The sequence below is a fragment of the Blastomyces dermatitidis genome, assembly GCF_000003525.1.
Source record: "Blastomyces dermatitidis ER-3 genomic scaffold supercont1.10, whole genome shotgun sequence".
Classification (NCBI taxonomy): domain Eukaryota; kingdom Fungi; phylum Ascomycota; class Eurotiomycetes; order Onygenales; family Ajellomycetaceae; genus Blastomyces; species Blastomyces dermatitidis.
In genome coordinates, this window is record NW_025544783.1 from 3,032,023 (window position 1) to 3,148,431 (window position 116,409).

The 116,409-nt window shown below is 39.4% G+C and overlaps 15 protein-coding genes across 19 annotated transcripts; 9 read left to right on the forward strand and 6 right to left on the reverse strand.

The window, feature by feature from the left end:
* Positions 1–27,222: 27,222 nt before the first annotated feature.
* On the reverse strand, positions 27,223–27,558 carry BDCG_17758 (uncharacterized protein; the record flags this gene model as incomplete). Its single annotated transcript, XM_045426827.1, has 1 exon — positions 27,223–27,558. The coding sequence occupies one exon, from the start codon at positions 27,556–27,558 to the stop codon at positions 27,223–27,225; it is 336 nt and encodes a 111-aa protein (XP_045282490.1).
* Positions 27,559–35,018: 7,460 nt separating this feature from the next.
* BDCG_08287 (GTP binding protein) lies at positions 35,019–38,151 on the forward strand. The gene is made up of 2 exons (XM_045424062.1): positions 35,019–35,986; positions 36,081–38,151. The coding sequence occupies exons 1-2, from the start codon at positions 35,478–35,480 to the stop codon at positions 36,595–36,597; spliced, it is 1,026 nt and encodes a 341-aa protein (XP_045272861.1). The 5' UTR covers positions 35,019–35,477; the 3' UTR covers positions 36,598–38,151.
* On the reverse strand, positions 35,129–42,286 carry BDCG_08288 (F-box and WD-40 domain-containing protein CDC4). Its single transcript, XM_045424063.1, has 3 exons — positions 41,070–42,286; positions 38,200–40,947; positions 35,129–38,117 (listed from the first exon to the last, which is right to left on the reverse strand). The coding sequence occupies exons 1-3, from the start codon at positions 41,595–41,597 to the stop codon at positions 37,986–37,988; spliced, it is 3,408 nt and encodes a 1,135-aa protein (XP_045272862.1). The 5' UTR covers positions 41,598–42,286; the 3' UTR covers positions 35,129–37,985.
* A 210-nt stretch (positions 42,287–42,496) lies between these two features.
* Positions 42,497–49,731, forward strand: BDCG_08289 (meiosis specific protein Hop1; the record flags this gene model as incomplete). 4 transcript variants are annotated; one of them, XM_045424064.1, is made up of 12 exons in its annotated part: positions 43,956–44,586; positions 44,696–44,718; positions 44,888–45,082; positions 45,238–45,554; positions 45,644–45,809; positions 45,897–46,069; positions 46,138–46,208; positions 46,295–46,534; positions 46,606–46,834; positions 46,910–47,103; positions 47,188–47,300; positions 47,449–48,004. In XM_045424064.1, exons 1-12 carry the CDS (start codon positions 44,398–44,400, stop codon positions 48,002–48,004), a joined length of 2,466 nt encoding a protein of 821 aa, XP_045282491.1. In that variant the 5' UTR covers positions 43,956–44,397. The 4 variants fall into 4 exon arrangements, with proteins under 4 accessions (XP_045282492.1, XP_045282493.1, XP_045282494.1 ...); XM_045424065.1 differs by having other exon boundaries at positions 42,497–44,586; positions 44,696–45,098; positions 47,449–49,731; XM_045424066.1 differs by having other exon boundaries at positions 42,497–44,586; positions 44,696–45,098; positions 47,188–47,314; positions 47,449–49,729.
* A 2,551-nt stretch (positions 49,732–52,282) lies between these two features.
* BDCG_08291 (uncharacterized protein) lies at positions 52,283–56,789 on the forward strand (the record flags this gene model as incomplete). Its single annotated transcript, XM_045424068.1, has 2 exons — positions 52,283–56,533; positions 56,580–56,789. Exons 1-2 carry the CDS (start codon positions 53,327–53,329, stop codon positions 56,787–56,789), a joined length of 3,417 nt encoding a protein of 1,138 aa, XP_045272863.1. The 5' UTR covers positions 52,283–53,326.
* A 1,333-nt stretch (positions 56,790–58,122) lies between these two features.
* On the forward strand, positions 58,123–61,291 carry BDCG_08293. Of its 2 annotated transcripts, none has more exons than XM_045424069.1 (4): positions 58,123–59,211; positions 59,337–59,366; positions 59,515–60,504; positions 60,654–61,291. In XM_045424069.1, the coding sequence occupies exons 1-4, from the start codon at positions 59,143–59,145 to the stop codon at positions 61,053–61,055; spliced, it is 1,491 nt and encodes a 496-aa protein (XP_045282495.1). In that variant the 5' UTR covers positions 58,123–59,142; the 3' UTR covers positions 61,056–61,291. The 2 variants fall into 2 exon arrangements, with proteins under 2 accessions (XP_045282495.1, XP_045272864.1); XM_045424070.1 differs by having other exon boundaries at positions 58,363–59,211; positions 59,448–60,504.
* A 50-nt stretch (positions 61,292–61,341) lies between these two features.
* On the forward strand, positions 61,342–68,034 carry BDCG_08294 (DEAD/DEAH box DNA helicase). The gene is made up of 9 exons (XM_045424071.1): positions 61,342–63,800; positions 63,870–64,051; positions 64,123–64,814; positions 64,877–65,452; positions 65,526–65,680; positions 65,746–65,843; positions 65,909–66,127; positions 66,187–66,379; positions 66,445–68,034. The coding sequence occupies exons 1-9, from the start codon at positions 62,752–62,754 to the stop codon at positions 67,697–67,699; spliced, it is 4,419 nt and encodes a 1,472-aa protein (XP_045272865.1). The 5' UTR covers positions 61,342–62,751; the 3' UTR covers positions 67,700–68,034.
* On the reverse strand, positions 67,979–77,112 carry BDCG_08297 (nucleoprotein TPR). Its single transcript, XM_045424074.1, has 2 exons — positions 76,548–77,112; positions 67,979–76,493 (listed from the first exon to the last, which is right to left on the reverse strand). The coding sequence occupies exons 1-2, from the start codon at positions 76,837–76,839 to the stop codon at positions 70,678–70,680; spliced, it is 6,108 nt and encodes a 2,035-aa protein (XP_045272868.1). The 5' UTR covers positions 76,840–77,112; the 3' UTR covers positions 67,979–70,677.
* Positions 68,040–69,104, forward strand: BDCG_08295 (magnesium-dependent phosphatase-1; the record flags this gene model as incomplete). The annotated part of the gene is made up of 2 exons (XM_045424072.1): positions 68,040–68,448; positions 68,639–69,104. Exons 1-2 carry the CDS (start codon positions 68,240–68,242, stop codon positions 69,102–69,104), a joined length of 675 nt encoding a protein of 224 aa, XP_045272866.1. The 5' UTR covers positions 68,040–68,239.
* BDCG_08296 (transferase hexapeptide domain-containing protein) lies at positions 69,327–70,106 on the forward strand (the record flags this gene model as incomplete). Its single annotated transcript, XM_045424073.1, has 1 exon — positions 69,327–70,106. One exon carries the CDS (start codon positions 69,327–69,329, stop codon positions 70,104–70,106), a length of 780 nt encoding a protein of 259 aa, XP_045272867.1.
* Positions 77,113–77,264: 152 nt separating the features above from the next.
* On the forward strand, positions 77,265–81,024 carry BDCG_08298 (transcription initiation factor TFIIE subunit beta). Its single transcript, XM_045424075.1, has one exon. It carries the CDS (start codon positions 77,449–77,451, stop codon positions 78,346–78,348), a length of 900 nt encoding a protein of 299 aa, XP_045272869.1. The 5' UTR covers positions 77,265–77,448; the 3' UTR covers positions 78,349–81,024.
* On the reverse strand, positions 78,463–80,560 carry BDCG_08299 (3,4-dihydroxy-2-butanone 4-phosphate synthase). Its single transcript, XM_045424076.1, has 3 exons — positions 79,871–80,560; positions 79,584–79,701; positions 78,463–79,494 (listed from the first exon to the last, which is right to left on the reverse strand). The coding sequence occupies exons 1-3, from the start codon at positions 79,932–79,934 to the stop codon at positions 78,981–78,983; spliced, it is 696 nt and encodes a 231-aa protein (XP_045272870.1). The 5' UTR covers positions 79,935–80,560; the 3' UTR covers positions 78,463–78,980.
* On the reverse strand, positions 80,933–82,887 carry BDCG_08300 (F-box domain-containing protein; the record flags this gene model as incomplete). Its single annotated transcript, XM_045424077.1, has 2 exons — positions 80,933–82,770; positions 82,845–82,887. The coding sequence occupies 2 exons, from the start codon at positions 82,885–82,887 to the stop codon at positions 80,933–80,935; spliced, it is 1,881 nt and encodes a 626-aa protein (XP_045272871.1).
* A 327-nt stretch (positions 82,888–83,214) lies between these two features.
* BDCG_08301 (CAMK/CAMKL/CHK1 protein kinase) lies at positions 83,215–84,951 on the reverse strand (the record flags this gene model as incomplete). The annotated part of the gene is made up of 2 exons (XM_045424078.1): positions 83,215–84,730; positions 84,866–84,951. 2 exons carry the CDS (start codon positions 84,949–84,951, stop codon positions 83,215–83,217), a joined length of 1,602 nt encoding a protein of 533 aa, XP_045272872.1.
* A 286-nt stretch (positions 84,952–85,237) lies between these two features.
* Positions 85,238–88,115, forward strand: BDCG_08302 (ubiquitin-conjugating enzyme E2 C). The gene is made up of 3 exons (XM_045424079.1): positions 85,238–85,819; positions 85,998–86,330; positions 86,467–88,115. Exons 1-3 carry the CDS (start codon positions 85,704–85,706, stop codon positions 86,570–86,572), a joined length of 555 nt encoding a protein of 184 aa, XP_045272873.1. The 5' UTR covers positions 85,238–85,703; the 3' UTR covers positions 86,573–88,115.
* The last annotated feature ends 28,294 nt before the right edge of the window (positions 88,116–116,409 follow it).

The window sequence follows — 116,409 nt, forward strand, 5'->3', positions numbered from 1 at the left end:
TGTTTAATGTGAATGTCTCTTGTACCTGATTCACAGAACTCTCACTCATGAAATTGAGTCTGTAACTGATTGTGTTCAGCATCACTGCATCTGATCTCTTTCAGTATTTGATATGAAGATTGTACACTTGAAACTCTGAGATTCAACATGCTAAACATTTGAAAGGTTTTGTTATTAATTATAGATAGATGAGACTTTTGTGATCTGTGATCACTGTTGTTGTATACTCATTGTCAATATATCTATTCTACAATGCCAGTGTGTGCTTGATTGCTAGCAATTTCTTTTCATACACTGAGTAATTGAGCTCAGCGCTCAATAGTTTTCTACCATCATATGTCACCAGGTGCAGCTTGTCATTCTTGCTCATCTGTAGAAGAGTGTCTCTGATAGCTTATTCAGATGTGTCTGTCTTGATGTATAAAGGTTTATTATAATCTGGTTGAATAAGCACTGAGAATGTTGTTACACATTTTCTCAGTGTGAGAAAAGTCTCTTCACACATGACATTTCAGATGATTGAATGAAACTTCTTCTTTCACAGATTTGTATCTGTTTCTCTTAAGAGATCTGAGAGTGATGCAGATATTTGTGTGAAATTCTTGATAAACCTGTGATAATATGAGACCAACTCAAGAAACTGTTGTATATGATGTACATTCCTCAGCCGCGGTCAATTCACTATGACATTTAATTTCTCTGAGATGAGGTATATACAGTCATCACTCACTACATGTTCTACAAACTTCAACTCTTTCATTTCAAACACACACTTGATTGATTTGACATAGAGCTTATACTCTGTCAGAGTTGTAAGCACTTCATCAAGATGCTTCAGATATTCATTGTATGAGTTTGAAAAGACTAGAATGTCATTAAGGTATATGAGGTATGAGGTTTCATTCTGTTTATAAAGAATTGTATTCATCATTGTTTGAAAGATGACAGATGCATTTGTCAGACTGAATAACATTGCTAGGAATTTGAACTTCTCTCATTGTATATTAAATGTGGTTCGCAGAACTGACAGTTTGCCTACACAGATCTGCCAGTATTCTGAGAGAAGATCAATCTTCAATAGATATCAGGTGTTTCTGACTGTATTCAACTGTTATTGAATCTGTGACAGTGAATATTCATTCTTGATTGTAAGCTTGTTAAGTGCTCAATAATTGATACACATCTGTCACTCTTCACTCACCTTTTTCATAAATAGAACTGAAAAGCCTCACACACTTGATGAGAGTCATATGAGACCATGTTCTAGAAGGTCTGTGATCTGACACTTCTGTTCTTTAAGATGCATTTGTGACAGAGGGTATGCATTCTAATTGACTGATTTTATGTCTTCTGTGTCAATCTCATGTATGAATCCTCATTCTGGCAGCAATTCTGGTGAAAGATCTGTTCAGAAGATCTTCTCATACTTCTTCAGAAGCTTCTTCATACACTTATTCTTCTGCATATCTTTTATCTTGGTTTTCTCTGCTTCTGAGTTCTGTATGACATACAGAATGCTTTCAGATGAGGTCTTGTGAATTGTTCTCTTTGCTTGTTAATGTGTAAGCAGATTTAATCCTTCTATATCAGAGGTGTGAAATGTCCTTCTCATATCAGTTGATAGAATCATATGAACCATTTTCTTCCTATCAGTCAACTGCATATGACATGTACATCATTGAATCTGTGAATTGAATCTTTGAAATCAATCAAGTCTGAGAATAAGATTGTATTCCACATTCTGCAGCTCTCGCGCTCAAATATAGCAAGATCATTCTCTGAAGTGTAAGAAAACTCTTACTTTTGCAGGTGATATTAAATATCAGTTATCAGATAATCTTATATATCAGGGATTCTTCACTCAGTGAACTTCTTTCAATCTTCAGATTATATGATTATCAATATATTGTGTTAAAGCTTCTGTGTCTGCTAACACTTTTGCAGCCATCTCTTAATTCTTACTCAAGTGTCTCTTATACATTAACATTTCAGGCCTCAAGATATTGAGATGAGCATTCACTTCATTCTCACCTGCATCTCAGTCAGAAGCCTGCTTCTTCTTTACATTTACAGAATTCAGAGAGTCATCTAACACAGGCATCTCTTTCACTTTGAAGACTTTTCATAGAATATCAGTGAGTGTCTCTGAGCTCACTGATTCTGCTAGTTTTTTGACTGTACACACTGAATGCAATCTTTTGTACCATGATTTTGACATTCACAGTTGAAACAAGCTTGATGCTCGCGACACCAAGGTTTCCACCCAGAAGATCTCTTTTTCAGGGGATTCAGTGCTTTAGCAATAGCATTCAGATCTAGATTCATCACATCTGAGTGTGTAACTTATGTTGTAGAAGTCTGATTACTCATTCTCTGCTGAGACATACTTGATTGCAGTATTTTCTGTCACAATTGACTTGCTTATTCTTATATGATAAGAATGTTGTATGCTTTCTTCACTGTGCCTGGCTGTGAGGTTAAGCATTTTCATTTCACTCTCAACTTAAGTGTAAGATCATGAATGAAGATCTGTAAATAGAAAGATGTTGAAAGCTTTTCATTCAATATGAGATAGTGTAAGCTGAAGTGTGTGAAGTATAATGTAAGATTACTCACTTATCTACACTCAGTGAAGTGTTCATAACACTTATCTCACACATTCACTTTCTCAAAGTTATGCAAGATTCACTTGAAAAACTCATTTCATGTTTGTGAGAATGAATATCACTTCAGGTCTGCAAGATTCATCTTTTCATTAGTCATTCATAATAACTTCACTTTTCTATGTAGAAATGCAGCAGATCTTAAGACTTGTTGAAATTCTGTTAGCTGTCTGTCTGTGAGTTCACATTCAATCTGATAATATGATTGCATCTGACTTAGTCAGCTGATTGCAGCATCATTTTTTCAGTCATCATTGAAGCTTGATAACTTCAGCAGATCTTCTGACTTGATATATTTCATGCTCAGATTCTCATTCTGTGCAGTGATCTCTGATGATGTGTACACTTCTGAAGAGGTTGTGAATGATTATGATGAGATCTTCAGATTCAGCATAGTTATCTGTCTGTGTAAATGTTCAATCTTCTGCTGCAGATCTAAGATCTGATTTTCTCTATTCTTATTGATGATGATGATTGTGTCAGCAAAGCTCTTCATAGTGAATACTTAGTCTGCAGCAAATGCTAATTATTGTTTGATCTCTGCCTCAGCCTGTCACTGCGTACACAAGACCTTGATCTCATTTAGAATCCTTGTACACATACAGAGCTTCAATTTCAGTTCAGCAGTCTCAGTCACTTTTCTTACTGCTTTAAGTAAACTCTCTGAGAGGTTCTGCATATCTTCCAGTTCAGGTAGCAGAGAAGAGTGTTGTTCATATTAGCTAGAGAAGGTATTCATTTCAGTGATTTCTCATTGATTGTACAATGTCTATTATTATCACTGTATTGTTATATCACTATATTGCTGTATCATTATATCACTATATTGTTATATTGCTATATCACTCTGTTATCATCATACAACTCTGGTGATGGTCACCCTCTCTTTTATCCTTCTTTTGAGTAGGGAGTAAACTTCTTTGAATCTGGTTCATCACTCTCATCCTCTTTCTCACACCTCATCCATTCGCATCTCATACATGGCATTCACCTGGGCATGGAGTTTTCCCCCAACAAGCAAAACAGCATCAATCAGATGTTCTTCTGCTCACCACTCTTCATACACTATCTTTTGAGACATTCTAGAATCACACTGGCATGATAACTACAAATTGCTTTGTAGATGGAATTATCACACTCTGGAGAAGCCTGCACTTCTCACCAGTTTTTAGACATGCTATCAGATGTGATTCAAAGGTTGCTTAAGCCAGTGTACAATTACAGGTGTACGCCGGCTTCTTATATTGTAATCTCATACGCTAAATTAATTAGTGTATGCTATGGCCCCTTTACACTTGTACGCGTACACTAGTAGTTCGGAAGCGGCCGCGTGATTATCTGACGGTCGTACGTTCTTCCGAATCACAAATATACTGATAAATCTCTCAATTGAAACAGTCTGATCAACTTTTCATTCAGTGAGTAAAATGAGTTCAAGAGTACACTCAGTTAATGTGAAAAAAGATGTTTTCCCAGATATCATTCCTGAGATTGAAATTCTAAAGAGAAGAAAGAAGGAAGAAATAGAGAAATAACAAGTTCTTGAAATACAGAAACTGGAAAAAGCAAGCAAAATTCTTGAAAAACAGTGTCTGAGTGAGAAGAATGAAGAAGTTCTGTTAATTCTTCATACTCAGACTAGACAACTACAAGAAGTGATCAAGTTCAAACTTGGAATTTCAAACACAATTCAAAAAACATTGAAATCTTTCAGTACAGTCACTGACTCTTTTTTATCTTCTACTTCTTCATCTTCTTCTTCAAATCAGAAGAAAATATATGCTCAAGTAGCAGAATCTGCTGTCTTCAAATCTGCTAGTTCAAAATCTGCTCAAAATTCTGAGAAAACTGAGAAGAATATTTCTCAGACCTCTGTTCATAGAAAAGAAAAAAAAGAAATGTAAAAAGAGAAGAACTTTCAAATCTCCAGAAACAGAAGACTTATTCTCAAAGTCTCAAATCAGAAGAGCTTGCAAAAAAACAAGCTAAACTCAAATCTTATTTTCAGAATTAGAAATAAAATTAATCAGCAGTTCTTTTCTCAGTTAATGACTGATATTGAAGTTCAAAAACTAGTCATAGCTTCAATTGAGTCATCTTTCTTTGAAAACTCTATTATTTTGACTACAATGCCTGAATTCAGTGCAGAATTCCTCATTCAGAATAAGAATCTCTGAAAATCAGCAATAGAATCTCTACTGAATACAACAATTCTATCTGAAAGAGATGAAAAGTGAGACAAATTCATTCTTCATGATATTCTAGTTGAAATTTTTGACTGTGAGGAAGAAATACTGCTTCTCAAAAATGAATTAGAAGAATACAATTCTATTCCACTGAGAAAAGAGCCTGTATGACTTAATTCAATTGAGTTCAGACAGAGCAGAAGAAATGCCTCTGTTCTAGTGTATACAAAAACACTTGAATAATCAAGAATCTCTGAAGTAAGAGTAGCAGGTTTGAAAATGAGAGTTCATGAATACAAAGATTCAAGAATGAATCTCAAAGCTCAAACACAGTGTTCAAACTGTCAAAGATATGAACACTTTGCAATCTCTTGTTTCAGAGACTCAAAATGCGCATTCTGTGCTAGAGATCACAAAACTAGTGAGCATAAATGTGAAACATGCTCAAAAAGAGGTGAAATATGTCAATATACTCTGCTTAAGTGCTTCAATTGCAAAGAAAAACATGCATCTAGCTCAAAAGAATGTGTATTTACTTCAAGAACTCAGAAGAACTGGAGAAAAGATGAAGCTCAAAGTGAATCTAAAACTGAAGAGAAAAGTCAAGCTAGTAAATTCACAACTGCAAGCTCAAAAAGAAGAAACTCTCAACTATCTAGGTCTTCAAACTCTAATTCTCCAGCTAAATGTAAACAGAATTTGAATCCTCAAACATCTGTTAAGATTAGAGAATTGAGAAATGACTCTGATAATAAACTAGATAGAATGCAAGCAGTTGAGATTCCTGCTTTTCAAAATAGTTATAATCTACTATCTGATGATAGTGATTAGATTCTACTATATCTTCACTCTCTTTTAGTATGAATGTACAACAAAAACAATAAAAAAAGTTTAAAAACTCTTCAAAAATCACATTTATTCAAAACAATGTGAATAGAAACTCAAATTACATTTATTCTTGTCTTCAGATTGCATTTGAACAAAAAGTTGACTTTGTACTTCTTCAAGAACCAAACTTTGATACTGAGTAAAAGTACATCATTTCTCATTCAAGCTATTACTGCTTTCTTTCTGAAAAATCTGAGATAAAATCAAGAGTAGCAATCTATGAGAGAAAAAGATCAAGATATCAATTTAATCTGAGATTTGATATCATATCTGACTCTGACATTCTAGTGAGTGACATTATAGATAAAGATAATGAGTTTGATACTACTCAACTTATAAATATCTATAATGAAAAATCATTGAAAGAAAACAACAATACCTGGATAATTGATAGAGGATTTTTGAATATAACTCTCTTAAAAAACTCTATAATTGCAGGAGACTTCAATGCACATCATCTCTGATAAAACTCAGAGTTCACAAGAGCAGTAAGAGCAGATAAACTGATTGAATGAACTTTTGAGCATTCAATAGATTTAGTTAACAAGTCTGATCAACAAACATTCTTTAGAAAAGGCATGAAACAGAAATCTATTATAGATCTAACTTTCATGTCACAAAATCTAATTGAAAAAAGACTTATAAACTGATTTATTGATTCAAATGAAATCTCAGAATCAGATCATAAGATCATTCAATTTGATATTGAACTGAGTGAAAAATAAAGAAGTGAAAATCCTCTTCTCTCTAATCAGTATAACTTTGATAAAGCTAATTGAAAAGCAGTTGAAGAAAGAGTAAAACAGCTGAAATCTGAAAGACAGAGTGAGCTCTATTGAAATCAAAGTCAAGATATATCAAATGAAATGCTTGAGAATAGAGTAAAGCTGATTACATCTATTCTTCTAATAAGTATTGAAGAAAATATTCCAAAGAAAAAGTCTTCTGAGTATTTCAAACCTTGATGAAATGAGAATATCACTTCTAAAAGAAAGCAATTAGTCACTGCTAAGAGAGATTGAAAGAATCACTTAATATCTGATGAAGAGTTCAAAGCTATTCAAAATGAATATTTTTCAGATATTAAAAAAGTCAAAACAGATTACTGAAACAAATTTCTTGAAGAAGCATAAGAAAAAGAAGTTTTCAAAGCCTTTAACTATACTAAACCAAGAAGTGTAGCAAAGCTTTTAACCTTAGAATATGAATTTCAGAATGAATTATATACAGCAAATTCTTTTGAGAAAAAATGTCAAGCTTTTATAAGAATTCTCTTTCAAAACTCATCACTTTTAGAAGAGGAGAATATGTCATTTCATGAATATATTGATGAAAATAACTGGGAATAGCCTGAGCTTACATATGATGAACTAGAGTCAGCAATATTCTCAAGTTCAATTAAAACTGCTACAGGGCCTGATTCAATTAATCACTTAATTATTCAAAACACATATTCCTACTTGAAGGTTGAATGTTTTGAGCTCTTTTTCAATCTCTTAAAAAATGATTATCATTCTGAATGCTGAAGAGAAGCTACTGAAGTAATCCTTGTAAAACCTAATAGAAAGGCTTCAATTTCTAAGTTATATAGAGTAATATCTCTGTTGAACTGTTTGAGAAAAATTCTAGAAAAGATAATAGCTACTAGATTATCTTTTATAAGCTCTATTAGTAATTCTCTTCTATTTAATGAATAAATGAGAGGTAGAAAACAATGTTCTGCAATTGATACTGTTCTCTCAGTTATTCATGATGTTCAAGTAGCAAAGCATGAAGGCCTGGTCTCAACTGCAGTTTTTATTGATATAAAAGATGCATTTGATCATGTGTCAAAGTATAAGATGATTCAAACTTTGAAGATGTTAAAACTGTCACTTTCTCTAATAAAATGAGTCAATTGTTTCATATCTAAAAGAATTATTCAACTATTCTTTGATGAAAGAAAACAAGATAAAACTGAGATAAAAATAGAAGTATCACAAGAATCTTCAATCTCACCTGTTTTATTTGCAATATACACTGCATATCTATTCAAGAATAGAGAGATGAAAATAGTGAGATCTTCAAGTTATGTAGATGATATTGATCTACTCTACAGTTCAAAGACAATCAAAGAGAATTTAGAAGTGATTGAGAAAGCAGTAAAGGAAATCTTTGTTAGAGCAGATATCAATCTAATTCAATTTGATATGAATAAAACTGAGCTAATTCACTTTTTTCCCAGATTTAATGAGAAAGAACTAAGTCTAACTCTTTTGAATAAAGAGATTAAACCCGGTTTAAATGTCAAATGGCTAGAAGTATGATTAAACTCTAAGCTGAATTTTAAATATCATATTCAACAAAGAATCATCAAGGCAGAGAGACTACTGAATAGTATAATCAGACTATCAAATACTGAGAGAGGTCTATTCTTTCAGACTATGAGACAGTTATACATAGCCTGTATTATCTCAGTAGCTGATTATGAAGTTCAAGTTTGATGAAATAATCAAGAAAACTTCACTGAACTCTTTCAAAGTCTATAAAACAGAGCTTTGAGAAGAATTCTGAGAGCATTTAAGTCATCTTCTATTAAAGCAATGGAAATTGAAGCTTCAATTCCACCTCCTGCTATTCAATTTGAAAAGGCCTGTATAAACTATGCTCTGAGAGTTATGAAGATGAGCTCAAATCATATAATCATAGAAAGAGTCTCTTCTTCATTTTCATTAGTTAACTCAGGAAATGAACTGAATTGGAATAGATTTCTTGATTGAAATGAGAATAATACTTTAAAGAAAATGCTCTCTCAACTGTATAGACTATGTTCACTTATTAAGAATCAATTTTCTTCATTAAATGTTGAGAAAATTGATCATGAGAAGATATCTCTCTGGAGAGAAAAGCTGGAATCTCTCATAGACTTACAAATAAGTGAACTATCTAAAGAGAGAGAATATGAACAGTATTTGAAGAAGATCTCTACAATTAATATAAAAGACTCTATTCTGATCTACTCAGATGACTCAAAAAATGAGAATTTGAATAGATTAGGCGCAGACATTGCTTATACTGAAGATAATATTAATTTTATCTCAGATTTCTGAAATTTAGGCTGTGAATCTGAAGTCTTTGATGCTGAACTATTTGTAATAGTGAAAGCTTTCAAACTCATTGAAATAAAATCTTATAAAAGAGGAAATGATTTGAAAGAGACATGAATATTCTCTGATAGTCAAGCTGCTTTAAAAACACTTAGAAATAGTCAGATTCATAATGATCAAATGAATCTTGAACTGATTTTAAACTCTGTTTGAAAATTCAAAAGAGAAGGCTCTCAAACTGATAATTCATCGCAGTGAGTTCCTGCTCATATGAATATTCATGTCAATGAATTGGCTGATCAGCTGCAAAAAAGAGTTCAGAATTAAGCAGATCTATTCAAAAAACAGTGTCCTGAGCTTTCATAAAGAGAAAGATAAAAGAATCTTGTTTAAACAAGTGAAATGAAAGCTGGCAGAAACAAAAGAAGAGTATACATTATTCAAGATTTGAGACAAAACTAAAGTAGAAATCTTGTTCAATTAAATGTAAAAAGAAAATATTCTCATCTATAATTCAGCTGAAACTAGAACATGATTATTTCAAATCTTATATATAAAGATTTGATGATAGATTTGATTCAACAGAGTGCTCATTCTGCAATGTGAATGAAAATCCTGAGTATATTGTAATGCATTGTGCATTATACAATAGTCTCAGAGTCAGATTAAAGAAGAAGTATGATTTAAATCAATTAAATATAAGGTTCTTATTCTCAACTGAGACAGGAACTAAATACTTAATAGACTTTCTATCAGAAACTAGAGCAGCTACAAGAAAATGACTGAATTCAGAAGTATCTGAATATGAAGAGGTGGAAATTGACTAGATATAGTCTGTTAAAACAGCTATACATCATCTTTTAATAATTTTGTTTTGTTATAGTCTCTCTTTACTGTACTTGTTTTCTTCTGTTCTTTTCTCTATCTATTTAATGTGTCTATCTTTAAGACTATGTTCTCTTTTCTTTTGTCATAATATTTTCAAATGATTTCAAACTATCAGAAGGTGTTGAAATACTGTAATTTGTAAACAGTTTTTATATTCTGAGCTGGAATTTTCTGATTTTGCATATTTGAAATTGATAAATGTATAATAGTTGACTCTATAGATATAGGAAAAACTCTGAGAACTAAAGATTCTCAGGTAGATGTCATAGTCTCTGACTGCATACATCTATAATTGAAGAATAATAATAATAAATAAGAATAAAGTAGTTGAAATCTGTGAAGTGTAATGAAATAGTCTATATAATTGATCAGGCGCAGCCTGTCACATCTTACAACTTAATCTTAGATAATATATCTATTTTAATAGACTGTTCACAGACTGTAAGAAATTTCACTTCTTATAGATTCTTTATCTCTATTTTCTATCTCTTATATAATTAATAAAGTTAGCAGTTCTTGACTATGTATAATTATATAGACTGAAGTTCATGAATACTATTTATAACTTAGCTTAAATACTATTATATATTTAACTTCTATATTTTATCTTTCTACTGTGAATACTTCTAGTAGTTAATAGTATATATTATATAACTTATATTAAGCTGTAAACATCTGAATAATTATTTATAAGCACTTATTCTTATACAGGCTTAAAAGACTACTATTAATTATATAAAGTATTAAATCTTGATATATCTAGAATAATAAAAGAGAGTTCAGACTTATTTATTATAGAATCTATAACTATAGAAGAATTTAATTTCACTGTATATATTCATTTACAGTTCTATACAGTGTAAAGAGATTATCAGTGATAGAAAAGATATAATAAGAGAAGATTATAATATCTGAGTTCTCTGAGTATAGTATTGAAGACAGACAGCTGTAGAAGTAGTAGAACACTGTAAAGAAATGAATTAATTAAGAGACTGATTTTATCAGTAGTAAACACAGGCTTTTAATGCATTATTCATTCTTGAGAATCTATGAGAGATGATTAATCAGATGTGTTATCTATTCAAGAATCTGTATAAAGTAGATAATATAATAGTGCAATGTCACAGAATTATAATTCTACATCAATTAGTGAGCTGTATTCATGTCAAGAATCTTAAAAAGGAAATTCTTCACTTTTAATGATCAGAGTTTTCATCATATATTTGCTTTGCTTTGCTCTGCAAACAAGAAAAGATGTATTGTGAGAGGTCAGATAGTAGCACAGGTCACATTTGAAAGGTCAGCTTATATAATGAGGTCAAGTGACACACTTAGCAAGGTCAAGTTTTCTGCTTCCTATGTGATACAGTACACACAGTAGTATAAGACTGCTAGAGCTTAGAGCATCATCATGTGATCATCATGTGACTCACACAGGCTGTGGCAATCTTATACCCCTGCTCTTCTTTCATAGCTAGTTCTCCTACTCAAGAATCAGTAATATCATGATCTATTATATAGCTGCAGTTCCATTCTGATATTCATCAGTGACACAGCTCTAACACACTGATTCTTCTTCTTCATGATATCAGTCACAGCTCTGCAGCTGTAAATATCAAAAAAAAAACCTCTGAAAATTTTCACAGAATGACACTCAATCAGACTCAGTAAATTTAATATCTCACTGATCAAGTCACTGAGCTAATCAATCAGAACCAGATCATTGAGAAAACTAATATTCAGCTTATTCAATATCTCAACACTCTCAAGAGATGCTCTGTAGATCTCATTTCATTATCTATAACTTCAAACCCTGCTCTTCAGATAAAGATTAAGCTCTGTGAGTCTGATGTCTTTAATGACTCTACTAATATACACTTCTGACTTCTTGATATGAATGACAACATATACAAGTATCTTATCATCACTGACATGTTCAAAATAGCCTTTATTATCAGTTACCTAGCTCTCAAGATCTGTCAACATATTTAATACATGCAAATTGACTATAACATGCATATCACAACCTGAAAAGTGCTCAAGATATGACTTTATAACAACTATTATGAAATAAATACAGCTCTGACTGCAGAGCTGCACATGAATAGCCTATACATGTAATACAATCAACACACAATTGACTTTATCATTAACTTTGAAATACTGGCAGCTGATCTATGTTGAAATGATTCTGTCATCTACTTCATGTTTCACATCAAACTGACTGCATCAATCCTGCACCAGATCAACCAGACATATTTCAATACCTGATCTGCTACTTTCACTGACTGAAAGAAGGCTGTGATCACTGCAGAAAGTCATATTATTATATCTAAGTAACTCATCCTCAATAACTACAATAATAAGCACATTAGATTTGATCTAACACATGACACATGTGAACATGATAATCTCATATCTAACTGAGCATGCTTCTGCTCCTCTGACAGATTCTTCTATAGTATTAACAAGAACTCTGATATCACTGACACTGAATATTGAAAACATCAGCATGAGAGCTTCTGCACCTGATATAGCTGTATAAGACACTGAGTCAATAACTGTCACACTTGTCTAGTGTCTGTGACTTTCACACCTGTTCATCAAAGCACTTCACTTCTAGTCACTATCTCTGATAATGAAATGCTTTCACATACTGTCTTCTTATACATCTATTCTATGTTCTCAAAGTTAAAAAACAAATCAGTACATCACTAGAGACAGTAATATGCAAACAGAGATCTTAAGTCAACTCATTCTCTCAGTTAATTAACAGCTATGCTCTATCTATTCAGATTATACAATATAACATTCTCATATCACAGACAGCATCTGTTCTCAATAACATTACTTAGCTTCTTCAGTACACTGACATACTCATTCTTTCAGTCATGATAGATTTCAGAGCTGAATTCAATGTCATCACTTTACAAGTTACTGAAGCTCTTAATGTTACAAAAGTTCTCATCTCTTACATTTCTCTAGAAGATCTTCAATACTGTCTGTACTCAATCTCTTTATACATCTATAAAATAGCTCTTCTCAATTCTGATGATCAGACAATCAATCACTACTTTCTGTTCATACTCATATTCAGATCTCTCATACTCAGAATGCCCTGACTTCAATGCACTAACTCAGACATACACTGAGACTCAGATTATCTGTTTGACAGATTTCATACACAATAACTTGACTGTTAATGTCTATCATGAGAAAAAAACACCACATCTGATCTCTACTCAGATGACATACCTCTTATCATCATCTGACTACAAGCTCATCAAGACACTGTCTCTGTCACAACCTTGTCACTGAAACTACATAACTTTCAGAATATCTTTCATCTGTCTACAGTTAACATTCTTGCTCTTCATTTCAACTCTGACATGAAGATCACTCTTATTAATGACAAATCTCTAAAAAAGAGCTCTCTCTACAATATGAGTAAATCAGAGCCACAGCTTCTGAAAAAGTATATTGATGAGAACTTAGAATGAGAATTCATATATTTAAGTAAATCAGCTCATATCTCTTCTGTTCTTTTCACTGAGAAAAAGAATAATACTAAGCAATTCTGTGTAGACTATTACAATCTCAATATCATCACAGTGAAAAATTAATATATAATATCTTTAATCTCTGAGCTTCTTGAACACTTCACAGATCTACACTAAGTTATCAAGCTAGATCTTATTCATGTCTTTCATCTCATTCTCATTGCAGAAGAATATAAGACTCTGACAGCCTTCAAGATCTGATATGAAAACTATAAATATCTAGTAGTTTTCTTCAGCCTCTGCAATGCATCTAGTCATTTTCAATAGTATATTTAAACAGCTCTTCTACTCTATATTGACAAATTTGCTATTGTCTATATCAATGATGTGATTATTTACATCTGTAATAACAGCTCAGATATGCATTGATAATATATTCATCTAGTTCTTCAAAAATTCTGTGACTCTTATCTTATATGCAATATCAGTAAATGCAAATTTCTTCAAGAAGAGATTGACTTTATCAGCTATATAATAGAGTGTAATAAGACATGCATGAATTCTGCTCACATTGATACTATACTATTCTAATTCACTCTCAAATTCATCTGTGATATTCATGAATTCTTGAGCTTCTGTAATTTCTATTAATGCTTTATACATTATTACAGCAAGATTATCTTGTCAATAATAACAGCTCTTAAAGTTAACACAGTATTTACTTGAACTGACACTCAAAACAGCAGCTTTCTACATCTAAAGAATGTCTTTATCAAGGTCTCTCTCTTAATCTTCTACTCAGATGATCTAGTCATCTTCATCTTCTATAATATCAGTGAATATGCAATCAGCAGCATTCTCATACAATTATCTGATAATTATCTTCACTCAGTTGCTTTTTACAGCTGTAAGATGATGAATACTGAATATAACTATAACATATATAATTAAGAGACACTTATAATTATCAAGTTTACAAAGTACTGAAGTCACTTTATTCACAGTAATAGGCACAGTATAATCATCTATAGTAATTACAACAATCTTCTTCTCTTTCTCTTAACTAAAGTTCTCAGCTGTTAACAGATCAGATGAGCCTAACATCTCAGCAAGCTTAATGTTATTATAAAATACAAGAAGAGCTGTAAGAACTCTGTTAACATCTCAAGCTATTGATCTGACTACAGGCCACATTCAGATAATCTCACAGAGCTTATCAACATCTTTCACTGATTTCTTAACATATTCTATAATTATCTTTACAACATCTGTCTCACCACTCTCACTGTAGTACAGGCTCTTATTTTCAATCTTTATCAGTAAGTAGCTGTACTCATCTCTCTACTTCTATACAAAGAGAGTTCACTGCTGTAAGTCATCTGTGAGAATCTTTCAGAAAGTCTGAAATCTCTTATACTCTTAACAGATTACAATAATCTGAAAAACTGAGTCATAGAAGATGATCTGCTATTCTATAAAGATTAAATCTTTGTCTCAGATCATGCTTCTATCTGTGCATTAATTCTTCAAAACTTTCATGACTCTTCTACAGCTGAGCACTTCAGCTCTCACTGTATCTACTCTCTAATAAGCTAATAATTCTATTGATTAATTATATAATATGACATTAATAACTACATTCACAGCTGTGAAGCATATCACTGATTCAAGCTCATTACTCATCACACATATGAAGAGCTTATACTCATACCTGTGGCGGGCTGCGCCCGATCAATCATATAGACTATTCCGTTACACTCCACAGATTCTACGTACGCTCCGATCCTCGGCCATTCTCGATCGCCGATCCTCGGCCGCCACCCCGATCAATCATATAGACTATTCCGTTACACTCCACAGATTCCACGTACGCTCAGATCCTCGGCCATTCTCGATCGCCGATCCTCGGCCGCCACCCCGATCAATCATATAGACTATTCCGTTACACTCCACAGATTCCACGTACGCTCAGATCCTCGGCCATTCTCGATTGCAGATCCTCGGCCATTCTCGATTGCCGATCCTCGGCCGCTACGAACGTGTATATGTTCTTCCGCCCCGAAGCTCCACCGCGTACGCCACCACATACACATATAAATATCCACCTCAATCGCCGATTCTTGCACTTTCTCTTTCTTTCCTTCTCTAGTGTTTTTATCTTTGTTATATAAGACCTATTAATATTATACCGATCTAATCGGCGTAGGCCCCTTACATTATAAAAACGCTCATTGTCTCCTTATTAGGAAACAATTATCCAGCATTGTCTCCTCATTAGGAATGATTATCCATCAAGAGATATCCGAACGCGTAACGACGCGTAAGAAAGAGAAACAGTCACACAGTTAAGTTGACACCGAGTCCCCAGATAGTCCCCAGATAGAAGCTTGCTCGCCAGTCGCCCTGGCCCCGCAACAAGATCTTATGAAGAGAGTAAGATCTTACAAGAGAACATCAGTGAAAGAAAGAGAAACACAGCTAAGCAGACACTGAGTTCCCAGATAGAAGCTTGCTCGCCAGTCACCCTGGCCCCGCAACAAGATCTTACAAAGAGAATAAGATCTTACAAGAGAACATCAGCGAAAGACCCGAGAGTTCTGACACCCAGATGTATGAGAATATGATTATACATCCGACGATCGATATAACCATGTCTAACAATAATATGGAACCCTCGAACTCGAACATGAGCATAGACACAGTGCCACAGTGGCTCCGAGCAATGTTGGAACTACAACAGCAACAGATAGCAGATATGCATGCAACTCAACAACACCAATACAAAGAGATTCAACAATTATCACAACAAGGAACCCATGCAATCCCAACATCTACAGAATTGAATACAAAAGCACTGAAAGAACGCTTAGGTGCTCCCGCATATTTCAATGCTTCCGATCTCACTCTCTACTCATCATGGAGGATGGAAATGCTCGCGAAACTGAGTGTAGATGGAGATTCCATCGGTTCGTTAACCAATCAAGGTTGGTATATCAATGGAAGATTGAAAGATCGCGCGAAACAGAAGTTCCATCCATGGATGGAAGCATGTGAACCAGTGTTGCGAACGCCTGACAACATCATGAAACATCTTGATGTCCTGTTCCAAGACACTGCCATGCAACAGAAAGCATTAGATTGGTTACAGAGTGCTCAACAGAGGAACACTCCTCTTACAACATTCATCCCTGACTTCAACATCAAGATCCTAGAAGCAGGTGGTCAGTCTTGGGAGGATCGAATGAAGATTAGCATGCTCAAGAAGGCATTAACTTTTGAACTCTTACAGGCCCTTGTAAGTGCAGACGAAGACCAGACTTATGAAGGCTTCTGTACACAGCTCCAGACAATGGACAACCGTCTTACCAAGCTCAAGAGTATACAGAACAGTGGCAGAAGACATTACATCCCAGCGACTTATACACCAGCACTGACAGATAACCCAGCCACTCATACACCCACACCGAAGAACAATGATGCAGATGCCATGGACTGGATAGATTCAAATGCCTATGCACAAGCAAGAGTTTCCGCTGTTCGAACAGGCTCCCGAGTCCCTGAGATCACTCCCGAAGAAGTCGCCGATCGACGTCAACGAGGAGTGTGTATCAACTGTAACCGATTGGGACACATTGCTTCCAACTGCCGATCAACCTATGTGCCTCCACGCTCAAGAGAAAGACCGGCACCTCCCCAATCGAGAGAAAGATCAGTGCCTCCTCATTTGAGAGAAAGAACAGTACCTCCTTGTTTGAAGGATGGATCAGCGCCTGTCCGCGCCAACCACATTGCAGTAGAGGAAGATTCAGAAGATAACTATGAGAATGCCCCGATGAAACAGGGAAAAGATTAGCTCCTGTTCAAATTTGCAAACAGGAGCTTGAAGAGGTTGAACGACAATGATTTGAAGAGAAGCCACTATGCAATCTCCAGTTGTAAGACATCATAACCTCCAGCGTATCCCCTTATCAAAAACTTCACACCGAACCGCCGCGCCGCCACTGATCCGATCCCTTTTCAACTGACCAGACTCCGAGTTCCGCGTTATCCGAAACAGCGGCCCTTTACCGATGGGAACTGCTTCTGGAAAGGGGGGGCTAATGTGGCGGGCTGCGCCCGATCAATCATATAGACTATTCCGTTACACTCCACAGATTCTACGTACGCTCCGATCCTCGGCCATTCTCGATCGCCGATCCTCGGCCGCCACCCCGATCAATCATATAGACTATTCCGTTACACTCCACAGATTCCACGTACGCTCAGATCCTCGGCCATTCTCGATCGCCGATCCTCGGCCGCCACCCCGATCAATCATATAGACTATTCCGTTACACTCCACAGATTCCACGTACGCTCAGATCCTCGGCCATTCTCGATTGCAGATCCTCGGCCATTCTCGATTGCCGATCCTCGGCCGCTACGAACGTGTATATGTTCTTCCGCCCCGAAGCTCCACCGCGTACGCCACCACATACACATATAAATATCCACCTCGATCGCCGATTCTTGCACTTTCTCTTTCTTTCCTTCTCTAGTGTTTTTATCTTTGTTATATAAGACCTATCAATATTATACCGATCTAATCAGCGTAGGCCCCTTACAATACCTGTCTCTGACACAAACTGATACACAGTTACTCTTGACTTTATAGTAAGTCTTCTCAAATTGACTTACTCTGTAATAAGTATCATCTTTAACACTGTTCTTATAATTATCTATAAGAGATTCAAATAATCTCACTACATTCTCATCACATCTGACCTGCTCTCAGAGACATTTGCCCAGCTTTTTACTAATAATATTATTTATCTTCATGAAATGTCTGCTGTTATAATTTCAGATTATAATCATCTCTTTATCTCAGAATTCTGACATTCTTTTTCAAGTCTTCTAGACACAGATCACTGTCTCTTTACTATCTATTATGTACAAACAGATGATCAGACAGAGCAGCAAAATCATTAACTTGAGATATATATACACTTATACACTATATATCTACAGAATGACTGAATAGACTTACTTACTCTAGCTGAATTTATCTATAGCAACTTCATTCACTTCACTCACAGTATCACTTCATTTTTCATGAATCTCAGCTATCACTCAGTATCTCTTATTATTTCTGACTTTCTCTGCTCAGAAGTTAATAATACTGCAGCTGAATAATACACTATTCTTATTAAAGAAGCTTAATAAGAGATATACAATCATTTTCTTCACTCTCAGAATCTTATACAGTACTACATTCATGACAAGCTCTATGAATTTTAAGTAGATGATCTTGTCTTTCTCAATATAAAAAATGTCAAAACATGTTATCTCAACTATAAGCTAGATTACAAGTTTCTTGATCTCTTTCTCATATACATCTGTGTAGATATTCAAGCTTATCAGCTTGATCTTTCACTCTTCTATTATATATATAATGTCTTTTATATATCTCTACTTGAGTCACACTGTCTCTTTATTCTCAATAATAATCATATTCTCTTCAAGATTCTTCATTCAGATCTCAACAACAGTGATGATGATATTTAAGAAATACTCAACATTAAACTTACTCACAGAAATAAAATCAAATACTTAGTATACTGAATAGATCACAGATCTCAATTCAATGAATAAGTTAATCTCAACTATCTTTTAAACTCTCAGCTGTATCTTGATATCTTTTATACATACTACTTAACACAGCCCTGCTTATCACTATCAATAAACTCAGTGTCTGATATACTATAAGCTGATCTCTCTTATATAGATACTCTCAATCTCTTTTAACTATAATACTGCAGAGCTGATCATTACAGTACTGATAATCTCTGTGTAAGAATAAGTGCTCACAGGCGATTATTCGGGTGTTTGCAGCTTGGCGTGATATGTACTGTTAACTACTAGAAGTATTCACGTAGAAAGATAAAATGTAGAGGTCAAATGTATAATAGCATTCAAGCTGAGTTATAAATAGTATTCGCGAACTCCAGTCTATATAGTTGTGTGTAGTCAAGAGCCGCTAGCTCAATTGATTATATGAGAGATAGAAATAGAGATAAAGAATTCATGAGAAGTAGAATTTCTTACATATTCTCTTCTCTCTAAGGCTTTGTCTGTGAAGCCTTTCACTAAGTAACTTCATTGAATCAGCTCAGCACTGCAGTGATACTCACTAAAAACTCTTCACATCTATAAAAAATCTCAGTGAGGAAAAATTCCTTATTACTGCAAAGAGAAAAGAGTCTGTTACTCAGTTTCTTATTCTGTGAGATTCTTTATAGTTTACAGATTCTTCTCTGACTATCATATAGATTCATCTTACATCTTTCATACAAAAGAGTTTCAGTTAGCTCTCAATTATTTTCATAAGATTCTTATGTAATTATTATATAGATTCATCTCACAGATGAATTACTCTCTATGAGATCATTCTTATCAAAGAGAAATATTCATAAGTTAATCTTTCACTTATTCTTATGAATCATTGTTCTTTAACACTGTAGAATTATGAGAAATTTTTCATTCTTTCATTAACTCTGTAGAATTGTAGAATCAAGATATTCACAGTCTGCAATTACTCTTTATAGTCATATAAAAAGATTCAGATCTGTGATTCATAATCACTTTTATTTACTAGAGTGATCTGACTGTTTCACAGAATCACTCACAGTGTAAGTAAATCTCTTTAAAGTAGTATAAATATCTCAGATCTGTCTGTGAAATCTCATCTTCTTTTCTCTTTTTCTGTAACAGCTCTCATTCTCATAAACTGTGAGTATTCTCATTTATTCACAAAGTGTTTTCATTCAGATGACAGAGAGAGAGTGTTTCTGACAATATTTATATATTAATTCAAGAACTTCTCAAGAATAAAAATTTTTCAATTTTAATATCTTTGTAATAATGTCTGACTGCTGCTGAGCTTCTTGTGAGTGTTTCTATAACTTCTCTGATTACTTTTTATCAGCTGATGAAGCAGAGACACTGCTGCTCATAACTGTGTCTTCATCTCTCTTAGTCTCATCATCACACTCAATCTTCAGGCCAGCAGTCAATCCTCTGCCTCTCTCAGATCAGTCTCTGACTTCAAGCAGTGCAGTTCTCTTCTTTGCTATAAGTCTTCTCATAAGTAATTTCTTACAGATTCTAGCTAACAGTTCTTGCAAAGCTTTAAGTGTTGTCAGTGTTTTCTGCAGTTCTACAGGCCTATAATCACTTCTTCTCTGCCTGCACAATCACTGACCAGGTATATACAAATATGTCTAGATTCTCTATCAATGATTCTCACACTGCAGTGCATTTCCACAATCTCATTATTAATGAGAGATGAATCTCTGAGTATCTGTAAAATTCAGGTAATTAAGACAATGTGAATGTCATGAATTTGTGACAGAAGTTAATCTGAGCAGATAAGCTCTCTCTTCACATCTTAATTATTTTCAGACTGAATACTTCAGCATAACTGAAAGAGTGAACACAGCTTTATAAGAGATATCTGATCATATATACAGATAATCAGTCTTCAAGACTCTGTTACAACTGTATATACTCTGATATCTGACTCTTCTGAAGTCTGTGCATTTCTGACAGTCTTCATATCAAATGTAATAATTGTCTGTATTACAGACATGATGCTCTCTGCTTCTTTGAAGAAGAAAATTGATAGTTATGAGAAGATTAAGTGTCACAGATATTAAGAATATGAATATGAGTTTTCTTTATTTTTTCTTTATTAATCTCTAAATTGTGTTCACAGCTCTGTTTATTTTTCTTATTTTTTAGCTTTAATAAGAATATGATTTCTTCTTCTCTTGTATACACTGCAGACTGTTCATCTCAGTAGAAACTCATTATCTTATAGACTGAGATTCACAAATGACAGTGTTAATATCTTTATCACAACTAGATTCTTAGTAAAGACTGTATTATTCTAACTTATCAGAATTTGCAGTATGAAAGTCATGTCTCAGCTTCTGCAGATGTCTTATCTACTCAGATAATTCTTAAGTGAACTCATTCATCTTGTCAGAATACTCTTATCACTGAATCTTGAATCAGAGCTTATAATCTCACTTCTCTGAGTTAACAATCTCTTTGATCTGATATTCTCTTTCACTCTCTAGTACTTCATAGACAGAGTGATGAGTCACAGAATTCTCTTCTAAGAATTTCTTATATTTACAGAGTAAAGAGACATGAAAAATATTGTATATCTATAACTCAGATGATAGTTTCAATCTGTAGAACTGTAAGTTAATTTTCTTCATAATCTTATAAGACTCTGCTTACAAGAGATTCAGCTTCTTACTAGATCTTCACATAATGATATTTTCTAGACTCAGTCAGACTCTATTATCTTTCTTAAAACTCTTTATAATATACTTAAAGTTATAGTATCTCTTCTGATACTCTTGAGTCTTTCTCAAGAATTTACAGACTTTCTTCTGAATCTTCTGAATTCTCTCAGCCTGTTCACAGATATTATCACACTCTATAGTGTACTCTCACAGATTCATCAAGATCATTCACAGATGAGTCTCAGTGAGTATCTCAAAGAGAGTTTTATCTATACTGACATGCTTTGAGTTATTATATATAAACTTTATAAGTGATAATCAATACACTCAGTCATTCTGATTGTAATTAACAAAGCACTGCAGATACTGTTTTAATATACTTATCAGATATTCTATCTGATCATCTATCTGTTGATAAAAAGCTATACTTAGATCTCATGAGATCTTCAGTATAGTTATCAGATCAGATCAGAACTCTTCTGTAAAGATTAATTCTCTGTCTGAGATAATATTCACAGATAATTCATACAATCAGATCACATCATAGATAAAGATATAAGTTAAATTCTTTGACTTCAAGTTCTTATAGATGAGTATAAAGTGTGCTATCTTAATAAAGTAATTCACTATTATCAGCACACTGTCAAAGCAGGCATCATATATATTCTGACTTTCAGAGAGACTCACAAGAGCATTCATTTCTAGCTATTTTCAAGGTTCTCACAGAATGAGTAGAGAAGTAAGTTCTTCATATGATCTGAACCACACTATTCATGAACTCTGATAAATAGTATAAGAATTCACTATCTTCTTCACAAGTTCTCATATCTTTGATTAGAAGTATTTTCTTATAAGCAACTCATGAGTTCTAGTATCTATAAAATGACCTGCTAGAGAAGAGTCATGATGTCTTTTAATAAGTTTTATATGTAGAAACTCATTCACAGATACATAAATCTGACTCTCTCTTTGTAAGAGATTATTTAAGTTTCTTCAATTCTTTATTTCTACAGAGTTGATCTCTGTTATAAGCAGTTTTTAAATATACTGAGTATATTCATTCTTCAGTTGTAGTTCAGACAATCTGAATAGAAGATCTTATAAAGACTTATACTCTGTTTTTTCTTACATCAGATCTTCTGCAGCACTTCTCAAAGTCTGCAAATTCTTCAGATTATAGATACTCTCTTCAAGAATTCTCACAGAGATTCTCAGAGTGTTGACTCTCAGTGTTATAGAGAGTAGTTATACAGACTTCTTCTCTCTCTCTTCTCTCTTCTCTCACAGAGAATTAAGAGACTCTTCAGTTAATCTCTTCATAACACTCAGTTTAAGCATTCTGTAAAGCTTTTCTATCTTCTCTAGTTTCTCTGTGTCTGTCACTCTGATCTTCTTAACATAGTCTAGTCTGTAAGAGAGTCTATCTGCTGAGTTCTTAGTTCTCTTGATATGTTCTATCTTGAATCAGAACTCACTCAGTCTCTGAGCTCAGTGAACCTGCTGTCATAAGAGTTTCTTGATTAAAGTAAACTATCACAAGCTGTCATGATCAGTTCTAATAGTAATCACTGTCACAAAGTTCTTAAAGTAGTGACATCAGTGATGAAAGAATTTCACTATCATAAGAAGCTTCTGATTATAAATGTCATAGTTGATCTCTGCAGGTTGCATCTTCTGTGAGAAAAAGACTACTGAAACTCAGTTCTCATTTAACTGTAGTTATAAGACTATTTCTGAAATTGTAAAGAAGAAGACATCTGTCTTTAATCTGATTAAAAGTAAGAGATTAAAGTGAAACAGTATCACTGCATTTATAAATATCTGTTTCAATCTTGCAAAGACTCTGTAAGCTTCTGAGATAAGAAAGTTCTCACAGTTCTCTCTTCTTAACAATCTTTTCATTCTCTGTTTATAGAATGACTTCTTCTTATTTTCACTCTTCAGTATATCTGTAAGAGTCAAGAAGATTCTCATAAATACAAAGATAAATTATCTATAGAAATTCACAAAGCTCAGAAAGATCTGAATCTTATGAATACTAGTTAGCTTCAGTTATGATAGAATAGTCTTAACTTATAAAGATGTTATCTGAATATCATCTGCAGTGATTACATATTCTAGAAAATTAATTCAGTGAGTACTGAAGTTGTACTTTATAAGTTTAATATACAGTTCTGTCTTATCTAAGACCTTCAACATACTTCATACATACTCAGTGTGTTCTTTCTTCTTCACAGAGTACATCATCACATCATTCAGATATATTATTATGAAGATATTCAGATATACATGAAGTGTTTTATTAATGAAAGACTGAAATACTGCAGAGATATTAGTTATATCAAAAGACATCACTAGATATTTAAACAATCTCAGTGCAGTTCTAAAGACAGTCTTTCATTCATTCTCTGACTGTATTCACAGTTATGTATATACATTGATCACATTCAGTTGTATGAATATGACAGCTTCTGTAAGACAGTTGATCACATTCTCAATCAGAGACAGAGAGTAGCAGCTCTTTGTTATCTTAAAGTTCAGATCATAGTAATCTACACACAATCTGAGATCTGTGATTCAAAGGTTGCTTAAGCCAGTGTACAATTACAGGCGTACGCCGGCTTCTTATATATTGTAATATCATACGCTAATTTAATTAGCGGCTGCTATGGCCCCTTTACACTTGTATGTGTACACTAGTAGTTCGGAAGCGGCTGTGATATTATCTGACAGTCATACATTCTTCTGAACCACATCCTCTCTCATCAGATTCAGTCACACTCATATGATCATGTCATACACTCTAGCTTCATGCAGATTAGCTTGCCACTAGTGTTTCACAATTGTGTGACCTATCCCTGATTCAGCTAGTATTCTGTATACACTCTTATAAAGAAACTTTTACTATATTACATCACTCATTCACTAACTTTTCTCATTCTTTAATTATCTTCTTTATTTCATCATCATCAAATATTATCATTATTCAAGATTTCTACTTCTTCTTCTGTTCAACTCTTTCTATCTGTTCATCTATTACATTGTATGCATTTCTGGCAATGATCTCTCATTCTCATAACAAGCATCATTGTAGTGCTCATATCAGGCAGTTCATTAGCAGTAAGTGTAATATGTTTTGAAATGTGATCAGAACTTGTTTATCTTCTAATAATCACTAGAATAATATATTATCATAAATGATGACACATCTTCTTCATCTTCTTATACACTCTCAACTGTTTCTTCTTCTCAGTGAGTTTCTGATTGTGTTTTCTAGCATGATTTTGCATGAACACAGATGCTGATATGTTTGTTTTTATTCACATAGAATTATCATATATTGACAGATCTGTGTCTGCTGATGATAGTGAATTCAGTATTAAATCATTGATTGAGAACTTGAAGAATGTGATAATGAAGAAATTGTCTGTATCATATATAACTGAGTCTTCAGCATCTCTCTCTATCTCTTCTACTACTTCTTTCTCTGCTGCTTTCTCTCAATCTTCTACACTTGTCTCTGTGTCTGATTCTCCTGCTCCTGCTACCTCTGTTCCCGTGATCCCTACTTCTGCTACTTCTGGTTTTATTATCTCTGCCTTTCTTACTAGCTCTCCCTGTTTCAAGAAGATATTGCATAGACTTAGTGAATCATATTTCTCAGTGTGTACACTCTCACTCTTCTTACTGATCTCTAGAATAATTTATTATATGAAGATAGTATATGACATAACTATCTGAAGTTCAGTTACAGACACTAATTATTACATTCATTTTAAATATTCATGATGAAGTAATTATTCATTTATTTCAGAGAATCACTCTCTCTCTCAATAGTATCAAGATTATAAGTCTTTTTCTTTTTTCATCTTTTTCTTTCTAATACTGATTTTTCTATTTTTAGAGAAAATCATTATGAATTTTACTGTGTATGAAGTCATAACATTCACAGATACTAAGAAACTTTTTATAATTATAAAGTTCAATATCACAGAGATATTCACTCTGATGAATATCTTCAAAATGATAGATTTATATCAGTCTATTCTCTGATATCTGTCATTCAACTTTGTGATGCAGGTAAAAGATATTCATGTTTTCAGAAACAGAAATACAGATATTGTACTCTTTTATATCTGTGAGTATGAGACTTGTACATCTTATCTGAAATATCATTATAAGAATGAGCTGTTCACACACTGCATTCTGCTTTCTGCATTCTTTCATGTCTCTCTCTCTCTTTCTGAGAAGCCTCATGTGTGTTGTAATTGTATGTATAACTCTAAGACTAGTGAGTGTTTGTTCAGTAACTGTTTCTATCTCTGCTTTTGTAATTTTCATACACTAACAATGATTCTTAGTTGCTTCAATGTCAGAGGCCATTCTGATTGAAGATGATAATATCACTGAGACTATTCTCTCTTATTCTCAAGCTTCTTCTGTTACTTTCTCTTTCTTCTCTGCAGAGAAGGTTGTGTGTACACTGAGTTATAAGCATTCAACCCTGAGTGACTTCTGCTGTTATTTATTCAGTTCTGCATCTTCTTCTTCTTCTATTTCTTCTGCCTCTGTCTCTTCTGCCCTGACTTCTGATTCTGCAGGTCCCGCGCTCTTCTTCAATTTCTCTATATGTATGCATATGCATTTCTATATTAGCATTCCAGTCAATCTTGTGATAAATGATATTAATGTTGTATGCAGAGCAGTAGAGAAATCAGAGATATGTATGATATTATTATAAGAGTGACTTGCAGCTCTTGAATCTCTTGCAGATCTCAAGTTTTGAGATTTTCTTTGTTTTTGACATTTTTCAGATGATGTGATGTTAAAAATAGATTAAACATATGATGTATGAAAATGAATGAGATGTGTATAATAATATTTATCTTTTACAGCTGACTTTTACAGTTGATGATTAATTCATTATTTCTTTTCTTACACTTTTTCTCTATCTGCTAGTTACTACTCTTATATGATCTCTATATAATACAGCATTTGATGACTAGATTCAGCAGCTTTCAACTTTTTATAATTCTGTCTCATATATTATACTGTCTCTCTTTACCTGCTCAGACTACTACAGTGAACAGCTTATTGAAACTAATCTCACTCAATTTCTGAGTATTCTCAGAGATTGAGATGACTTGGTCTTACATGTCTATGAATGTTTCAGATAGTTCATTCTCTGTGATCTCTGTGATTAAACTGATATAAACAGTTAAATTTAACTCTGAATTTCTTTTTCTTCTGCAATCTGACTTATATATAAGTCTGTCACTTTGAGATCACTCTTTACTGTGTTGCACTCACTGTCTGTGACATATTATTGTATAATCAGCTACAGTCTTATTACTTATTGAAGTGTGATATTTATCTGATTTCTTCATTACTTCTCATTCTTTTCTTATAATTATGAAAAGATCAGAATAAGTGAGATCATCTGATTTATAAGTGTCTATGATTTCTCTTACTTCATGAGACTTTTTAATTATAAGTCTCTTCTTTTTCAATGCTGATAATAGTGCTGTAGATAATTATAATCTACTCAGATCTTATATCTTTGCTTTTATAAGTTATGAATCATTGATTAAGTTGTATAAGATCTGTTCCTCTGATTCTTTCAATGCATACATTTTCAGAGAATGTGATTTAAGTATCTTATATGACTCAAACTATCTAGATTGAAACTTCTCAGAACTCTCATTATATATAAGAATCTATATTCTCATCTTGAGACTTGATTTCTTAACAAGTGAGTCTTGTATTCTTTTTGATTGAATTGCTTGATTCAGGAGTAACTGATTAGCTTTTGCATGTGCATGGCTGATCTCTTTCAATCTTGATTCCGCGTCCGCGACTGCTGTGTCTGCAACTGCTGTTCCTGCTGCATCTGCAACTGCTGTTCCTGCTGTGTCTGCAACTGCTGTTCCTGCTGCGTCCGCAACTGCTTCCTCCCTCACCTTTTCCGAAGCATTCTCCGGAATGTGCGGATGCAATTCATACAACAGGTAGAATGATGAATGCTTGAAGACTGCATGCTGTTGAATCTGCATGATCAACAGTGCCTGTCTGAGATATTCATCTCATAGTCTTGTAGACTTACTCACTAGATATTTCATCAGTATGTTGCTCAAGATTTCATTCAAGTGTTTCATCTTCCTGTTTATCTGCAGATGATATAGTGTTGTTCTACAATGTCTTATCTATAACTGACTCATAAAATGCTTTATCACTTCTTCTATGAGATTCACACTGTTATTAGTTAGAATCTCACACAGCATTTCATAGTTAACATAGATCTCATTATATAGAAACTTTACTATCATCTTCTCTATCATCTCTGAAACTGCTTTCACAACTGATTAGTCAGTAGCATAATCAATAGCAGTGATTATTCATTAATTTTTATTTAATGTTCACAGTAATATGTCTATAAGATTCATCTCTTATCATTTAAATGATTGTATCATACACTTCATCTGATGTTGCACTTTCTTGTATTCTAACCCTTTCTTAGATTCTTTTATAACCTGATAATTCAGACACTTGTGAGCATATGTCTGAATGTTCTCAGTCATACTTGGTCAGTATACTCTTGATTTAAGTACACTTATGAGTTCAGAGCTTTCTAAGTGACTGAATTCCTTGTGCATGTGAGTTACTAAGTCACATCTAAATAAAGATTCTAGATAGAGAGCTTCTGTGTATTCTAGATCACAGTAAAGCATAACATTATTTTTTAATTTTCTCAGCTTGAAGTTTGAAAGCATCTCTTCTACTACTTTTACAAGATGCTTGTCATCTGACACCTTGTCATTCTTTAAGCAAGAGATTATAATATTCACTTATTCTGATTTCTTGTATTCTCTCAGCATGTTTAATATGAATGTCTCTTGTATCTGATTCATAGAACTCTCACTTATAAAATTGAGTCTGTAACTGATTGTATTCAGTATTACTGCATTCAATCTCTTTCAGTATTTGATATGAAGATTGTACACTTGAAACTTCAAGATTCAATATACTAAGTGTTTGAAAGGTTTTATTATTAATTGTAGATAGATAAGGCTTTTGTAATCTGTGATTACTGTTATTATATATCTGTTGTTAATATATCTATTTCACAACATCAGTGTGTACTTGATTACTAGTAATTTCTTTTCATATACTGAGTAATTGAGCTCAGCATCTGATAGTTTTCTATTATTATATGTCACTGAATACAGCTTGCTGTTCTTACTCATCTGTAGAAGAGTATCTCTGATAGCTTATTCAGATGCATCTGTCTTGATATAAAAAGGTTTATTATAATCTGATTGAATAAGTACTGAAGATATTGTTACATATTCTCTCAGTGTAAGAAAAGCCTCTTCACATATAATATTTCAGATGATTGAATGAAACTTCTTCTTTCACAGATTTGCATTTATTTCTCTTAAGAGATCTGAGAGTAATGCAGATATTCATGCAAAATTCTTGATGAATCTGTAGTAGTATGAGATTAACTCAAGAAACTGTTGTATATAATATACATTTCTCAGCTGTGATTAATTTACTATAACATTCAATTTCTCTGAGATAAGATGTATACAGTCATCACTTACTATATATTCTATGAACTTCAACTCTTCTATTTTAAACACACACTTGATTGATTTGATATAGAGCTTATACTCTGTCAGAGTTATAAGCACTTCATTGAGATACTTCAGATGTTCATCATATGAGTTTGAAAAGACTAGAATGTCATTGAGGTATATGAGATATGAGATTTCATTCTGTTTATGAAGAATTGTATTCATCATTATTTGAAAGATAACAGACATATTTAGCAGACTGAATAACATTATCAGAAATTTGAACTTTCTTCATTGTGTATTAAACACAGTTCACAGAACTGACAGTTCATCTATACAGATCTGTCAGTATTCTGAAAGAAGATTAATCTTTAATAGATATCAGATATTTTTAACTGTATTTAACTGTTATTGAATCTGTGACAGTGAATATTCATTCTTGATTGTAAGCTTATTAAGTGCTTGATAATTAATACATATTCATCACTTCTCATCTGCCTTTTTCATGAATAGAACTGAAAAGCCTCATGTACTTGATAAGAGTTATATAAGATCATGTTCTAGAAGGTCAGTGATCTGACACTTCTATTCTTCAAGATACATTTGTAATAGAGAGTATGTGTTCTAGTTGACTGATTTTGCATTCTCTGTGTCAATCTTATGTATGAATCCTTGTTCTGACAGCAATTCCAGTGAAAGATCTGTTCAGAAGATCTTTTCATACTTCTTCAGAAGCTTCTTCATACACTTATTCTTCTGTATATTCTTTACCTTGATTTCCTCTGCTTCTGAGTTCTGTATAATATACAAGATGCTTTCAGATGAGGTCTTGCAAATCATTCTCTTTGCTTGTTAATGTGTAAGCAGATTTAATCCTTCTATATCAGAGATGTGAAATGTTCTTCTCATATCAGTTAGTAGAATTGTATGAATCATTTTCTTTCTATTGATTAACTGTATATAGCATGTACATTATTGAATCTGCAGATTGAATCTTTGAAATCAATTGAGTCTGAGAATAAGATCATATTTCATGTTCTGCAGCTCTCATGCTCAAATATAGCAAGATCATTCTTCAAAGTGCAAGAGAACTCTTACTCTTGCAGATGATATCAAATATCAGTTATCAGATAATCTTATATATTGAGAATTCTTCACTCAGCAGATCTCTTTCAATCTTCAGATTATATGATCATTAATATATTATATAGAAGCTTCTATGTTTACTAACACTTTTACAGTCATCTCTTGATTCTTACTCAAGTGTCTCTTATACATTAATATTTCAGGTCTCAAGACATTGAGATGAGTGTTCACTTCATTCTCATCTGCATCTCAGTCAGAAGTCTGCTTTCTCTTGATATTCACAGAATTCAGAGAGTCATCTAACATAAGCATCTCTTTCACTTTGAAGACTTTTCATAGAATATCAGTGAGTGTCTCTGAGCTCACTGATTCTGCTAGTTTTTTAACTGTGCACACTGAGTGCAATCTTTTACATCATGATTTTAATGTCTGCAGTTGAAGCAAGCTCAATGCTCATGATATCAAGGTTTTCACTCAGAGAATCTCTTTTTCAGAGAATTCAGTGCTTTAGCAATGACATTCAGATCTAGATTCATTACATTCAGATGTGTGACTTGTATTGTAGAAGTCTGATGATCTGTTCTCTTCTAAGATATACTTGATTACAGTATTTTCTGTTACAATTGACTTACTTATTTCTGTATAATGAGAATATTGTATACTTTCTTCATCATATCTGACTGTGAGGTTAAGTATTTTCATTTCACTCTCAACTCAGATGTAAGATCATGAATGAAGATCTGTAAATAGAAAGATGTTGAAAGCTCTTCATTCAATATGAGATAGTATAAGCTGAAGTGTGTGAAGTATAATGTAAGATTACTCACTTATCTACACTCAGTGAAGTATTCATAATACTTATCTCATACATTCACTTTCTCAAAGTTATGTAAGATTCATTTGAAAAACTCATTTCATATTTGTGAGAATGAATATCACTTCAGATCTGTGAGATTCATCTTTTTATCAGTTATTCATAATGACTTTGCTTTTTCATATAGAAACACAGCAGATCTTAAGACTTGTTAAAATTCTGTTAACTGCCTGTCTGTGAGTTCATGTTCAATCTGATAATATGATCACATCTGACTTAGTCAGCTGATTACAGCATCATTTTTTCAGTTACTATTAAAGCTTGATAACTTCAGCAGATCTCTTAGCTTGATATATCTCATGCTCAGATTCTCATTCTGCACAGCAGTCTCTGATGATGTATACACTTCTGAAGAGATTATGAATGATTATAATAAGATCTTCAGATTCAGTGTAATCATCTATCTGTGTAATTATTTGATCTTCTACTGCAGATCTAAGATCTGGTTTTCTCTATTCTTATTAATGATGATAATTGCATCAGCAAAGCTCTTTATAGTGAATGCTTGGTCTGCAGTGAATGTCAATTGTTGTTTGACTTTCATCTCAGTCTGTCACTGTGTACACAAGGCCTTGATCTCATTTAGTATTCTCATACACATACAGAGCTTCAATTCTGATTCAGTGATTTCAGTTACTTTTCTTACTGTTTCAAGTAAACTCTCTGAGAGGTTCTGCATATCTTTCAGTTCAGATAGCAGAGAAGAGTATTATTCATATCAGCTAGAGAAGGTATTCATTTCAGTGATTTCTGATTAATTATATGATGTCTATTATTATATCACTTGTATTATTATATTACTATATCATTCTATCACTATATCATTATATGATTTCTGTTATCATTGTATAACTTCAGTTATAATCACTCTTTCTTTTTATTCTTCTTTTAAGTAGAGAGTGAACTTCTTTGAATCTGATTCATCACTCTCATCTTCTTTTCTCACACCTCATCTGTTCATGTCTCATACATGGCATTTGTCTGAGTGTGAAGTTTTCTCTCAACAAGTAAAGCAGCATCAATCAGATGCTCTTTCACTCATCACTCTTTTTATACTATCTTTTGAGATGTTCTAGAACCACACTGGCATGATAACTATGAATTACTTCATAAATGAAATTATCATGCTCTGAAGAAGCCTGCACTTCTCACCAGTTTTTAGACATACTATCAGATGTGATTCAAAGATTGCTTAAGTCAGTGTATAATTACAGATGTACACTGACTTCTTATATATTGTAATATTGTACACTAATTTAATTAGCAGCTGCTATGGCCCCTTTACACTCGTACGCGTACACTAGTAGTTCGGAAGCGGCCGCGGTATTATCTGACAGTTGTACATTCTTTCAAATCACAGATCTTCATTCTTCTTCTTCACAAACATCACAGAGACTTCTGTGAAGAACTGTGAAGATTGAATGAAGTCATTCTTCAGATTCTTCTTCACATAGATCTGCAAGACCTCTGTCTCATAATAAAAGAGCTTATAAATTAATCTTCAGAAGAGTTTCTGTTCTTCTATCAAATCTATTATCAGATTCTTCTTATAGTGAGAAGAAAGCTCAGCTGCCTTTACTGAGCTGAATATCTCTGCAAGATCTCAGTATTTCTCTGATATCTGAAGCTCAGTTTTCATAACTGCAAGATTCTCAGACACTTATAAAGTTATTATATAGATAGGCTTGTCTTCTCTAACTAACTCTGCAGCATTAACTAATTCTATCTTTATAAGTCTGTTAACACTGATCAGAAGTATAAACCTGACTTATAAACAGCTATATATAAATTATATTTTTAAAGTTATATAAGTCTTAAGTACATATTATCTATAATATCTGTAATAATCACAGTTTCTATAAATCTTCTTCAGATTTCAGAGAGATCTTGTAATTTAAAGATAACTTTTATAAGTTTCTCAGTTCTCAGATCTGAGTTCTCATACTCTGCTTATTATAAGAGCAGATTCTCAGTCTTCATCTTTCAGCTTATATACTTTACAAGCTTTAGAAACATCACAGTAACCTGAGATTCTGAATTTATTAATACTTTTCATACTTGTGAAACAGTAGTACTGCAGTGTAATCTCTCTCTATGAGTAAGTATTTTCATTAAGAGAGTAACAGATTCAGATGTCAGCTTTAAGACTCTTAAGAAGACTATTACTAACTCTGTTCATAACTCTCTAAATTTCTATTTTAATTTATTCAGACAGTTTATATAGAGATATTCTAATTTAAAATAGATAAAGCAGAGTCTCTTTTTCTTAATCTCTCTATTATATACTCTATTTATAAAAGCTTATAAAGCTCTTTCTCTCTGCTTAGTAGTCAGATATAAATCTCTCTATATCTTATTATCTTTTTCTAATAAATCTGTTCTCTGTTATTCTAACTCTTACAGAGCTGATTGATAATTTACTCTCTGTAAATCTATGACTCTCACAGTGATCTATAAGTAATGAATAAAAGTTATCAGTTTCTTCAGAGTTAAGAACTTAGAGTCTTACTTAATAAGCTTATTCTATATATCTTTATTCAGTCTCTTTATAAATATTATTATTTAAGTCTTATTTCAGAGTTCTATTTCTGCAGATCTTAATTCATATTATAATTTTATAAAATATTATAAGTAATCTTTATCAGATTTCTCATCTCTTTTTCTAATATTAATAATTATAGTTCAGATATTCTCTATCTGACTTACAGAGTCTCTCAACTTATTCTCTAGATAAATCTTGAGAATAGATTAATAAGATCTTTTATAATTATTCTTTGAATAATTCAGTCAGTTCTTGACTTCAGTATAATAGAGATCTATTATTATATAGATAACAGCTTCTTCATCTTTTATATTATATAACTAAGCTTATGAGTCAATTTCAAATACAAACTTATAAAAGCTTTTATAGATTGTAATTCAATAAGTAATCTTAAGTGATTATAGCTTAAGAAAGTTTCTTTTCAGTTCATAGATATCTCTAAAGATTATGTCTAGAGACTCAGTTCAAGAATATTTATAGACAGTAAGCATTTCTTATAGAAAAATAGCTTAATTCTGTGAGAGATACTCAAGAATATTCTTTACTAAAATTAGTTTATTCATCAGTTTGAAGAGTTTCTCTGTTATAGATATAGAGAATAATATTCTATAAGTAATTAATAAGTTCTCTAAGACTTCTTTTATAGAGATTATTCATAATTCAGATGACTGCTTCTGAGTGTCTGTAGTGAGATTTATAGAAATTAAAGTATATAAGTTTCTAGTTCTTTTAGTTATAATAGACAGTTACTGACTGACTGAGCTTGAAATGTAAGAATAAGTGCTTACAGACAATTATTCAGATATTTACAGCTTGATATGATATATACTGTTAACTACTAGAAGTATTCACAGTAGAAAGATAAAATATAGAAGTTAAATATATAATAGTATTCAAGCTGAGTTATGAATAGTATTCATGAACTCCAGTCTATATAGTTGTGTGTAGCCAAGGGCCGCTAGCCCAATTGATTATGTGAGAGATAGGAATAGAGGTAAAGAATCCGCGAGGAGCGGGATTTCTTACACTCTGATAAGTCTCTTCATTTTCTGTAGAACAGGGCATGTCCTGCTACACATAGACATCTAGAATAGAATGTGTTCTGCTAGTTCAGTAACTGAGACAGGGCCTGTCTTATCAGCTCAAGACTCAAGACAGAGCATGTCTCATTGATCTCATTCAAGTTTTTTTTTTTTCATGCCTGCAGAGCTAGAACCAAATTAAGTATCATACAGCTCAGTCTCATTGTTGCTTTATATATTTCTTTCTTCATGCATGTTGCCTATGTAATCATATCCTTTTAATATACATTACATTCATCTCGCCACCCTTAGAGGTGTGGGGGAGGTGGAGAGGCAGAGTGTAAGGCCGCTAGGGCTTAGGGCACCGTCACGTGGTCATCATGTGACCCACACAGGCCGTGGCAACCTTATACCCCTGCTCTCCTTCCATAGCTAGTTCTCCTACTCAAGAATCAGTAATATCATGACCTGTTGTATAGCTGCAGTTCCACCCTGATATCCACCAGTGACACGGCTCTAACAGGTAGCAAATTCTTATTAATAATTAATCAGGTGCTAATTCTCACTGATCTTACGCTGCGTTGAGGGAATATCGAATCATCATTAGCCACCACACCCACCTCCGCGGGATTACCATACACTCGTAATAGGCGGTGGTTAGCCAATTGGTAGGCTGGAATACTGAGAGTGACAGCTGAAAATTCAAAGCTCCACGCCGGGCGCCGAAAATTGTCCAATTGAAGAATTACAGCCACAGTACACCCTTTTATTCCCAATATATCCCAGCATTCTATCCTCTAATTTCATAAACACCTCCTGGTCCTCCCGACAAATCCATAGCACCCACCGGTAGTGCACAACAACGGCAACGATGGCCGCCGCCAAATCTGCAACCAACACAGTCAAAAGCCTCCTCAGGGTCGCGGAACGACCGCTACAAATACCCGGTACTAAGCTCGCAGCCTCTACACCGCCCGCCCAACTCGATTTATTTGACTATTGCTTCTACTACGATACATTAGCCCCAACCCCCCAACAGCTCCAACACAGCGCCGACGTCTTCAGGGCGTCCAACCACTCGCCCATCCGGATGTGGACAGCCAGCGAATTCCGCACGATACCCATGTCCGATGTGCCCGAGGTAGCGTTCCTGGGCCGCTCGAACTCGGGCAAATCGTCGTTGCTGAATGCGATTATGGAGAAAAATATGTGTTTTACATCGGCGACGTTGGGGCTGACGACGACGTTGAATGCGTATGGGATTGGGGGGAAGAAGGGCGGGGAGGCCAAGGTTGTTCTTGTTGATACGCCCGGTTATGGGAAGGGGAGTAATGAGGAGTGGGGGGAGGAGATTCTTAAGTACCTAACGAAGAGGAAGCAGTGCGTATCCCATACTTATATACATATACAAAAAAAAAAGGAAAAAACCCTCACTAACCAAACAAAAAAAAAAAAAAAAAACCACATCCCACAGACTCCGCCGCACTTACATCCTCATCAACTCGCACCACGGCATCAAGGCCGCCGACGCCGCCATCCTCTCCCTCCTCCGCGCCAACGCCGTCCCGCACCAAATCATCCTCTCCAAAGCCGACTCCGTCCTCATCAAGGGCGGCCAGAAGCGGGGCGCCCGCGGCCTCCGGCCCGAGCGCATCGACGAGCTCTGCCGCTTCGCCGACAAGGTGCGCAAGCGCGTGCAACCTGTCCGGAACGTGGGGAGCACGAGTAAGCAGAAGCAGAAGCTGCAGGAAGGGCAGGATGAAGGGGTCGAGGAGCAGGAGGAGCGGCCGGAGCTGGGGGCGCCGGCGCTCGGGGAGATTTTGGCCTGCTCGATGAAGATGAAGGATGAGGCGGGGTGTCTTGGAGTTGATCCGATTCGGTGGTCGATTCTGCGCGCGGTGGGGTTGGGGATTGGGGTTGGGGTTGGGGCGGGAAGGGGTGGTGGAGGTGCGGATGGTACGGGGATTGCGGGGGCCAACAAGCGCGGATGAGGGGCTAGATTAGTAGATGGTTAGATTGGGTTGGGAATGGTGAGTATGGTCTGTAGATGGGTTGTTGTATTTTTTTTTATTAGCGAGTTTGGCTATACTTGGTGTTCTGGGACTTGTTTTTTTTTTCCCTATTTCACATTCCCCCCCCACAAGACCATCTGTACCACTATTGGAGATGCTGTTCCCTGTTTTTTGGATACGCTGTACTTATATAGAACCTTAAAAGACTACATTTTTAACATCCATTTCAATAAAATAAATAGAACTTAGCTCCTACACAAAACAAAGAAAGCTACGTACCGTACGGCGTACCTACCTCGAAAAATGATAAAATGAACAAAAAAAATAGAAATTATATTACCCCAAACGTATACTTTGTACAGTAAATATTCACACAAGGCCTTCCAATAATGGAATAAAATAACTGTTGCAAATCGAGTGCTACCTAACCTTTGGAAAACCCTGGATTGAAAATGAGAGAATGAACAAAATAAAGCGAAACGCTCGCGTTGAAAGAAGTGTTTTCATGTGTGTGCCTCGAATAAAATAACCCCCCTTTCCCACAAACATGACGATTTCGGGCACATTACACAAACAAAGACGTTTCATAATAACAAAAACAATGGGGGAAAATATAAGAATAAAAACATGCACAGAAGATGTTTATTAGAAGGATGAAGGGAGAAGAAAAGCAAAGATATTTTATGATAAGAGTAATAGGAGGTATGGTATCGCTGAAGAAAGAAAAGAAGCAACAAGAAGGCATGCTAAAACATTGTGACTAGATATACATGATAGTCATCGTGAATCAGGCAAAAAGTGAACAAGAAGATAAAGAAGATGCAAATGCGCAATACAATGTAAAAGTATGTTTGAAAGCGACGGAATGAAGAATAGTTTTTGCAGGAGAAAAAAAGTGGAAGATAAGAGGAATTGGTCATTGGTCAAATAACGTGATGGAAAGTGATATGATCCTAGGGATTTTGCCTTGCCCTTGACCCCTGGGAGCTTTGACTCGCCGTGATACTACACCTTTCCTCCGAGAGAAGGCGAATATGGGGCAGCAATGCGACAAGGCAAGCCCAAGATAAGCAATGATTTCCCCGAAAAGTAATATTTTGTTGTCTTCGTTGAGTCGTACGTGGTCGGGTTGTAAATTTGGTATTTAATATTTTGGTATCTGAAGGTCGTTGATGGCTTGGGGAGTAAAGGGGACCCAAGGAGAGACAGCAACGATCCTGAATAGTGATCGTGCCGGAAAGAATAATAACAATAATATCGACAAGAACGAATCGAGATGGTAGTCATAGGCGGATAGAAGGATCTTGTTTGAGGTAACTTTATAAAGGTTAGGGCCGCTAAAATGGGCAACAACACAGGTCTAGGCGTTAGATGTCTGAGCTTCCGCGTTCTGCTAGGCTCTCATCTTCTACAACTTCTTTCCCATTTCTATCGACGACGATGCGCGTTCCCAGACGCTCAGCAGGAATGCGGTCACGAGATGCACCAAAGTCAAGCACCTGCGACATATGGGTTAGCCAAGCGCTAAAATAAATCGGAATCGCTATTCTTCAAAAGATAAGAAAAAGAAAAGAAACGTACCTCGATATAGGTCAACCTGTTTCGCTGGACAGCAGCAACGCATCTCCTATCATTAAACCTAACTTGCCAAACTCCACTCAAATCAGTGAGTAGATCTTTGAGGAATTGCCCGCTTCGAGCATCCCACATCTTCAAAGTCCGATCAGAACCAGAGATTACTTTCTGGTAGTCATGTTGGAAGCAGGTAATGGCGCCAGTATGGCCACTAAATACACTCTGGCACTGTCCGTTTTCCGCATCCCAAATCCGGAGCGTGGAATCAGCTGCGGCTGATACCAACTTGTCTGAATGAAGATCCAACAGCCCAACGAGGGATGCATGTCCCTCAAGGTTGTACAAAACCGCACCTGTCTCGAGGGACCAAATTTTAACCATGTTGTCCATGGATCCACTAATGCAGCGGTTTCTTTTGTGATCTAGAACCACACTGTAAACTTTCAAGGTATGGCCTTGAAGGCGATGAAGCGCCTCTCCAGTAGATATTTTCCAGACTCTCACTGTGCAATCGTAACTTCCACTAACTAGGGTATCGCCATGGGCTGCGATAGCGCGCACAGAATGTTGATGGCCGGTCAGGGCACGAACGAAGTAGGGGTTTTCAGCGTCGGATCCACTTTCGAAATAGCGTGGATCTCCTGGTTGGGGAAGTCTCCAAATCCGCAGGCTCGAATCTCGGGAACCGGTTATAATCAACGGATGTTTTGGCATCATGTTTGGCGTTCCATCTGGTAATTTTCCAATTGCAACAGGCAACAAGATTTGCAAACATCTCACAGTGGAAGTATGTCCTTGGAAAACCTGGGTACACTCAGCAGCTGCAATGTCCCACACGCGGACCGACCTATCCGTAGATCCCGAAACAAGTGTATTCGCATGATACTCCAGCGCCCAGACACCTCCTTCGTGACCTTCAAGGGTTGCTCTTAATGCCCCCGTTTTCGTATCGTATACGTTAATATTGGTATCATCGCTTCCAGTGAGGATTTTGTCAGTATCAAATTGTAAGCAAGTAACGACGTGACGATCGTGGGCACGGAAAGCGATATGCATGGGCTTGACGTCGTTTCGCATCCATGTCTTATGGATGAGATGATGTCGCTGGTAGAGTGATTTGTAGAGGTGCAAGCTTCGTAGGGACGGTAGCCCAACTTCAGGGTACGGAACTGCCAATGCAGCTGCATTCGCAGCAGCGTACGGGCTTTCCGCAGCGATCAAGTCGTCCATCAAGCCAATAGACTCTAGATGCTCAGCTTGAGAGGATACTCCAGATTTCCTTTTCGCAAGCTTTCGACTCGTAACCCTGGTCGTCGCTTTTCGTTTGGGTCGTCGGGAACCGGCTGACAAAGGGCCTAGGCTCTGTCTCGTTTTCCGCGACGATAACCATGCCAAGGATGACGTAGACGCAGACGAGTTCTCACTATCGGATTTAAGAGCGGTAGAACATCGAAGGTCCTTTTCCTCATCTCCTGGGTTCGGGCATTGCCATCCCCAGCCTTCCTCAATAGCACGATGCAACTCCCCGCGTGGTAAAACATACCCAGCCGTCTCGAAAAGCTCTTTCCAGGACTTTTCATCTGAGTTAATAATGTGCCTCCATTTCTTCGAAACCTGCGAAGCCCGGCACATAGTTTTAACGTCGAAGTACTTGACGATATTGAGACTGAGCTCAAGCGGGAGAAGAGCTAGGAAATCGCATTTGAGAGCTGGATCGACGACGCCAGCCACAAAGCGTAACGTTGGTTTTGGACATCTTCGCAGCAGCTGGTATATCATATACGACTTTAGCTTATCTGGGACTGACTCGAAGTAATCCAACATCAAAGGCATATCCATCAAAGACAAAGCTGGCGACGATGAATCAGCAATACTACCTTCGTCTTTCCCAAAGCGGCCTTTAGCAAGAACATAGTCCGTAGAGCCCTTCTGCTTTTTTGAGCAGTGGTCAAGACTAGAATCCGTGTCACTCTCCTGCTCTTCAGCAGAATCGAAAGACGTGTCGAGATTTTGAGCATTCATAGCCGTGACCGGGGAAAGACTTGGGCTGGGAAGGGACATATCTTGGGCAGCAAGACTATCAACGGCCTTTAGGCGTCTAGTCGGTACTTGAGACGCCCGCTTGACCGAAGTCGCAGCAGAACAGCGTCTACGTCTTAACACAGGGTGTTCTACATCGTCACCCAGCTGCTTCCCATTACTATTAATATTATCATTGGATGTCGATTGACCTACGAGCTCCTCGGTATTCAATCCAGTTCGACGCTCAAATAATGGTGATCTCTGGACTTGGGCGGCCTTGTCCTTGCGCGAGTGCGGCAACGGGCTGAGAAGCTTTTGGTTTTCTTCCGCCAAGGATCCGGGTGAATATTCGAAAGACGACTTTCCAAAAGACCCTAAGCTGCAGATTCGTCGACGGTTGCTCTGGTCTTTACCCATATTGAAGCTGTTATGTTCTGTTTCTGGCGTGGCCAAACCAACGTCCTTGTTGAGTCGAGCAGCGTCCAAGTGTGACTGCGCGTTACGACGACGGGTGATGGAGTCTGCTGCAAGAGCGGTTGCAGAACGCGTCCGCTTCATTTCATGGGAAGATTCGGGTAGAGAAATCTGTGATACCGGTCGTCGTCTCAGCCTTTGGCGTGGGTCTTCTGCGGGACGTGAGCGCCTAGGTAGAGCGGTTTTTCGGGACTCATAAGTTGATATAGACCGGATAACCCCGTCAGATGCCCTTAGGGCTTCAGCCTGCTGTTTCAACTATTTGACATGTTAGTAACAAACAGGAATGGGAGTTTTTACCCATATAGACGCAAAAGTAGTCACGATTTACCCGTTCCGTTGAGAATAAATGGACGGGCAGGGCCAACGGAATTTCTCACCTTTTCGAAAGTGTCTGACGAATCCTCGGACTCGTTAAAGACGATTGAAGTGTCCCCAAGCTCAAAATGGATATCTTTTATCGAATCAGGCGTCGGGGTAGCAGCTAGAGGGTAAATTTTGGGGTCAAGAGGTCTGGACGAACCGGGGGTCTTCATGACCAGCGGAGGGAATTTTGTAGTGGTCGTTGTAGTTGTTGTGATGACAGTAGTTTGGGTGGCAGGAGCGAAAGAAAATTGGCCGACCGAACTGTTTGAGGGAAGACGATCTACACGGTCTGAACGATCCATCTTCCCATCGCAACTTGCAGGGTGTTCGAAGCTGGCTGGAAAAGATTTATATGATGAGGAGGGTTCGGGGAACTGTACTGGCGAGACAGACGCGTTCCGGGACAGAGTTTTAGAACTAGAGTCTGCTGTATCGTTGGGGCTCGCACACGGGCAGGGCATCGCCGTTCGAGATAAAGCAAATGGGCTCGCAGAGACACTTCCAAAGGCCGTATTGACACCCAGGGTACCAAGCTCCAACATTAAACGGACTTGTTACAGCTTGTTCAGATTCTTTGCAATCAAATCATGGTAGCCGGACGAGTACGGCTTCTTGGGTCCACCAGGTCCCAGGGTTCGGGCCAACAGCTCAGTCAAGGAAGGACGAGCAAACCTCGACGCGTAGTAGTAGTAGTAGTGAAGGGGATATATGAGCCGTAAAGAGAGGGGGTTAAACAAAGGTATTTGCGGTTGGCAGGTTGGTCGTGGAGAGTATGAAGCCTGAGCTATCTATCGAGTTAAATAGCCCGCCAGATTTGTGCACGGCAGCAAAGGCAGGACTGGGAGAGTGAGAAGGTAGAAATCTAATAGATCAAAACCAAAACCCGCGAAGAGGCAATAGAATGGAACGAGAATGCAGCACCTTGGGGTGCAGATAAGGAGGAGAGGGAAAAAGTGAAGGAAGTGTAGTAGTAGAGAGGGGAAGAAGAAGAGCAAGAGGACGACACCAGAAGAAAACAACAGCCGGAGTATATCACAACAGAGAGAAGGAAGAGGGGTAGGTATCGGGATGCTATGCTGGTGTTGGTTTCTCTACTGCTCTACTGCTCTACTGCTCTACTATTGGGGTTGCGGGAGAGCAGCAGCAAGGGGAGAGGAGAGAGATGAAGAGAGAATTAGAGGAGAGGAGAGAGGAGAAGAGATACAAACGAGCGAGGACAGGACAGGACAGGGTGAGGAACGTGACGGCGGACGGACGTGGTTGCTTGCTGCATTGCTACCTTGGAAGTGACTTGAAGTGAACTGCCATACAATATACCAATACTGTTGTACAGTACATACATTATTACTAGGCTAGCTAGAATCGTCGGTACGGCCAATACGTCCTGTACGGTAACTTTGGAATCCTCCCTGGCTATACGCGTGGTGGGGGCACCGATTCGGGGGCCTGTCTGCTCTGTAAGTATCTGGTAAGTTACCCTCAACTACTGCTTTCCTAGGCTCTTGTTAAGGTATAAGGTACCTGAAATTCAGCCCAGACCCGGCGCCTACGCTGACTTGGCATGCACGTTTGTTTCCATCCCAGTCTCATTCCATTCTGTATTGAATTGAATGTCTTTGCTTTGTGTTTGCCTCCACACATCTCTGCTTTCTCTACGGGTTCGTGTTGTTGTGTATGTATGTATGTATGTATGTATGTATGGAGTATATAGGTAGACGCGCCTGCCTACCTAAGTTACATACCTCCAGGCATCTTTACACATACACCATATCATGGGAGTGGTCAACCTCATTCTGGTCCTCAAATCAAATCTGCCCCTTATGTATAGGATTAATGTAGATTCGCTTTTGTCCCATTGGTCTCTCGCCTGCTCCCCGGTCCTTCAAGGTGTTTTTATTAAGGTTGGGTGACGGCGGTTGGATCTTTGGTCGCCACCCCGATATCTCCAACCGAGCTGCTCCCGAAGATATTCCCTTTGTTTATTTTTTTCCTGGAAAACTGTTAACCAACCGACTATGACTTACCTTACACGGATATTGATTTACTGGATATCAGACTACAGCTGTGGCTATTATCCAGATCATAGCTCAGAGATACACATCCAGATTATATCTGACCCCAGATATAATTAATCCCCAGGAACCTACAGGGCTGCTCAACGCGTTGCCCCTCAAAGTTTGATACCACCAAGGAACTCCCTATTTACTTTCCCTTGGGCTCTTTTTGATCAATGTATCAAACCTCCTGCGCTTGTTTAATGTTCTATCCCATTTCTGTTGAAATAGAAAAATCGCCGCCCTGGAGGGTGAGGAAATCACGAGTCTTTTTCGACCCTCTCTATATATCATATCGCATCACACGTCAATGGGCCTTTTCTTTCCAGTTCTTCATGTATATGTCCCTATTGATGCATACAGAGTGGTTTTGATATCACAATGTATATCATCTTGCATCAGTTGTTTTCTCTTTGATATCCTCCACTCCATGTTTCTTCTATCTAGAAATCGCCCTGTTCACATCTCTGCCATTCTGTGAATCCAATATGCTATGCAATTTCATCCTCTTACGGTTTCTCTCTGGCTGAATGGCGTGGCGAAAATGCCTAACCTTGCAGTCGAAGCGTGCCTGGTTTGATATTGTACTGGTTCCAGCAACTATCTGTATTTTATTGCACCTTTCTGCGTGTGCTTATATCACTCACGGTTACTGCTGTGTTTGATTCAGTTACCTCTCTCATTTAGATGCAAAAATATATATTGATAGCGCATCAAAGCCTATGTCTGGCTTTGAACTCCGGTATTCCTTTCTATTTACTCTAATAGACAATCCATATTGGAAAAGGACACTATTCTTTGAAACATAAAGGACACAAATGTTTTTATTATGTCTAAAAAAGAAGATTGCATTTCAAAAATTGTTTGACATATCTATTATGTTGTTCATTCTACTTTTCTTCTGATTGTCTTGGTGGTTAAACAATCAGTATAAATAGATTCCTGCCAGCTTTCTCCATGACAACACACTCCTTTCTCCTCAGTCTTCTATATCTCCTCTACCTTCACCTTTCACACTCTTCACTACCACAGCAGCTGTTCAATATCATCCCCCATCCCACATTCCTTTACCAGATCCTTAATTCCCTTCGAAAGGCTGGAATTCCATCGCTCAATCCACTTCCTGTTCTCTTGCTATGCTAAAAAATCTCTCCTCTGCGGCAAACTTGTCCTGACTTCAAGTGTTCCCCAACACCTTCAACACTCAGCATCCTCATCACTCATCACTCTCTTAACCTATACTATTCTTTCATTTATCCCCTAACTTCATCAAGACTCCATCAGAGAAATGGCACGCATCATTTTCACTGGTGCAGTCCAGCAGGCCACTGGAACTGAAGTGGCATCCAGGATGCCTGCTGTGAGTACTACAACTGCCATGCAGGCCTCAGTCCAGAAAGAACAGCAACAACAGCATGCCCAGGGTGTGAAACAGGCTCAGAGCCTGGCCTTGGTCCAAATCATGCTTCATGCATCTGTTAGTTTTAACCCCCTTATCACCCCTGGTACTACTATGTGGCTGTAGAGGGAGCTTGCTTATCTGGCTAACACATTCCCACCCCTTCTTACCCCCTGCAACAACCCAGTTTGGCACCTTGTTCTACCTCAGGTAAGAACTCGCCGTTCTCCCTCAAGTCATCGATCCTGTGAAAAATAGTAGACGCGCGTGACGTCGCCGACGGGAGGAAGAAAATATATGTGTCCACTTCCTTTCTCTCTACTCTTCCATAGCCACTTACTTACTCCCTCGTGATATTTTCTTTGCCTCTTCTTTCTAGGGAGTTTTTACCGCTGGACTGCTTCGATGAGCGCGATCTCATGAAGCTTTCGAAACCGAATTCATACGTGTCATACGCGAACTTCGTCGAAGGAGGACCTGTTGCTTCGAATAATAATATTAATAGAAATACCCATGAGAGACGAGCGCAGCCATTGAAGATTATTGTGCGCGGCAAGAATCCCAAGGCGGATAAGTTGCTTGATCTTCTTGTGCGTTTAGAAACTTTTTTTTCTTCATGTCATTCTATCCTTATGTTCCGTTTAAGTTTTTTTTTTTTTTTTTTTTTTTTTTTTTTTTTTTTTTTTTTTTTTTTGGTCCCTGCTACTAACTTAGTATTTTGATCCCCAGGAACATGGAAATATTCGACGCCATTGAGAAAAACTTTCTGGAAGCTTTGCAGATGACCATCTTCGTCGATAAGACGAAGTCCTCGCACGTGCTGGAAAGTTATACTTTCACCTTTAAGTATACACCTGCAGCTACGGGCGGGGGTGGATGTAAACAAAAGGACGGCGGCGATGATGTCGGCAAGCAGTTGGCGAGCGTCTCCCTCGAATCGACTGGTTGTACGGCGGATATGAAAACTGTCAAGACGGCACGACATGGTTTGGAGATGATTGTTCGCCGCTTGATTACGCTGAGCGCGTTTTTGCCTATGCTGCCGAGTATGTTCATAAAACAATATTCCTTTTTTTTTTCTTTTTTCTTCTCTTAACAGTTAGTGCCCTATTGCTAAAGGTTTTGGGCTCATCAGATGAACGGTACATGGAGTTACATCTCTTTTACACTGACGGTTCTCCTCCCGGGTACGAACCGCCTGGATTTAAGGCAGCAGAGCATAACGATCTATTATTTGCGCAGAATGAGATGTGGTCCAGGGAAACACAATCGTGTGGTGCTATGGAGACGGGGATCCACAGGTAATATATGATACATATTTCCATCCCCCTTTTATCTGCCTTGGTGCGACATGATGAAGGGCGTGCTAATTCCTTTTGTGCTTAAAGTGTTGGGCTGAAGATTAGTTCTTTGAAATGGTCTGGGACGGACTACCCGAGCTCGGAATATGTGCCAGAAATCCCAGCGGATATTGGGTATAGCAATAGAGTTCGCCGTGATGAAGACATTGGTATTAGCGAGATGGATGTTGCTGTTCAGGACCTTGGATTGTCGACTCAGGGTTCGTTGCACCGCGGATCTACTTGTTACTGTTAGATATGGAAACTGACAGTTATGAGCTCTAAATAGGGAGTAGCCAGGTTTCGACCCAGACCCGCCAAGATGAAGCTTTTAAGAAAGATCTACAGAAGATGATTCCGGTATTTACATTATACGGTTTTTGAAAAGTTATAAGGTAGTACCTGTTGGAAATTGAGGTAGCTAACTTCAAATATCTATCCTGCAGCCCGTAACTTCAACCCCTGACAGCGATTTTATTCCGACTCAGAGGAATCCCGACTGCCTCCAAATTGCAACAGCAAAGCCACAGCTTTCCCAAGTCAAGCTGTCCCAGCTAGGAGCGCGGAACCAGATGTTCTCCGGTGAAACTTCACTTCATTACGATCAGAACAAGGGACACTCTGGTCATATCAACCCTGACGTGGTCCGTTGCGAGTGTGGATCGAATTCAGAGAATCGCGACATGGTACGTTGATATCCTCAGTGTATAATAAGAATGTAAAGCTAAACATCATTAATCACCACCTTCGAATTTAGCTCCAATGCGCTTTCTGCAAAACTCGGCAGCATTTGACCTGCTATGGATTCATCCATGCACAGGATCCAGCCATCCCAGAGACTCATGCGTGTTACAAATGTCTTCTTGAACCGCAAGAAAGGCATCTTGTGCAGGATATGCGGACGCTGGTTCTGTTGCGTCGGGCTCTTCGGGTCATTATTGAAGAGGGTTACCCGAATCGAGTTCGGGATTTTGCTCAGAAGTTGAGTATGTATTATTTATCGCTAGCCCCCATTGACAAAAGTCCAATGCTAAGAAAGAAAATTCTTTCGTTTTACGTAGATTGCAATGGCCAGACAATTGTCCAGATTACGGATATGTTGAGGAAGCAGGGATTTCTGCTCGCCACCCCTGGATCTAAGTCGAAAGGGTTCCTAGAGAAGGGGCTTCCGAAGTTCACGCTCTCCACAGAAACTGCTGTTAAGCAGAGGCTTCGGAACGAGATCTTTAACCCGCTCGCGAAAATAACTCACCATGTATGTTTATTCTTCTCCTGTGGCTGCGGTACAGTTGACTGGCAAGTGGCACACTAATTTCTATATCGTCATTGTGTTTGTTAGTATAACCTGCCAGATAATCAAAATAGGCGCGTGGGCCAGCGTGCCCGTAGCGTCGAACTCTCATCGGGTGTTTCCAGTGATGTTTTATCTATCGAAGAGATTCCCCCTGGCAGGTAATATAGTGCTAGTACTACATCCAACCCCCCCCCCCCCCAACACCAAAAAAAAAAAAAAAAGAAAAAGAAAAAGAAAAAGAAAAAGAAAAAGCCCAGCATATCATTTGGTGCGTTTAAAAATGAAATAACTAACCGCAAGGCATAGTCCCGGTTACGAAGAACGTCGCCGCAAAAGCAAGATTGGCGGAACAACCAATGCAACCGGCAAGGTCCCTACTCCAGAAGTGAATGAGATCCGGAGTGCATGGAAGGCGCTCGGATCGAGCTTGGATTCAGTAAAGCCGGTGCAGCCCAGCGGAGATTCTCAGACCGAGACTCAAACTCAAACCCAAACGCAGGCGCAGGCGCAGAAACGGAAGCCAAACCGCAGTATCATGGGTGATGAATCAGGGTTTGGGTTTGGATCGGCTAGCGACCGCGGGGACAGACATGCGTGGCAGGGTTTCACCAGGAGACAGAAGCAGACCCGTACGGCTGAGTGGGTGGATGACTTTGACGATGATGACGATGACGGCGAGGGAATCATGGCGAGCGGCTCGGATGGGGAGAATGGTACTGCTACTAATCGTCGGAAGAGGGTGCGGTTGAGTAAGCTTGGGAGCCCGATTAGTATCTTTGAGCCTAGTAGTGAGAGTGGGATGGGGAGTGGGAGTGAAGGTGACGGTGGGAGTGGAAGTAGGAGTGCTAGTGGAAGTGTTTGAAGGGGTTAGCAGGAGGTTCGGATATCGTTATGGCGCAAATGTTATCTGGGCGGGTCGGGGTGTTAAGGGCTAAGGAGTTGTTTGCTCTCTTGTGGAGAGTAATGACCTATATTGACTGCAGAGAGCTGATGGGTGAGATACATATAACGCATCCCCCTATTGCTATTGCTGATTTTATGACGCAGCATTTCACCTTTGCTCTTTGTTTTATATCTGTCTCCCCCATCCGCCCCATCCGCCCCCTTTCTTCTTTTCTTTTCTTTTTATTTTCTACTATACTTCTCCCCCAGGTTTGTTGCATGTTTTATTAGTTACCTATCGCCAACCCTTTGATTCCCCGATCTCCCCGATCTACATACATATGCAACGGGGTCCTCTCTACCCTAGGCAAGAACCAAATGTCCCGAGCAAATCTCAACAGTATCTGTTTGCGTTTGCGTTTGCGTTTGCGTTTGTGTATATTCATTTCCCCCTTCCACCTCCGGCGCATGCGTTTGCTCTTGATTAAATCGCCACATTCCTCACCGCCCGCTCGGTTTCGATAAACACTAATTGTCTTGCCTCCGCTTTTAATCACTACGGAACCCGTAAATGCTGAATCCTTGTGTGTCTGGTGGTTGCATTGGATTGCGCATAAGTAACTGTGTATGGGTTTTCTTGTGTTTGCTGAATGATTTATGGCATGTGAAAAGGAAAAAGTAAAAAGGAAAAAGGAATGGATGGAATCATATTGCTGTGTATGTTATGTGCTATTGATATATTTCCCGTTTGTTTTGTCCTTGTTCCGCTCCGCTGCTTTCCCCCACGCCCCCCCTGGGCCCCTTTTTATCATTCTATAAATATAAATACCCAGGTCCATGTACATGTACATGTACATGTACACCAGTGCAAAAGCGCTCGAATTAGTCCCCAGGAGCCCACTCACCACCGGCCAGCCCAAATAGAAAGCATATATATATGTATATATATATCGTTATCGTTATCGTGAGATTGATAGCTGGCAAAAGCGCGGGGCAAGAAGTCGCGGCTGATGAGGGTGGGTTGCAGAAGAGTGTCGTACTCGGCGCGGGGCGGGAGTTCATAGGGGGTTGGGTTAATATGAATAACTTTATATACGGAGGACACAGGGGTTCCCTTTGTACAGTACATCTACATCTACATCTACATCTACACAGTCTTTGGCTGGTTGGCAGGTTGTCTGGGATGGTCCTAGTTATATATTTGACACCTGCCTTATATATAACTATCAGTTTTCCCCGCTCTAAATCCATTCTCCCGCGAAGAATTGCTTATTGTACTGTATAAACCGTTCTGACTTCCACCGCAGATGGATGGATGGATGTATGTATGTATGTAACTTCGGCTCGCGATGGTTGTGATTGAAATATAAAATAGAGATCAGCCGGCTGCGAGCTGATGAGTTATGAGGAGGGAGCCGGATGGGATGGAATTGAGCATGAGCTCACAATCAACTATTAATTATCATCGATGATTTTGTGGATAGTCTGTAGATCTACCTACTCTACAGAGTTCGCAGTAGGAGTAATCATAAAGTTCGTGTCATGGTTGCTGGGATGGGATCATCATCAGAGAGCTTCAAGCTTCAAGCTTCAAAGCTCAGGGGGTCACTTTACTGTGCTGTTGTCAGCTAAGTTACTGGCTACTTGGGACAAAAGAGCTCAATCACCACCAGTTAACACTGGAAGGAAGAGGGGCGGCTGGAATACACATTGATGTTGGTGACTATTATTATTATTATTAACTTATTTTAAGTTACTGCTTGAAAATTCGGCGCCAAAGCTAACTAGCGTTCAACTAGTTTGACATGTCTTGAACCTTCTTCAGGCTTTCATCTTTCGGACTTGTTTGGAGACGACTCGACTGGCGAGCGCCACGATTTGCCCTCGACCGTTAACTAGTTACTGATCAGTGATCAGTGATCAGTGGTGAGGTGATGTGCATACAAAGCTCGATCGGTTGACAGAGAGGCTTTTAGAGACCTTCTTTCTTTTCTTTTCTTTTCTTTTCTTTTCTTTTTTTAGTTTTGTTTTTTCCTTCCTTGACCATTGTACTGAGCTACATCGCTAGCTAGTTAGCTATTATATGTATGCAATTCTCGAGGATGTCTAGACTCCATTGACCATTGACTATTGTCCATAGAAACGGATATAAACAAACATTTATCCCTATTCCCTATTCCCCTTTACGGGGTGCTAGATACATATGAATAATGACCATCTCATCTTGCACGGCACTGGTGAAGACTTGGGAAAGACAGGGGGGGGGAAACATGTCAGGGAGGCCTAGCTAGCAGTAGTAATAATAATAGTAATAAGTAGCAAGCCGCCCCCATAATGAATAATAAGAATGTTGAATGACCTTATCAGGAATGAAGCCGAATGACAGGCACACGGAGGAGAAGGAGGTCAGGCTAGACGAAGAATAATAAATAATAGTTGCTAATAACTTGACTAGAAGTATGGGGTAATGAATGGAGTAATATTAAAGATAACAACAGATTGGATGCTAGTATGGAATAAATGGGGCGGGGCAGTTCCCGTAGGTTCCTCCTGGCTTTGGTTTTGCTAGTCAGGGGCAGCGTACAGAGAGGCCTCAGAAGGGATGGGATGGATGAATGTCGCCTGTTGCATGGCAAGGGGGCCCTGCAAGGATAGGATAGAGAACAGTGACTCTGTACGCAGCGTATACGGGGTACAATATACAGAGTACATCTACAGATCAAGGAGGAGGTTGAAGGGGTAGTTAACTAATAATAATAATAAGATGGTTTTGTCCACTCCACTTGGTTAGAATGTAGAAGACCTCCCTGAGGCTCCCTCCATGTTGATTGAAATCCCCCCCTTTTTTCGAACTAACTCAGCGGGATCACTTATAAGTTATTAAGTTAACTTACTAGGCGAAAGCGAGCCACCGACAAGTTATGTACATGTACGGAGTACATGCATGTACAGTACCACAACAGCAGCAATCCATCCGCACTGGAACTGGAAGCTTGAAAGATCGATTTATTTTTGTGCAGAAGCCATCTGGGGCAGCCCAGGCTTGAAGGCTTGATGATTTGCCTGGCCCCCTCCCTCCCTCCCCCTCCTTTGATCTGCAATTCATGTATGTCATGGATGCCGAGAGTGGAAGCTGGAACTAGCAGCAAGCACGCACAGCATGGGGCCCAGGCGACGCTAGCTGGCTTGGTAGGGAGTAGTTACGGAGTATAGTATAGAGTACGGAGTAGTTATTTCACCATTTCACCATTTATTAACCTGTCTAACGCCGTGCAGATTAGTTAGTTAGTTTGAGTTGTCATGAGCATGGCGTTGGGCGTTGCAGTGCTATTTACCCGTCAGGCGGCAGTATGGAGAGGAGAGGAGAGGAGGAGAGGAGGAGAGGAGGGGAGGAGGGGAGGGGAGATTGGATAAATCCCGGCCCCTGTTTGGTTACTGTGTACTCCGTAGTTACGATTCGTTATTTTCCTGTTGAGGGTTTATTTTTATTTTTTATTTTTTTTATTCTTACGCAGTGTAACTAGTTTTTAAATTTTAACTCTCCCTTTTTTTCTTTTTGTCCTCTTTTTTGGGTTCTCGGGTGGAGTTATTATTAGGGATTCAACATTTATCCTTTTTTTCCCTTAGAACCTCGCAATGTCCCCCACAGCTGCTGCAGGCCATGCAGATTAATTAGTTAGTTACTGTTACTCTGTCTCTGTCCTGCTGAGATAACTTAATAATAAGTTACAACTGCATACCTGTTGGGGGTCCCGCGGTTGGTCGGCCCTTCTACCAGCAGTGCGCTGGTGGTGATTGAGCTCTTTTGCCCCAGTAGCCTACAGGTTATGAGACCGTTGAGCGTGAGCCCCGCTGTGGTCAACATGCATGGGTTCAATCCCAGAATGGACTTAAAAATTCCTAACAAATACCCTGGACATTTTAACAGTGTCAAGAGACATCCCAGGAGTGTGCCCTAGAAGTCCCATTAAGCCCTAGGACTGAGTGGTCCAGTCCATTATTAAAAAGGAGCCATTGTGGGGAGGCCACTGAAGGGAGCCACTGAGGGGAAGTACTGTACTCTGTGGTAGCTGGTCCGAGGGGGGGTGTTGGGGGTCCCGCGGTTGGTCGGCCCTTCTACCAGCAGTGCGCTGGTGGTGATTGAGCTCTTTTGCCCCAGTAGCCTACAAGCCTACAATACCATACCATAGTTAGTTACCCTAGTCGTAGTAGTAGTAGTCGTAGTAAGTAGCAGTAACTAGTAGTACGCAGTAACTATCGTCCACTGCCTCGGTCGTAGTGGCCATCTGTCATCATCCCCTCCTCTCCTGTTCTTTTGTATGTTCATGTACTCCGTACAGCGTACTCCGTACATGTACATTGTACTTGTACATATACATACATCCTACCCAGCGTAGCCAGCCTAATGTCGTTCTTCTTGTCCTTCACCATCATCCTGTGCTATCCTCATCCTCACTACTCCGTATTATTATTATTGATGGACGGTTACTCGCTGTGCCACCCCAACCCACACATCTTCCCGCAGCTAGGCTCCCCCTCCCTCCCTCCCTCCCCACGTTGCCGCCAGTTGATGGTTATATTTTTCCTTGCATGACCTCGCCCTGCTATCTGGTTCGCCCGAATCGTCTCGCGTGGATCCCCTTGGGTCCCAGTCCTGTGGTACATTGTACTTGTACTTGAAGTACGTAGTAGTAGTAGTACTCTGTAGTAGTCGTAGTGTGGGAAAACAGTCCAACTTCCGAACGCCAAAACGCATCGTATGGGGTAACTACGGACGGGAACCCAGTTAAAATAATAATAATAATAACTACGATCTTTTCGCCGGTCGGAGACTTTTCTTTTTATTTTTTACCTTCTTTATTATTTTTACGACGCCTGTCAGTGCGTTCTTTTTGTTGTACGCTTTTATCGTCGTTCCTTTCTGCCTCTACTGGGCGTGCCCCATAATTGGAATGGTCAATGGTCGGATATGACGGTCTCCTCCATTCTTAACTAGCGGTCAGAATCAGAGACGATCGATTTAATCATATTTTTTTTTCCCTTTTTATTAAAAAAAATATATATTCAAAAAATAAAAAAAAAGAGAGAGGAAAAGGGAAAAGAAAAAAGGAAAGAAGAAGACTTTGCTACGTCCGTCTCGTCTGCAAGCGCGTCTCTCCCTCTTGACTCTATCCATTCATTACCTTTTTTCCTGAACGACAGCAGACGGGGGCCGCCTGTCTCGGCATCAACCACTTAACTGGAAAAAGAAAAGAATCCCTGGCCGCAACCAAGACGAGGGGAGGGGGAGGAGGAGTATAGTATGGCCCAACACCAACCGCCAGTGCCTCATCGCTTATCCAGTCTCTCACCTTCGCCAACCGACAAACTACTCCCTCGCCAATCCAACATACCTCCTCTTCCCGGCCTTGATAGGCTCAGCGCCCAGCATCCACCAGATCGCCATCGATATACCGCAAACAACAACATTATTGTTGATCATGACTTTCTGACCAAGTTCAGCAAGACAGTGCGGACAGCAAGACAGGTTGAAATACCACCGTCTCCCTCACTGACCAACAGCGGTGGAAGAACGGGAGAAGCAATTAATGGAAATCTGAATATTGGAACCGCAGGGACAGGTGTCATCCCGCAGAGACAATTGCGCCCAAGGGCGTCGTCGCCCCTCTTGGGCGTCCGTTATCAAACCCGTCCTCACGAGCCGCTTCCGTCCTTTCATGCAAAGGCTCACCCCACCCTGCGCCAGACCGACTCATCTTCGACTACCCTTTCATCTCATGATCCTTTGAAACCGCCTTCGGTTGTTCCACAGCAGGCGCAGGCACCGGCGCATATCCAAACGCAGACCCAGGCGCCCAACAACGCTCAAAAACAAACACCGGCATCGGTTCCCTCCAGGGATCTGGCTTTTCGAAGCAACGCCTATTCTTCCAATTCGTCGACCGAGCCCAATTCGACAAACAACGGGGACCCCTCGCAGCGATACCCGCAAGATCAGAAGGAGAAGTCGGCGTCTTCATCGCCATCGTCATCGTCATCGTCAAAACCCAAACATCGCCCCCTGATGATTGACCTGTCGAAGCTCTTTCCCAAACCCAGCGATCCTTCTGTCCAGCGTGACGTGCCGCTATTATCCCCCCACCGGATGACAATGTCGCCATCACCCGTTTCCCTACTGTCAGATGCCTCGTCGTTCGGTGCACAGCAGCGGAGACTTGGCAGCATATATCAGACAGTGAATAAATTGACCAAGCCACCTAGTAGTAAGGAACTTTCTGCTCTTCGCATGCAGTACGAACAGCAGCAGCTGCAGCAACAGCAACAGGGACGGCAACCTTCCGAGCCGTCGCCGGCTTTCCCGCCGAGTAATTATTCTCCTAGTCTTTATGACGGACAACAACAGCAACAACAACAGCAACAACAACAGCAACAACAACAGCAACAACAACAGCAACAACAACAGCAACAACAACAGCAACAACAACAGCAACAACAACAGCATCATTCTCAATCGTCACAGCTCCCAACCCCACAACTCTCCCGTATCTCTTACCAGCAGCAGCCGGTGAAAAAGGAGAAAGAACGCTTCTTCCAGTGGGGTAGACGAGAGAGAAAACGGCGTGAGGAAGAGCAGCAGAGGCAGAAGCAACAGGAAGAGGAGCAGCTTCACCAACGCCTGAAACAAGAGCAAAAGGACCGAGAACGGAAGCAACGGGAGAAGCTTGAACGGGAACAGCAGCAAAGGAAGCAGGAACAGATGCAACAGGAAAAGGAGGAGCATTTCCAGCGCCAGAATCGTGAGAAACAAAGGAGAGAGGAACATAAGAAGAGAAAGGAGGAACCAGACCAGTATCAACGACGCAGGAAGCAAGAACCAAAACAACAGGAGGAGGAGCAACAGCAGGAACTGCAGCAACGGCAACTAAAGCAACAGCGGCAAGAGGAGTTACAGTCGCAACATTACCAATTCCCATTCCACGAGAAGCGCGCGAGGCAACAAAGGAAACCATCTGTCGACTGGTTTGATGGACCGGCTGGACACTTTAGTGATGATAATGAGGGTGGTGGCTACGATGATAATGCCGAAGCCGACGAGCCCACCCAATATGGTATCCAAAACCCGCAATCTGTACCCCAGTCAACGTATCGGGAGTCTGCCTATTCCCGTGGCAGCGGTAATCGGGTTAGCGTGCATTCAAATGCCATGAGCGGAACGTCAAGAGCCTCAAGCCGAACGCTAATACTCTCTCCCGTTCCCGAACCTGCGAAGGAAGCCACCCCCGAACTCCATAGCAACACTAGCCCCTTATTCAACCCTGCAACCACCAGATTCCATACCCTTTTCCATGACTGGGATCTTAACAGCCCCACTCCACCTAGTGTGGGATCACCGGCTATCGCCTTTGGGGGTTTGTCCAGGAAAAGTAGCAAGATCACTTTAAATAAATCAGACCTTAACGAGTCTAGTGTGTTGTGTCTTTCGTCTTCAGAAGATGAGGCTGACGAGGATGAAATGGAGGTATATAATAAGCCTGTCCAGCAACGTGCTATTCGTGATAGCATCGCCACATTCGATGAAGGGGTGGCCGAAATTTTCATAGCGAAAGCCGTTTCCGCCTCTCGCGGTTCTTCTGTGCCTAGAGTCCGAAACACGAGCCTTCCCCCTCCGCGAATTTCGCGCGGCCACTCAACCTCCTCCAACGTTAGAACCCCAAGCTACCGCCCTTCGAATGGCATCCCCACCATCTCGGAGCCAGACAGCCCCCCCAAGTTCCGCCCCTCCACATCCCCCTCCCCTGTGCCCTCGACTACAGCTAACCCCAACCTTTTACCCTTCGATTTCCAACTGCCCGTCCCCAGCACCCAGAATAGTATCAAAGCCATGAACCGGCGCAGCCGTGTCATTGCTGTGACTAGACAGGAAGAAGAGCTTCTCGAAGTCATAAGACAGCACGGCGGGAACATGCCGCCCAACTTCCCGCTCATTGACCTCCCCAACCCCGGAACCTCTTTCTTCAACCCAATGCCAACCACATTCTCGACGACTGCAACCACTAGCACATTCCGAAAGTCCCCAACTCCTTCCACCGACCGTCCTCCCTCTAGTCAATACGGGGGCGGGAGTATTGGCGACACATCCTTCCTAGCACTGAGCCCCGGCCTCCCACCAACCAGCGGCAAAGTCGCGGGCAGTACCTCCGCCGCCGGAAGCGACAGCTCCCGCTCCCACCATGCCCTGTCAGTCTCAGACAGCGGTGGCGACCATCACTCCAACCCCTCACCGCGTGTCAGCCTTGTGCACTCAGACACGTTTCCCTCACCTTCAGCAAGCTGGACTTCGCCGCGCACACCACAGTATAACCCCCCGCAATCACCACATCAACAACAACAGCAACAGCCACAGAAGCACTATCAACTGCATAGTCAACAGCCACAGCCTCGAGAACTTACCAGCCCAAGCGGCGGTAACCGCAACGGCAGTAGCGGAAGCCCGCTCCACCAGCACCACGTAATGCTGATGCATCCACAACCTCTATCCTCCTACCCACCTATAGGACTACCATTTCCCCCTATCCACATCATCGACGCCATCACCGCTCTCCTCATCCCCCCTCACCCGATTCGCCGTTATTATCCCCTCCTTCACCTCTACCGTCCGTCACCGCTGCCACTCCAACGACTGCGCCCAAGACCGCCGCTCTGGACGCAGACGTGGTGCTCCCGATAGAGGAGACGAAGCGACACTCGCGCACGAGGACGGATAGTAGTAGCGCGATGGTGTTTGGAGACGGGGATGGGGATGGGGATGGGGAGGAGGGTGTCAGGGACGCCGTCAGCACCAGCACCAGCACCAGCGCCAAAGCCGCGGCCGTCGCGGTGGATGACACGGAATTACCCATCTGGGCGCTTGGGTGGAGTTCGGAGACGCCTGGGTTGGCGGTTGTGCATTGATAAATATATACGTGTGTATATATGCATATATATATATTTTCTCTCTGCGGATTTATTGATTTTTTTTTCTCTCTTCACCCCGAACGAACCCCTTACCATTTATATATTTTGGAGCGCCATATATTATTATTTTGTTGTGTCGTTGGATGGGTTTCATTCGCATTTTGACTGCATGATCTATATCCGGATTTATTTTTCCTATCGACTTTTCTTTTCGAATCATTCGGGGCCTATATTCCGTTGCAGAAAGGAAGCCGTTAACGAATGGATCTGTTCAGTTTCCGTCAGTTTTGTTTATCCCGCCCTTTATCACTCCTGCCCTTTATCCTGCGTCCATATTTTCTGTTTCTCTCTACAACCCCATTCGTATTTTCCATTTCTTTTAGTTTCTATGATATTCCCCCCCTTTTGTTTTTATCTTTCTTTTCCTTTGTCTATCCAACATACACAACCCGTCTACATATACACATATTCACTCGATACGACCCATCATGTTTTTCCTTTTACTACATTTCACTCCCATACAGCACGATGTAATAACAGAATAGGGGAGCGGGGCCTTTCCTTTTCCTTTTCCTTTTCCTTTTTTCTTCTTCTTCTTCTACTACTTTTTTTTTACAGGTGTATATCCCATCTCTATCTGCGGGCCGGAAAAGAAAAGAGGAGGGGGAATATATATACATAAGGATAGATCTATGTAATCATACTATTTATTTTTCCTTATTTTTTTATTTTTTATTATCAGCATGTGGGTGGGCTGTGTATAATGTTACAGTATGTGACTTAACAGTATGTGACTTACGGTTATTTAGCTCTAGGTCAGGTACGGAGTACTCCGTAGTTGATCCATTATTTATAACTCTACCCAAGGCGTATTTGTTAGAATAGAAGGTGGGTGGGTGGGTGGGTGGTAGCTACAGCGTAGAGGGAAGGGAGGAGCCCTTCCCCGTCACACATGCAAACCCAACAAAACACAAAACACAAAAACACCACATTTACAACAAACACATGGCCCCTGTTGCAGAAAGCGGTCAGGTCAGCCAGGTTGGTTTAGTGAAGGGGGGGGGCAGGAGTTGTTTCAAGATTGGATGATGTTGTTTGTTGTAAGTTGTTCTTGGGGCCTCCTTGGCGGGCGGAGGGGGGGAGGGGAGGGGCTTCAGGGTGCGGTGGCGCTTGTTGGGAAACGAGATAATATGATCATAATGGGCCTGCCTGCACAGGAACGCTGTAATAATGCGGCTGGTAGCCCATGCCATGTTGTATCTATCTAGGAGTAGGAGAGATCTCAGAGAGAGAGAGTAAAAATAACTGGAATGAAAGGCAGACACAGACCATCGGGGGTCGTCGAGGTAGGGTAGGTTGAGATGGTTTGTTTCGTGGGAAAATGGAAAATGGGTTCGTGGGAGGGTTATTATTAACTTATCTAGTTTAGTTATTAGTTAGTTATTATTAGAGATATAACTAACTTATCGAGTCTATATATCTCCGCTCTCCCGCATCGCATCGCATCGTGTGTCAGATCGTGTGACGCTTTGTTAGTTAACTGGCCCTCTTGTGACTGTCAGTACTCCGTATAGTAATCTGCTGTTTATTCTCATACCTTAAGAACCTAGATATATAGTTATATATTATTCACCGTCTTTTGACGGCTTTTCCTTGTTGAGTTGCTGTTGTTATTTATTAACCTATCCTATAACTGCCGCTTAACTTACTTCCTTTGTTCAACAACAGCCTGGGAAACTTTACCGTGTACTTTGTATTTGGCAACTCGTTAAAGCCAGCCGCCCTTGTGCCTGACGAAGCGCCTAACAAACAGACGGGCGGATCGCACTAAATCTTCTCCTGGGCTCGCGATCTTTGCTTTCTTGATTATTATTTGCTTTTTCCTTGTCGTCGGCGCCTGGACGATGGACAGCTAGCAGCTCAATTCCTGGTTTTTTCTTTTTTCTTTTTCTTTTTTTGCATCAACTGCAACAACCCTTTCTTGACTCTTTTTAACTATTCCACGTTTCAATTTTTCTTCTCGATTTTGCAACCTTTGCCTCCCTGTCAAGTCAATCAAGTCCGTGAACATACTCCCGCCGATATATCGCGAGCCTGCCACGAGAAAATAAAGATATTCCCCTCCTCGAGAACGAGGTTCGCTCATCCCAACTACGCGTCACAATGAGAAGGGACTCAAGGGCGGCCGCTGGCTGGATGGGGATTCTAGGGAGACGGATTTCCTTGGTTTTGGTACGGACGAAGATTTACCCCCCCAATGATCCTTACTATTATTTTTGGCCTGCCTGCGCCGGTGGTGTATGAGAGTGTTGTGATTTCGTGCATTGCTAACTTAAGCACTCTCTTCCGACCTGCAGTTAACGATTCAGTACACAACTTTCACATTAGTATGCAATATTTTGCCTTCTCTGCTCTTTAGCTCCTCCAGCTCTCTAACCATACCCACCCCCAAATACCTCACGGGATAGACAATCCATGCAAGATGGAATTGGCTGAACTAACCGTCACTGCGTCACGCGAGTTTGTGAAACCCAGCTCCTCCATTACTCCAGAGTAATGCCCGTCGTTGGCGGCCGGCGATACCTCTCCTCAACTGCGGTGTTCCTCAATGAGGTTATAAAACTAGCAGTCTGCCTAACCGCGGCGCTCTACGAGGTCTCCAAGACCGTGCCACCCTCCATGCCCGCGACTTCACTCTTCACCAACCTATCTGCCGCGGTTTTTACTGGCGATAGCTGGAAACTAGCTGTTCCGGCAGGGTTGTATACTCTATCAAACTCCCTGGTGTACATCGGGCTCTCCAACCTCGAAGCCGCCACCTTCCAGGTCACATACCAATTGAAGCTAGCCACAGCGGCAATCTTCGGCGCCACGTTGCTCAGGCGGAGTTTATCCTTTGGGAAATGGACAGCGCTGTTCCTACTAATCGCGGGCGTCTTTATCGTCCAGCTACCACACACGGACCCAAATGATATGCACGATCACCGCACGCGCGTCCGTTTCCCCCGCTCGCTGGAAGAATGGCAGAACCTCGGTGCCTCGACGACGCGCCGCAATGTGCATCAGCAGCCGCACAAGCGCTCCGCCACCTACGAAGGCATCGAGGAGGATCTGATGCTGGGCTTCCCGCACATGAATGGGAACATTGGCCTGCTGGCTACCATTGGCGCATGCATCGCGTCTGGCTTGGCGGGCGTGACCTTCGAAAAAGTACTGAAGGACAGCGCCACGTCTACCACGTCTGTATGGATCCGCAACGTGCAGCTGGCCGTCTATTCGATATTCCCCTCGTTGTTTATCGGCGTGGTGTTCCTGGACGGCGAGAAGGTGGCGCGCGCTGGATTCTTTGGTGGCTACAATTGGGTTGTGTGGCTGGTTATTGGCCTGCAGGCCGGGGGCGGCATTGCGACGTCGTATTGCATTTCGCGCGGAGAACATGGCTTGCGGAATTCAGCGACTGGGATTAGTATTGTGCTAAGCGCTGTTGGGGCGATGTGGGCGTTTGAGTTTAGGGCGAGTGGGAATGTGAGTGGCCGCCTCCCTCCTATATACGTATCTAATAATTCTCCCTGATCTGGGGGCGTTTAACAACTTTTCCTTTTCGCTTTTCCCACATACTATTTATTATTATACTAACCGCAAAACCCAAAACCAAACGCGAAAAAAAAATATAGTTCATCATCGGCACCATCCTCGTCCTCGCAGGCACTTACATCTACAACCAACTCCCACACCCAAGCACCCCCCGCACCCCCCCGAAAAGCAACAACCGGCCCCCACCTATCCGCATCAACAACTTTGAAAAGCTCAGCGGCCTAGGCATGGTCACCAGCACCACCAGCACCACCAGCGCCTCATCAGCAGCAGACGCAGGTAGGAATAATAATAATTCCACCACCACCACCCTCAATCATGCCAATGCCGAATACTCCCACCTCACCCCGTCCAACGACTTTTCCATAAAACTGCCCACAACTCCCGGTTTGTCTGAGTCGGCGGCACTGACGACGTCGAGACCGGGCTCGCCGAACCATACTAGGTTGAAAGGGTCGTATTTTGCGCAGAGGGGGGGTTAGAGGGGGATTATTAATTTATTATTATTATTATTATTATTATTTTCTTTTATTTCTTCTCTTTCCTACCTGTCTTTTCGATTCCCTGCGGTTACACTCAGAGGTAGTGAGCGGGAGGGGAGAGTAGAAGATAGAAGATGTGGTTCGGTGCGTTAAATTATATACAAGTCGGGAACTCTCAGGGTCTGGTTTCTGCGAGGGATAGATGGGATAGGGTTGTTTTTTTTTTTTTTTTTTTTTTGTTTTTTTTTTTTCCCTCTTCTTTTCCATCTTTTTCACTTTTTTCACTTTTTTCTTTTCTTTTCTTTTCTTTTTTTTTTCATTTTCAGTTTTTTCCTTCCCTAAAGAAATTTACTTTTTCCATAAAAACGATTTGTAGGTGTTTGTTTTAAACGCTGCGCATCTCAGAGCATCTCAGAGCATCTCAGAGCAGGCACACTTTGATGTTGCAGGACCTTTTTATACATATTTGTTTTCGCTCATTTTTTTTCTCCCTCAGATCAGCCTAATCAGCCGATTCATGATATGTTTTGCACAGGACCTGCGATTCTTGATTCGGGGAGACTACGGAGTACTTTAAACGTGGTACGGAGTATTAGGTCCACCTTCCGTTTTGGCATGGCATCCAAGGAGACAGGTCATGTGATTTTCAGCCCCTTTTTATCTCCCATCTTTATTCCAACCTCAACTTTTATCTTTCTGATCCTATATCAACAACTTGCCAGTTGTCACTGCTTACCGCCTTTTCCTTTTTTAGCATATTGTGGTTAGAGTGAGTCGTGGTAGTGAATTGGCATATTTCTGATTTATTTGGCATTCTGTGTCTATGCAGACGGTGTATATCCTTGGTAGTTAACACATATACCCCCTGATCGTCTTCGCAATCATTCCTGAACGACTTGACAGTGTAGGAAGTCATCTCCGCTTTTCTCTTGCTCGGCTGCTTTGTTTTCCTATGATGCCCTGTCATTTCTATGCCATGTAAATTGACTTTGAAGTCTTCGTTTCATCAGCGGCACGGAACGGTAGTGGCTTTCCTGTATAAGAATGGATAATCCGAAGCGAGACACAACTACCTTCCGCCGCCTTCTAAGTACTTTCAAAAGTCCCGCTGCTTCGGCCTCTTCTTCATCGTCTATTTCTTCCCCTTCCCCTTCATCCGCGCCATCTTTCAAACCGTTTACTGTGCCTCTGCCGAATTCGAAATGGAAGAGGGGACAAGCTAAGTCGACCGTGGTTAGCCGTGATGGCAACGATAACAATAGTCGTGCTACTACTATTGGTTCTCAAGCTTTTCCTAGGCGAACTCAACATCTACCACGACGTCTGGGCTTTTCAAGTGGGAGGGAGCTGGGTTTATGTGATCAGGATAGGGATTTGCCATTCGATGCGTTTGGTTGGGAATCCCTACCTCCCCTGTTTTTGCTTGCTATTACAGGCTGGTTATTTCTGCTACCTACGCTCTATAAATAATAATGGCTAAGGGATGTTGTCTGTTGAAGATCGCGAGCTATTGGCTCAGCTGGAAACCGAGAAAGAGCAAAATCAAGACCGTTCCGAAACTTATGTCCGGGATGAAGAATCGGCTGATTTATACGGCCCCACGTTAGGCCCAGGGCGGCAGCAAAATAGCTCGAGATTTTTTCAGTGCAGTAGGGAACTTTTCTTTCCTTCGCCTCTGTCTTGAAATGTTTCTGTGATGGTAGGCGTGTGTGCGTCTGCATTCATTACTGACGATCTAGGTGCAACTGCAATGGATACTCCTGCCCGCGGGGATATCTCTAGCTCCACTGATATTGGTCCTTTTTCAAGCCCGTCGCTCGCGGTAAGGGCCCGAAAGAGACCACCATTATTTTCCAGGGATGTCCAAAATGATGATGACGAACCTAACCAGTCCCAATTATCTGCCAATACAATCTCCTCCCAAGGATCGCGGAACGGAGCTGCCATTTCATCATCGCCTCTTAAATCTAGTGGAATCCAACTTAATCATGCACCGCCCATAATACAGGGGATCCGACTTGTGTCTACCCATGAGCTGCCAGATCGGTTCCGTTCTATTTTCTCTTTCCCTGTTTTTAATGCTATACAGTCCAAATGCTTTCGTCCAATCTACCAAGGAGACGATAACTTTGTCCTCTCGGCCCCTACTGGAAGTGGCAAAACTGCAGTTATGGAACTGGCTATCTGCCGACTGGTGACAAACGTCAAGGACTGCCGGTTCAAGGTGGTTTATCAGGCACCTACCAAGTCTTTGTGCTCGGAAAGATTCCGTGACTGGCAAACCAAGTTCTCCTCCTTGGACCTCCAATGTGCGGAACTTACTGGTGATACTGACCACGCACAGCTACGCAACGTTCAAAATGCCAATATCGTCATTACAACACCTGAAAAATGGGATAGCATGACAAGGAAATGGAAGGATCATATTAAACTAATGCAACTCGTGAAGCTGTTTCTCATCGATGAGGTTCACATTCTGAAAGAGACTAGGGGAGCCACACTGGAAGCCGTGGTGTCTCGAATGAAATCTGTCGATTCCAATGTCCGATTCGTTGCGCTCAGTGCCACTGTCCCAAACTCTGAGGACATTGGGGCTTGGCTGGGTAAGGATCCCACTAGCCAGCATCTCCCTGCTCACCGTGAAAGGTTTGGTGAAGAGTTCAGACCAGTCAAGCTGCAGAAGTTCGTCTATGGTTATCAAGGAAATGGAAATGATTTCGCTTTTGATAAAGCCTGTGAGGGGAGGCACGTAAATAGCTTTCCATACCCACCTCCTTGACTCCGTTCTCTTCAGTGACTGATTTGAGAATTTAGACTCCCTGAAGTCATGGAGAAACATTCGAAGAAAAAGCCAATTATGATATTTTGCTGTACTCGAAACTCTGCGATCGCAACATCAAAGTACTTGGGCAAGCTATGGACATCCACGAATCCGCCTCGTCGCCTATGGAGTGGTCCAACAAAACCTGTTGTAGTTCAAAATCCTGAATTGAGAGGTATGTATATTGGGACATCTTCCTTTTGTTACGCTATCTTTTAGATGGATTAATATTCTGATAAATCTAAGCAACCATTTCCACTGGTGTTGCATTTCACCATGCTGGCCTCGATGCTAGTGACCGCCACGCCGTCGAAAGCGGATTTCTTTCTGGACAAATCAACGTGATTTGCTGTACATCGACATTGGCGGTCGGTGTAAACCTTCCCTGTCATCTCGTGATTATCAAAAACACGGTTTCTTGGCAAGATAATTGCTGCAAGGAGTATCCAGACCTAGAGATGATGCAGATGCTTGGGCGGGCGGGAAGACCTCAGTTTGACGACAGTGCAGTTGCAGTCATTTTAACAAGGAAGGAAAGGGTAAATCATTATGAGAAACTTGTTGCTGGAACGGAGCCTCTAGAAAGCTGTTTGCATCTAAATCTGATCGACCACCTGAACGCGGAAATAGGCCTTGGAACAGTTACAGGCGTTGAGTCTGCTGTGAGGTGGCTTACCGGGACTTTTTTCTTTATTCGTCTCAGGAAAAATCCTGCTCACTATAAATTAAAAGAAGGAGCAAATAGGTCAGACGAAGAAGAGATGTTGAAGGAAGTCTGTGAGGAGAATATTAAACGCCTGCAAGAATGCTCTCTCGTCACTCCAGAGGAACCCCTGAGATCGACGGAGTTTGGGGATGCGATGGCTCGGTATTACGTCAAGTTCGAAACTATGAGATTGTTTCTCTCCTTGCCGCCCAAGGCGAAGATGTCTGAGATTGTAAGTTGTCTTATCTCCTCCTTAGCTAATTTAATCGCAGCTAAACGTTTCTCATTGGATAGCTCTCTGTCCTCACACAGGCCGATGAGTTTCGAGAAATTAGGTTAAAGGCTGGCGAAAAGTCGTTGTATAAGGAACTGAATAAGGGAAACGGCATCAAGTTCCCTATAAAAATTGACATCGCCCTACCAGCGCATAAAATATCTCTACTTATTCAGTCTGAGCTGGGCAGCGTCGACATCCCCATCGGCGATCAGTATCAAAAGCACAAGTTATCGTTCCAGCAAGATAAGGGACTAGTATTCTCCCACGTAAGTCGGCTTATTCGATGCATAACCGATTGCCAGATATCCCTCCAAGACTCGGTGAGCACAAGGCATGCCCTTGAGCTTGCGCGGAGTATAGGTGCCAGAGTTTGGGACCACTCCGCATGGCAGATGAAACAGATTGAGCAAATTGGTATCGTGGCTGTTAGGAAACTTGCAAATGCTGGCATTAATAGTATTGAGGCTATCGAGGCGACGGAGCCACATCGGATAGATATGCTGTTGAGCAAGCATCCGCCCTTTGGCTCAAGAATTCTGGCGAGGGTTGCGGAATTTCCGAAAACCAGAGTCTCGGTCAAACTAATGCGGAAGGTGAGGACACTAGATCGGGTTTGGGAAAAGGATAAAAATCTATTTGTGTACCTGCTAACCGTTAGGGGCAAAGGATATCAAACCTAGGAAATCAGTACGGGTCGGTTTCAAAGCAGAGATCGGGTTTATTAATGAAAAGCCCCCTACTTTCTTCCGTCGGAAACCCGTATATGTCTGTTTCCTTGCAGAGACATCGGATGGGCGAATGATAGATTTCAGGCGTATAAGGTACTTTCTCACAAAATCCTGCTCGCAAGAGCCTGCATATCCAGTAGCTAATTGACTCCATGAAGTGCAACCAAATTGCAGAACGGCCATGACATTTTCCTTAGCGCCCAATTGACCGATGTCTATCAGTATATATCATGCTTCGTTATGTGTGATGACATTGGTATTGCAGCGACTAAGTTTCCTTTCCTCCCCCCTTTCGTTTTCCACATTTTTAACATTTTTCAGCGGGAACATTGCGACAGGCAGAGTTGAGGCATGATATCCCAGCTTCACATTTCCCAGCGCAGAAAACGGAGCCCCCTGATAATAAAAGCGAGTCGAAACCCGCGATGAACACATCGAGGAGCCGTAGCAAAGATATATCCAAAAAGGGGCTAGCAAGCCGGAGAGATATGGATGAGTTCGAAGATGACGGTCTTGACGACGTGGATCTGATTGCTGCAGGTACGCCTCTGATATATTAAGCTGCAATGTATTTTTGATTCTGACCGTGCGCTTTGCAGCTGAAGATATGGATTATCATTCGATAAATGAGGTGGATGGAAACGACGATCAGGTACGGACAGCATCGGTTGCCCACCGGAAAGCAGCATCCGGTAAAGACACCAAGGACATACATACGGTCAAGACTATCGAGCCAGTTAGACTTGAGAATGGGAATTGGGCTTGTAATCATCGCTGTAAGGACAAAACCAGGTGAGTATACTTATATATACTGGGAATACACATCCTGTTCGACATATATACTAAGTTGTATATAGTTGTAAGCACTTGTGTTGTCGGGATGGAACCGATCGGCCGCCAAAGCCGAGCAGGAAACAGGAGCCCGCATCTAACGGCCCAACGAAGGCTACTACTACTTCGAAAGCATCCTGGGACATCTCTAAGTGGACAAAATCCCAGGGTCCTTCGAAGCAGAAGGGCAGAAAGTACGAGCAAAAGGAGGAAGTTGAATTTGTTGACCTATGCGACGACAGCGATATAGGTTGCAAGCCTGATACGATTACCACTACCACCCGTTCTAAGAAAGACACAAGAGCCCGGAAACAGTGCCGTATCGACGATAGTATAAGAAAGGGGGGATCGAGCAGCAAAATGTCAACACCCACATCATATCCGCTCTCTAAACATAGCCCATTAGGCCTGTCGTTTCTCGACGAGTGTGAATTTCAGGAACCAGAAACACCCTTCGGAAGAAAAGAATATTCCAGCGATTACGGAACTTCGTGGATTGATGAAGATCTTCCGTCCCCCAATACTTTATTGCTCTCCTGCCTGAAGAAAGGGGAAAAAAAAGCAACGAATGCAGGTGTTGACATATTCGTAGATAACGAAGATATCCCGTTCCATGAGCTTGATGACGGAGACTGCAGGGACGATACAATTTCTCCCCTAGCTCTGATGAAAGCGGATAGCAAGACATATTTTGTCGATGATATCAGTGACAAACCCACGTTACGTCCAGAGAAGGACTCGAGCACATATGATTCCTTCCTATCGTCGTCAACAACGAAGCCAGCTACACTTCGAACAAACGACTCTATTTCTACTGAACGCACTTCGACCACCACCTTATTCCCATTACATGAATTCAATTTTACCGCCCTCGACAACAACGCTCCTGATTCTAACGATCTCATCATTAATCATAATCCCTACAACAAGGAAAACACCCTCCCATCCTCATCATGTATCAAACGTCCCTACGGTTCCGTAGTAGTCAATGACCCCATGATCAGCGATGGCGACTATGGCTACGACACCGAAAATACCACCTCGAAGAAAAGGCGCAAGAATAACGCTGCGGAAACTGGCGGTACAACAGCCGGTTCCCCTCGTCCTCTCACCACAGCCACCACTTTAGACCATTTCCCTGATATCGTCGATAACCCATCCGCTAAGGATAACACAGAGGAGGGCCGGAGCTTAGAAAATGGCAGTGGCAGCCCGACCGGGTGGGAGGCGGTCGATATGTCGCTCTTGGAAGAGTTTAAAGAATTTGTAGAATTCTTTTAGGGACGGGGGAAAAGGACGCTAGGTCATTTTTACTGTGTTGATGTGAAGATAGAAGCAAATGGAGAGAGGGGAATGTGGAACAACTGATTGCTTGTTTAGCATGGAATCGACAACTATGTTTTTCGCTATTTTATCAGGCGTGATGAGATACGATATGATATTATAACTGACTTGTGGCATGGCATATTTATATATACCCAGATACATTTTTTTTATTTTATTTTCTAGCTGTTGGTTTTTTTTATTAGGAACTGCATTTTAGCAATTATACAGAAACTAGTTTTATATAGCTAACTATTTATCATAATTAAAAAAATGACATGATTTCCACGATCCTACTCTTCTTCGTGACAGAACGTACGGCTCGCTTGGGTTCGGCTACAGACGCCGGCGGCATTGCGAAACTCACGTTGAGAGAGGGTTTACAGTAACTATCCCATCCTAGACCTTATCATTAGTTTCCTCCCATCTCGTTTGTAGGGGCCAGGTTCTTCACACGCCGTTGATATTTTGTCTTGATAATACACTCAGGCCACGCAAATGGCCAGAACAAAAGGCGGCGGCTCAGAAGCAAAAGCCCAGCCAGCCCTCGAAGATCCTACGGTTGCGCCATCGACCTTCAATGACGGGCTCCCGTTGCCTAAACTCTTTGTTTTTGATCTGGATTATACCTTGTGGCCGTTTTGGGTCGACACACACGTTAGTCCGCCGCTGAAAGCAAAGGACAATAATTCGCGATGCGTGGATAGGTATGGCTGGCCGGCCCTTTTTAATGTCTTCCTTCTTCTTTTCACGCTCTGTTTCCCGCTCGCCGTCACCGTCACAGATTGAACGTGACTATACCTGCTGTACTTTGTAGATGAATGAGATATAACTATAGTCATCCTACTTGCGACTGACCTTTTTTTGTTCTTTGATTTCGGTGTTGGGTATATATAGGTGGGGTGAATCTTTCGCATTTTACCCCGCCGTATCCTCCATCCTACACGCATGCCGCTCGCGATCTATACCCTTAGGCCTTGCATCGAGGACTCACGCCCCAGACCTCGCTCGAGATATGCTTAAAACACTATACATCATCCCGTCCTTCTCGGATAACCCGGCGGCAGCAAACAATCGCTCCGTCCGCGCCCTGGACTTTTTTGACTACATTCAGATTTTCCCTGGGGATAAGGCGCAGCATTTCACACGAATACAGCAGGCGAGTGGCATACGGTATGAGGATATGTTGTTTTTTGACGACGAGGCTAGGAATCGAAATGTGCAGACGGAATTGGGGGTTTCGTTCTGTCTGGTGCGGGATGGGATGACGCGCGAGGAGGTAGATCGCGGTGTCTGGGACTGGAGGAAGAGGATGAATATTACTACAGGTGCGGATAAAGGACAAGGAGCAGAAGTCGAATAGCAGGCTATTAGACAGATAGGATAGAGTTAGGATGATATATATTTAGATATCCCATTAGAGAAGCCCTTTCAACTTGTATAACTATCTGACGTAGCCCGTCTGCACACTCGTTATCGATAAGAGACAACAACTTCAATCAACGCCAGAACAACAGACATCGCCCAGATTCACGATTTTTCAAACCATTATCCCTTGCCATAACAAGACTACACAGCAGCAATTATGTCCACAAACCCAGCTCACCTCAAACCCTCTTCCTCCCGCCACTCCTCCTCCTCCCACAAACCCTCCACCCCAAGCTACAAACCCCCGGTAACCGCGCATCCTTCCACAACCATCTCCGAATCCGCCAGCTTCCAGGGCATCCACCCCATCTCCATCGGTGCAGGCACCGTAATACACCCGCGAACCAAATTCCTCTCCTTCGAGGGACCCATTAAAATCGGAAGCGGCTGCATCATAGGCGAAAAATCCGTAATTGGCGGGCCGCAAACTTCGCCAACCTCACCAACCGCAGCCGCAATAGACACCGGATCCTTCACCATAGCACCACCACCACCACCAACAACAACAGCAACGACGACGACAACCCTAGAAAACTCCGTCCTCATCGGACCCCTTACCACCGTCAGCGCTGGCACCCACATTTCCTCCGCCGCAACAGTGGATACCGCTGCCGTCCTGGGCCGGCGCGTGCGCGTCGGCCAGCACGCGAAGGTCTGTCCCAGCTGTTGCATTCCGGACGATGGGGCAGTTGGCAGTTGGATTGTGATATGGGGTGGGAGTAGTGGTAATACTGGTGCTGGTGGGAGCCAGTTACAGAGACGGAAAAGGGCCAATGGACAAGCGCAACAGTATAATAGTGATGAGACAGAGCTTGGATTTGGGTTGGGGGGAGCTGTCGTGGAAAAGGGTCGGTTAGGGGTGCTGGAGAAGGAGAGGGAAGGGTTGGTGAAGTTGATCGGGGCTGGGAGTATTGGTGGGGGAGGGAGGAGGAGGTGAGGTTTGGTATTTTTCTTTTTTATTGGGATAAATATTTCTTATTTTTGTTGTTTTTTGTTTCTCATCTCAGAGGGCGTAGCTTGCTTGCTCCGCCTTGTTTGTTGGCGATTTAGCGTCCTGGATACCCTGCGGAATACTACCAATGTTTACGGTTTCAAGAAAAATACTGCTAGAAGATGGAGAATAAATATGATAAGAGGCCCCTATGACCCTATGAAAGCCCATGCACATGCTTTTCGATCCGAATAGAGTACATACATACAAAGTAGATATGGATAGAAATCTCGTCCGCTTTGTTCCCTCGCCTTGCAAGGGGAGATCGGGGAAAATCAGGAAATAGGATGTCACAAAAAAAAAACCAAAGAAAAGAAAACGGGACGCCAGAACAGAAATTATAATGATAGAAAAGAAAAAAGTAAAATAAAAAGAACGCTCCCGGTGTTCAAAATATCACCCCTGAAACAACGAAACAAAATAGAAAGGTAGGAAAATACAAATGAAAAATCAGTGACCTCTAGGATCAAACAAAATGTAAATGATATATCCCACTGACTGGTCCACACAAAGGTCCCTAAGATCCCGCACCGCCTCCACGAATCCTCTTCCCACTTCCACTATCACCACCTTCCCCACCATCATCTCTGGCTCGCTTGTTGCCCTGAGGAATAAACTGACGGGCGTGAGCATTGAGTGCACCACGTCCACCTCTGGGACTCGGCTGCCCTTGACCCTGGGGTAGATTGCCGGTCTGAACGTTTTGAGCGCCACCGCGACCTTGAGCACCTCGGCCCCGGGCGCCGCCTCGCGGTAAACCGGAGCCTCGACCTATGCCCTGTTGCGGCTGCTGTTGAGGTGGTTGACCCTGACCTCCTTGCTGCTCGGTAGCTTGCGGGCCGAACGGATTGTGTTGCTGGCTAGGTGGTACTCCGCGCCCTCTACCCCCCCGAGAAATTGGAAGCCCAGAGTGGAGAGCGCGAAGCACATTCGCGCCGGTACCACTTGCTGGGTGATTGCTCTGCGGAGGCCTGTTAGGGAGAGATGACGCAGTCTGGGGTTGGTTCACTTGTTGAGCGGGAGCTGCTTGGTTGGTTTTGTCTGGCGGTGGGGGCTGTTGCTGCTGCTGTAATTGTGGGGACTGTTGTTGTGATTGAGGGGCTCGTGCAGGAGTCGCCTGCTTAGGTTTCGGACTTGCAGCAGCCGCAGCAGGAGGTGCGCGTTGAGCAGGGGCAGGAGACGGAGATGGTTGTGGTTGAGGCGTTTGAGATGGTTGAGGGGGTTGAGGTTGAGGTTGCACTTGTGTTTGCGGTTGAGGAGTTTGTGCCTGTGAGGTCGGGGTTGGAGCACCGTCAGGATGTTCAGTTCGTGCTGGTTTTGGCGCTGGTGACTGAACAGGAGTGGGAGGCGGAGGTTGGGCTTGGGCGGTAGGCGGTTGGGCCACCGCTGCTACTGGCGCTGGCCGCGCAACTTTAGCAATCTCCCAAACTTCAACAACAGGCTTTTGTGGTGTTTCAATGGCCGCCTTCTGAACGACTTCGATTTTAGCCTGCGCATTTCTCGCACGTCCCTCAGTCATGCTCAGCTTCGCCAACACTCTCTTCTCAGCTAGCTCAACAGCAGAGCCAATTTTCTGATCTCGTTCCTTAATAATCGCCTCCCTTTCCTCACTGAACTTCTTCTCCAACTCCCTGATGGCGTCGGCATTTGGTGCCGCTGCAACTTGCGCCTCCTTGCTCGCCATAGCTGCTCTTTCTTTAGTCACGGCATTCTTGATGTTATTGCGAACGATCGCTCTGATGGTCTCGTTCTTAGCTACCAGCTCCCTTGCCTGAGCATCACTAAGCTCGGGAACGCCATCCGGTTTACAAGCCGACGCGGTCGCAGACTCTAGTTCTTGCTGGTGACTCGCTTTAAGTTTTTCAACCTCCTCTTTGTGGAGTGCCTTGTAATCAGCAAGACTGTTATTCAACGTCTGCTTCATCTTATCAACCCGTTCCTTGACTTTTTGATCGATTGTCGCTTCCTTCTCAGCAAGTGCAGCCTCCAGTCTTTGGATCTTCTCCTCGAGGGCTTTAATTTTCTCAGCAGCTGCACTGTCGTTCGCTGCAGGCACCGTCCCCTGGACAGCGGGTGGCCTTTGGGCATCCGTAACGCTTTGGTTTACGGGGGCGGGAGCTGGAGTGTGAGTGGGGGCTCCATCCTCTGGTACCTTCGCCTTCAGCGCATTCAGTTCTCCCCTCGTGCGATCCAATTCAAGTTGGATAACCTCCTTTTCCTGAATTGCCGTATTTAGCTCCGCTTGTTTGGCCTGAATCCGAGAAGAGAGTTCCTTCGACCTTGCTTTAAATTGATCCGTGAGGGTTGAACGCATGATTTGAATCCGTTCCTCTCCTTGCTTAACCTGGGCTGACAATGTTGTTATTTGGGTCTGAAGTTCATCTCTAGCAGAAACAGCTTCGTCGCGCTCCTTTTCTAGTGCAGCAAGCTTCTCCTTGAGCGCTTCCATTTCCACAGGGTCGATACGGTCATATTTCTGTAGAATGTTTTGAGTCCGTTGCTGCCATCTGTCCCTATCTGCCTGTAGTAGTTTGAACTCTCCATCCTTCGTTTCCACGACGTTCTCCAGTTCTCGAATACGAGTTTCCAGCGGACTTATTTGTTGTATCAGTTCTTCCACACGAGCAGACTTCTCTGTTAGGGCAGTTTCTGCTTGTTTCGCTTGGTTCCTGAGGGTGACACTGCTTTCCCTGAAGAGGTTAAGTTCATTGAGAGTATCCATTAGCTTTTTATGGTTCAAGGTATTATGTTCAGTATCAGCTTCAGCACGACGTTGTTGTTCAAGCTTGAGCCGAGTATCATCGAGTTGAGATTGCGTGTAGTCCAGCTGTTGGCGAAGGCGTTTGGCTTCCTGAGTCGATAAATGGTATTGAACATCAACAATTTCCTTCTCTCTTCGCAGGAATTTAATAACCTCTTGTAGTCCTTCGAGGCTAGATGCTGACGATCCTGACTCGTCAACATCTTCTGGCATACTCTCCTTGTCGCGCTGCAGAGTTGAAATTTGCCGGGTAATGTTTTCAAGTTGCTGGTGAAGCAGAGTATTTTGATTGACAACTTCCTCGCGACGTCGATTAAGCTCCGTTATTTCTCTTTCGTATCTAGCTTTCATTTCATTCCAGTTTTCTTCCTCCCGCGAAAGGCTATTTTTGGCGGATTCAGCTTGGGTTCTTAAGTCGACGACTTCAAGTTTAAGCTGACTGGCTTCTGCTCTAACAATTTGCAGATTTTTGGCTGCTTCGGCATGTTTCACTAGCTCGTTTTCGTAATTTTGTTGAGCATGCTGGGCAATTTCGGCCTGGGCTTTGAGATCTTGTTGATGGTACTGAGCAGCAGCCGTATATCGTTCTTCTTGCTCTTTGAGTCTGGAAATTTCGGTCTCCAGCATTGACTTTTGATCATCGAACCGGCGTTGGGAGTCAGCTTCCCGGTCACGTAGTTTTGAGAGTTCATCATTGGTCATAGCAAGCTCAGAGGTAATTTCCTCGACACGCTTTTGCAGTTCAGATATTTTGTTATCCTTCTCGTCAAGCAAACGATTGGTGTCTTCTTGATATTGTTCATTTGTATCAGTGACCGATTGAAGACGCTCCTCAGTGGATTGACTGATGGCCTTGTAATCCTCCACCTGCTCCTTCGCGTGTTCGAGGTCAGATTTAGCCAATTCAAGATCCCGTTTTAATTCGGAAATTTCAAAGGCCAACTCTTGCTCTCGACTCAGCCCACCCTCACCCGCTGCGATCCCAGCTTCGGTATCAGGACCAGAGGAAACAGTAGCAGTAGCAGCGCTGGGCTTCCGTTGCAAAACTTCCAGTCGTTCTTCCGCACTCTTAAGCTCGACAGATAGCTCGTCAACTCTTGATTGCAAATGGTCACGGGTGGATTTCGTGCCGATGAGTTCTTCACGGACCGTGCTAAGGCTGGTAACTAAATCGTCAATTCTCTTTTGATTTTGGCTGTTTTCATACTCTCTCCGTAGCGTTGATTTCTTAGCTTCCTCCATTTCCTCGTTGAGTTTTCGCTTGGTGGTTTGCAGTTCAGATTCCAAGTTCTCAACCGTTGACTGAAGGCGCCGGCGGCTTTCAGATTCCAGGTGTTCCCGTTCATTCAGCATAGATTGGAGGTTCGCATTAAGAGAATCGAGGCGTGCACGTTCGTTGAACAAAGATTCATTGTCCTCCACCAATCGTTTCTCGATCTTTTTCCAGAGGTCTTTTTCCGCCTTCAAATTTGCCGATTCTCTTCGCAGACTATCAACGAGCCCTCTTGCCTCCACCAAATCCTCCGCCACTTGTTGAGTCCTTAAGTCCTGTTTGTTCGCATTTTCCATGAGAGTCGCGTGCCGTTTCTGAAGCTCAACATTTTCTCCCTTAAGTAAATTGAAGTTGGATTGGAGGAGTTCAGCGCGCTGGACGGCGGCCGCCAACTGGCTACTTGAGCGACTGATCTCGCTTTGCAGCTCACTATTTTTCCTCGTAAGATCATTAACTTGCTGTTTTAGGGATGAATGGTCGGTGGCTGTTTCTTGCCGGAATGAATCAAAGTTAGCTTGCAGCTTTCGCAGAAGCTCCGTATAGTTTGGAGCCTCTAGGGACTGCGAAACGTTATCTCCTACAGCAACAGGAGCCACTGCACCCAATGGAAGAGACTGTGAAAAGGGGGTTGTTGATTCTCCGGTCTCTCGGCGACGTGTAAGCATGCTGCGGAACGTGTCTCTTTCCTTGATATAACTCTTTGTCTGAGCAATAAGGTTTGCCATTTCGTCCCGATATGTTTGGACCCTAACGCGCAGCTCCTTCAGTTCTTCTTGATCCTTCTGGTAAGATTCGTTTTTCCGTCGAGCCTCCTCTCCCTCCATCTTATCACCGACATCCCGGAGCATCCTGCGTAGTGTGACGTTTTGCTGTTGGAGTTCATTCAAATTCTTGAATGTCGTCAAGTGTCGTGTAATAAAGCGGCCAGTTTCGTTCAAGTCCTGCGCTATATCATCCATTTCGCCTTGGGCTATCTTCTCTAGCTCTTCCCTGTCGTAATCCTTCTCGTCTGACCCAAGTAAATGTACCTCCATAACTAAGACCTTAACCTGGCAACTCAGATCCCTTAGCTGCTGTCTCAATATCTGTCCTTCACGCTCCAATCCTTCCACCTGTCCCTGCCACTTCCGCGCTTCCCTCGTTGCGTCATCTCTCTCCTTCCCAGCCGTGTCCAGGATATTGGACATTTCTACAACTGCAGCCTCCAACCGTGAATGATCCGCCCGAAGCTCATCAATTTCAGGTTTGCTTGACTCAAGATCCTGTACCATTTCATCCATAGTAGCCCTTAGCTCGTGGTTATTTCGTTGTTCGGTAGCGAGAAGCGTCCGCATCTTATCGTATTCGCTGTACATTTGCGTTAGGGTTAAACCGCCCTTAGAACGCGAAGCCCTTGGTGAGAAAGTGCCAACAGGGGTGCTTGGCCTGAGGGGCGTGGAAATACCAGCTCCATTCACTCCCTGGCCAGGACTCATTGGTTGATTACGCGCGGCTGAAATTTCCGATTGTAGCTCTCTGACATTAAGTTCAAGCTCCGCAACACGGCGTTCCGCGGCCTCTTTGTCAGAATGCTCTGTTTCAATCTCCGCGCGTAACCTCGAGATCTCTTCTGCAGCGTCATCTCTTGTCTTTTCTAGGGCTAATTGACATTCCTGCACACGTCGCTTTGCAGTCTCCGCGGATGTCTGTTGCAATTGCGCTAGCCTACTCGAGCTATCAAGTTCGATTCGGAAAGATTCTGTGGCCTGAATGGCTTCTTCCTTGAGCTGTTGAATGGTGGCCAGTGAGTCTTCATATTTTTGCTCAACCTCATCCAGGCGGGATTTGAGCGCGTTCTCGCTTCGCCGTAAGGCATCGATATTAGAGCTAGCATCCTCGTTTAGCCGTTGCAGCTCAGATATGCGAGCGCTCTTCTCCTTCCGGAACTTCAGATACTCCCCGGATTTAGTTTTCAGCTCGTTTTCGAACCATTCGTTATTCTTCTTCAAAAGTTCTAGCTCTTGCTGGAGGCTTTGTTCGCGGAAACGCGTGCTTGAGGAGGCTGAGTTCGCGGCCTGTAACTTTTGTTCCAGACTCGAGACCTCGCGTCGTAATTCGATTGTTTTCTTATGCTGAGTCGATAGTTCCTCCGCTAGTTTATCATACGCATTGGATTTGGAGTCCAGTAGTGCGAGAGTATCGCGATTTGAAGTCTCCAACGAAGTGATTCGGGCTTTTAGGCTACTAAGCTCAGATTCACTGGTACTAGTAGATGACCTCAGAGTCGCGAGTTCGGATTCTAAGTTCGATCGCGTATTTTCTATTTCAATTTTGTTAGTAGATTAACAAGCAATAACTAGCAATGAAATATTACCTGATTCTTGAAGCTTGCCGCGAAGACTGGTGATTTCCGCCAACCCTTTTTCGACAGAGTTTTTAAGAACCTTCACTTTTGATTCCCCACTGCGAACAGCATTTTCGAGCTCAACATCCAGCCGTAGTTTATCAGATTTCAGTTCCTCTGCCTCGTGAGCCTTGGTGGAGATGCTTTCCAGGAGCTGATTGACTAGCTCTATTGTGGGATTTTGCGACAAAGTAGTGAGAGTGGTTTCGGGAATGGAGTAATGGGAGGAGAGGAAGGGAATATCGACCTCGGCGGTAGCCATGACTGCAACCAAAGAGCAAGCTTGCTCTTATGATTAAAATTTAGGCGTAACAGGCCACGCAGATAGCCGTCTTTCTGCGCTGACGAGCTCGACCGGAGGGCTTCCCAGATCAAAACAAATCAGAATATGGGCGGTTGCTGGTTCTGCCTATGCAATAAAGTTGTAAGACACAGCGCCCATATAAAAAATGATCTTTATCTCATGGCGAGGCAACTAGGGATAAGATCCGTAGCTTGAAAAGCATGAAGCAGTGACCTAGTAGAAGGCTTGACAGCTCTCCGTTTGTTGATTATCGCAGGCCAAACAACCTGGATTGGCAGAGAAGAGAGTCACGTGACCGAAGGGGGTAAGTAATATCACGTGATCTCAGGCAAGGGCATCCAGTATTCGCCTCAACAGGCCCAGAAGACCTACCAACATCACATCGGGGATGAATCAATCTGATCACACAGGACATTCAAGTCTTTGATTTACTCTTCATCCATTCACCCGCATCACAGCTGCGATTACAAGCTTGCAGACAATGTGGATGGCCCAGCCAACCTCGTAGCGAACACTGAGCAGCGGCTTACTGCGTCACTCCGTCTTTTTCACATTCTCGCTCGCATCATGTCCTACTTTCAGAACCAGATCAGCTCGTTCAACAGCAGCGTCGTGTCTGCTGCAAATCGTCTTCCACAAGATCGACGAACGGCCGGAAGCAACCTCGCTGCTGCTGCATCATCATCCGTTGTTGCTGCAGCTGCCAGCGCACAAGCTGCTAGATCTTCTTCCAGTACACCCGCTGCGAGTGGCCGCCGACATGATGCGGATACCATCTATTCTCAACCGGCCAACACCGGCACGGGGAAAGATATCATGACCCAGGTCGTGTTCGCTATCGACCATATGAAAAGCAAGGACTACGCGCTCAAGTTTGCGGATATCCTCTCCTACCTCTCGCTCCAGCAGCAGGGACATGACCCGGGCTACATTCAGGCACTGAAGCGCATTCTCCAGTCTCACGATAAGGTGGAATATGATCCTTCGGGTGCTAATGGGGAGGGTACCTTCCGGTTTAAGCCTCCGCATAATATCCGCTCAGCCGAGCAATTGCTTCGAAAGCTTCAATCCCAGCCGACGGCGCAGGGCATGAGTGTGCGTGAGCTACGGGAAGGGTGGCCCAATATTGTTCAGACTATCGATAAGCTAGAGAAGGAAGGAAAACTGCTTGTTACTCGAAATAAGAAGGACGACCACCCCAAGATGGTGTGGGCGAATGATCCTTCACTCATTCAGCATTTTGATCCCGAGTTCCGGCAAATCTGGGAGAAGATCAAGATACCCGACCAACAGGCGGTAACTGAAGAGTTGGAGAAGGCTGGAATTACATCAACAAGCAAGAATAAGGTGGCCAAACCAAAACCAAAGATCGAGCATAAGAAGGTGAAGAAGGCACGACGCAGTGGGAAGACTACTAATACACATATGGTAGGGGTGTTGAGGGATTACTCCCACCTGAAGAGATGATGAATTAACTTATAGATGCCACGATAGATTTTGTATCTTTGCTTTATGCAAACTTTTTTTTCTGAAATAGCTGCAAAGGTAACAGAAGACACACGGAACAAGAATGGTGGGGTTGTCTTTTATAATGTTACGGAACGGAGTTTAGCGTCCGTATATTGTTTCTTTCTTCCCTTTTTTTTTGGCCCTAGGATTGAGCTTTTATGTATATGGTAATGCTCTCCAGGCTTAATGGATTTCAGTTATAGTCAATAAACAAACATCACCTCACCAGGTGGGAGCTGCATTCCTTACATCTTCCTATCTCCGCTTGATTATTTATAACGCTCTAGCAAGCTGTACTGATTGGAACATTCAAAACCAAACCATCTAACTCTCTATGTCTAGTTAACTAGGGAATTGAGAAACCAAAAATCCGAACAAGGTCTAGCTGGTCGCTGCTCACTAGTGAATTCCTTTCTTTTTGATGGAGAGGGGTCACAAATTTCAAGCACAGCAAGAAAAGACCAATACAACAGAGCTGTCGACGGGGTATAGAAGTACGGCGTAATATGAACACTGAGGATGAAATGATAAAATACAACCCAAAAGGCCCTATCAAAACAAGCAACGACAATCGCAGTCGCACAAAAAGTCTAATGTTTCCCATTCACCTCCACACCTCCTTCTTTCATCAAATACTCCCTCAAATCCTCAATCGTACAAACCTTTAGACCCCACCGTTTTCCAAACTCCAAACATCTCTTGCCCCGCATCATCCCATTCCCCTCCATCGCCGGCACCCCTTCCACCTCCACTCCATCCTCAACAAGCTCACAGATAACAGCCGCCTCTGGCTTCCCTGCCAGCCGGCAGAAGTCCAACGCCGCCTCCGTATGGCCGGGTCTCTCAAGGACGCCGCCAGGTCTAGCTTGTAAGGGTAGGATGTGTCCTGGTCGGCGGAAGTGGGAGGGCTGGACGTCTGGGCGGGCGAGGGTGCGGCAGGTAAGAGCACGGTCATGGGCAGAGATACCCGTGGTGACGGACGGGTCGGTGGCGTCAATAGTGATTGTGTAGGCTGTGCCGTTTGGATCGGCATTCTCGACGACCATTTGTGGGAGATATAGATGCGTGCAGAGGGAGGCGGGGATGGGGGCGCAGATATAGCCGCTGGATTTATTGTTGGTTAGATATTTGCTTTCTTTTTTTCTCAATTGGATCTTAAACGAGAAGTGAAATATAATGTGTGTAACACATACCTGCTCCACCGTATCATGAACGCCATCCTGGCCGCAGTCACCGAGTCCGCAGAAATGATCAGATCCCCTTCATTCTCCCGGTTTTGCGAATCGAGGACTACGATGAACTCTCCATTTCCTACATATAGTAGAAAATGCACCTGTTAGCTTTCTTATCTCTGTCTTAGCTCCTTTCTCTTCCAGCTTTTTCCGGAGTGGTTCCCGAGTTTGACCCCGCAAAATCGAGCGTGGTTCATGGAGGGGCAAATTTTCCCAGGAATTAGGAGAAAAACAGCATGTCTTCTTACTGAACGCCTCTATCGACTCCTCAATCGTGCTGAACCGCAGGTTCTCGTCTGTTTTTGAAGGCATGGGGTGCGGTTGTGTCTTCTCCGTTAACAGCTGAGCTGCTAGAGATGTAATGCGATTTGGGGGCGTGCGGAAACTCGTCCAGTCACAGCAACAGCGCCAGAAAGCTAAGCAAGAGCCTGGCAGAGCACTACTCCTTTGGTCTCAGGTAATAAATAAGGTGAGAAAAAGCTAATTCGTCCGTTTCCAATGCGAGTTTGCTCTGCGCGGAAGTCCGTTCGGCAGTTCGACGGCGGGGGAGAACAATGGGCAAAGAGGTGCCTTGACGGGAAGCAATTAATATATACAGGGAAATGTCAACGATGCGACGAAATGCTTTTCTCTGTGTTGAACTCGGCGCGCGCCACAAATTGGGCTTTCTGGCTGAATTTGGCGGAGGCGGAATGCTGACGGGAATCAATCGATTGAGAAGGGTCAAAAAAACGAAGGGAACTAGAAGAACATCAATGATCGTGACAGTGGTATCCAAAATAATATATGTACACACGCACATATATATAGTAGAATGAGACGGGCAAAGAAAATAAAGCGGTGTTCCAAGCGGGTACGAGGATCGCAAGAGATTGATTATGAGAGGAATTAATAATTGTTTTCTTATTTCGGGCGGAATATTTTACATATTCCCGCCACATGCCGCAATGAGCCTCGGCCAGCGCTGCGCCTAACTAACGGGGGCGGGTGACAAACCTCCGTCAAAATGCCAGTGCTTTTGCTTGCACAGAATAGCTAGCAGTAAGGGAATAATAATAATATATACGGAAAAGTCGTAACAAACCAATCCACATAATTCGGCTTAGATTAATTATCGACTGTTATAAAAAAAAAAAAAAAAAAATGCGACAAGCGCCTATAATAAACCATATATATCAAAAACTGTATCCAAGACCAACAATCTCATCATACCTTCTTCCCTAATCTCGCAAATCACCCATCCTTTATATATCTTAACCAAATAGAAAACTAGATTCCAAAAGTTATATACATTTATGGCACGCAAATTCTCATGCTCCCATCCCAAAATCCCCCATCCACGTAAGTTCTTGCTGGTGCGTTCGCAATGACTTAAAACCAGTCTCCGCGTACAGAGCCCTCTTACGCTCCTCATCGCGCCTTGCAGCCTCTGCCATTTCTTCTTCATAGATCTCAGCCTCCTTATTCCAGTCATGGCCAGCTTTACTCGAAAAGCGCAGACGACCAATCCTGTCTCCGGTCCAAATGAGGAGCTCGTCGTCTAGCACATCGCTGTAGCCTGTGGGCAGGATTTTACGAACGATATCGGAGTCACCGGTAGCATACTCATCGGTCCGCCTGTAATATTCCAGATCATGTGAGCTCGATGGAATTGGGTGCGTTGAGTCTAGTTGACGTCTGCGATGTTTGGTGTCGTTGCTCAGGTTCCATCGTCGTACTTCGGTTCGACCGTCTCGTTCGACCCATTTGATATACCCATTCGCGTCAGTGAAGACGAGACGAGTGCCATGGACCGCCACGGACAAAAGCTTCGAGCCAGAAGCACTCTGCCGATTGAGACAGATACCGTCCTTTACAAGTAATGAGCGTTTCTGGGTTTGGAAATCTCCGGGGGTGGAAGGAGTAGAAGCCGAGAACATTTCAAGAGACCCGCGTCCCTTGTACTCGCCAGCTGCAACGATGGTGTGGTTATTTTGTAGCTCGGGGCATGTTACCGAGTACGGCCGGGGGCAAGCTGGGATAGCTGTCAAGCTACATATTCGTGCACCCGAGTGGGCAGTGCTCAGTAAACTAGACAGGTTGCGGCGATCATATAGCAAGATCGCTGAAAAGCGCCCGGCAACCACGATTGAGTTTATATTCGGCGGGGGTGTGTGTAACACCGAAAGAGGAACAGGCTGGAACAATGATACGAATCTACTGTTGTAAGGAGGCATGGGGTAGTGTATCTTAGTATCTGATCCGGCACCACAGAACCTAGGATCATAGATATTGAGGCTCCGGGTAGTGCCCACGGTCAATGGCGCTGCATACTCAGTTTCCTGAGAAAGCGCGAATATCGACCACGGGTATTTCTGCTGCGATACTACCTGAAGAGTGGATAGATCAACCTCATTCAAAATGTTACCTACCGCGATATAGGCAGTCTGGTGGAATGAATCGACGCTCACACATTCCCCAATGCTTATGAAGTCGAGGTTCGTCGGCCTTGAGGAGAAGGGCTCATGTGCTCGTCTTGATGAATCCGTCGTAAGGGCACCCCGTGCACTTGTCTCAACAATTTTCCCTCTCGTATTACGTTTACACAGGCTCGACCGGTTAAGATCCCACAGACAGAGCGTCCCGTCATCGAGGGGCCCGATTATCTTATCTGATCCTCCGTAGCGGTAATCTTTCAGAAGACCCATACCCTTGACTTCACGTTGAATAATGGCATCATCCCCATCTTGGTCCGCAGCTGCATACGGCTCTTGCAGCCACTGGACGGAAATGGGGGCATTCCGAGCGATGTATTCTGAATACCAGTCGACTTCCTCCCCCTCGTAGGAAGGATCCCAGTGGCTCGCAGAGCTGGCGGGTGGGCTGGTCCGTCTGTCATGGGCTCCGTCTGCATCCGCATGCGCGGACTCGGATGATTCCGTAATGCTGCCACCTTGAACATGGCCCGTCAGAAATGCATCTATAACGGAGCCTGGGTTGTTGGCGCTGTTGGTGTTGGGCCTCCGATTGTGAAACAAAGCATTGCGATCTTGTAATTTATGGTTAGCTGCCTCATAGCAGTGTTGGCGCCATATCGAATTGTCGCGGCATATGTTAAAGAGCCGCCTGGAGACAACCTGGAGGGCAGCCAGTTCGCTTGGGCCGATATCTATCGACGATGGGTCAGCTCTAATGTTGACGGCTGGGTGCCGAAGCGAGAGTCGGGTGTTATTGTGAGCTTACACTCAAGTATCCGGGAGACAAGCTCTACTGGTAGCTTCTCCATGGGTCAACATATGTAACACAAAGGCACACAACGAGAACAACAGCAGCAGATGCATTGCGGGTAAAATTCCAGTTCCAGGTTCGAGATTCCCCTCAATGCAGCTTTTTAGCTTGGAAGGCAAGAGTTGGTTCGAGTTGCAGGTCATGTGATTCCTCCACGCCCTTCCGACCCCATGCAGATATGGAAGTGGACAAAGATAACTATATATGGCATTACCCCAACATCATCATTTATTATCATTACTCCGTATAAATCCAACATATAGATCACCGCACTTGCGATTCCGCGTACATCAACGTCGTAATTATATGTATCCAGAACATTGCTCTATGTATCGGGTTTAAACACCGCATCCTTGCAAAGAATAGTCACCTTCTTGAAGAACCTTCTCCATTCCAGCGGATCGCCTTTTACCTTAACAAATTCAACCTCCGCATGCCCATCCGTGATACTTTCAATAATAACATTGCCGTGGAGGGGGCACTTCCTGTCATCCTGCGTCCGTATCCGGATGACTATCGCGTCAGCAGAATCAGATGATGTCGGGGATGCTGGCACATGCAGCAGCTGGAGGGCTTCACAGACGCGTGTTACCAGTAACCCAAGAGGCCATGTCGAGGCAAACCGGGTCAGGCGAGATGCAGGAACGATATCCTGGAAGTTCTGTGCGTTCTGCGTTCGACTGATGGGGACGGAGGGGGTTGTGGAGAATTGAGACATTGACGGGTCTTGAGATAAACGTTCTGTGAGGAGCATAACATGATCCGAATCCATTGACTTGGGTTGGGAGAAGGCAGATTGCGATGATAAGCGGGGGGGTCCATCCCAATCTAGCATGTCCTCGACAGGATAATCGGGTTGAGTGGATGAAAATCTAGGCTTCATAGACGACCCTGGTTCATCTAGATCCATGGCGCTGGTATCCGTAGCAGTGCGCTGAGGCTGAGAAGAAAGAGATAGCGGATCTCTGTTGAAATCAATATGTAATGATTCGAACATGGTGGTAGCTAGATTTAAAGGGTTGGATAACCTGTTATCCGCACACATGTAAGGATTCTCCCGTGTAAACCATGGGTGTCTACGGATATCATCCATAGTGAACCTCTTCGCGGTGTCGATCTTCATCATTCCCCGAAGGAGAGACAGTACAGCAACGGGTAATCGTTCCCACAGCTCATCCGTTGGTTTGGAGTTTGTTTTCACATACTCGACAAATTCATAACTCTCATCCGTTGGGCTATCCCAGGGTGTATTGCCAACAAGGAGGACAAAGAGAACCACTCCACAGGACCAGATATCCACAACATCTGCTCTGTAACCATCGCCCTTGGACTTACCTCTGCTACTGCACTTCACCACCTCGGGGGCGATGTAGGGCGGGCTGCCGCACAGGGTTGAGCTCAGCTTCGTCTCTCCACGGTACTCATACAGCGTAGCTAGTCCAAAATCGGCTATTTTCAAATTGCCATCCGCGGAGAGAAGAATGTTCTCGGGTTTGATATCCCGATGGGCCACGCCCTTGGAATGCATGTATCCAACTGCATTTACCAGCTGACAGAAGTAGACGTGGGCGATATCTTCCCCGACTCCCTCGTCAGCCTCGATCTTGTCAAACAAGTCGCCCCCTTCAGCTAATTCCATGGCTATCCACCGCCAGCAATCATCCTCACCGGTTTCGTGGAAGTAGATGATGTTATTGTGGCGTCCGATGTGTTTATGCAGGGCCACCTCCATTTGTAGTTGTTTACTAGTGATACGCCCATGTCGAGCTGCGTAATCCTTGTGGATGAATTTAACTGCGAATATAGGCGAGTCGCTCTGGAGCGGGCATGCCCTTTTGATACTGCGAGCGGGGAGCCGGGAAAAAGGATATCAGCTTCTTTAGTTTTTTTCCTTTTTTTCTTTCCTTTTGTATTCTTCTTTACTCTAGATAGACAAAATATCAGAGCGGGGTATATGATATATCAAGTTACCATACCATGCATATGCCCCCTGTCCAATTGTTTTCGACACTATGCGAAATGGCAGGTCGTTGGGAAGCGGGGCCAATTGAGAGTGCTTCATGGCGACGGCTAGGCCACTATCTAGCCTTCAAGAAAGTTGCTGAGAAAAGAAAAAAGAAAAATCCGCCAGCGCTCAGACAACCCATCCGGACAAGGAGGGTTCAGCTGTACAGCTGTTGGGGTGGTGGCACAGCACAGCAACGCGTTCTCCTCCCAGCTACCGAGCGACGGCGCAGCAGATATGGAACCTTCGACGCGGGCTTGCTAGCTGGACTAAATAGTAGTTAGACAGCGAAGCGAGAAGGATTGAAGCATTATTGAGCTGAGTTGGCGAAAAACGGTGTGCAGGATGATATCACATTATTATACATCTTGGGGTTTTTTCTGCCGTGGAGCCTCGAGGGTAGGCGGTGACCAATCACCAGCGGCAGCGGCAGCGGCAGCGCGGGCGCGCGGGAAGTTGGTTGCCCGGTAAACAAACCTCCAGAAGCTCACCCAAAACGCTGGGTTTGCTACAACCGAAACAACAACCTCTTCCGGCCCCAGTCTTGACAATTCATGCCATCATCCCTACATTATCCTGTTTCCTGTTTTAACCCTGGCTATCATAAGGTGACTTTGACTGCTGCGCGAGGAGCATTCAAAACCCTTGTTCTGGCCCCCTCCCTCTCAGCCGGCCCCCGCTGCTTGATTGACAATCAGCGAGAGCTCTCGCAGCCTCCTCTATAAAAGCCCCCTTGTCTCCCCATTTCCTATTACCATTGTCGTTTTCGTTTGGATAAACAAGAGAGTTGCTCAAGCAAGCACGCGGCCATGGACTACAACGTGGAAGACACCCAAAACTCCGGCCCAGGTTCCGCCGTGACCCTGGAGACTTCAAAACTGGGCATTGGCGTGACAAGGACGGATACTCAAAATGTTACGAAGCGGTGCGTTTTTATGCTATCCAACAAAAGTCATAGAAAGGACTTCTTCTTCCTATAAGCGCCCGAAAACAGTGCTCTTGTTCTGCTGGCGCTGACCCGGACTGCTGGGAATCCTAAGCGCCTCTGTACCCCAATACTGCCATCGGTAACCCTGCTAATAGTATTAATTCGTGGAATGCAGACTACAGAGTGAACTGATGCAGTTGATGATGTCTCCTTCGCCGGGTATATCTGCCTTCCCAGACGCTGATGGCAATCTACTTTCGTGGACGGCCACAATCAGCGGACCAACAGAGACGCCCTACGAGGGCCTCACATTGAAGCTCTCCTTTGTCTTTCCTTCAAACTACCCCTATGCGCCGCCGACAGTCCTCTTCAAGACGCCCATTTACCACCCCAACGTCGACTTTTCCGGTCGGATCTGTCTCGATATTCTGAAGGATAAGTGGAGTGCGGTGTACAATGTGCAGAGCGTTCTGTTGAGTCTGCAGAGCTTGCTGGGGGAACCTAACAAGTCAGTTGTTATTTTATTTTATTTTTATTTTATTGTATTTCACTTTATTTTATTTTTGGCTACGACCACCATATTATATACTTGACATAAGTTTTAGGGAGGACTCTCGCTGACCAGAGCTTCTTCTACGATTTAGTGCAAGTCCACTAAATGGTCAAGCCGCAGAGCTCTGGGACAACAACCCAGAGGAATATAAGCGGCATGTTCTCGCACGACATCGGGATATTGAAGCTGGTGAATAGAAGATTAAGGTCATTTGGCTATTGACGACAATTTATGATGGAGCTGGAAATTAATCAGGATGCATAACGTTTCTTTTTCTGGTTGGTTTTGCATGAAATAAAACCACCGTTGGGTTGTTTTGGGGGGTTATACATTGCGAGCCCTTGTGGTTTACTCTCTTCCACCACCGTTTTGAAACATGGAGTTCGTCAGGGTGCTCTGCTTCTTTTTTTCTTCCGCTATTTATTTATATTTTCCCCTACAACTGGGTTGTTATGACTTGGAGTACGAATTCCAGTTTTTGGAGGACAGCGAATAATATTCCTCTCTTCTTTTTTTCCCAACTCTCGCTGTTCCTCTTCCTCTCTCATTTTAGCAGACACTGCCTTCCCACTGTTTCATACGCTACCTTCACATACCTAGTCATCTTCCTGCTGGGGAGTTTTGATCTCCTTCCCATGTTGTCGTTGGTTCGCATTGGATCTCCAAGAATGCTGGCGTGCGAAGTTTGCCATTGGTGAAATTGAACAACGCCCTGTTGAAGTCCCTCTTTTTTTTTCACCTCTAAGCTCTCAAGCGGAACTCACAGAGGCTATGTTTGTATATGGATTATCCTTAAAATTGCAGAACATATCATTATCCTACACTCTGCCTTCGGAGACGTGCGCGCGGTGTGTCCTTTGCAGACCCGACTACCGTGTACCGTGGCTCCCACTATCACCTCAGCTACTAAACGTAACACCCCTCTTCTACAACATATACTACACTTGACATTCAACAGCAGATGGAGTTAACGTGCCTTTCACTACACCAGGAGCCAATGCTGTCATGCGTCTTTTAGACCATTTCTCTCTAGAGACGTAGTTGACAGCACACTGTCTGTAACTTACACCGAGAAAGAGTTTTATAAACCGGCATACTCTAGCGATAATATCCAGGAGCGTCAAGGTATAGAGAAACAAGCCAAGCTCCTGTCAAATGTCGAATGAGTGGGTTAAATCAGGCTGTATTCGGCAAGACCTATTAGGAAAAGCAGTCACTGAATTTCTTCCATCAGTTGGAAACTTTTATTACTAGATAGTCTGTATTATTTTACATGCAGCACGATGTCTGTCTTGGGAGGAGGTGGAGAGCTTGTCCAGCTCGGGAATCGTGAGCTAGTTACTGTTGAACCTTAAAAAGATGATGTTCCCCACTGCGGCCCCGCCAAAGAAAAGAAAGATGAGGCTATCGGACCCGCTTCTGGCGCATGTTGAATAGAGGGCATTGGGAGAGAGCTATAATATGACCTCACTTTTTCTGTGCGGCAATTTTGTTCAGACTGCTTTGAGGTATGTGAGTGTGAGCCAAGTCACAAGTGAGAAGCAAGGATAGAATAGAGCAAGTTTACTGATGAAATTGAATGAAAGTGAAGTTTATATATAACTGTCTATAAGTCAGGTTTATACTTCTGATCAGTATTAACAGACTTATTTATAAAGATAGAATCAGTTAACACTGCAGAGTTAATTAGAGAAAATAAGCTTATTTATATAATAATCTTATAAATGTCTGATGGCAATAAATTAGCTGATTTAGCTGCAAAAAAAAGTTCAGAATTAAGAAGATATATTCAAAAAACAGTGTTCTGATCTTTTATAAGGAGAAAGATAAAAGAATCTTATTTAAATAAGTGAAATAAAAGCTTGAAGAAATAAAAAAAAGTATATATTATTAGACTGGCTGCTGAGACTATGAATTTCATATTTAATCTTATTTAATCTAATCTTATACATTTCTTAGTATGAATTCTGCTGAAACTAATCATTAAAAAAACATACAAAGTGACTATATATCAGATCTTAAAATGAGATCATGACTTAGAAAAAATAAGAAAGTGATTTCATTTAATCTTATTTAGTCTCATTCTTAGTATAAAGTGACTATTTTTAGACATTTTAAGGTTTTTTTTAGACTATTTTTAATTTTTTAAAAAGTAACACTTTTTGATAACACTTAAATAAGATTTAAAGTCATTTAAAGTAATAAAAATAATTTAAATTGAGAAGTAGAAATCATGATCTCATTTGAAAAATATAATAAGAGTAGACAGTAAGTTTCACTGAGATAGTATGAGACTACTATTTAACATTAAAACAGTGTAATGAGATCAGTTGAATTAATAATAAGATTATTAAATATTCTAATTCTGATCTCAGACATGATCACACAGTCAGTCTATATATTATTTAAGATTTTATAAGAGATCTTAGACTGACTGTGTGAGTTGTAACTATGTCTGAGATCAGAATCAGATTTTTTAATAGTCTTATTATCAATTCAACTGATTTCATTACACAGTTTTAACATTAAATAGTAGTCTTATACTGTTTTAGTCAGACTTACTGTTAAACTGGCCGCCGGGACCATGAATTTCATGTTTGGTTTCATTTGGTCTGGTCTCATACATTTCTTGGCGTGAATCCTGCTGGGACTGGCTATCAAAAAAACATGCAAAGTGACTATATATCAGATTTTAAAATGAAACCATGACTTGAAAAAAATGAGAAAGTGATCTCATTTGATTTCATTTAGTCTCATTCTTGGCATAAAGTTACTATTTTTAGACATTTTAAGGTTTTTTTTAGACTATTTTTAATTTTTTAAAAAGTAATGCTTTTTGGTAACACTTAAATGAGATTTAAAGTCATTTAAAGCAATAAAAATAATTTAAATTGAGAAGTGAAAATCATGGTCTCATTTGAAAAATGTGACAAGAGTAGACAGTAAGTCTCACTGAGACAGTATGAGACTACTATCTAATGTTAAAACTGTGTAATGAGATCAGTTGAATTGATAATGAGACTATCAAAAAATCTGATCCTGGTCTCAGACACGGTCACACGGTCAGTCTACTTACTGTCTACTCTTATTACATTTTTCAAATAAGATCATGATTTTCACTTCTCAATTTAAATTATTTTTATTACTTTAAATGACTTTAAATCTTATTTAAGTGTTATCAAAAAGCATTACTTTTTAAAAAATTAAAAATAGTCTAAAAAAACCTTAAAATATCTAAAATAGTAACTTTATGCTAAGAATGAGACTAAATGAAATTAAATGAGATCACTTTCTCATTTTTTTCAAGTTATGATTTCATTTTAAGATCTGATATATAGTCACTTTACATGTTTTTTTAATAACTAGTCTCAGTAGAATTCATATCAAGAAATGTATGAGATCAGATTAAATAAGATTAAATGTGAAATTTATAATTCTGATAATCAGTCTAAGAGATCTACACTGAAAAGAGTAATATTAATATATAGATTTTATATAATAAAAGTGAAAAATATTAGAGAAGGAAAATAAAAGACACAGTATAAGAATCAGTAATCAAAGTGAATATTTATACACATATAAGATAAAGCTTCAGAGTGAAAGAATAGAAGCTTCAGAGTGAAAGAATAGAAACTCTGTAAGTTCTTTAATTAAGAATTAGTGACTGAGAATCAGAGCTTTTAGCAGAAATTTATGAAGTGTAATAAAATAGTTCTATGATTAAATACAGTCTGTCACATTAACTCTTTCTTTTCAGAAGTGAGATTGTATATAATTCTCATCAGTTAAGAAATACTGTTTCAGATAATACAGAGCTTAGAGTTTAGATCAGATAATTATAACTAATTTATTTTACAAGATATTATTAATTATAGCTGTAAGATCTCTTATTAAGAATATCTTTAATCTCTTATTTAAGTTCATTATCTTCTTCTATAATTTCTGACAGCTGTCAGTCAGAAGTTAGTTAACAAGAGAATAAGTCAGTAATAATAAAGTGAAGTAAGCTTATATAAAAAATATTATAAATCTCTGATAATATGTTAAAATAGTAGTTATAACTGTCTAGAACTTCTATTACTTTGTATTTAATATAATAATAGTTCAGTGTATAAGATAAGTATATAATCTGTATATTTTTAAAATTCAATTTTATCAGATCTTCTATCTTATATTACTCATTAAAATCTTAGTGAATATTAACTTAGTCTTTTTAATCTTATTTAATACTTATTATGAAGACTTCTGCTCAGTTATAAGTATCTCAGAGCTTTATTACTATATTATCAGTGATCTGAATTGAACTGTGAAAGTGTAAGAAATCCCGCTTCTCACGGATTCTTTACCCCTATTCCTATCTCTCACATAATCAATAGGGCTAGCGGCCCTTGGCTACACACAACTATATAGACTGGAGTTCACAAATACTATTCACAACTCAGCTTGAATGCCATTATACATTTGATCTCTACATTTATCTTTCTACTGTGAATACTTCTAGTAGTTAACAGTACATATCATGTCAAGCTGCAAACACCTGAATAATCACCTGTAAGCACTTATTCTTACATTTCAAGCTCAGTCAGTCAGCAACTGCTCATTATAACTGAAAGAACTAGAAACTCACATGCTTCAACCTCTGCAAACCCTACTGCAGGCACTCAGAAGCAGCCACCTGAATCATGAATAATCTCTGTGAAAGAAGTCTCAGAGAACTTATCAATCACTCACAGAACATCATTCTCTGCATCTGTGACAGAGGAATTCTCTGAACCCATGAATAAATTAATCTCAGTGAAGAACATTCTTGAGCATCTTCTATGAAATCAAGCTATTTTTCTACAAGAAATGCTTACTATCTGTAAACACTCTTGAACTGAGTCTCTAGACATAATCTTCAGAGATACTTATGAACTGAAAAGAAACTTTCTCAAGCTGCAATCACTTAAGGTCATCTATTGAATTACAATCTATAAAAGCTTTTACAAGTTTGCATTTAAAATTGACTCACAAGCCCGGCTGTGTGACATGAAAGATGAAGAAGCTGTCATCTATGTAATAACAGGCCTCTATTACACTGAAGTCAAGAACTGGCTGAATTATCTAGAGAATGATTATAAGAGATTCTGATAATCTGTTCTCAAGATCTATCTAGAGAATAAGTTAAGAGACTCTGTGAGCTGAACAGAGAACACCTGAGCTGTGATCACTAACATTAGAAAAAGAGATGAGAAATCTGATGAAGACTACTTACAGCACTTCATGAAATTGTGATATGAATTGAGATCTGTGAAAACAGGGCTCTGAAACAAGACCTGAATAATGATGTTTATAAAGAGACTGAATAAAGACATGCAGAACAAGCTCATTGAGCAAGGCTCTAAGTTCTTGACTCTGAAGAAACTGATGACTCTCATTCATTGCTTACAGATCACTGTGAGAGTCATAGACTTATAAAGAGCAGATTATTGATCAGCTCTGTGAGAGTCAGAACAACAGAGAACAGATTTGTCAGAAAAAGATAATAAGACATAGAGAGATTTGTATCTAACTGCTGAGCAGAGAGAGAGAGCTTCACAAGCTTCTGTGAACAGAGTGCATAACAGAGAGATCAAGAAAAAGAAACTCTGCTTCATCTGTTCTAAATCAGAACATCTTCATGCAAACTGTTCAGACAAATCAAAATAGAAATTTAAGAAGTTATGAACAGAGTCAGCAACAGCCTTCTTAAGAGTCTTGAAGCTGACATCTGAATCTGTTGCTCTCTCAATGAAAATGCTTACTCATGAGAAGAGACTGCACTGTGATACTGCTGCCCTGCAAGCATGAGAAGCATTGATGAACTCAGAATTTCAGGTTACTGTGATGTCTCTAAAGCTTGCAGAGTAAATGAGCTGAAAGATGAAGACTGAGAACCTGCTCTTGTAATAAGTAGAGCATGAGAACTCAGATCTGAGAGCTGAGAGACTTGTGAGAATTATCTTTGAATTACAAGATCTCTCTGAAACCTGAAGAAGATTTGTGAAAACTGTGATTATCATGAATATCACAGATGACATGTATTTGAGACTTACATGACTTCAAAGACACAATTCATACATAGCTGTTCATAAGTCAGGTTTATACTTCTGATCAGTGTTGACAGACTCACTTATAAAGATAAAAGCAGTTAATGCTGCAGAGTTAATTAGAGGAGATAAGCTCATCTATGTGATGACTTTGTAAGTGTCTGAGAATCTTGCAGTCATGGAAACTGAGCTTCAGATATCAGAGAAATATTAAGATCTCACAGAGATATTCAGCTCAGCTAAGGCAGCTAAGCTTTCTTCTCACTGTGAGAAGAATCTGATAATAGATTTGATAGAAGAACAGAAACTCTTCTGAGAATCAATCTATAAGCTCTTTCATCATGAGACAGAGGTCTTGTGAATCTATGTGAAGAAGAATCTGAAGAATGACTTCATCTGATCTTCACAGGCCTTCACAGGAGCCTCTGTGATGTTTGTGAAGAAGAAGAATGAAGATCTCAGATTGTGTGTAAACTATCATGACTTGAACTTCAAGATAACAAAGAGCTGTTATTCTCTGTCTCTGATTGAGAATGTGATCAACTGTCTCACAGAAGCTGTCATATTCATACAACTGAATATGATCAATGTATATACACAGCTGTGAATACAGTCTGAGAATGAATGAAAGACTGTCTTTAGAACTGCACTGAAATTGTTTGAATATCTAGTGATGTCTTTTGATCTGACTAATGTCTCTGCAGTATTTCAGTCTTTCATCAACAAAACACTTCATGTATATCTGAATATCTTCATGATAATATATCTGAATAATGTAATGATGTACTTCATGAAGAAGAAAGAACACACTGAGCATGTGCAAAGTATATTAAAGACCTTAGATAAGACAGAACTGTATATTAAGCTTACAAAGTACAACTTCAGTACTCACTGAATTAATTTCCTAGAATATGTAATCACTGCAGATGATATTCAGATGAAACCTTCATGAGTTGAGACTATTCTATTATAACTGAAGTTAACTAGTATTCATGAGATTCAGATCTTTCTGAGCTTTGTGAATTTCTATAAACAGTTTATCTTTGCATTTATGAGAATCTTCTTAGTCTTTACAGACATGCTGAAGAGTGAAAATAAGAAGAAGTCATTCTGTGAACAGAGAATGAAAAGATTATTAAGAAGAAAGAACTGTGAGAACTTTCTTATCTCAGAAGCTCACAGAGTCTTTACAAGATTGAAATAGATATTCACAGACACAGTGATACTGTTTCACTTTGATTTCTTACTCTTAATCAGATTGAAGACAGATGTCTTCTTCTTTATAATTTCAGAAATAGTCTTGTAACTACAGTTAAATGAGAACTGAGTTTCAGTGATCTTTTTCTTATGAAAGATGTAATCTGTGAAGATCAACTATGACATTCATGATCAGAAGCTTCTTATGATAGTGAAATTCTTCTATCACTAATATCACTACTTCAAGAGTCTTATAACAGTGATTACTGTTAGAACTGATCATGACAGCTTATAACAGTTTACTTCAATCAAGAAACTCTTGCAGCAGCAGGTTCACTGAGCTCAGAGACTGAGTGAGTTCTGGTTCAAGATAGAACATATCAAGAGAACTAAGAACTCAGTGAATAGACTCTCTCACAGATCAGACTATGTTAAGAAGATCAGAGTGACAGACACAGAGAGACTAGAGAAGACAGAAAAGCTTTGCAGAATGCTCAGACTGAGTGTTATAAAGAGATTAACTGAAGAGTCTCTCAATTCTCTGTAAGAGAAGAGAGAAGAGAAAGAGAAGAAGCCTGTACAACTACTCTCTACAACACTGAGAGTCAACACTCTGAGAATCTCTGCAAGGATTCTTGAAAAGAGTATCTATAATCTGAAGAGTTTGCAGGCTTTAAGAAGTGCTGCAGAAGACCTGATGTAAGAAGAAACAGAGTATAAGTCTTTATAAGATCTTCTATTCAGATTGTCTGAACTGCAACTGAAGAATGAATATGCTTAGCATATTCAGAAACTGCTCACAGCAGAGATCAACCCTGCAGAAATAAAGAATTGAAGAGACTTAAATAATCTCTTGTAAAGAGAGAATTAGATTTATGTGTCTGTGAATGAGTTTCTACATGTAGAACTTATTAAAAGATATCATGACTCTTCTCTAGCAGGTCATTTTACAGACACTAGAACTCATGAGCTGCTCATAAGAAAATACTTCTGACTGAAGATGTAAGAACTTGTGAAGAAGATAGTGAATTCTTGTGCTGTTTATCAGGGTTCACGGGTAGTGCAGTTCAGGTCATATAAAGAACTTACTCCTCTACTCATCCCGCGGGAACCTTGGGAACAGCTAGGAATGAATGTTCTTGTGAGTCTCTCTGAAAGCAAGGACATATATAATGCCTGCTTTGACAGTGTGCTGATGATAGTGAATCACTTCATTAAGATAACACACTTTATACTCATCTGTAAGAACTTGAAGTCAAAGAATTTGACTCATATCTTCATCTATGATGTGATTCAGTTGTATGAATTGTCTGTAAACATTGTCTCAGACAGAGAATCAATCTTCACAGAAGAGTTCTGATCTGATCTGATGACTATACTGAAGATCTTATAAGATCTAAGTACAGCTTTTTATTAATAGACAGATGATCAGATAGAATATCTGATAAGTATATTGAAACAGTATCTGCAGTGCTTTGTTAATTATAATCAGAATGACTGAGTGTATTAATTATCACTCACAGAGTTCATGTACAACAACTCAAAGCATGTCAGTACAGATAAAACCTTCTTTAAGATACTCACTGAGACTCATTCACAGATAATCTTGATGAATCTGTGAGAGTACACTATAGAGTGTAATGATGCCTGTGAACAGGCTGAGAGAATTCAGAAGATCTGGAAGAAAGTCTGTAAATTCTTGAGAAAGACTCAAGAGTATCAGAAGAGATACTATGACTCTAAGTATATTATAAAGAGTTTCAAGAAAGATGATAGAGTCTGACTGAGTCTAGAAAATATCATTATATAAAGATCTAGTAAGAAGCTGAATCTCTTATGAACAGAGCCTTACAAGATTGTGAAGAAAGTTAGCTTGCAGTTCTACAGATTGAAACTGTCATCTGAGTTACAGATATACAATATTTTTCATGTCTCTTTGCTCTGTGAATACAAGGAATTCTCAGGAGAGAATTCTGTGACTTATCACTCTATTCATGAAGCACTAGAGAGTGAAAGAGAATATCAGGTTAAAGAGATTATTGACTCAGAGAAGTGAGATTATGAGCTCTGATTCAAGATTCAGTGACAAGAGTATTCTGATAAGATGAATAAGTTCACTTGAGAATTATTCAGATAGATAAGACATCTGCAGAAGCTGAGACATGACTTTCATACTGTGAATTCTGATAAGTCAGAATAATGCAGTCTTTACTAAGAATCTGATTGTAATAAAGATATTAATACTGTCATTTGTAAACTCTAGTCTATAAGATAATGAGTTTCTACTGAGATGAACAGTCTGCAGTGTACATAAGAAAAGAAGAAAACATATTCTCATTAAAACTAAAAAACAAGAAAACAAACAGAGTTATAAATGCAATTTAGAGATTAATAAAGAAAAAATAAAGAAAACTCACACTCACATTATTAACACTCATGACATTCAATCTCTTCATAACTATCAATTTCTCTCTTCAAAGAAGCAGAGAGTATCATATCTGTAGTACAGATAATTGTTATATTTGATATGAAGACTGTCAGAAATGCACAGACTTCAGAGAAGCTGAATACCAGAGTATATATAGTTATGACAGAGTCTTGAAGACTGGTCATCTGTGCATGTGATCAGATATCTCTTATAAAGCTGTGTCTGCTCTTTCAGTTATACTGAAGTATTCAGCTCAGAAATAATGAAGATGTAGAGAGAGAGCTCATCTGCTCAGATCAACTTCTGTTATAAATTCATGATATTTGCATTATCTTGATTACTCAGATTTTACAGGTACCTGAGAACTCATCTCTCATTAATAATGAGATTGCAGAAATGTGCCACAGTGCAAGAATCATTGATAGAGAACCTAGGCATATTCACATATATCTGGTCAGAGATTATGTGAGCAGAAGAGAGGTAGTTATAGGTCTGTGAGACTGCAGAAGACACTGACAACACTGAGAGCTTTACAAGAACTGTCAGCTAGAGTCTGTAAGAAATTACTTATGAGAAGACTTACAGCAAAGAAGAGAACTGCACTGCTTGAAGTCAGAGACTGGCCTGGAGAAGAGATGAGATAAGCTGCTGGCCTGAAGATCAGATGCAGTGACAGAGCTGAGAGAAATGAAGATATGATCATGAACAGTGATGTCTCTGCTTCATCAGTCAGTAAAAAGTGATCAGAGAAGTTATAGAAACACTCATAAGAAGCTCAGCAGCAGCCAGACATTGTTTATAAAGATATTGAAATTAAAAAATTTTTATTCTTGAGAAGTTCTTGAATCAATATATGAATATTGTCAGAAACACTCTCTCTCTATTATCTAGATGAAAACACTTCACAGATGAATGAGAATACTCACAGTTTATAAGAATAAGAGCTGTTACAGAAAAAGAAAAAAGAAGATGAGATTCTGCAGACAGATCTGAGATATTTATACTACTCTAGAGAGGTTTGTTTACACTGTAAGTGATTCTGTGAAACAGTCAGATTACTCTAGTAAATAAGAGTGATTATGAATCACAGACCTGAATCTTTCTATATAACTACAAAGAGTGATTGCAGACTGCAGATATCTTGATTCTACAATTCTACAGAGTTAATAAAAGAATGAAAAATTCCTCATAATTCTACAGTATCAAAGAGCAATGATTTGTAAGAATGAATGAAAGATTAACTTATGAATGTTTCTCTTTGATAAGAGTGATCTCACAGAGAGTGATTCATCTGTGAGATGAATCTGTGTGATGATCACATAAGAATCTCATGAAAATAATTGAGAGTCAACTGAAACTCTTCTGTATGAAAGATGTAAGATGAATCTGTGTGATAGTCAGAGAAGAATCTGTAGATTATAAAGAATCTCACAGAATAAGAAACTGAGTGACAGACTCTTTTCTCTTTATAATAACAAGGGATTTTTCCTCACTGAGGTTTTTTATAGATATGAAGAGTTTTTAGTGAGTATCACTGTAGTGCTGAGCTGACTATGAAGTCACTCAGTGAAAGGCTTCACAGATGAAGCCTTAGAGAGAGAAGAATATGTAAGAAATTTCACTTCTCACAGATTCTTTATTTCTATTTCTATCTCTTGTGTAATCAATAGGGCTAGCGGCCCTTGGCTACACACAACTATATAGACTGGAGTTTGTGAATACTATTCATAACTCAGCTTGAATGTCATTATACATTTGATCTCTATATTTATCTTTCTACTGTGAACACTTCTAGTAGTTAACAGTACATATCACGCCAAGCTGCAAACACCCGAATAATCGCCTGCGAGCACTTATTCTTACAGAAAGTTCAGTATAAACTGTGTAGTCTTTAAAAGATTCAACACTTTCATGTAATAATTATGTATAAAAAAGAACAGACTTATTATAATATGACAAAACTGAAGTAATAACTAGTCAGTAGTGTTATTATTATGCCTCAGTGACTGAATGGTTAATGCAGCCACTCAGTAGCGCCTTGGCGTGGGAAACCAGGGCATGTGAGTTCAAAACCCGCAGGGAATACATTAAATTCAGAACTCAAGCACCTCAGGTTCCTACTAAATACAGAGGTGTACAATCACTTCAATAAAATTGCTCTATGTTCCTGGGCTGAGAAGTTATTATCGCATGTATTTAATTGTCACTTCTTTGTATTTTCTATGTTCTTGTTATCTTGATATGGTCTCAACACCTATATTTCCTTCTGTATAATCAACACTTGACCTGTATTTAACATCACGCAAGGACTCATCATAAGCTCCGCTTGCATATGAGTATAATGAAAGAAGAATAATAATAATAAAGTGTTATTATTATTATTATTCTTCAATTATAAATGTATATAGTCAGAGACTATAATATCTATCTAAGAACTTTTAGTTCTCAGAGTTTTTCCTATATCTGTAAAGTTAACTATTATACATTCATCAATTTCAGATATGTAAAATCAGAAAATTTCAGTCTAGAATACAAAAACTGTTTATAAATTACAGTGTTTTAAGATCTTCTGATACTTTAAAATTATTTAATAATATTATAACTAGATTAACTGTGTGACCGTATCTGAGACCTGAATCAGATTTTTTAATAGTCTCATTATCAATTCAACTAATCTCATTTAGACTGGCCGCCAGAACCATGAATTTCACATTTGATCTCATTTGATCTGATCTCATACATTTCTTGGCGTGAATCCCGCTGGGACTGGCTATCAAAAAAACAGGTAAAGTGACTATATATCAGATCTTAAAATGGAACCATGACTTGAAAAAAATGAGAAAGTGGTTCTATTTGGTTTCATTTAGTCCCATTCTTGGCATAAAGTTACTATTTTTAGACATTTTAAGGTTTTTTTTAGACTATTTTTAATTTTTTAAAAAGTAACGCTTTTTGGTAACGCTCAAATGAGATTTAAAGTCATTTAAAGCAATAAAAATAATTTAAAATGAGAAGTGGAAATCATGGTCCCATTTGGAAAATGTGACAAGAGTAGACAGTAAGTCCCACTGGAACAGTATGAGACTACTATCTAATGTTAAAAGTGTGTAATGAGATCAGTCGAATTGATAATGAGACTATCAAAAAATCTGGTCCTGGTCCCAGACACGGTCACACGGTCAGTCTAATCTCATTACACAGTTTTAACATTAGATAGTAGTCTTATACTGTTTCAGTGAAACTTACTGTCTACTCTTATCATATTTTTCAAAATGAGATTATAATTTTCACTTCTCAATTTAAATTATTTTTATTGCTTTAAATGACTTTAGATCTCATTTGAGTATTATCAAAAAGTATTACTTTTTTAAAAATTAAAAATAGTCTAAAAAAAACCTTAAAATGTCAAAGAATAGTAACTTTGTGTCAAGAATGAGACTAAATGAGATCAAATGAAATCACTTTCTCATTTTTTTCAAGTCATGATTTCATTTTAAGATCTGATATATAGTCACTTTGTATGTTTTTTTAATAACTAGTCTCAGTGGAATTCATGTCAAGAAATATATGAGATCAGATTAAATGAGATTAAATATGAAATTCATAATCTCAGCAATCAGTTTAATCATAACAAAGGAAAAGAGAACACAGTCTTAAAGATAGACATATTAAATAGATAGATAGAAAGAAATTGAAAGAAAAAGATAGAGTAAAGAGAGACTGTAATAAAACAAATTATTAAAAGATAGTATATATATAAGAATAAGTGCTCACAGGCGATTATTCAGGTGTTTGCAGCTTGACATGATATATACTGTTAACTACTAGAAGTATTCACAGTAGAAAGATAAAATATAGAGATCAAATGTATAATAGCATTTAAGCTGAGTTATGAATAGTATTCATGAACTTCAGTCTATATAGTTGTGTGTAGCCAAGGGCCGCTAGCTCTATTGATTATATGAGAGATAGAAATAGAGATAAAGAATTCATGAGAAGTGAGATTTCTTACATATTTCTCTCTCTCTAAGACTTCATTCATGAAGCCTTTTACTGAGTGACTTCATAGAATCAGCTCAGCACTGCAGTGATACTCACTAAAAACTCTTCACATCTATAAAAAATCTCAGTGAGGAAAAATCTCTTATTATTATAAAGAGAAAAGAGTCTGTCACTTAGTTTCTTATTTCACAAGATTCTTTATAATCTACAGATTCTTCTCTGACTATTACACAGATTCATCTCACATCTTTCATATAGAAGAGTTTCAGTTAACTCTCAATCATTTTCATGAGATTCTTATGTGATTATCACACAGATTCATCTCACATCTTTCATACAGAAGAGTTTCAGTTGACTCTCAATTATTTTCACAAGGTTCTTGTGTGATCATTACATAGATTCATCTTGCAGGTGAATCACTCTCTGTGAGATCACTCTCATCAAAGAGAAGTATTCGCGAGTTGATCTTTCACTCATTCTCGCGAATCATTGTTCTTTAACACTGTAGAATTGTGAGGAATTTTTCAATGCAAACTCGCAAAAGCTTTTATAGATTATGATTCAATAAGTGGCCTTAAGTGATCATAACTTAAGGAAGTTTCTTTTCAGTTCATGAGTGTCTCTGAAGATTATGTCTAGAGACTCAGTTCAAGAGTGTTTATAAGCAGTAAGCATTTCTTGTAGAAAAATAGCTTGATCTCACAGAAGATACTCAAGAATGTTCTTCACTGAGATTGATTTATTCATGAATTTGAAGAGTTTCTCTGTCACAGATGCAGAGAATGATATCTCATAAGTAATTGATAAGTTCTCTGAGACTTCTTTTATAAGAGTTATTCATGATTTAAGTGACTGCTTCTGAGTGCCTGCAGTAGAGTTCACAGAGGTTGAAGTATGCAAGTTTCTAGTACTTTCAGTCATAACAGACAGTTGCTGACTGACTGAGCTTGAAATGTAAGAATAAGTGCTCACAGATAATTATTCAGATATTTGCAGCTTGACATGATATATACTGTTAACTACTAGAAGTATTCACAGTAGAAAGATAAAATGTAGAAATCAAATGTATAATAGCATTCAAGCTGAGTTATAAATAGTATTTGTGAACTCCAGTCTATATAGTTGTGTGTAGTCAAGGGCCACTAGCTCTATTAGTTACACAAGAGATAGAAATAGAGATAAAGAATTCATGAGAAGTGAGATTTCTTACAATATAGCTGTTTTAACAGACTATATCTGATTGATTTCCTTCTCTTCATATTCAGATATTTCTGAATTTACTTATTTTCTTATAGCTGCTTGAGTTTCTGATAGAAAGTCTATTAAGTATTTAATTTCTGTCTCAGTTGAGAATAAGAATCTTATATTTAATTAATTTAGATTATACTTCTCTTTCAATCTGACTCTGAGACTATTGTATAATACACAGTGTATTACAATATACTCAGAATTCTCATTTACATTGCAGAATAAGTATTCTATTGAATTAAATCTATCATTAAATCTTTGTATATAAGATTTGAAATAGTCATGTTCTAGTTTCAGCTGTATTATAGATGAGAATATTTTCTTTTTATATTTAATTAAACAAGATTTTCACTTGAGTTTTATTTCAAATCTTGAATAATGTATACTCTTCTTTTATTTCTGTCAGCTTTAATTTCACTTGTTTAAACAAGATTCTTTTATGTTTCTCTTTATAAAAGACTAGAACATAATTTTTTGAATAGATCTGCTTAATTCTGCACTCTTTTTTACAGCTGAATCAGTCAATTCATTATCATGAATATTCATATGAGTAGAAACTCAGTGCAGATGAATTATCAGCTTTAATGTTCTTCTCTTTTGAATTCTTAAAACAGAGTTTAAGATCAGTTCAAGATTCATTTGATCATTATAAATCTGACTATTTCTAAGTCTTTTTAAAGTAGCTTGATTATCAGAGAATATTTATATCTCTTTCAAACTATTTTCTCTTTTATAAGATTTTATTTCAATGAGTTTAAAAGCTTTCACTATTGTAAATAGTTCAGTATCAAAGACTTCAGATTAACAGTCTAAATTTCAGAAATCTGAGAGAAAATTGATATTATCTTCAGTATAAGCAATGTCTGTATCTACTCTATTCAAATTCTCATTTTTAAAGTTATCTGAATAAATCAGAATGAAGTCTTCTATATTAATTGTGAAAATTCTCTTCAAATGCTGTTCATATTCTTTCTTCTTAGATAATTTATTTATTTGTAAGTTTATATGAGATTCAAGCTTTTCTCTTCAGAGAGATATCTTCTCATAATCAACTTTTTCAATATTTAAAGAAGAAAATTAATTTTTAATCAGAGAGTATAGACTGTACAGTTGAGAAGACATTTTCTTTGAAGAATTATTTTCATTTCAATCAAGAAATCTATTTCAATTTAGTTCATTTTCAGAGTTAATTAATGAAAATGAAGAAGAGACTCTTTCTCTGATTATATAATTTGAGCTCATCTTTATAACTCTCAGAGTATAGTTCATACAGGTCTTTTCAAATCTAATAGCAGAAGAAGGAATTGAAGCTTCAATTTTCATTGCTTTAATAGAAGATGATTTGAATACTTTCAGAATTCTTCTCAAAGCTCTGTTTTACAGACTTTGAAAGAGTTCAGTGAAATTCTCTTGATATTTTCTCAAACTTGAACTTCATAATCAGCTACTGAGATAATACAGACTATACATAACTGTCTCATAGTCTGGAAGAATAGACCTCTCTCTGTATTTAATAGTCTAATTATATTGTTCAATAGTCTTTCTGTCCTGACAGTTCTTTGTTGAATGTGATATTTAAAATTCAACTTGAAGTTTAATCATACTTCTAATCATTTAACATTTACACTGAATTTAATCTCTCTATTTAAAAGAGTTAGAGATAGTTCTTTCTCATTAAATATAGAAAAGAAATGAATTAACTCAGTTTTATTCATATCAAATTGAATTTGATTAATATCTGCTCTAATAAAGATTTTCTTTGCAGCTTCTTCAATCACTTTCAAATTCTCTTTGATAGTTTTTGAGCTGTAGACTAGACCAATATCATTTACATAGCTCAGAGATCACACTATTCTCATATTTCTATTTTTGAATAGATATGCAGTGTATATTGCAAATAAAATAAGTGAGATTGAAGACTCTTGTGATACTTCTATTTTTATCTCAGTCTTGTCATATTTCATTTCATCAAAGAAAAGTTGTATGATTCTTTTAGACATAAAACAGTTAACTCATTTTATTAGAGAAAGTAGCAGTTTTAACATCATCAAAGTCTGAATTAACTTTGACTTTGAAACATGATCAAATGCTTCTTTTATATCAATAAAAACTGCAGTTGAGACATTGCTTATACTGAAGATAATATCAATTTTATCTCAGATTTCTGGAATTTAGGCTGTGAATCTGAAGTCTTTGACGCTGAACTATTTGCAATAGTGAAAGCTTTTAAACTCATTGAAATAAAATCTCATAAAAGAAGAAATAGTTTGAAAGAGGCATGGATATTCTCTGATAGTCAAGCTACTTTAAAAAGACTTAGAAATAGTCAGATTTATAATGATCAAATGAATTTTAAACTGATTTTAAACTCTGTTTTGAAAATTCAAAAGAGAAGAACATCAAAACTGATAATTCATCTGCATTGAGTTTCTGCTCATATAAATATTCATGACAATAAATTGGCTGATTGAGCTATAAAAAAGGGTTCAGATTTAAGCAGATCTATTCAAAAAACAGTATTCTAATCTTTTATAAAGAGAAAGATAAAAGAATCTTGCTTAAATAAGACTGTATAAACTATGCTCTGAGAGTTGTAAAGATGAGCTCAAATTATATAATCAGAGAAAGAGTCTCTTCTTCATTTTCATCAATTAACTCTGAAAATGAACTGAATTGAAATAGATTTCTTGATTGAAATGAAAATAATTCTTTAAAGAAAATGCCTTCTCAACTGTACAAACTATGCTCTCTGATTAAAAATCAATTCTCTTCTTTAAATGTTGAAAAAGTTGATCATGAGAAGTTATCTCTCTGAAGAGAAAAGCTTGAATCTCTTATAGACTTACAAATAAGTGAACTATTAAAAGAGAAAGAATATGAACAGCATTTAAAGAGAATCTCTACAATCAGTATAAAAGACTCTATTCTGATTTATTCAGATAACTTAAAAAATGAGAATTTGAATAGATTAGACGCAGGCATTGCTTATACTGAAGATAATATTAATTTTATCTCAGATTTCTGAAATCTAGACTGTGAATCTGAAGTCTTTGATACTGAACTATTTGCAATAGTGAAAGCTTTCAAACTTATTGAAATAAAATCTTATAAAAGAGGAAATTGTTTGAAAGAGACATGAATATTCTCTGATAGTCAAGCTGCTTTAAAAAGACTTAGAAATAGTCAGATTTATAATGATCAAATGAATCTTGAACTGATCTTAAACTCTGTTTTGAAAATTCAAAAGAGAAGAATATCAAAGCTGATAATTCATCTGCACTGAGTTCCTGCTCATATGAATATTCATGGCAATGAATTGGCTGATTCAGCTGTAAAAAAGAGTGCAGAATTAAGCAGATCTATTCAAAAAATTGTGTTCTAGTCTTTTATAAAGAGAAAAATAAAAGAATCTTGTTTAGACAAGTGAAATGAAAGCTGGCAGAAACAAAAGAAGAGTATACATTATTCAAGATTTGAAACAAAACCCAAGTGGAAATCTTGTTCAAATAAATGTAAAAAGAAAATATTCTCATCTATAATACAGCTGAAACTAGAACATGACTATTTCAAATCTTATATACAAAGATTTGATGATAGATTTGACTTAATAGAATGCTCATTCTGCAATACAAATGAGAATTCTGAGTATATTGTAATGCACTGTGCATTATACAATAGTCTCAGAGTCAGATTGAAAGAGAAGTATGATCTAAATCAATTAAATATGAGATTCTTATTCTCAACTGAGACAGGAATTAAATACTTAATAGACTTTCTATCAGAAACTCAAGCAGCTACAAGAAAATGACTAAATTCAGAATTATCTGAATATGAAGAGAAGGAAATTAACCAGATATAGTCTGTTAAAACAGCTATATACTATCTTTTAATAATTTGTTTTATTACAGTCTTTCTTTATTTTATCTTTTCCTTTTAATTTCTTTCTGTCTATCTATTTAATGTGTCTATCTTTAAGACTGTGTTCTCTTTTCCTTTGTCATGATATTGACAAATGATTTCAAAGTATGAGATGATGTTAAAACACTGTAATTTGTAAACAGTTTTTGTATTCTGAGCTGGAATTTTCTGATTTTGCATATCTGAAATTGATGAATGTATAATAGTTAACTTTACAGATATAGGAAAAACCGTGAGAACTAAAAGTTCCCAGGTAGATGTCATAGTCTCTGACTGTATACATCTATAATTGAAGAATAATAATAATAATAATAATAATAATAAATACTTAATTCAAATCTTTATATTTCATATCAATTCTGTCTTCAGATCAATCTTGAAATATACTACAAAGTTAATATATAATATCTAGAATCAGAGTTGAAGAATTATTAAAGAGTATCTCTTACAGTGAATATATAAACTAGTATAAACAATCTTATATTTATAAGAGTTATATGTTATTATATTAATGAGAACTGAACTTATTAAGAGATATTAATTGAATTTGAATCATTGATCAGTAGTTATACTGAGAATTATATAATAGAGATATTGTAAGAAATCCCGCTCCTCGCGGATCCTTTACCCCTATTCCTATCTCTCATGTAATCAATAGGGCTAGCGGCTCTTGGCTACACACAACTATATAGACTGGAGTTCATGAATACTATTTATAACTCAGCTTGAATGCTATTATACACTTAATCTCTACATTTATCTTTCTACTGCAAACACTTCTAGTAGTTAACAGTACATATCATGTCAAGCTGTAAACACCTGAATAATCACCTGTGAGCACTTATTCTTACATTTCAAGCTCAGTCAGTCAGCAACTGCCTGTTATGACTGAAAGAACTAGAAACTCATGTGCTTCAATCCCTGCGAACTCTACTGCAGACACTCAGGAGCAGTTATCTGAATCATGAATAACTCTTATAAAAGAAGTTTCAGAGAACTTATCAATCACTTACAGAATATCATTCTCTACATCTGTGACAGAGGAACCCTCTGAACTCATGAATAAATCAATCTCAGTGAAGAACATTCTTGAGCATCTTCTGCAGAATCAAGCTATTTTTCTATAAGAAATGCTTACTATCTGCAAACATCCTTGAACTGAGTCTCTAGACATGATCTTCAGAAACATTCACAAACTGAAAAGAAACTTTCTCAAGCTGTAATCACTTAAGGCTATCTATCAAATCACAATCTATAAAAGCTTTTGCAAGTTTGCATTTAAAATTAACTTACAAGTCTGACTGTGTGACATGAAAGATGAAGAAGCTGTCATCTATACAATAACAGGCCTCTATTACACTGAAGTCAAGAACTGATTGAATCATCTAGAAAATGATTATAAGAGATTCTGATAGTCTGTTCTCAAGACCTATCTAGAGAACAAGTTGAGAGACTCTGTGAGCTGAATAGAGAACATCTGAGCTGTGATCATCAATATTAGAAAAAGAGATGAGAAATCTGATGAAAACTACTCATAACACTTCATAGAATTGTGATGTGAATTGAGATCTGTGAAAACAGGGCCCTGAAATAAGACCTGAATAATGATATTTGTAAAGAGGCTGGATAAAGATATACAGAACAAGCTTATTGAGCAAGGCTCTAAGTCCTTGATTCTGAAGAAACTGATGACTCTCATTCATCACTTGTGAATCACTGTGAGAGTCACAGATCTGTGAAGAGTGAATCATTGACTGGCTCTGCAAGGGCCAGAACAACAGAGAACAGATTTGTCAGAAAAAGATGATAAAATACAGAGAGATTTGTATCTGACTACTGAGCAGAGAGAGAGAGCTTCACAAGCTTCTGTAAACAGAGTGTATAACAGAGAGATTAAGAAAAAGAGACTCTGCTTCATCTGTTCTAAACTAGAACATCTCTGTGTAAACTGTCTGAATAAATCAAAATAGAAATTTGAGGAGTTGCAGACAGAGTCAGCAACAGCCTACTTAAGAGTCTTGAAGCTGACACCTGAATCTGTTACTTCTTCAATGAAAATGCTTGCTCATGAGAAGAGACTGTGTCACAGTACTGCTGCCTCACAAGCATGGGAAGTATTGATGAACTCAGGATCTCAGGTCACTGTGATGTTTCTAAAGCTTGCAGAGTGAATGAGCTGAAAGATGAAGACTGAGAACCTGCTCTTGCAATAAGCAGAGCATGAGAACTCAGATCTGAGAACTGAGAGACTTGTAAGAATTATCTTTAAATTACAAGATCTCTCTGAAATCTGAAGAAGATTTGTAGAAACTGTGATTATCATGAACATCACAGATGATATGTATTTGAGACTTGTATGACTTCAAAGACACAATCTGTACATAGCTGTCTGTGAGTCAGGTTTATACTTCTGATCAGTGTTAGCAGACTCACTCACAGAGATAGAAGCAGTTGATACTGTAGAGTTAATTAGAGAAGACAAGCTCATCTATATGATGACTTTGTAAGTGTCTGAGAATCTCACAGTCATGAAAACTGAGCTTCAGATATCAGAGAAATACTAAGATCTTGTAGAGATGTTCAGTTCAGCTAAGGCAGCTGAGCTTTCTTCTCACTGTGAGAAGAATCTGATAATAGATTTAATAGAAGGATAGAAACTCTTCTGAGAATCAATCTATAAGCTCTCTCATCATAAGACAGAGGCCTTGCAGATCTATGTAAAGAAGAATCTGAAGAATGACTTCATCTGATCTTCACAGACCTTTGCAGGAGTCTCTGTGATATTTGTGAAGAAGAAGGATAAAGATCTCAGATTGTGTGTAGACTACTGCAACCTGAACTTCAAGATAATAAAGAGTCACTACTCTCTATCTCTGATTGAGAATGTAATCAACTGTCTCATGAGAGCTGTCATATTCACACAACTGAATGTGATCAATGTATATACACAGCTGTGAATACAGTCTGAGAATGAATGAAAGACTGTCTTTAGAACTGCACTGAAATTGTTTGAATATCTAGTGATATCTTTTGATCTGACTAATGTTCCTGCAGCATTTCAGTCTTTTATTAATAAAACACTTCATGCATATCTGAATGTCTTCATGATAATATATCTGAATGATGTGATGATGTACTTCATGAAGAAGAAAGAACACACTGAGCATGTGTGAAGTGTGTTGAAGGCCTTAGATGAGACAGAACTGTATATTAAGCTTGTAAAGTGCAACTTCAGTGCCTGCTGAATTAATTTCCTAGAATATGTAATCACTGTGAATGATATTCAGATGAAATCTTCACAGATTGAGACTATTCTATCATAACTGAAGTCAACTAGTATTCATGAGATTCAGATCTTTCTGAGCTTTGTGAATTTCTATAGATGATTTATCTTTGTATTTGTAAGGATCTTCTTGACCCTTACAGACATACTGAAGAATGAAAATAAGAAGAAGTCATTTCATAAATGAAGAATGAAAAGATTATTGAGAAGAGAGAACTGCAAGAACTTTCTTATCTCAGAAGCTCATAGAGTCTTTGTAAGATTGAAACAGATATTTATAAATACAGTGATGCTGTTTCACTTTGATCTCTTACTCTTAATCAGATTGAAGACAGATGTCTTCTTCTTTATAATTTCAGAAATAGTCTTACAACTACAGTCAAATGAGAACTGAGTTTCAGTGACCTTTTTCTCATAGAAGATGCAATCTGCAGAGATCAACTATAGTATTTATAATCAGAAGCTTCTTATAATAGTGAAATTCTTTCATCACTGACATCACTACTTTGAGAGCCTTATAACAGTGATTACTGTTAGAACTGATCATGACAGCTTGCAACAGTTTACTTCAATCAAGAAACTCTCATAGTGACAGATTTGTTGAGCTCAGAGACTGAGTGAGTTCTGATTCAAGATAGAATATATCAAGAGAACTAAGAACTCAGCAGACAGACTCTCTCACAGATCAGACTATGTTAAGAAGATCAGAGCAACAGACACAGAGAGACTAGAGAAGACAGAAAAGCTTCACAGAATACTTAGACTGAGTATTGTAAAGAGATTAACTGAAGAGTCTCTCAATTCTCTGTAAGAGAAGAGAGAAAAGAGAGAGAAGAAGTCTGTATAACTACTCTCTATGACACTGAGAGTCAACACTCTGAGAATCTCTGCAAGAATTCTTGAAGAGAGTATCTATAATCTGAAGAGTTTGCAGGCTTTGAGAAGCACTGTAGAAGACCTGATGTAAGGGAAAACAGAGTATAAGTCTTCACAAGATCTTCTATTCAGATTGTCTGAACTGCAACTGAAGAATGAATATACTCAGTATATTCAGAAACTGCTCATAGCAGAGATCAATTCTGCAGAAATAAAGAATTAAAGAGACTTAAATAGTCTCTTGTAAAGAGAGAGCTGAATTTATATATCTGTGAATAAGTTTCTATATATAGAACTCATTAAAAGACATCATGACTCTTCTCTAGCAGGTCATTTTATAAATACTAGAACTCATGAGCTGCTTACAAGGAAATACTTCTGACTGAAGATGTGAGAACTTGTGAAGAAGATAGTGAATTCTTGTGCTATTTATCAGGATTCACGGGTAGTGTGGTCCAGATCATATGAAGAACTTACTCCTCTACTCATTTCACAGAAACCTTGGAAACAGCTAGAAATGAATACTCTTGTGAGCCTCTCTGAAAGCAAGAACATATATGATACCTGCTTTGACAGTGTGCTGATGATAGTGAATCACTTCATCAAGATAACACACTTTATACTCACTTACAAGAACTTAAAGTCAAAGGATTTGACTTATATCTTCATTCACAATGTGATTCAGTTGCATGAGTTGTCTGTGAACATTGTCTCAGACAGAGAATCAATCTTTACAGAAGAGTTCTGATCTGACCTGATAACTATACTGAAGATCTCATGAGATCTAAGCACAGCTTTTCATCAACAGACAGATAATCAGACAGAATACCTGATGAGTATATTAAAACAGTATCTGCAGTGCTTTGTCAATTACAATCAGAATAACTGAATACATTGATTATCACTTACAGAGTTCATGTACAACAACTCAAAGTATGTTAGCACAGATAAAACTCTCTTTGAGATGCTCACTGAGACTCATCTGCGAATGATCTTGATGAACCTGTGAGAGTATACTATAGAGTGTGATGATGTCTGTGAACAGGTTGAGAGAATTCAGAAGATTTGAGAGAAAGCTCATGAATTCTTGAGAAAGGCTCAAGAGTATCAGAAGAGATACTATGACTTCAAGCACATTATAAAGAGTTTCAAGAAAGATGATAGAGTCTGACTGAGTCTAGAAAACATTATTATATGAAGATTTAGTAAGAAGCTGAATCTCTTGCAGACAGAGTCTTATAAGATTGTGAAGAAAGTTAACTCACAGTTCTACAGATTGAAACTGTTATCTGAGTTGCAGATATATAATATTTTTCATGTCTCTTTGCTTCACAAATATAAGGAATTCTCAGAAGAGAACTCTGTGACTCATCACTCTGTCTGTAAAGTACTAGAGAGTGAAAGAGAATATCAGATTAAAGAGATTATTGACTCAGAGAAGCAAGATCACAAGCTCTGATTCAAGGTTCAGTGACAAGAGTATTCTAGTAAGATAAATAAGTTCACTTGAGAATTATTCAGACAGATAAGACATCTGCAGAAGCTGAGACATAACTTTCATACTGTAAATTCTGATAAGTCAGAATAATATAATCTTCACTAAGAACCTGGTTGTGATAAAGATATTAACACTGTCATTTGTGAATTCTAGTCTATAAGATGATGAGTTTCTACTGAGATGAACAGTCTGCAGTGTACATAAGAGAAGAAGAAAACATGTTCTCATTAAAGCTAAAAAACAAGAAAATAAACAGGACTGTGAATGCAATTTAGAGATTAATAAAGAAAAAATAAAGAAAATTCACACTCACATCATTAACATCTGTGATACTCAATTTTCTCACAACTATCAATTTCTCTCTTTAAAGGAGCAGAAAGCATCATGTCTGTAGTACAGATAATTGTTGTATTTGATATGAAGACTGTCAGAAATGCACAGACTTCAGAGAAGTCAGATATCAGAGCATGCACAGTTGCAGCAGAATCTTGAAGACTGATTATCTGTGCATGTGATCAGATATCTCTCATGAAGCTGTGTCTGCTCTTTCAGTTATGCTGAAGTATTCAGCCTGGAAATAATGAGGATACAGAGAGAGAGCTCATCTGCTCAGATTAACTCTTATCATAAATTCATGACATTCACATTGCCTTAACTACCTGGATTTTACGGGTACCTGGGGACTCATCTCTCATTGATAATGAGATTGCAGAAATGCACTGCGGCGCGAGGATCATTGATAGAGAACCTAGGCATATTCATATATGTCTGGTCAGAGATTGTGCAGGCAGAGAAGAGGTGATTGTAGGCTCATGAAACTGCAGAAGACACTGACAACATCAGAAGCTTTACAAGAACTGTCAGCTAGAGTCTGTAAGAAATTACTTATGAGAAGACTTACAGTAAAGAAGAGAACTGCACTGCTTGAAGCCAGAGACTGATCTGAAGAAGAGATGAGATGAGCTGCTGACCTGAAGATTGAGTGCAGTGGCAGAGCTGAAGAGAATGAAGACACAGTTATGAGCAGCAGCATCCCTGCTCTATCAGCCAGTAAAAAGTAATCAGAGAAGTCACAGAGACACTCACAAGAAGCTCAGCAGCAGTCAGACATTGTTTATAAAGATATTGAAATTAAAAAAATTTTTATTCTTGAGAAGTTCTTGAATCAATACACAGACATTGTCAGAAACACTCTCTCTCTGTTATCTGAGTGAAAACACTTCACAGATAAATGAAGATACTCACAGTTTGTGAGAATGAGAGCTATTATAGAAAAAGAAAAAAGAAGATGAGATTCTGTAGACAGATCTGAGATATTTATACTACTCTAGAGAGATTTACTTGCACTGTGAATGATTCTGTGAAACAGTCAGATCACTCTAGTAAACAAGAGTGATTGTAGATCACAGATCTGAATCTTTCTATATAACTACAAAGAGTGATTGCAGACTGTAGATATCTTGATTCTACAATTCTACAGAGTTGATGAAAGAATGAAAAATTCCTCACAATTCTACAGTGTCAAAGAGCAATGATTTGTAAGAATAAATGAAAGATTAACTTGTAAATATTTCTCTTTGATGAGAATGATCTCACAGAGAGTAATTCACCTGTGAGATGAATCTATGTAATGATTATACAAGAATCTCATGAAAATGATTGAGAGTCAATCAGAACTCTTCTGTATGAAAGGTGTGAGATGAATCTGTGTGATAGTCAGAGAAGAATCTGTAAATCATAAAGAATCTTATGAAATAAGAAACTGAGTGACAGACTCTTTTCTCTTTATGATAACAAGGAATTTTTCCTCACTGAGGTTTTTTACAGATATGAAGAATTTTTAGTGAGTATCACTGCAGTGCTGAGCTGACTATGAAGTCACTCAGTGAAAGGCTTTGCAGATGAAGCCTTAGAGAGAGAGAGATATGTAAGAAATCTCACTTCTCACAGATTCTTTATCTCTATTCCTATCTCTCATGTAATCAATAGAGCTAGCAGCCCTTGACTACACACAATTATATAGACTGGAGTTCATGAATACTATTCACAACTCAGCTTAAATGCTATTATACACTTGATCTCTACATTTATCTTCCTATCATAAACACTTCTAGTAGTTAACAGTACATATCACGCCAAGCTGCAAACACCTGAATAATCGCCTGCGAGCACTTATTCTTACAGATATTAATGACTATAATTAAAAATAACTATTAAGATATTAGTCTCAGTCTTTATATAATTATAACTGATAATGCTGTAAATAACTATACTATAATAAAGAGCTTAAAGTAAAAATTAACTTTGTATTTCTAAAATAATAAATAAGATCATATTCTCTGTATTACTTATATAATTTAACTTGTAATATAAACACTGATAAAGAATCTTAATATTAAGATGAAAAATAATAAGATAGCTGATTCTTGAGATAAGAATGAGATAAAAGTAATTACTCAAGTAACTTTTATATTCATTTTATAAAAGATAATATTTTTTGATAATACTTTTTAATATTATTTTTTAATAATGCTTTTTAATAATACTACTGTTAATTTTGAATAGATTAACTAATAATTTAAATATCACAGATTCAACACATTGCTAATATGATTTATATCTTCTCTAAATAATAATAACAATTTCATAATATTTAATAAATAAATAAATCAGTCACATCTAGACTGATTATCAAGATCATGAATTTCATGTTTAGTCTTATTTGATCTGATCTCATACATTTCTTGGCGTGAATCCTGCTGGGACTGGCTATTAAAAAAACATGCAAAGTGACTATATATCAGATTTTAAAATGGGACTGTGACTTGAAAAAAATGAGAAAGTGATCCCATTTGATCTCATTTAGTCCCATTCTTGGCATAAAGTTACTATTTTTAGACATTTTAAGGTTTTTTTTAGACTATTTTTAATTTTTTAAAAAGTAACGCTTTTTGGTAACACTCAAATGAGATTTAAAGTCATTTAAAGCAATAAAAATAATTTAAATTGAGAAGTGAAAATCATGATCTCATTTGAAAAATGTGACAAGAGTAGACAGTAAGTCTCACTGAGACAGTATGAGACTACTATCTAATGTTAAAACCATGTAATGAGATCAGTTGAATTAGTAATGAGACTATTAAAAAATCTGATCCTGGTCTCAGACACGGTCACACAGTCAGTCTAGTCACATCACTAAATATGATACAGAATTTTAGAATATAGTAAAGTTTAATATATAAGATAACTGTTCAGACTCTTCAATTATATTAGATAATTAATTATTAAGTATAAGACTCTGATTAGAAAAAGATTCAGATATTAAAACTTTCTGATATAAAGTGAACTCAGTTAAAATATGTGATTGATTTACTATTTCAGTTTTATAAGACAATGAAGACAGTCTCAATTACTTATATATTAATACTGTAGTCAGTCTGATAAGTGTATAACAGTTTATTTACTCATCTTAAGAAGTAGTTTAATCACTTAAAAAGAAATTCAGTCTAAGATAATACTATAGCACAGGCTATTATTTTGCCCCGGTGGCCGAATGGTTAATGCGGCCACCTGGTAGCGCCTTGGTGTGGGAAACCAAGGTGTGTGGGTTTGAAACCCGCAGGGGATACATTAAATCCGGAACTCAAGCACCTCAGGTTCCTAATAAATACAGAGGTGTACAAATCGCTTCAATAAAATCACTCTATGTTCCTGGGCTGGGAAGTTATTATCGCATGTATCTAATTGTCACTTCTTTGTATTTCCTATGTTCTTGTTATCTTGGCGTGGTCTCAACACCTGTATTTCCTTCTGTATAACCAACACTTGACCTGTATTTAACATCACGCAAGGACTCATCATAAGCTCCGCTTGCATATGAGTATAATGAAAGAATAATAATAATAATAACAGGCTATTATTACTATAAGAGATAAACTGGTATATTATTACAGTAAAACTGAATAATCTTTTACAGAGTACTATGCTGTAGCAGCTCTATTAGATTTCTTTTATTAAGTTAATATCTACACTTCTCAGAATTGAACAGAGAAGAAATAAGACTTATATATTAAATTAGTCTGAGACTACTACAATGTCAATTATCAGAGATTTGAATAAGCAGATATTTAAGATATGAAGACAGTGAAATATAATTTCTTAGTAAGTAATAATCTTTGATAATACTTCATATTACATAGAACTATAATACTAACTTTGAAATAGAACTTATATATATTGATTATAACTGAAAATCAGATAAAACTATATACTTGTAAAACTGAATTTAACTGCTATTTTCAAGATAATCTGATGAATTTATATATCAAATCAATTCTAGAGTTATAAAAAATTGTTAAGAGTATATATTCAACTGTTATACTGATAATATATAATATTCTAACAATTTCATTGACAGAGATGAAAATGAAGTGAAAGTTCAACTCAAGTTAAGATATTTATTACTATTACTAAGAATAATTACAAGAAGAAATAATTAAGAAACTCATAATTATAAAACATGAAATTATCAGACAGTCTAATACCTCTGATCATAGTATATCAGAGAAGTGTAGTTTTTATAAAAAAGTAAAGAATAAACTTGTATAAGAATATATTTAGTTGTTTCATAAGTATTATTAATAATTATTATTAAATTCTGATTATATAAGCAATCACTGAATGAACTGAATGAAACTGATTTTAATCTTCAGTCTCAGTCTTATTCTGATTTTGAAAGAATGATTATCTTTCACAGTTTATTCTGAGAAATTACTCTCATTTCACTGTTCTTGAATTAAATCTGGTCATTTTTCACATCATTTCTCTCAGAAATGATTCATTTTCAGATTTTTTTAAGACTTGATTCTGATGAGACTCATGTCAAGAAATGTATAAGATCAGATCAAATGAGATTAAATGTGAAATTTATAGTTCTGTCAGTCAGTCTATCTGTTATATTACATCTGTATTTATAAATTTCTTTTAATTTCAACTTTAATTTTACAGTCTTCTGTTTTTTTCTTTCTGTTTCATATTTATATTATTTATAACATTGTCAGTTAATGAAGTTTCAATATAAAAATCAGCTATATTAAGTGAATAAGTAAATTAGATAGATCAGAAAATCAGTTATTATTATTATTATTATTATTATTATTATTCTTTCATTATACTTATATGTAAGTGAAGCTTATGATGAGTTCTTGCATAATGTTAAATACAGATTAAGTGTCAATTGTATAGAAGAAAATACAGATGTTGAGATTATATCAAGATAATCAGAACATAGAAAAATTGTAAGAATAAGTACTCGCAGGCGATTATTCGGGTGTTTGCAGCTTGGCGTGATATGTACTGTTAACTACTAGAAGTATTCATGATAGAAAGATAAAATGTAGAGATTAAATATATAATAGCATTTAAGCTGAGTTATGAATAGTATTTATAAACTTCAGTCTATATAGTTATGTGTAGTCAAGAGCTGCTAGCTCTATTGATTATATAAGAGATAGAAA

Coding starts and splice junctions, on each gene's coding strand:
- BDCG_08287 (XM_045424062.1), top strand. CDS start 35,478: ATGGCCGCCGCCAAATCTGCAACCAACACAGTCAAAAGCCTCCTCAGG. Junction 35,987..36,080: donor TACCTAACGAAGAGGAAGCA/GTGCGTATCCCA, acceptor CACATCCCACAG/ACTCCGCCGCACTTACATCC.
- BDCG_08288 (XM_045424063.1), bottom strand. CDS start 41,597: ATGTTGGAGCTTGGTACCCTGGGTGTCAATACGGCCTTTGGAAGTGTC. Junction 40,948..41,069: donor CGTCAGACACTTTCGAAAAG/GTGAGAAATTCC, acceptor CATGTCAAATAG/TTGAAACAGCAGGCTGAAGC. Junction 38,118..38,199: donor ACAGGTTGACCTATATCGAG/GTACGTTTCTTT, acceptor CATATGTCGCAG/GTGCTTGACTTTGGTGCATC.
- BDCG_08293 (XM_045424069.1), top strand. CDS start 59,143: ATGAGAAGGGACTCAAGGGCGGCCGCTGGCTGGATGGGGATTCTAGGG. Junction 59,367..59,514: donor AGTACACAACTTTCACATTA/GTATGCAATATT, acceptor TGTGAAACCCAG/CTCCTCCATTACTCCAGAGT. Junction 60,505..60,653: donor AGTTTAGGGCGAGTGGGAAT/GTGAGTGGCCGC, acceptor AAAAAAATATAG/TTCATCATCGGCACCATCCT.
- BDCG_08294 (XM_045424071.1), top strand. CDS start 62,752: ATGGTAGGCGTGTGTGCGTCTGCATTCATTACTGACGATCTAGGTGCA. Junction 63,801..63,869: donor GATAAAGCCTGTGAGGGGAG/GCACGTAAATAG, acceptor TTGAGAATTTAG/ACTCCCTGAAGTCATGGAGA. Junction 66,380..66,444: donor CGCTGTAAGGACAAAACCAG/GTGAGTATACTT, acceptor AGTTGTATATAG/TTGTAAGCACTTGTGTTGTC.
- BDCG_08297 (XM_045424074.1), bottom strand. CDS start 76,839: ATGGCTACCGCCGAGGTCGATATTCCCTTCCTCTCCTCCCATTACTCC. Junction 76,494..76,547: donor CGGCAAGCTTCAAGAATCAG/GTAATATTTCAT, acceptor AAATTGAAATAG/AAAATACGCGATCGAACTTA.
- BDCG_08298 (XM_045424075.1), top strand. CDS start 77,449: ATGTCCTACTTTCAGAACCAGATCAGCTCGTTCAACAGCAGCGTCGTG.
- BDCG_08299 (XM_045424076.1), bottom strand. CDS start 79,934: ATGCCTTCAAAAACAGACGAGAACCTGCGGTTCAGCACGATTGAGGAG. Junction 79,702..79,870: donor GGAGTCGATAGAGGCGTTCA/GTAAGAAGACAT, acceptor TACTATATGTAG/GAAATGGAGAGTTCATCGTA. Junction 79,495..79,583: donor TTCATGATACGGTGGAGCAG/GTATGTGTTACA, acceptor CAATAAATCCAG/CGGCTATATCTGCGCCCCCA.
- BDCG_08302 (XM_045424079.1), top strand. CDS start 85,704: ATGGACTACAACGTGGAAGACACCCAAAACTCCGGCCCAGGTTCCGCC. Junction 85,820..85,997: donor ACTCAAAATGTTACGAAGCG/GTGCGTTTTTAT, acceptor CGTGGAATGCAG/ACTACAGAGTGAACTGATGC. Junction 86,331..86,466: donor TTGCTGGGGGAACCTAACAA/GTCAGTTGTTAT, acceptor TCTACGATTTAG/TGCAAGTCCACTAAATGGTC.